The sequence below is a fragment of the Galleria mellonella genome, unplaced genomic scaffold, assembly GCF_026898425.1.
Source record: "Galleria mellonella isolate WM207_F2 unplaced genomic scaffold, CSIRO_AGI_GalMel_v1 utg44, whole genome shotgun sequence".
Taxonomy (NCBI): domain Eukaryota; kingdom Metazoa; phylum Arthropoda; class Insecta; order Lepidoptera; family Pyralidae; genus Galleria; species Galleria mellonella.
This window is the reverse complement of record NW_026442100.1, coordinates 5201282-5336762: the sequence shown is the minus strand read 5'-3', so window position 1 is coordinate 5336762 and position 135481 is coordinate 5201282. Positions and strand designations below refer to the sequence as shown.

The following is a 135481-nucleotide window of genomic DNA, read 5'->3' as shown; positions in this document are numbered from 1 at the left end:
TTCCCAGGAGGGAGGACGTAGAAGGCAACCTGCCAGGGTATATTGCTAGTAATGGGCAGTACCATGACTAGCAATCCCTCCCCCCACCCCCGGTAGACCTATATTGAGTATATCGTAGCTAGTGGGTAATTCATCAATTTCTAATAACAAACCATGTCATACATTATGTTGGTCCATTCAAAATTTAAAAAAGTGTTTAATTTAAAAACTCGGTGAAACAATTTATTGAGCATAAACGTGATAACATTTAGTGTGTCATACTTGATATAAATGCAAACTGTGACATACTCGTATTGTACAAATTGATTTTAAATCGCGTCTGACTCTTGGCCACAACAGAATATCAGTGTTTTGCTCTTTTGAGGGCAAAGCAATAAACTGAGCTGTGACCATTTTGTGTTACTATAACACATGCATGAAGGAAAGGAAAGAAAGGAGATTGTTAGTTTATATATTTTGTTTTTTTTTTTGTTTTGTGCTTTTTTTGTTTTCATACTTTTATCTCTTTTACTGTGTATTATGTGTATGTTTTTTTATTGTAAGTTGTATAAAAAAAGGCACCTGTTGATCAAATAACAGATTAATATCTACAAATATGGCATAGCACGGATGCATTTTTGTATTCCCCATGGAAAACTGTATAGGAATGTGTCATGTCAGATTTCTATAAGGCAGGTAAAAATGAGAAAATGACAATATAAATTATTCTTAAATTTTGATTTTACAGCATACTACATAAGGTTCGTTTTCATTAAACACTATATAGAACTATATTGGTATCTTCAGGATATGGGGGAGAAGCGGGGTGGGGGGGGGGGGAGGTTGCTAGTAATTGCCACGCTTAGCAGGCGGGTTCGGAAGCGCAGTTAGGCTTTGTTTAAAGAGGAACGCTGCTTTTTTTAATGGGTGATAATGTAATGGTAACCCCGCCTGCGCTATCGGTATACGCTGACAAGGCACCAGTGAGCGATGACAGGTGACGATGAAAGCAGGTCAGTTAGCTCACCGTAACGAATTCCACTAGAATTAACCACGATGGTTTCCAGGGGGAACCACGTGGAGGTCGATCTGTTAGGGTGTATTACTGGCAATGAGTCAGTTAGACCCCATTATTAACACTCCTTTTCCCCCCAGAGGAACGCTGCTGTCCATCCCTCGATTATTAAGTTCTCTTAGTCGCCTCTTACAACACCCACAAGAAAGGAACGGGTGGTCCGTTCTATACCGGGACCACACGGATGATTTATTTATATTTTTATGACTATCTCTGTTTGCGTGAATAAGGTTATTTTGAACCTCTGTATTGTACATTTACATATATACTAGATATATTTATTTTAGTTATCTTGTAATTTGAATTCTAGTTTCTACGTGAAAATAGGTGGCCACAGGGGGGAAAGGGAGTGTTAGTAATGGAGACTGAGAATCCTATTGCTAGCAATATACCCAACCAGGTCGACCTCCTTGCGGTTCTCCCTGGAAACTATCATGGTTAATTCCTGATGAATTCATCATGATGGGCTAACTGGCCTGTTTTCATTTTCATCTATCACCCTTCACTGGTGCTCCGCCAGCGTATCCCGTTAGCGCAGGCGGGGTTACTATACCATTTTCACCCATAAAAAAAAACACCCACAAGAAAGGAACGGGTGGTCCATTCTATACCGGGACCACACGGGTGATTTATTTATATTTTTATGACTATCTCTATTTGCGTGAATAAGGTTATTTTAAACCTCTGTATTGTATATTTACATACACACTAGATATAGTTATTTTAGGTATCTTGTAATTTGAATTCTAGTTTCTACGTGAAAATAGGTGCCCACACTGAAATATGCACGTAAATGAAGTGTTTAAACTGTTCTAAATAAGTACGCTGTTGGTGTGCGGAGCGCTGGCTGCAATTTCCTGTCTTGTCACAGACTAGAACGAGGCTATCGTCCGTTGGAATACCTAAGAATACTACTTACAACTGTACCAAGTTACATCAGTACATTTAGGTAGTTTTACGAGAAAAAAATAAACAATTATTTAAATAATAATAATACACACTGATGATCGACTAGATTATTCGTAATTTTTTTTTATACAACTTAGAATGGCAAACAAGCTGACGGCCCACCTGATGGAAAGTGATAACTGTCGCCTATACACATGAGCAGTACCATGGACATAACAGAGTATACTGTTTCGCCCATGATACCCCCCATGCGTTGCCATTCCTGAGGATTCATGTGTTATTCCTTTGTACCCTGTAAATTCACCCCATATCCCACCCTTCAAATCGAAACACAGCCATGCAAACACGACTGCTTTACGGTAGAAACACGAATAGGACAGAGGTACCCAAGCAATCGACTTTTGTACAAAGTCTCCCTCTGGAAGTATTTTAATAAAGTAAAAAAATGTGTTTAAATAAAAAAAAAATACGAATGACTGTATAATATCTTGTTTCTCAGCAAACTTCTTTTATGGATTAGAAAAAAAAAAACATTTTATAATAAAAATATTTATCGAGTATTGTCAGAAGTATGTATAAAACGCTTGTTACCTGAGGCGACACTGAGACCGACTTCTTGTTTCGTACAAAAAACATGCGCCCGCGCCGGCCGTTCCGAATCATTGAACGATTGACGTTTATGCGGCCAGTTGTGCTGAAACTGTACTATTATAAATTGGTCTAGATTTTAATGATTTTTTTTATAGTAAAAAATAAAATTGTAACTTCTTTTATGCTATGTATATGCGGGCTATCAGTGAGTGATGATGATGAGGTGATGAGAATGAAACCTGAGAGCCTACCATGAAATATTTTCCAAAATTTCGGGGACGAACGAAACAGAAATTTAATGTTAAAATTACATAATACATGCCGTTTAAAATTATTTAAAAATGTTAAAATACCGTTCCTTTGGACTATTAGGATAGGATTTACGATGAACGAAATGTTAAGCTCCATTTACTGGCTCGATTTCGGTACGAACAAAAACACGAAATTGAGCCCGAAAATTCGGAATTTCATTTAATGGTAGACCATCAGGTCGGTCGGCTCATCGTGATGAATTCACCGGGAATTATCCATAATGGTTTCCAAGCGTTGAGATATAACTGATATTTCTGTTATTGCTATGTCATTACTAACAATCCCCTCTCCCCTCTCCTTTAATGACATAATAATGACCTGCTACTGTTCCACTGCTGGGCGTGGACTTCTTATAGTCTACTTTTACCAAGCTTAAATAGCTTTTTATATAAAGTGAAATCAAAATTGTTGACTATACTCTGAAGTGGGTGTTTCAATACTCTTATATATATAAGAATACTGAACACTTTTAAGAAAAAATTACCAGAGAGAGACTTTGTACAAAAGTCGTTTGCTTGGGTACCTCTGTCCCATTCGTGTTTCAACCGTGAAGCGGATGTGTTTGTATGGCTGCGTTTCGGTTTGAATGGTGGGATATGGCGTGAATTTACAGGGTACAGAGGAATAACACCTGAGTCTTTAGGAATAGCAACGCATGGGTGGTATTATGAGCGAAACAGTATACTCTGTTATGTCCACGGTACTGCTCATGTCTATAGGCGACGGTTACCGCTTCCTATCGGATGGGCCGTCAGCTTGTTTGCCATTATAAGTTGTATAAAAAAAAATAGTCGAGATTTTTTTTTTTTGTATTGGAAACGTTTCCTTGTAAAATGTTGAGCCTCCGATAAGTGGCCCATGTTTTCTTTTTTTGGAAAAATATCCAGTTTCACTTATAGAACACTTTCCTGATGATTTGTATACAAATACAATATAAAAAAAAAAAGTTAAATTTGTGATTTATGTATTTAGACTCCGTTTAGTTAATCATATCGATCAATCGATATACAAGTAGATATAAGTAAGAGATACCATAGATCGTCTATTATTTTATAATTTCTGATGATAATATTTCGATAGCACACTTTTATTATCACGATATTATTAATCGTCGTGGTTTAGTGGTACGCGACGACAGCAAAAGTTGGAGTTCGAATTTGACAGGCACTAAAAATCAAACGTAGTAAATCTGAATGACAGCGATAGGCTCGCCCATTGCCGGTTGACAAACAAACGACCGGTATAAAAAGTAGCCTGTAGTAAAATAATCTGATTATATAAACTCATTTGTTAATTTACGTGTGTCATAAATGGCTCGAATAAAGCGTTTATCTATCTATCTATCTATCTATCTATTTATCTATCTATCTATTATTATTATTATTTATATTAGCCTTAATTCTTCTCCATCCCATATAGTACATGTATGCCGAACATAGCGATTGGTTCGGCCGCTATAAGGTAATAAACAAACACACTTTTATAAGTATAAATATATATTATATAATTTTGTAAGTATAAGTATAAATCTTAAGTTTGTTTTTTTATGCAACTTAGAATGCCAAACAAGCTGACGGCCCACCTGATGGAAAGTTAACTATCTCTGTGGGTGTCGTAAGAGGCGAATAAAGGAACTTAATGTTAAAGGGATGGACAGCAGCGTCCCTCTTGAAACATCTTTAAAAACCTAACTGCGGTTGCCAACTTGCCTGCTAAGCGTGGCAACTACTGGCAAAACACCCCTTATGGGGAAAGCTTATGTTCAGCAATGGACAGTTAACGGCTGAAATAATGAATAGGAATTATTATTAATCAGTTACAAAGTTTGAGAACCAGTTCCACATCCGCCGAGGCGCGCGACAGGTCGTGCTGTTTTGACATCTCGATGGGACGCCGACTATACAACATTATACCTTTTGTCCGTCCGTCCGTCCGTTCTTCACGCAGCACCAGGATGCTTTATATTTAAGGCTATTTATAAAACTCTTGGGAATTAGTTTTTTTTTTTTTCTCTTTTATAATTGCCTTAATCTCTCTAAGTATCTAATAACCCACGTCAAATAATATTTAAGCTTTAATTCTGTAACTGTTTCGGTGGTTTGAACCATTTTAGATAGATAGATAGATTTATTTATTTTCCAGAACATTGTTTTTACAGATATTGATCTATTATGAAGTACAAATGTTCGCCTTATAGTCTAAGCATGCAAATTCATTATTGGCTATGTACAAGTTACATTACATCATTTACCAGAGGGAGACTTTGTACAAAAGTCGTTTGCTTGGGTACCTCTGACCCATTCGTGTTTCAACCGTGAAGCAGTTGTGTTTGCATGGCTGTGTTTCAGTTTGAAGGGTGGGATATGGCGTAAATTTACTGGGTACAGAGGAATAACACCTGAGTCCTCAGGAAAGGCAACGCATGGGGGGTATCATGGAGGATTGGCCCATGATACCCCCCATGCGTTGCCATGGCAACGCATGGGGGGTATCATGGGCCAATCAGTATACTCTGTTATGTCCATGGTACTGCTCATGTCTATAGGCGACGGTTACCACTTGCCATCAGGTGGGCCGTCAGCTTGTTTGCCATTCTAAGTTGTATAAAAAAAAATCATAATAGTATGTTAAAAAATCAATCAATAACAATACATTAGATTCGAGGCGAAAGGGACTGTTAGCAATAGAGTTTGACAACCCCATTGCCAGCAATATGCCCTATTAGGTCGACCTCCACGTGGTTCCCCCTGGAAACCGTCATGAACAATTCTTGTTGAATTCGTCACGATGGGCCAACTGACCTGTTTCATCCTCACCTATCATCCTTCACTTGTGCCCCGCCGGTGTACACCGATAGCGCAGGGGATACCATTCCATTATCACCCATTAAAAAAGAAACATTAGATTCAGTTCAATGTCAGTGCTATTTAATAATAGAGTACAAATTATGTCATTCTGTAAATAATTCTCTCAAAAGACAATAACATTAAGTAATAATAATTCGTCAACTGTTACAATTTAGTTTATTACAATAGTTCTATGTCAGTAGATGCTAATGTCAAATAAAAATCACATACAAGATGATATATAGATAGAAGAATGATATATAGATAGATAGATAGATAATTTATTTACATTACTTACAGCACACAAATTACAATAAATATTTAATAATATTTAATATTTATTTATTTAACAAAGTATGTTTGTATTAGCACAGAATTTATCATTGCTTCCTACACTAGGCGGATAAATTCTGTGCTAATACAAACATACTTTGTTAAAATAAATAAATATTAAATAAATATTAAAAATATTAAATACTTAGAATGGCAAACTAGCTGACGGCCCACCTGATGGAAAGCGGTAACCGTCGCCTATAGACATGAGCAGTACCATGGACATAACAGAGTATACTGTTTCGCCCATGATACCCCCCATGCGTTGCCATTCCTGAGGACTCAGGTGTTATTCCTCTGTACCCTGTAAATTCACGCCATAAAATATATGCATATGTATAAGTGCATAGAATTATCATGTACAGCTGATTAAAAGATGTGATTTCAGTCTTCTCTTGAAGGAAGTAATGGAAGGACTATCCCGTATGTCAGTAGGTTATTTATTTAGGATAAAACACCAAATGGAGGCAAATGTAATGTACACACACAATGCATTTTATTCATATTTCTTTTTTATTATTATTTTTATCAAGGAATTTTGCGACTGACTCTTGGCCGCAACAGAATATCAGTGTTTTGCTCTTTTGAGGGCAAAGCAATAAACTGAGTTGTGACCATTTTGTGTTACTGTGGCACACGCAGGAAAAAAGGAAATTGCTGTTTTATATATTTTGCTGTTTTTGTTGCTTTTGTTGCTTTTTGTTGCTTGTTTTGTTTTTCATACTTTTATCTCTTTTACTGTGTATTATGTGTATTTGTATTGTAATTTGTGTGCTGTAAGTGATGCAAATAAATTATCTATCTATCTATCTATATAGGTTCAATATTATATCACTCTCCCACTGCGCACGCGTCAATACCTCGTGTTGACCACAACTTGTCATAATGCCGATGGTCCAAAAGAAACGTGTCACGCAGTGTATTGGATTACACCTCCAAATCAAGAAAGAAGACGCTGAGCCAATTACGTTAATAAATCTCAGGGTTCAGTAGACAAGCGATTCCTAAAATGCATAATTATATTAATTTGTGATTCCGTAGGAAAGTCAACAGTTTCACGATTCAGTACCAGAGGTGTTTCTCTGGAAACTTAAAATTTTTAAAGAAGTTATCTGCATAATCATTGTTTCTACCGCCTTTTTTTATACAACTTAGAATGGCAAACTAGTTGACGGCCCACCTGATGGAAAGTAGTAACCGTCGTATAGACATGAGCAGTACCATGGACATAACAGAGTATACTGTTTCGCCCATGATACCCCCCATGCGTTGCCATTCCTGAGGACTCAGATGTTATTCCTCTGTACCCAGTAAATTCATGCCATATCCCACCCTTCAGACCGAAATACAGCTATGCAAACACAACTGCTTCACGGTTGAAACACGAACGGGACAGAGGTACCCAAGCAATCGACTTTTGTACAAAGTCTCCCTCTGGTAGACAAATATAAATATAAATAAAAATAAATAAATATAAATATAAATAGCACAAATAGTACCATTACATTATCAATGTCGTTTAAATATTAAATATGCTATTACTCCATGCAATTCATATAAAACTTCTAACGCCATAATTTTACTAACATCTCATACATGGGCGTCTAACTTCGTTACCCAGAGATTTCTAACCTGACCTGCCCTAAACCAAACGAATAGACAAGTGGTGCGTTTGTGTTGATAGCACTCCTGTCCACTCCGATGTAATTAATGTCCGCCTATTGATTTCACACCGTCAACACAGCTCTGCGGCGCCTACCCTTTTAATCAGGTGTCATTTTTTTTTCTTATTTCACTATTGGTCGTGACCCCAAAATAACTTTATATTCAGTTACAGTTACGGTACATTTTATTTATTTATTTATTCTTTATTGTACACAGAAAAAATTACAACATATAATATATATATAAAATAAAGATGTACAGTATGTAAGTATGTAAGTATGTACAGGCGAGCTTAACTCTATAAGAGTTCTCTTCCAGCAAACCCTGAGTGAAGAGGAGCATTAATTATAAGCATAATTTTTATTTACTTTCTTAAAAAAAATCTTTTTTTTTATATACTATGGTATAATGATTTTTAAAAACGGTTAAGTATTTTTATGTGTTACTCTATTACAAACAAAATTCAAATTTCTCTTCTTTTTTATAATATAGTTTAAATTTGAGTTTTCTAAACTTCTTGTAACAAAACACCCACCAAAAATCTATTATCTTATATAACCGTACACAATAACTTTTATTATTAGTAATATTTTAAAAGAAGTAATGAAAAAGTAAAAAGAAGTATGAAGAGGCAGTATGAAAGTAGCGCCAGTGATAGAAAAGTTAAGAAGTAACCGTTTATCCTGGTACGGGCACGTGATGCGCGTGATGCACGTGATGAAAAGTATTAAGAATGAAAGTAGATGGCTATAAGAGAAGAGGAAGACCTAAAAAGACATGGACGGATTGTGTGAGGGACGATATGGCCAGAATGGGAGTGAATGCGGAAATGACTGGGAATAGAGAAGAATGGAAGAGGAAAACATATTACGCCGACCCCGAATGATAGTTGGGATAAGGGTAGGAAGGTGATGATTAGTAATATTTTAAAAGTAGTAATGTTTGATTGAATTCAATCACGCATAAACGGCTGAACAGATTTTAGTGAAATTTGGTACACGGATAGGTTATATCCTAACTTGACACACAGAACACTTTAAATACCAATTCAGGTGGGCAAAATGGCGGGAATTAGCTAGTACTAAATAGTGTTGTCCTATCATCGCATCGGTACCTGAAAACTCCTCACAGGTATGGATTTATTTTAAATTTATCATTCTATACATATCGCTAATTGCCAATATCATTTTATCTGCTTACAACGTGTCAGGGTGCCAGCCCAAACCGAAAAGTCCATAACCACGATCTTGATAACGAAACATGGTGACAATGCGTCATTTTGGGGTACCGTCACTGATCGGTTAATTTAATAAACCAACCCAACTTATTATTGTTCACTGTTGAAATACTAACAGTAATTTTTGCGGTATGTTTTTTTTATGGGTGAAAATGGTATGGTAACCTCGCCTGCGCTAACGGGATACGCTGGCGGAGCACCAGTGAAGGGTGATAGATGAGAATGAAAACAGGCCAGTTAGCCCATCATGATGAATTCATCATTCATTTCCAGGGGGAATCGCGAGGAGGCGACCTGGTTGGGTATATTGCTAGCAATGGGATTCTTAGTCTCCATTACTAACAATCCTTTTCCCCCCCGGCAAGTCAGTTTTTTTTAATGGGTGATAATGGAATGGTAACCCCACCCGCGCTATCGGTATACACCGTCCATTGCTAACAACCCCTTTCCCCTCAGGCAAGTCAGTTAGCCCATATGGAATTCAGTATGATGGTTTCCAGGGGGGACCACGTGGAGGTCGACCTGACAGGATATATTGCTAGCAATGGGACTGGTAGCCCACATTACTAACAATCCCTTCCCCTCCCCTATATCTGTATGTTTGCATTGCTTAAATTGTAAAATGAAACAAATTAGATATAGATAGATAGATAGATAAACACTTTATTTGAGCCGTTTATGACACACGTAAATTAACAAATGAGTTCATACAATCAAATTAACAATAGTTACACCTTTTTAAATATGAAACAAAAAATAGAATATGAAAATATGTTTTCACCAAGTGTGTCGCAGTGACCCAAATAGGCTACAGCACAGTGATGGTTTTGCTTAAAAGCAAAGCACTGATTTTCAACTGCAGCCTGAAGTTAGGCTACACGGACGCGTACAAAAAAACCAGAGTGTAACACTATTAAAAAAAATATAGTTACTGCAATCTTTCTTGTTAGCGCAGGCATTCAACTATCGTTATCCATAAAAATAAAAACTATTTTAAAAGTTTTTTCAGCTCTGAAACAACGGGGAATAGGCTACGTAAAATGAAAACTACATATCCTACTGAACCTTATCACGAGGCACCGCCAACATACACTTGCCCCAATTTTTTCCTTTAAACCTTTTTCTGACCGGAAAGCATCCTCTTTTTATTTGTTTATCTCTGCCTCTTGTCGACAGACTCCCATCACTACGTAATTAGAAAGACAAGCCAACTTATTCATAATAATTGAATGGACATCATACAATTTTATCAATACACATTGAACTCTATATCGAGGGCAGTGAGTATTAAAATCCTCCGTGAACTTCGTCGCTCGAAGATAGCAGCCTTCTGACAGGGCTGTCTCTTGGATCTTTTTTTTTTTATGAAATATTGTTTTCCGTTGACACTGCCATTTTTATCAGGTGAATAATTTCGTGTGTATGTTTAGGTCGATTCTGTGTTTTATTTTGTTCAAACTTACAATCTCTAAAGATGGAAGACAAACAATGAAATAAAAATTTGAATAAAAAATTATTCCAATTTCTTTTTGACAATTGACGTGGTTAATTTACATATTTGTTTTATCTTTATTTGATCTCCTGGCAATTGTTACACTTATAAGATTTAATATTAAAATTACTGTCTATTTATACTTAGTGTACAATCATTTTACAATCATTTTATAGGAAACGCAACATGCTAATTAACAAATAAACAATAATACGGTATAACAAAATCTTGTGATATTTTTTTTATTGATGGGTGAAAATGGTATGGTAACCCCGCCTGCGCTAACGGGATACGCTGGCGGAGCACCAGTGAAGGGTGATAGATGAGAATGTAAGTAGGCCAGTTAGCCCATCATGATGAATTCATCAGGAAATAACCATGATAGTTTCCAGGGAGAACCGCGAGAAGGTCGACCTGGTTGGGTATATTGCTAGCAATAGGATTTTCAGTCTCCATTAGTAACAAGCCCTTTCCCCCCTTGTGGCATTTGACATAGGTATAGTTTTTTAGATTCAATAAATGATTGCTTCAAATAAATTCTAACTATTAAAATTAATCATGTATCATGGGCGTAACAGTATACTCTGTTATGTCCATGGTACTGCTCATGTCTATAGGCGACGGTTACCACTTTCCATCAGGTGGGACGTCAGCTTGTTTGCCATTCTAAGTTGTATAAAACAAAAAAATATAAGACACTTAATGTACTGATTTATGCGGGTGAATCAGCAGGATATAGCTAGCTATAAATGTAAAAGTTAGTTTTATGTTTGTTACCTATTAGCACTGTAACGGTTTAACAAATCACTTTGAATTTTTGATATACACATACTACATACTATATGTAGGGGGGAAGGGATTGTTAGTAATGAGGAGTTTAGTCCCCATTGCTATCAATATACCCTATAAGGACGACCTCCACGCGGTTCCCCCTGGAAACTATCGTGACTAATTTATCATTGAATTCGTCACAATGGGCTTAACTGACCTGCCTTTTCATTCTCACCTATCACCGCTCACTGGTACCCCGTTAGTGTATACCGATAGCGCAGGTGGGGTTACCATGTTATTTTCACGTATAAAAAAACATTCATACTATATGTGATGGAGAACAATTTAGACTACATTTACATATCCTGGTCAAACGGACGAAACCGCAGGTAAAAGCTTGTATCTATACAATTAGATTAACAGACGACAATATTGCCCTTATTGCCAATTTCCGCATACCCCTCCGTCATGTGCACGAACTAATAAGAGTCCGTGTGTCCGTGTGTCCAACTGTACAAGGATTAAGGGGATTAGAGGGGATTATAGATCGCTTGCTGGACACACCCCTTCTACAAATAATTTGTGACGAAACTAAAACTGATGTTTCTATCGGAATCATACGGATAACTTCCATATGTGTTTTTAAATTTTTTATATGTTTACATAGGGGGGAAAGGGATTGTTAGTAATGAGATTTAACAACCCCATCGCTAGGAATACACCCTATCAGGTCGACCTCCACGCGGCTCCCCTAAAAACCATAGTGGTTATATTTTGTTCAAGTGGTCACTATGGGCCAACTGACCCGTCATCATTCTCACTTGTCACCCTTCACCCGTCAACGTATACCAGGTGTGACTCAGGTGTTATTCCTCTGTACCCAGTAAATTCAGTGTCATATTTATATTTTATATAAATTAGTATAACCATATATATATATATTATAAATAGATTATGTGTTTATATGTGTATTTCTTATATATTATTTTGTATAATTATTTCAGCAATTTACTATAATTAATATAATAAAAATATGTAATATTTTTCAACACATCTGCCCTTCATAAGCTTTCTCTTTTTACCTAACGGTTAGCTGGTAGAGAATGTCATATGGCATTAAGCTCGCCACTTGTACAAAGTTTTATTGTGCAATAATTAAGACTGAATTGAACAAAATATTACTTCAACTATCTAACTAAATACACGTAATATATTTACGAAACAAATATAAAATGTTACGTACCTATACGAATACAATCAGAGATTAGATACTGCGCCTAAATCCATCGAACGATTCTAAAATAATTGCTCGCTACTGAGTCGTGATAAACATGATATATTACGTCAGTACCGTACCAATTTACAATTGCCAACTAATGATCAATGTTCAGTCTTATCGTTCAAATATTAAAGTTCAAAATTACATAGTGCAATGGGAACATACAGAGTTGTATAAGGCCAGATAACAACCGTGTCACAGCAATGGTATAATTATTATGATATTATAAATAGCAAGTTATTTTCGACCACAACAACAACGGTGAAAGGCATTCTGATTTTTTTTTTATCACGAAATGACAATTTCATAACCCTAATATATAATAAAGGGGGGGAAGGGATTGCTAGTAATGCAAACTATCAGTCCCATTGCTAGCCTGTCAGGTCGACCTCCACTAGAATTTAGCATGATAGTTATCAGGGAGGACCTGGAAACTATCGTGCTAAATTCTAGGTGTCCCATGGTCACATAGTTCCATCACAATGGGCTAACTGACCTGCCTTTTCATTCTCACATATCATCGCTGGTGCCCCGCTAGTGTACACCGTTAGCGCAGGCGGGGTTACCATTCCATTATCATCTATTAAAAAATAATATAACAGTAGCGTTCATCTGTTAAGTTTATTTTTTTAATTAAATTAAGTCCTACAGAAAGGCTCTGAGAATCAGCGCTGTAGCTCCTTTGCTGCAGCGTAATGCTAAGTGGGGACTATTTCGGCAAACATTTTCTAATCCCTTTCACCTCATATACATGTTATTTTACTATGTATGAACCTTTTTTTGTATCACTATAACATTTGATATATACATTTTTTTATACCACTGAGGCGGCCAACAAGCATACTGCCCACCTAATGGTAAGCGGTTACCGTAGCCTATGAACGCCTGCAATACCAGGGGTATTACGCGCGCGTTGCCGACCCTGAAGAAACGTCTGTACCCCCCTTTTGAAGAACCCCATGCTGTAGTCCCTTGAGAAAACCTCGGCAGGGAGCTCATTCCATAACCTGAGTGTTTTCACAGTATGAGATGAAGAAAAATATAGGCTACTTTTTATCCCGGTGAGTAAACATATCCCGGTCACGCGGACGCAGTCGCGGGTAAAAGCTAGTTATTTACGTAAGTGAAAATTTTTTCATTCAATACGAAAATAAACATAAACAAAGCCACTGAATTTATTGCTGAATGAGTATTTCCAAATAGCATATCTTATCCATTATTTTATCAAATTTATCAATGATAGTTTAAGGCGCCAACATTTTACTGAAAATTCTGAGGCTAAACTCTCTAAACCTATCTTTGAAATATATACATATACATACCTACATATTTTGTATATCATTATCATCATCACATCTTCGTTTGGTCATTTGGAGAGGATGGATGAAAGAAGAATTACGAAAGAGATTTATCGAGCAAGAATGAACGGAGATGTCGGTAGGGGCCGCCCGAGACGGACGTATGTGGACCAAATAGGCGACGTGCTGAAGAAGGGCCAAATTAAAAGTAACCGGCGAGCGTGTATGAAAAGATTGATGAATGTGGAAGAAGCGAAAGAGGTTTGTTTGAATCGAAGCATTTGGCGTTCCAATGTCTCTGCCTACCCTAATGGGAGACAGGCGTGACAGATATGTCATCACATCGGTCATTAACTGTCCACTGCTGAACAGGAGCGGGTAATATATAGCGGAATCTATATTCCAAGGACTAATGTCTTCTCCAGAGGTTTTTGAAGACAACTTGACGTGACTGATCACTAGTGTTTGACTATATCATGAAGAAGCCGTGCGTTTAGCTTTTGATGTCGTCAAACCCCGATTGTTCATTGGTCTGGCCAGACCACATCGTGGTCTGGACAGCAAATATTATCCATATAATAAAAGTTTATTTATTTATTTATAAAAGTTTTTTTTTATACAACTTAGAATGGCAAACAAGCTGACGGCCCGCCTGATGGAAAGTGGTAACCGTCGCCTATAGACATGAGCAGTACCATGAACATAACAGAGTATACTGTTTCGCCCATGATACCCCCCATGCGTTGCCATTCCTGAGGACTCAGGTGTTATTTTTCTGTACCCAGTAAATTCACGCCATATCCCACCCTTCAAACCGAAACACAGCCATGCAAACACAACTGCTTCACGGTTGAAACACGAATGGAACAGAGGTATCCAAGACTACCAAGAGGGAGACTGTACAATCGACTTTTGTACAAAGTCTCCCTCTGGTTACACTAACAATATTTTCACAATAATTAAATAGACTAAATACAAGGCTAAGTAATGCTAATGTATTTTATCTATGTTTCTTTTTTTTTTTCTACGGAATTTCGCTTTTGGCCATAACGGAACAGAAACACAAAAAAGAAAAAAAAAAACACAAGTTTTGCTCTTTTGAGGGCAAAGCAATAAACTGAGTTGTAACCATTTTGTGTTACTGTGACGCACGCATGAAGAGAAAAATTGTTACTTCAACATAACCTTCAAGAAAAGAGTATATTCCTTTTTAAAAGGTCAGCAGCACAACTGCAATGCCGCTGGTGTTGTGGGTGATCATGGGCGGCGGTAGTCACTTACCATCAGGTGAGCCGCATGCTCGTTTGACCCCTGTGTTGTAAAAAAAAACTTCTTTTATGCATTTTGTTTTATTTATTTTTTGTATATTCTTTTATATCTTTTTTCACTGTGCATATCTATCTATGTTTGTTGTAGTTTGTGTGCTGTAAGTAATGCAAATAAATTATCTATCTATCTATCTAAGCTTAAGGCTAGATGAACATATCAATTAGAGACGTATACCTACAGCTCTACTAGAGGGAGACTTTGTAGAAAAGTCGATTGCTTGGGTACCTCTGTCCCATTCGTGTTTCTACCGTGAAGCAGTTGTATTTGCATGGCTGTGTTTCGGTTTGAAGAGTGGGATATGGAGTGAATTTACAGGGTACAGAGGAATAACACCTGAGTCCTCAGGAATGGCAACGCATGGGGATATCATGGGCGAAACAGTATACTCTGTTATGTCCATGGTACTACTCATGTCTATAGGCGACGGTTACCACTTTCCATCAGGTGGGCCGTCAGCTTGTTTGCCATTCTAAGTTGTATAAAAAAAAAGAAAAAAAAAACGCTCTCACAGGTAAGTGTTAATTTATAATAAAACAACAATCATACAATTAGTGAAGACTTAATTATTAATTCATACAATTTATAATCTTAATAAATTGCATTAAGGATGTTATGACCAAAGATGTTAATATCATGGTCAACCAAAGATGCCAAGTTCGACTGCATTATGTTCTGGCCTCGACATATATATCACAATGGAATTTATTATTTTTTCATCATTACTACATAGTATAAAACAAAATCGATCCCCGTCTGTCCCTATGTATGCTTAAATTTTTGTAACTGGGGGGCAGGGATTGTTAGTAATAGAGACTGAGAATCCCATTGCTAGCAATATACCCAACCAGGTCGACCTCTACGCGATTCCCCCTGGAAACTATCATGGTTAATTCCTGATGAATTCATCATGATGGGCTAACTGGCCTGTTTTCATTCTCATCTATCACCCTTCACTGGTGCTCCGCCAGTGTATCCCGTTAGCGCAGGCGGGGTTATCATACCATTTTCACTCATCAAAAAAAAATCTTTGTAACTTCGCAACGGATTCTGATGCGGTTTTTTTAATAGATAGAGAAATTCAAGAGGAAGGTTTATATATATAATACATGCATAATATAGTAAAGTAACACTGATAATTTTAGAAGTTTCTAATGTTGTCATAATGTAATGGGAGCCCCCCATTTAGTGTTAGCATTGCATCCGTGCGAAGCCGGGGCAGGTCGCTAGTCACAATATACACTACACAAAATGTACTTTTACATTATTTCTTATAATTTTAATTATATTTCTTTCTATGCTCTTATCGACGCATTATCCTAATCTGTGAGGTGCTTCCGTTTACACTTCCTGCCGCCAGTGACAATACCACCGTTACATGGTGAATACGGTTTCATACCCCACCTTGACGTGATTAGAGAGGTCATTGCCCTGTAAACGAGCAATCGAATTTCTATATATCTAATCTCCTATCTAATAACTGTATGCATGAGATTTTTTATGCAACTTAGAATGACAAACTGCCAGCCTCATGGAAAGTGGTAACCGTCGCCTATAGACATGAGCAGGTACTATAGTCATAACAGAGTATACTGTTTCGTCCATGATACCCCCCATGCGTTGCCATTCCTGAGGACTCGGGTGTTATTCCTTTGTACCGTGTAAATTCGTCATATCCCATCCTTTAAACCGAAACACAGCCACGCAGACACAACTGCTTCACGGTAGAAACATGAATGAAACAGTGATGCTCAAGCAAACGACTTTTGTACAAAGTCTCTCTCTACTTATACATCCATATACGGTACAAATAAATATACTCACGTATAAAAATGTTTGCATTGTCCAGGATTCGAAACCGTGCAATCAAAATGTGACTCGGTATTAAACTCCTACACTACGAAGGTCCTCAAATTAGGTGGATACCTGTGTCAAATCTCTTTTTTAAATTACAGATCAATGTTTTAGAAACAAGAACGTGAAAGATTTGTTCCTTTTTTAAAATATCTTTTATTACTTCGTCCCTTTTTGTGGAGTCTAAAAAAGCATCCAATCCCACACGTACCCACTGTCATGTGTCGAAGTCGGATACCTGGCCGTCCCCGGGGAGGTGTACAGTGACGCGCCGGGACCATTCATCTTATCCGGGACACCGGGAGATCGGGACTAACTTTCTGTCTCGTAAGTAAACGCTTCAGTTCAGTTACCTACAAAATGTTCGCAAGTTTTTACCTTTGTAAAAAAATATTAGCGTAAGTTTCATTTATCTCTTAGCTTTTACCCGCGACTTCGTCCGCGTGGTCGGTGTAAAAAAACATGTACCATAAAAATGGATAGAATATGGGCATGGAGACATTGTGCTTTTGTTCTGTGTAATTTCGCTACCGAATCATTCAAATTGGAATACAGCTGCTTCACGCAGGAATGTAAGTAGGACTGAAGTACCTAAGCAGATGGGGGAAAGGGATTTTTAGTAATGGGCTCTAATAGCCTCATTGCTAGGAATATGTCTTGTCAGGTTATCCTTCACGCGGTTCCTCTTGGAAACCATCATAGTTAATATTGTTGAATTCATCACGGTGGGTCAACTGACCTGGTTTCATTGATTTCATTTTGTTGATTTCTCGAAGATTATGTTGTCGTATCGATTCGGAAATACTGCTGCTGGAAGTTGACTCCAAAGAGTGGTCGTGCTTGGAAGAAAGCACCTCTCGTCCAGATGGTTGGGATGAAACTTTAGTTTATTTTGTTGTACGGTGGTGAAAATCAGTAGCAGATATCGATCCGAACAATTCTTCAGAGCACTCCGCATGATAAATACAAATTTGTTATTTTCTAGATTTAATAATTGACATAGAAATTACGAGAACATTAATTCATGCGCCAGTCCATTAATTTGTTTTTCATTTTTCTATCCATTCGTCCATTGATTAATTTATGACACCTACCTTTTTTCAAGTCGGTTAACAGTGTATCAAACAGTAATGGCAAATATATACGTAACCATAAAGTTATCTTTCCACGTAAACATAAACAAAAGAGCTGATTGTTTTCAAGGCACCATAGACAAACACACTATCAGTTATCTCTTATCTAAGCAGCGGCGGTTTTACCATAAGAACATAGTCATAAAAGCATAAAATTATAGTTTGATAGCTGCCCGTGGGAAGTATGGGACAGTGTGAGAAACTGATGGAGTATCGCCGATCACTATGGGGGGCCTGGGTATTATAAATCAGTTGATATAACTATATGAACTGATAAATATACAAACATTAGTAAAAAAAACTAAAAGATAAATAATTAAAAATGCATATATTTTTATTTGTTTTTTTTTTATTTTTAATTTTTTTTTTAAGTGAGAGAGATATTTTCCTCTAATTGCAAAAATTTCTAACTCGCCCGCATTACATCAAGGTTTTTGGCGTGACTTACTAGAAAATGACTTCACAAACTGTCCAAAGCACAAAATAAATGGAATTAAGAATTCGTAGATTCAAACCAATATTCCACTGAGATCTGACCCACCGTCAATCAAGCGTTATCAAACTACACTTTCTAATCTATATCTACTTATAAAATCATTACCATTTGGGGGAAAGGGATTGTAAGTAATGCGATCTAACTGACCCATTGCTAGCAATACACCCTATCAGATCGACTTCCATGAAATTCCCCTGGAAACCATTGTGATTAATTTTAGTGGAATTTGTCACGATGAGCTAACTGCCATGCTTTTTCATCCTCACCAAACATCCCACACTGGTGCCCCGCCAGCGTATACCGATAGCGCAGATGGGGTTACCATTCTATTATCGTCCATTAAAAAGAAATCATTACCAGCAATGCACAGCTAAAAGTACTAATAAACTAAAATTAGCAACATAAATTTATTTTATAAAGTAAACATCTCACTAAGGATTTTTGAAAATTTCAATTTAAACAGGAAATACAACGCGTGCGTAGCCGCAGACAGTTTGTGTACCAAATTATATTCAAATCCATTCAGGTTTTTTTTCGTAATAATACCTAATAATAATTTTTATTTGCTTAAATACGATACAATCAAAGATATAACGTTAGTAAAAGAATGTGATAGCATGCAAACTTACATTATAAAAATAGGTCTTCATAGAAATACTTCCGAGAAAAACGGGTCGATTATTTCCCAGAATTATGCGTGATAAATAGTTATGAGTGATTCCTTTATAACTTCTATATTTATTTTATTTTATAATTTCTACATTTTTAATGCGTAAATGCCAATTTTATTTATTTAATATATAATATATAATAATAAGTATATAGCACACTGATAAAAAAACAAATCAGCTAATTTGACAATTAGCTGTCTAAAAGTTGACCCGTTTTTGAGGCTTGATGCTCTATCTATATAATCTAAGTATGCAAAGTTATAAAGGATTTTTTTTTTTTTTTTTTTTATGCAACTTATATTCAATTAATTTTTTTTTATTTATTTAAGAAATCTTTTATTTCATAAAAACTATTTACATTCAGCCAAGTATACATTATTTTTTTAAATAAAGTCAGTGGATGTTTGTTACTCAGTTTACATTTGAGTAACAAACATCCAATCCTTTAAGAATTCAAATGTTTTTATAAATTTTCACAATTATAACACGTATTCCGTTTTAAACATTCCACAGGAAGTGAGTTACATCTCATTAGCTTACCCTTGAACTGCGCAGCCTTGAACTGTCAAAAGTGACAGCTGTCAGTTAGACAGCGGCTGTCAACGGCTCGTGACAGAGCGGCGCTTGATTAATTAGCAGGTGACTAATTGATTCGGCCGTTAACATTGATCAAATAGCTGTGAGATGTCAAATTTATAATTTAGTCTTAACATTGTGACGATAGTGGCTTGTATATTATAAATGACAATAAATAACCTAGTAAAATAGCGATTTTTCTATTTTCAAAATTCAAATATTAGGGCCATTATTATTATAATTCAACCTTAAAATGTCCTATTTTAAGGTTGAACTATCTTTTGATGAATGGACCACCATTGATAAGACCAAATAGTGGTCTTTTTCTTCTCATCTCATGTAGTACGTATATACCACAATGCTATTGGTTGAGCTATTAAGTCGCCAATAGATTACAAATGAATAAATTTTTACATTGATAATACTTTGTACAAAAGTCGATTGCTTGGGTACCTCTGTCCCATTCGTGTTTCAACCGTGAAGCAGTTGTGTTTGCATGGCTGTGTTTCGGTTTGAAGGGTGGGATATAGCGTGAATTTACAGAGTACAGAGGAATAACACCTAAGTCCTCAGGAATGGCAACTCATGGGGGGTATCATGGGCGAAACAGTATACTCTGTTATGTCCATAGTACTGCTCATGTCTATAGACTACGGTTACCACTATCCATCAGGTGGACCGTCAGCTTGTTTGCCATTCTAAGTTGTATAAAAAAGAAAACATTAATAATATTATCTGTAATGTAATATAACATCTCTTAGTCCCCAAGATACAGGACTAGTTGGCCTAGTTTGGGGGCTGATGGTAATAACTAACTATCGATGGATAGTGCTAGTGACGAGACTCGATATAAAATCAAAGGAATTATTTGAACGCTTTATATGTAGTACTGATTAATTGATGTTTTTTTTTTTTTTGCATATTTATTATTATTATTTGGGTTCCGACAAATAAGAACTTAATACGGCGCCGTTATATTTTTTGTTTGTATTTTAACCAATTGGAACTAGCCAATATTTACCACTAATTATTCACCGGTTTTAATAATCGTTTCTTATGTCGATAGTGTTTACTCCCGTCTTACTCATGATACAAATGAATATGTCATTTAGTGGTCTAAAATATTTATTTTCTTATTTTTTATTTTTTAAATGAGTTAACAATATATTTTTTGCCATGTTTGTTAATGAAAAATTATCAATTTTATGAACACTATGAGTATAGATTTAGGATCGATTTGTTCTGCATATTTTTTATACAAGTACTGAACGTCTTAGTGAATGGATACTTAAGTATGCAAGTTTGGCTCATGTTATTCAGTTTTTTCACATGTCTCGATCGATCTATAATGATGATCTAATATACATTGGCATGTATGCAAATTGCGTCGGTTAGAACAGCAATCACAACTGTTATGGGTACAGACTAGAGATGAGCTACATGTATCGGAACAATCAAATATAACAGGTTTAAAAAAATAACAGCTCGTAAATGTTTTTTAGAAACCGTAACAACTGCTCATCGGAACTGTCAAATATAACATGAGGTCTATCATGAAATGAAATTCCAAAGTTTCGGACTCAATTTCGTGTTTTCGTACATACCTAAATTGGTCCAGTAAACGGTGCTTCAAAATTTCGTTCGTCATAAAGTCCAAAGGAGTAATATTTTATTATTTTTAATGCTTTTAAACGATAAGTATTATGTAATTTTAACATCAAATTTGTGTTTCGTTCGGCTCCGAAATTTCGGAAAACATTACATGGTAGGCCCTCTGATTTAAAAAAAGTAACATCACGGAAATGTGCCATTGAAACCGTAATAACTGCTCCAATTTCACAACTGACCGCATCGTCCTAACTAAACACAAAACACACTACCTACCTACCAACTAAAACTATTTCAAAACCATCTTATCGCTAACTAAAAATAGCACAAGAAAAATGTGTGGAAAATGTTAAATTTCATACTACTTGTACTTACACAAACACAAATACTACTTGTACTTAGTCAAAATATGTATATGATTAGGTAAATCTACCTAAGTAAGCTTTATGTACAAATAACAAGGTGCATCCAGATGTCTTATTTTTGTTTCTTTAAAAAAGAATGGGGCTCATTCTGAAGCGTGATTTTTTAGATCTATCTCTAAAATTGAAATTTCGATATGATGTCACAGCGATTTTTTATTGATATTTAAACCAATACGAAGTAAACTTTTAATAGATTTAGAACAATATATTATAAATTTAATTTATAGTGGCTCATATAATAGTAATTTCATGAAACTATCAAATTAAAATACGTATCATGTTAAATGATAAGTTTAGAGTAATGACGCTTCAGAATCGACCCCAATGTACAGTTTCATCGGTATATCCACTCTCTATATTTTAAGGGAAAGATAATAAATACCATTTGCACCCTGTAGAGCATATATCTTATTAGTACCTATGTATCATAAAACCGAGAGGAAACAAAGATTGTTAATGAAGGGATCTTAAAGGCCCACTGCTAACAATATACCCTATCAGGTCGATTTCGACGCGGTTCCTCCTGGAAACCATTGTGAGTAATCTTTGTCAAGTTCCTCATGAACCAACTGACTAGTGCCCTCTCTCATCTCTCAGTTGTGCCCCGTAATATACCAATAGCGCAAGCGGGGTTACTATTTCATTTTCGCCCATGAAAAAAGTAATATCATAGCGCCTGTCTGCCAATTTGTGTATCTAAACTACTAAACGAATACTATATTTACTAAAACTTGACACAATGTCTAATAAATTATCCTTAATCTCAAGGGTTTCCTAAAAGTCTTAACTGTTTAATCTTCTGTGTAAACTACACACAATGAAAGCCCAAGACTAATAGATCCCTACAATAAAGACAATGGTTTATAAACAGTTGCTGACAAGTCCAAACTCTATACCAATCCCACTTAATGACCACACTTCATCGTAATCTGACCAAAAAACTGAAGAACATTAACGAAAGGCAATCTTTATCGCGACTCGGACAATGGGAGCGACTGACAGCCGATGTCTTCATACTTCCAACACAAAAACAACGCCCTATCATTTTACACGCTATTAAAACTGTACGCAACACAGACGAACAAATACGACACGTATTATTATTAAAAATAAAGTATATAATTCTTTGAAATATCGATAATCTGCCCATCACTAAAACAATATAACGGTCGTTTCGAATTTGTTGAATAAAATTAGCTATTTTAAATTCGATAAGGTATAATTTAGAATAGCCAGTTGAAACGAACGAGTTATTATTGAATAACGATATTATAGTGTTGTGACGTGTCTCTTGATTAATAACGCAGCCAGGCTTGTCCACTTTAGAGATTTTTTTTTTTAATAATGCTGATGTAGGTAACATGTATCGCTTTTGAAATTTGTGAAGGGTTAATACTTTTTATAGATATGATTTATTTTTGTTTTATTCTACTCGTTGTGAGTACCTTTTAGAATTATTTATTCAAGAGTAGTTAAATAAATAACGACATGAGATGCAAAATAATTAATAACTAGTAATCTTGGTAATTATTCCCAAAGGATACATTAATTTTCTATAATTATTATGTAGTAAATTATGTATTAGTATATAAAATATAAGTTTACTTAAAAATACCTAATAATACACAATATTTCATCGAAGGTACTTAGTTAAAAAATTATTCTAACTTCTACTATTTTAATAACAATTGTGTGTTAATAATAATAGTGTAAATATGATATTTTTTAATTATTCTAGATATAGGCTGTTGCCTCTAGATGTAATAATATCAAAATATAATAAAAATAAAAAAGATTAACTTTATATCAAGTATGCTTACGTAACATAAATAAGTTACATGCACAATTTTATAATACATAACTATATTATGTAAACTAACAGGTTAATCAATATTAAATTTTGTCCTTCTATAAATATTCGGTGATTTGTTTAACAATTTTCGATAAGTATAGTTTAGTACAAAAGGCGGTCTTATTGCTAAGCAATCTCTTCCAGACAATCTTTGGGTAAAAAGAATTAAATTAAATTAATTACACAATTCAATTTTTAATGTATACATACAATTTATGTTCAGCAGTAGATAGATAATGGCTGAGATGATAATGATACAACTATAGCCAAATAACTAAAGTAAATCCTTATAATGCACGCCATTCCTCAATAAATTCTTAAAAGCCCTTATATTTATAAAGAAAAACCCTAAAGTGTTTTATTTAACAACCAATTTAAAGATGACGTCATCTATTGATTAAGTAGATGCCTACACTACGACCTACACTAATTAAAAAAATATTATAGTGCTTGGCTATGTATAGGTATATATATGTATTCATATGAAACGTAGGTAGGTGTACTCATATAATCCAGCAATCGATCTTAAAAAAAATTCACAATATAAATTAGTCAAAAATGTAACTTGTCACATATTTTACACTTACAATTAAAAAATCAAAACAGCACACACTCTGGTTAGCCCAGGGAATAACCCCTATCACCATTAATCATTAGATCATAACCGAACTGCTTCCGTTAGTGTAACAGAACGAGACGAACATATATCAGTTGTTAAAGGAGAAAGTGAGACAACAACCGGTACTAGACAACTTAATTGAAAACAAGCGAGGGCGAATAGAGATGGGACTAGTCAACTGTACTTTACTAATCTTTAGATTTTTTATTATTGCTCAAAATGTGACGACACCATCCTGAGCGAATACAAGACATGGTCCATTACTCAACTCTTGGGCACACTATAGCGGCTCAATAAGTGCTTTTTCACACTCCTTTTAAAGGATCTAAGCTTATAGGACAAAGGAAATACGGGAATGACTATCCATATTGTTACGATTTACGTAAGAATTTGCAAATGTTTTTGTACCTGACTGGTTATTTGGTTAATCTATTACTGCTATGTCAGTGTCCATATCACTAGCTATTCGATCAGTCAAATATATATAGATATGGACTTCCGCAAGATAACACCTAGTTCAGTAAAATATTTGTACGTGATCGCGGGAGGTCTACCGATTATGGATACAGTTGCCGGCCCATCCTTGTGGTGCGATATCAGATAGGAGAAGATGTAATAAGAAAATGAAGTTATTCTGAGCACTCCCTATCCCCAAGCGATAGATGACACTCAGAGAGGCTACATCTCCACGTAATTGTTGAAATTTTTCATATTTTAAAATAAACGCTTACAATGTTATGTATTATTTATGAACATTATATAAAAAATGTATTTATTTAATATTTAAACTTAATTTTTACACCGCTCTACCCGCTGACATTGATGCTTCTTTCTACTCTGAGTATTGCTGGTAGAGAACTCTTTAAGAATAAGAATAATTATTCTTATTCTTATTCTTAAAAAGAGAACTCTTTTCGAGTTAAGCTCGCCTTTATATCTTTGTACATTTTTATGTATAATTCGTGTGTACAATAAAGTATTAAATAAATAAATAAATAAATTTTAATAAATTAAAACATATAAATATAAACATCATTAAATTTGAAATTAGAGTTTAAAATTAAAGAATCTTTTTTTCTCATACGCAAAAAAGTCAAACTGTTATCAACTTTAAATTTTTTTATTAACTGGAATATTCATCTTCAATATAGAGTAGGTACCTATCGTTAATTCTTAATTTATTTCTGTATGAACGTATAAAAAACATTGAATACAATTGTATAAACTTAACATATTACAACTACGGAACTAAACATTGTCAATTAAAAAGGAGCTATTAAAATGCATTTAAAATTAAAATAAAATAAATTGGAATTTAATTGTCTGTACACTGCAGGTAACAATAAATAAATAAAAATAACGAGAAAAAATATATCGAATTGAGAACCTCAAAATATTAAATCTTGAGAAAATGTATTTTAATTATTAACAATTTACTTAAAAATACGATTTATCGTATATCATTTTTTTTTCATTTTGTCTGTTTTCAATAAAACATATTGTTTAATTCTATTTATTTTTCGAATTTTTCATAACCATTCTATACCTGTACTTATATTTCCCCTTTATAATTTTATCGATATTGTTCCATCCCATACTTCCCATCCCTACGAATATCGCCGACCCATAACGTTATCTCTTTCGTCTTGAGCATTAACACGTCCAACCTCATTATAATGCCCATTATTTCATAAGCGATCCAAAAACTTGTACAAATTTATGCCTTATCATACAATATTAAGATTCAAAATGTATTTAAATTGTATCTATCTAAAGTCTCTCAACAAGTGATTGTCACCGCGGTTTTTGTCCAAGAAATTTGGTGTTTTTCAATTTATTATTATCAGTATTTTCCGTTTCATTAGAGTTGTACATTTAATCGACAAACTTACAAATAACACGACTAAGTTGTATTATTTTTAAAACTTTAAATAAATTAAAAATAGTTATTCATTAATTTTGATTAAACACAAAATAACCATGCGCTGGTTTATTGCCGTGACCGAATGCCTCTCAGGTATATCATTATCATCAGATCAGCCTTTAACTGTCCACTGTTAAACATAAGCCTCCCCCCTTGGAGGGTTTTGCCAGTAGTTGCCACGCTTGGTAAGCGGGTAGACAATCGCAGTTTTGGTGATGTTTTAAGAGGGAACGCTGTTGCCCATTCCTCGACGTTTTTAGTTCTGTTACGCCTCTTACGATATCTACGAGAAAGGATGGGGTGGTCCGTTCTATGGCGGGACCACACGGCGTATTTTAATAGGTATATTACGTATTAAAGGAAGATAGCTTCCTCTTTCTACATTTATTAATTTTAAATATTTGTTTGATTGTTTATTATATTTAATTTTGTATTATTATATGTATTTTTGTGGCACAGGACCGTTCTTTATGGCAGTCTATGGGGAGGCTTATGTCCAGCAGTGGACGGATAATGGCTGAAATGACGATGATAATGTGTATTTTTTGGGAAACAATCATACGGCCCGTCTGATGGTAAACGGGATTGTTATTAGTTTTTTAATAAACTGTATGGTCCTGGCATGGAATAAGCCAGACACACACAGCGTAAGACTACTCCCCCCCCCGCGCCCCACTAAATGGAATAACGACCTCGAATTCATTGCAAGGTGTCGGTGGATGCACATTGCTTGGGATCGTTCCTTATGGCAGTCTATGGGAGAAGCCTACGTTCACTAGTGGGCAGTTAACAACTATTATGATGGTAACAGAGCGATATTTTATCGTAACATTTTTATTAAATATCGAATGGCAAAAAATTTTATATTCCACCTAGATAGATACTCTTTATTGTCTCCTCCAAAAGAATACAATAGTAAACTTATTATAAATATAAATAATTACAAGAAATAATCACAAGAAAACAATGGGCGACCTTATCGCTAAGAGCGATCTCTTCCAGGCAACCTTTGGATGGAGAGGAGTAATTATAAACAATTTGGTGGGAGGCACGTTGAAAAATTTTGTTAGTTCTAAATATGGGAGATGAAACTGTTAATGATAAAGACTAGCAGACAAATATGACTAGTAGGTGTCGATGTGAATTAAGACAATACATGTGAAGTGGATTGTCATGTCTCAGTGTACAGTATATGCAAGTAACTTGTCAACAGAACACGTATCATAAATCATACCAAATATTTGCTCGTCCATCATTAGGCAGGATTGTTATATGATCGACCAAATGATTCGCATAGTTTTTACAATGGTTTCTGTCTAATTATACCTACTTATATATATATATATATATATATATATATATATATATATATATATATATATATATATATATATATATATATATATTACAGTTTTATAAATATGTAGAGATATATAATTACAAATAATTGGGACCCTATAAAACATAATATTAAGTAATACAAATAAATACTTGTCAATTATTTTGCAGTTTTCAACCAGGGAGTATCATGGGCGAAACAGTATACTCTGTTATGTCCATGGTACTGCTCATGTCTATAGGCGACGGGTACCACTTTCCATCAGGTGGACCGTCAGCTTGTTTGCCATTCTAAGTGGTATAAAAAAAAATGTACCTCTTTATATATATATACTTACCTATATATTAAATGAATTATCTATTCTAATCATCATCAACTTCATCTAATCATCACCTTCCTACCCTTATCCCAATTATCATTTGGGGTCGGCGTAATATGTTTTTTATCCATATTACAAAAAGATTCGGCTTATAGTTTTACGACCGGCCGCCTGTTTGACGTCAACCAACCCTCTTTGGGAATGCATTTGTTGGTGGTTTCCTCTACCTATGGTATGGAGGAAGGAATCGAAGAAAACAGGAAGGGACCGTTTTTTTTAATGGGTGATAATGGAATGGTAGTGCTATCGGTATACACCGGCAGGGCACCAATGAGGGATGATAGATGAGGATGAAGCAGGTCAGTTAGCCCATCGTGACGAATTCAACAAAAATTGTTCACGATGGTTTCCAGGGGGAACCACGTGGCGGTCGACCTGATATTGCTAGCAATGTCGAACTCCATTGCTAACAATCCCTTTCCCCCCGGAAGGGACCGTTGGAAATGCGTAAAGAAAATTGGTAAATAAGAGGAATAAGGGACTTATATGGGAAAGGAAGGGGGGGGGGGGATTAATTGAAGTTTGATGAAGTATTTGTCATGAAATTGAAATTTGCTTAACTTATATATGTAAATATAAATGTAGCTATAAGGCCTAATGATATTTTAAATAGGTATCTATATAAATAAATCTGCAGAGCAAATAGAATAACTACGTGTACCCGCCCACTTGTAATATATACGCTGTCAGGTTGACCTCCACGTGATCCCCCCTGGAAACCATTGTGCTTTATTCCAGGTGTATTAATCACGATGGACCAATTGACCTGCCTTTTCACTCTCACCTATCATCGCTCACTGGTGCCTGCCAGCGTATACTGGTGCCGCGGGCAGGGCTCAGTATCATTCATAAACTTAGCTGATTATATTATATACGTAGGTACAAGTTATTTAGGTAAAAAAGTCATTATATGGCCACTACTGAACATAAACTTTTCCCATACTGCCATAAGAAACGGTCTCAAGCCACCTGCTTCCACTGTCGTCACTTCACCTAGTGGGGGGTTTTTTTAGTTTTTAATGGGTGATAATGGAATGGTAACCCCACCCGCGCTATCGGTATACACCGGTGGGGCACCAGTGAAGGATGATAGGTGAGGATGAAGCAGGTCAGTTAGCCCATCGTGATGTACTCGGAATTCAGCACGCTGGTTTAAGGGGGGACCACGTGGAGGTCGACCTAATAGCGCAAATTGCTAACAATGGGGCTGTCAAACTCCACTGCTAACAATCCCTTTCTCCCTAAACCTAGTGGGGGGTCGTCCTACACTACGTTTTCTCGTATGGGGTCGCCATTAAAGACCCTTTCGTTCCCATCGGTTGTTAGTTCTTCAAGCTATCTATGTGTCCAGCAATTTTAAATTAAATGCTTATTAGATATTTAGCAAATGGGCATATTGCCAATGTTGTCAAAAAAAGAAAAAGTACAATACTCGTAAGTATACTCACCTACATACCAGAATAGAAACGACATAAAATATTACACATACAACAGTTTAAAATACATATATATCACGTAGGTAATAAAGATGTATGTAAGAAGAGAAACATCTGTCGAGCTAAAAGAAAAAAAAGGTGATACCTAAAAGAAAAAAACACCGTTCACACCTATGTAGGAATCGATTTACGTCAGGGGGATAAATTAAGGCATTCAGCGTAAACGGACAAACGGGCACCAGCGTGCAGTAAATAAAAAAAAAACCATCCATTGCCCGCATCCAGCCTCCAAGATTCGCACTATTATCTCGCCATGACCAATGCTGAATGGTGAAAAGAGCCGCCCAATCCGATTGGCCGACTGCACCCCGAAGCTCCACCCGGCGGAACCCCGCCCATTGCGGGCAAAAAGTTTCCAGAAGATCGCCCTACCTGCCCCCGGCACCACGAGCTCAGTACCATCTGTTCCATCAAGATGTGTCGTAACACCAACCACCTTGACGATTTTCCATTTGAAAATAACTTATAACCTTATCGGGTTTATATCATTGAAAAATTTAATGATAAGCCCGTCCCCGTCGCTCGTATGTAGCGCTAGTGCGTGCGACAGAGATAGAGGAATCAAGTTTTAGGTGTGGTTAAGAAAAATTAAGGCGAGCGAGCGCCGTCGTGATCAGTGTCGGTCGGCACACCTGACGTGCGGTCGCGCGTTTTCCATCGCACGGCGCATCACTAGCCCGTTTAAAATTCGAACTCGCCGATATCCGGAACGCCAATAGTCGCCGCGCGCGCTCTTTGATCGAGCCGCCGTAGTGATGTGTGTGATTTGAAACGGTTGTCGTTATCGATAAACAGGTTGATCGTGACAAACATGATGACCATGGACATCGGGATGTACAACAACCAGCAAAATGGGTACGGAAGCGCTGAGTACTACCAGCAGGGCGCAGCTTACCAGCAACCTTACGAGGCCTACCACGAGGGCTACTACGAGCCCTCGTCGCATTACTACGAGCCTGTGCTGCACGGGCAGCCGCCGCATGATCATCCAACCCCTGTGATAAGCACAGACACTGGATTGTGCTATACGAATTTGGATTATGGGGAGCTGCAGCCGAACTATCCGTTACACACGTTGCCTCCTCACCCTGAGCCTTTTAAACACAGAGAAGATGTTCCGAGGCCGGAGGAGATGCACATGCATGACCACAAATTGGACAATCATTATTTGGAGACGAAGTATAACATGCATTTTGTTGACGAGTCAGCAATACAGTACACGGGTTCGCCCCTGCCTTGTGCTGAGTTCGAACACTATCAGCCAAAGGATGAGTTTGGGGGGTTGAGGGAAGGGTTCCCGCGGGAGGGGGAATGCATGAGTGCGCACAGCCATATTCCCGGGACCCACCAGCAACACCCATCGCACGCGGCGGTGCCTACTTACAAATGGATGCAAGTGAAGAGGAATGTTCCCAAACCCACCGGTAAGTCGCACAAATTAAACATTGTATTTGTTCAAACATAATATAAACTCAATTACGTACAAATAGTAAATTAGGTTTTATACAACTTCAATTTAAAACAAACAAGCTGACGACTCACTGAATAAACGAATGAATGATTCTTCTGAATGGTAACCGTTGACTAAATGAAATACATAGGTACCTACCTACCTAATAAGCAATATATATATATATATATATATATATATATATATATATATATATATATATATATATATATATTGTTTGTATTTCTTCTATAGGATTATTCTCTTAACCTTTTTAATAACAATAAAATACCAGTTAAATAAAGTACCTATATTTAGACAAGAAAATTAATTTAAATGATAAAAAAAAGTAAAAAAAAAAAAATATTTTATGAACATTCATAATATAAATATTATGGATTTTTAATTATTTGCTTTTTAAATACTCATATTTAACTCAGATACTAATATCGAGAAATAATAAATATTTATGTCTAATATTCTATAAGTACATTTTAAATTAATTCAGTAATCAGAATTCAATATCATCAGTTCTAAAAACAGACTATCTAATAAGTTCACAATAGTTTATTGCTATTATATTTATTTATACTATTATATTAACTATAGGGCCTATTTATAAAAATCTGTTACACCATTCAGGTACCTCAATACCTTGTATGTACCAGTTGTACAGATAAAATTCATTACATATATACAAAAATTAGAGAATGCTATATGGATAGATAGATTAATAGATAGATAATTTATTTACATAACTTACAGCACACAAATTACAATAAAAAAACATACACATAATACACAATAAAAGAGATAAAAGAATAAAAATAAAAAAGCACAAATAAAAAAAAACAATAAAAAAATATATAAATTAACAATCTCCTTTCTTTCCCTTCCTTCATGCATCCCTTATGGCATTAAGCTCTGTCACGTGTACAAAGTTTTATTGTACAATAAAGAATAAATAAATAAAACAAAAAAAACTGGGCATAGCTACTTATATATTATATTGATAAAGTATTACTAGTAGGAAAAAAAACAGATATACCTGTTGTAATAGTTTTTAAAAGTGACGTCATAGTACCTAGATATTTTCTATGGCTTCACATCCAAATATCATTCATTAGATTGGATACACTCTCTTTTATAGAAAAAAAAAAAATATAAATTATACATGTTACATATGACAAAACAACACAAAAATTTAGATTACAAAATTATATAATAACATAATTATTTTTTTAATTAACAATAAAAAAAAAAAAATTAAAAAAAATAATAAAAAAAAAAAAAACAAAATGAATGTAGCAGTGTTTGTGCAAAGGACCTAACTCAGCATATATCATAGTTTTATATCTGAAGCTAAGAACAAGGAATTATATAGAAGGAATGATAAAATAAAAACTGTAAATCATATGGTTTTTGTATTTTATGCACGAAAAATTATTAATTTACTCTTACGCCACCTGCCCACTTCTATCTGTTCTCCTTTAACCAAAGGTTGTCTGCAAGAGATTGCCCTAGCGATAAGACCGCCTTTTGCACCTTTATGTGTATATTTCAATCTGTATTTATGTTACTGTATTTCACTTGAATTATTCACTTGTCATTGTATATTTTTATTTATGGTGCAATAAAGAGTTAAATAAATAAATAATGACTGCCTATTTTCTTATGAACATACAATTAGTAAAAAGATGACGAAAGATACACCATCAGTTGCTATTTTTCTCAATTCATAGCAGGCTAGTGTATAGAAAATGTTTGATATGTCAATTATTTGTCAATGACAAATTTTACATTACTAGATTATATATTCGACACAGTTTATGTAGAAAGTATGCGAGCAGGTTGTATCTGAATTTGGTAGGATTATACAGCCGTATAACATTTTCTGTACACCAGCCTACTATGAATTGACAAAAAAAAAGCAACTGATGGTGTATCTTTCGTCCTCTTTTTACTAATTATATTTGCATAAGAAAAAAGGAGTCAACCATATGAGTTACAGTTTTTATTTTATCATTCCTTCTATGTAATTCCTTGTTCTTACATCTGAAGCTACAACACCGATTATCAGTGGGCCCTAAATACGTAATTCACGGACACATGTGTGCAAGAGATGTTATGTATAAATATATAAGTATAATATATACATTTAACTTATTACAATATATAGACTAAAGATTATACTTACCGTAATTATTACTAACGATAATTTAATCATCGGCTTCATATTAGCTTTTAACTGTCCAATGCTGAACATAAGCCTACCTTTTGGAGGTTTTGCGAGTAGTCACGCTTGGCAGGCGAACTGGCAATCGCAGTTAGGCTTTGGAGATGTTTTAAGAAGGACGCTGCTGCCCATCCCTCGTCCTCTCTTAGTCGCCTCTTACGACACACAGGACAAAAGAAGGTGTAGCTTTTTCTATGCCGGGACCACACAGGGATTTAATTTAATCATGGACCAAAGCAATTCATATTACATTAAAAACGAAATTTATAACTGAATCATAAATAATCTATGGACTAAAGATAAACTTCCGATGTTATATTAAACCCAAACTGCAAACATCTGGGAGTAATACCATCAGAACGAAAAAGGATATTTCTTAGCTCAATCAAGACAGATAGATAGATAGATAATTTATTTGCATCACTTACAGCATACAAATAACATTACATGTGGATACATACCAAAAAAAAAAAAGGAAAACAATACATATACAAGAAAAAAAAACTCAAGAGTCAAACCCGTTTCCTCATTGACACAAAACAACATACCCTACTAAATTACCAAAGAGTTTCTTCAACTAAAACCTTATTTGTAACATTAAATACATGCATGAATATTCTAAACAATTAGAACTTAAACACTTATTATAAAACTTTAAAAAACGTAACCTGATTACGTCTCGAAAAACAGTAGGCCATTCACTAGTGATGCCCGTTTACCGAGTCGATACGCGGGTTCTGACGCGCGCTGTCACATCTGCTAGACAACACTGGACGAGTCGAGTCAAGGGTTGTGACACGGGGTCCACGCCACTCACTCCGACGCCCGACTGACGCTTCGGGCAAATAATTTGACATAACATCTACAGCCTGCTGTGTGAAGCTAAGTACAAATTAATTGACGGCTGAGACGTAACATTGTTATAATGACATTTGAACGAATGACAGATATGTTATTTATTTACTAACGATTCGTTAAATTTGTTTAACCGCTTAGTGTAATTATGAATTATATATTTATGGCAATAAGTTTGAATTAGTATAAGATCCTATTATACCTTCTTGAGGTTAATAGAATTTATAAGTACAGTTTACCTACTTACCTACAAGTACTTACGTATAACCTGACCCACTTGGGGGGGAAAGGGATTGTTAGTAATGGGGTCAAATAGCCCTATTACTAGCAATATACCCTGTCAAGTCGACCTCCACGTGGTTCCCCCTGGAAACCATCGTGACTAATTCTAGTTTAATTCGTCAGGATGGGCTAACTGACCTACTTTCATCTTCATCTGTCATCCCGCACTGGTGCCTATCCAGTATATATCAATAGCGCAGACGGGGTTACCATACCATTATCACCCATTAAAAAAAAACCTGACCCACTTTATTGGGGGAAAAGGGATTGTTAATACCTAATGTAGTCTAACTGACCCATTGCTAGCAAAACACCCTATAAGGTCGATCTACATGCGGTTCCCCCTGGAAACCATCGTGGTTAATTCTAATAGAATTCGTCACGATGGGCTAACTGACCTGCTTTCATCATCACCTATCATATCTCACTGGTGTCCCGCCAGCGTATATCGATAGTACAGACCCTGGGGGTTACAGAATGGTAACCCCCATTCCATTATCATTTATTTAAAAAAAAAAACACTTTCTTTGCTTTCTATACCTACATTTGTAGATACTTCTCTTTAATACTATATAATAACTTAATAGTTATTTTAAGTATACATATTTTTTAATTAAATTATTGTAAAGATACTTATAAAAATCTATGTTAGTAACTAGTCAATGATTTTCTGTTAGAAATACACAGAATTTTTAATTAATCATGAATCTAATTAATCCGGGAAACGGTGGTAATCTACCTTCTACCAGGCAGAGTTCAAATAATACCTGACGAAATGCGGACAAGTGGGGACGTTAACCATATTTGCAGGGGGGAAAGGGATTGTTAGTGATGGAGACAGAATCCCATTGCTAGCAATATACCCAACCAGGTCGATCTCCTCGTGGTTCCCTCTGGAAACTATCATAGTTAATTCCTGATGAATTCATCATGATAGGCTAACTGGCCTGTTTTCATTCTCATCTATCACCCTTCACTGATGCTCCGCCAGCGTATCCCGTTAGTGCAGGCGGGGTTACCATACCATTTTCACCCATAAAAAAAACCATATTTGCAACAGCCTGTTTGCATCTCTGGTTACATCGTCAGATCAGATAAGAGATGAAAGTAATGAACATAATTTTTTTTTTATACAACTTAGAATGGCAAACAAGCTGACGGCCCACCTGATGGAAAGTGGTAACCGTCGCCTATAGACGTGAGCAGTACCACGGATATAACAGAGTATACTGTTTCGCCCATGATACCCTCCAAAATTAAATGATTGTTTATTTTATTTTTATCGATAGAAAACTCGAAAATTGCAAGCCCTATAGGTACTGAAGTTAACATGTAAGTCTCTACAATTTACAGAACATAGAAAAGCTTTTTACATTTTTTTTTAAGAACTCTACAAAACCTATTTATAATTACACTAGCTTTTACCTGCGACTTCTTCTGCCTGATGGGATATTTTTTACTAACTAGAATAAAAAAATACATCTATAATCCATCTGCATCCCATATAGTGCATGCATAGGGGGGGGGAAGGGATTGTTAGTAATGAGATCTAACAGGTCCATTGCTAGCAATATACCCTAACAGGTCGACCTCCACGCGGTTCCCCCTGGAAACCATCGTGATTAATTTTTGTTGAATTCATCACGATGAGTGGTTATTTCTACGGGCATTCGTCCCAAGGGGTAACTAACCTGCTTCATCTTCACCTATCATCCCTCACTGGTGCCCCGCTAGTGTATACCGATAGCGCAAGCGGGGTTACTATTCCATTATCATCCATTAAAAAATATGTAATAGAACCCTTGCAAATAAATAATTTCATTTAATATATAATTTTGAATATATACAAATTGTCAATCAGTCGTATCAATAACAAGAAATTAATATAATATAAAACACAAAGAGATAACATTTAAATAACCATTTTAGTGTGTAATCGAGTAACAGACATCTATAAAATTTTAAACTTTCACATTTATTTATTATGTTACTCGAATTAGATAGATAGATAGATACTCTTTATTGTTTCCTCCAAAAGATTACAATAGTAAACTTATTGGAGGGAAAGGGATTGTTAGTAATGAAGACTGAGAATCCCATTGCTAGCAATATACCCAACCAGGTCGACTTCCACGCGGTTCCCCCTGGAAACTATCATGGTTAATTCCTGATGAATTCATCATGATGGGCTAACTGGCCTTTTTTCATTCTCATCTATCACCCTTCACTGGTGCTCCGCCAGCGTATCCCGTTAGCACAGGCGGGGTTACCATACCATTTTCACCCATCAAAAAAAATATATATAGTAAACTTATTATAAATATAAACAATTACAAGAAATAATCACAATGAGACAACAATGGACGGCCTTTTTAATACGACGTATTTATGAATTAATTCAAACCATCTTTTGTCAAATAGACTTCTTTACAAGCACTTTTAAATCGTCATTTTTTTTTTAAATCTATTGCAGATTTCGGAAAGTTGTTATCTGTTGAGAAGAGCTGGCAAGAAACTCAATAGTTACTCTTTTAAATCTCTGTTGTCTCTGTCTCTGTCTCTCTGTCTTCTCTGTTGTTTTTATCTCTGTCTTTTATGTGTATTTATTTAAATGTACTATGTATAAAATTACATGGTCGTTAAAAGCCCGTGCATGATCGACTAACACAATACACATTTGTCATTCAAGTATCGTTTAGTGTGTTATAGGCTTTGTTCAATAAGTGTTTTTTATTAACAGTTTTAAATTTATTAAAAGGCAGATCCAAAATATCCTTCGGTATCTTATTATATATAACATTTAATGCCCATTCTCAAAAAAGACCTATGAACTTTTTCTAAACGATACTTTGGAAGAGGAGAAAAAAGCATAAAGGAAGTATTTTTTTATGAATGATAATGGAATGGTAACCCCGCCTGCGCTATCGATATACACTGGCGGGACACCAGTGAGGGATAATAGGTGAAGAATGAAAAGACAGGCCAGTTAGCATATCGTGATAAATACACTTAGAATTCAGCATGATGGTTTCCAGGGGGAAACACGGGGAGGTCGACCTGTAAGGGTATATTGTTAGCAATGGGACTGATAATCCGCATTACTAACAATCCCTTCTCTTTCCAAAGAAAGTATTAACATAACATTTTTTTATCTACGTCTCTATGGTAGCCATAATGTTACCATAATTAAATATATGAGGTTAGCATTCTGGTTAGCGTTGCTCACACCATTATACACGCTCCGTCAAACCCTTTATTGTTTATGGTGTCATAGTTTCATTTCTTCTACTGTTTACCTGCCCATTATGGGTTTTACTATTTATAACAAGAACACACTAGCTTTTACCCGCGACTTTGTCCGTGTGGCCGGGATATGTTTACTGATCCTGGATAAAAAGTAACCTACATCCATCTTCCATATAGTACGTATATATCAAATTTCATAGTGATCGGTTTTTTTTATTGATGGGTGAAAATGGTATGGTAACCCCGCCTGCGCTAACGGGATACGCTGGCGGAGCACCAGTGAAGGGAGATAGATGAGAATGAAAACAGGCCAGTTGGCCCATCATGATGAATTCATAAGGAATTAACCATGATAGTTTCCAGGAGGAACCGCGAGGAGGTCGACCTGGTTGGGTATATTGCTAGCAATGAGATTTTTAGTCTCCATTACTAACAATCCCTTTCGCCCCACATAGTGATCGGTTAAGCCGTTAAGGCGCCGTATGGTAACAAACAAACAAAACAAAAACAAACTTTTTGTACAAAGTCTTCCTCTGGTAAAACTTACATTGATAGTTTTTTTATATATTTTTTTATACAACTTAGAATGGCAAACAAGCTGACGGCCCACCTGATGGAAAGTGGTAACCGTCGCCTATAGACATGAGCAGTAACCATGGACATAACAGAGTATACTGTTTCGCCCACGATACCCCCCATGCGTTGTCATTCCTGAGTACTCAGGTGTTATTCCTCTGTACCCAGTAAATTCAGTAAATAGTATAATATATCTAATTATGACCAGACATTAACTTTCGAAGTATATTAGATAGGTTCTCTATTTTATGGACTTAAAATTTGCTTAGTCATTCCAATATCTAGGCCTTTGATACGAAACCTACACAACGAGTCCCTAAGCGAGCAATCTGTCGAATGAAAATAGCATTTATTATTGAATTTCCTATTAATAAGTCGTGTTACTAACGGACAGACGGACGTATACAAGATCGTGAGTGTAGATAACATGTGACGGTTGCACTCGACTCGGCTAGTTGCGATCAACTCTCTTATTAAACATTATGTTCATAATTTCTCTTGTATTGTATTAAAAATACTAGTAGATAAAGAGTTTAATTAATCAAATACTGTTTTAATGTTTATATTTCAATTAATTTTTTATTTATTTTATTAGACTTTAGTTTACTTTTCATCGGATATCGTTCACTTCACCCTTAAATACCTGAAGTTTCAAATTCGATACCGGAATTATAAATCGCATTGGGCGCCTACAATCGATTTTATTTTAATATTTGGCTGTTTACATGTTACCAAATGTTTTTTTTTTTTTTCAAAATAAATATATAAAAATTTCGTTTTGATTTTTATACTATTTTTCCCCATTAGTAAACACAGTAAAGGGTGCACTTATATATTTTTTTAATTTGATTTAAAAAATCAGGCTTTTAAGGGATAAAACTCACATAGTCATATGATAATCTTTACAATAATATTTATTTATTTATTTTACACTTAATTGCACCAAGTAAAAAAATAATAAATACAGTAAATAGATATACAGTATATATATAATATATAGATACATACAAATTTGCCAGAGGGAGACTTTGTACAAAAGTCGATTGCTTGGGTACCTCTGTCCCATTCGTGTTTCAACCATGAAGCAGCTGTGTTTGCATGGCTGTGTTTCGGTTTGAAGGGTGGGATATGGCGTGAATTTACAGGGTACAGAGGAAGAACACCTGAGTCCTCAGGAATGACAACGCATTGGGGGTATCATGGGCGAAACAGTATAGTCTGTTGTGTCCATGGTACTGCTCATGTCTATAGGCGACGGTTACCACTTTCCATCAGGTGGACCGTTAGCTTGATTGCCATTCTAAGTAGTATAAAATAAAAATATCAGTAATAGGGCAAAATGCTAAGGCCGTCTGACTTTCTTCCATCCTCACCTATCATCTCTCACTGGTGCCTCGCCAACACATACCAATAGCACAGGCGAGGTTACCAATCTATTTTTATCCATTAAAATTATATAAAACATGTTGTAAATAACATAACTAACTGCGGTGGGAGTAAGGGCAAACCAATGTTTAAGTATACCCTATACTTAAACATTGGTTTCATAGAAATTTCATTAAAATCGGTTTACTAGTTTAGTTTTTAAATCAATGTAACTAGTTTTGACTAAATTAAAGTCGGCATTTTTTGTGGAATACAATCTTAATTTATTAAAATTAAATAGAAGGAAAGCCAATGGAAAACAAGTTCGAGTTATGTAGTCCCGAATATTTCGGGCACACGCGACGGCGGCGCGGCGGTGCGATGCAGTGGCTCGCTGCCACTGCTGCCACAGTTAATCCGTTGTCCATGTAAATGTTATCTATTAGTTTTTATAATTACACGCAACCGAAACGAAGGGGTTCCCATTTACACGAATTCCGCCATTGTGATAACTCGATAAGATAATTTGTAGACATTTGAATTTCACTATTTGAACTAAATATAATAGTTAAAACGTTTGTTTCCGTATAATCTATAAGTCTATACACATAGTAAAACTGTAGAGGTCAAAGTTTTTTTTTATACAACTTAGAATGTCAAACAAGCTGACGGCCCACCTGATGGAAAGTGGTAACCGTCGCCTATAAACATGAGCAGTACCATGGACATAACAGAGTATACTGTTTCGCCCACGATACCCCCCATGCGTTGCCATTCCTGAGGACTCAGGTGTTATTGACACAGCCATGCAAACACAGCTGCTTCACGGTTGAAACACGAATGGGACAGAGGTACCCAAGCAATCGACTTTTGTACAAAGTCTCCCTCTGGTGAGTATTGACGTTTTTATAAATAAGGAGTAAAAATTTGGTAATATCACATAGCTACCTACTACCTCTTGCTTAACTTCACCAATAACTTATGAACACTTACCTAAAACATGTACTATAGCAAGTAAATAAAATGGATCTATAAATTAATTACGTAACGCGTCTACCGGGCATTATATTAGCGCATAATTACGTATATTAATCATAAATTTATTGTTTTGGAACCGATTTTATAGTTAATAAAGTGAAAAATTTACAACCAGCTACGGTGAGTTCCATTAACGCGCTCTAGATACGTGTAGTTACATTTTCCGCTGAAACTTTAAAAGTAGTTAATTCATTTATAACTCCACTGCCGGATAAAGTAAGGTAATGATAATGGTTTTTATTTTATACTAGCGGCCCATCCCGGCTCCGCACGGGTGGACATTTTCACAACATTTTAAAAAGTGATTATTGTGACACAACGATAATAGTTGGACATATAGTATCGAGAAGTTTTTTGTAGTTATTGATATTTACTTCAATATTGTAGAACATACTTTTGTTCTATCACCAATAGTTTACGCAGCGCGCGCGATGAAAGATATTTTAAAACATTTATTTTACACTTGAGTTACGTTACTAAAGTTTTAGTAAGGATCCCTAATCTTTTCTAGCAATAAATATAGCCTATGTTACTCAGGGTGAATGTAGCTTTTTAATGGTGAAAGAATTTTTGAAATACACACAAAAATGCAAATCTTTCCTCTTTATAATATTAGTGTAGATGTAAATATGTAAAGGATCAAATCGTCATAGTCGTAGAATACCGACGGATCTTTATATGTAATCTTTGTCAGATCCGTCAGTATTCTACGACTATGACGAAATTGAAGTACACACATTAAACTAAGTATCGACCCATGCATTAGAACATATCATTAGTAAAGAAATTTCGTAAATCAAAAATAAAAAAAAAACCATTTTGGTTTCCCATACTGATTTAACAAATAAACGTGGCGTGTTTAATGTCGTATCGTATTATCCGTTAACTGTCCATTGCTGAACATAAGCCTCCCCCATAAGGGGGGATTTTGCCAGTAGTTGCCACGCGTGGCAAGCGGGTTAGCAACCGAGCTAGGCTTTGGAGATGCTTTAAGAGGGACGCTGCTGCCCATTCCTCTACAATTAAATTTCTTACGACACCCACGGGAAAGGGAGGGGTGGTCCATTCTATGTCAGGACCATACGGTACGGACCATATGTTTTTTTTTATACAACTTATAATGGCAAACAAGCTGACGACCCATCTGATGGAAAGTGGTAACCGTCGACTATAGACATGAGCGGTACCATGGACATAACAGAGTATACTGTTTCGCCCATGATACCCCCATGCGTTGCCATTCCTGAGGACTCAGGTGTTATTCCTCTGTACCCTGTAAATTCACGCCATATCCCACCCTTCAAACCGAAACACAGTCGTGTTAATATACTTAAAATACCGTTTACTGTTTTTTAGTATGAAGTATCAAGAATTTTTGGTAACAAAATTGCCCTATGGTAACAAAGTTCTTGTTACCCTACGTCCCTTTTAAAATATCACCAAAGCCATAACTGCGATTGCCGATCCGGCTGCCAAACGTGACAACTACTAGAAAAACCTCCCAAGGGGAGGTTATTTTTTATTTATTTATTAATTAGTACATATATGTGTACATGGCGGACTTCATGCAAAAAAGCATTCTCTCCCAGTCAACCATAGGCAAGTGTCAGAATACTCGAATGCGGTACTACTAATTATTGATATACATACATACTAAAATTACATATATAAACGAATAAAAAAAATATAAATAACAAATATACTTACACGTATATAACATATACTATATTATACACGAAATTGAGAATAATATAAAGTATCTAATATAAATGAAATAATTGCATTATACAAATTAGTTACACAATTGTCAGTACTGCTAAAAAGCCTACTCCTGTTCCCTACAGGACAGGCTCGGCCCTGTGTAGGAGGCAATGATAAATTCTGTGCTAACATAAACATACTTTGTTAAATAAATATCTCTTTATATCTTATTTACTGCTCGGATAAAGTAGAAAAGTGAGTATGAACGTTTTTTGAAAGACGGTTTAGGCTTATATGTCCAGTCGTGGACAATTAAAGGCTGATATGATGATGTATACTTAATGCTCCCTGCCGAGGTTTTCCCAAGAGACTACAGCATGGGGTTCTTCAAAAGGGGAGTAAAGAGGTTTCTTCAGGGTCGGCGACGCGCGCGTAATACCTCTGGTATTGCAGGCGTTCATAGGCTACGGTAACCGCTTACCATCAGGTGGGCCGTATGCTTGTGTGCCACCACAGTGGTATAAAAAAAAATACGTAAAATGCACATCCGCCAGACACCTGTAGCGGAATGAATTAATTTGCCGTAAATAACAATGTAATGGTTTAAGCAGTAAACAGTAAATATTTTATGGTCCCTAATGAGACCACCGTAATTGACTGTTACAATGTAAACAGCTTTTATTGTAACTGGTAACTGTAGAAATGGCGAAGAACTCGGCACAGATAGGAGATTCAAACTGGGGGTGGGTAATGCAATATCTAAGTATATACTGGTCCAATAACGAATATGCTAAAAATTCTCCAAAAAAAAAAATATTGGATAACTTTAGACCTATATTGTTACAACATGAAATAGCGGGGGAAAGGGATTGTTAGTAATGGAGACTGAGAATCCCATTGCTAGCAATATACCCAACCAGGTCGATCTCCTCGCGGTTCCCCCTGGAAACTATCATGGTTAATTCCTGATGAATTCATCATGATGGGCTAACTAGCCTGTTTTCATTCTCATCTATCATCATTCACTGGTGCTCCGCCAGCGTATCCCGTTAGCGCAGGCGGAGTTACCATACCATTTTCACAATTTAAATAAAAAAAAAAAACATGAAGTAGCAATAAATGATTGAATTAAATTGAATTGAAAAAAAATGTGTAAATATTAGCAATTTTGCTACAATGAATACACTATTTAATTATTTCAACATTTCCAATCTACAGATATTATCTTAGATAAGCTTTAATTGCAGAGTTTAATGCTTAAACGCAATATTTTCCACATAAAATTTAGAAAGATACTTAGAATTCCTTAGACGCTATTATGATAACAAACTAACAAAGTTGGCTCGCTTAGCAGGGCAAGAATGTAGCTTGCAACCATGTAATTCTAATATTATAAAGTTACTAGCGACCCGCCGCGGCTTCGCGCGGGTGCAGCTTACATCATATCACATTAGAAACTTTTAAAATTATCAGTGTTTCTCCACTATATTATGCATGTATTATACATATAAACCTTTTTCACCAGATGGAGACTTTGTACAAAAGTCGATTGCTTGGGTACCTCAGTCCCATTCGTGTTTCTACCGTGAAGCATTTGTGTTTGCATGGCTCTGTTTCGGTTTGAAGGGTGGGATATGGCGTGAATTTACTGGGTGCAGAGGAATAACACCTGAGTCCTCAGGAATGGCAACGCATGGGGGGTATCATGGGCGAAACAGTATACTCTGTTATGTCCATGGTACTGCTCATGTCTATAGGCGACGGTTACCACTTTCCATCAGGTGGGCCGTCAGCTTGTTTGCCATTCTAAGTTGTATAAAAAAAAATATAATATAATAAAATTGCAACTATATAATGTCTGTATATGGGAGGTATTTAAGAAAAAAAAACATATAAGGAGTTTTAATAATTTTCTTCCTCTCTCTGTATCTTTGTTTTGGCCTCACGTAAAAATTACTGTACAAAATTGGATACGGTTTTCTCGGTTATATTTCTGAAGGTCTAACTTAGCAACTCCTTTATTGTATCTCACGGACTAGCTATCGATTTCGATTCCATCGACGAATTCGCTTGCCACTTGTCTAGAAGGCCAAGTATCTCATTACAATACCACCAAACGTGTGTACCTATAGAATAAAGCATAGGACACACACATAGATGGGAGTCACGATTCCATTGACTGCGTCCGACATAGCACTTTTATTAATACAATACGCAAGTCACCATGACCGCGACGCCGCGATGGGCCAATAAAACCGCATTAACTTGGCCACTGTGTGCTCGCGGCTTACATCTCCACTGACAAATTGCTTTTGGTATTCACATTCAGTTTATTGTGGACACGATGTGTACCTTTGGGATATTGTAAACAAATTGCATAGAAAAAATACCCATAGCAAGTATCATAGATATTTTATAGCTATAGAGTTTATTATAGTATTAGCTATTTCTCGCGATTTTAGAATTAAAGCAAGCCTATGTGTTAGGGGAAAGGGATTGTTAATAATGAAGTCTAATAGTTTTTTTTTTTAAGTATATTTATATTTTAATGGAGTATAATTTTTTGTGTCATAAATTAATTAATACACCGATCTAAATATAATAAAATATTATAATAATATTAATATTCCCTTTAAGTGTTATTCCTCTGTACCCAGTTAATTCACGCCATACCCCACCCTTCAAACCGAAACACAGCCATGCAAAAACAACTACTTCACGGCTGAAACACGAATGAGACAGAGGTACCCAACCAAACGACTTTTGTACAAAGTCTCCTTCTGGATGTATTCATAACATATGCTTTTTATGATACGTCTACCTGTTTTTGGAAGCATATTTTTGAGGACGAACGTGTACATACGGACCACACATGAGTTCACTTGTCAAAGACATCTCGATGCTATCTTGCATTCAGCATTTTCTGCACAATACCAACTGAGGCGAATATCAAACGGTACAATCGCATTGACATTACACAAATGTTATTTTTTAAACGAATCTCCACTCTATCACAAAGTGTTACGATTTGTAATGCGTTTATCGATAAATACATCTTGTCGTTTAAAGGACATCTCGCATTGTCATTTTCTGCCTGCGACGCGTCGTTCATTTCATTAGAATGTCTAAAGGATTGTATACCTAAACGATTTTAAACTTTACGACATATTAATTAAAATATATATTAAAAAATAAGAAATGAGGGATGGAATGTTATGTTCAATAAAAAAGATCGAATTCAACTGGAGCAAAACTAGTTGTTTTGATTTATAAACGAAATTACTGGACTAATTTAGATAAAATTTCCATGGAATCTATTTGTAAGGATATCTTTTCAAATAAAAAAATAATTTTCCAAATCGGTTTTTAATTAACGAAGTTATGTGATGACAAATATATAAAAAAAACTTACATCTGAATTGAGAATGACTTCCTGAGGTCAGTTGAAAATTATTTGGATTACAGTTTAGGTTTTGTTCGTACATTATATCCACAAAGATAAAACAGGGCTGTCCCTTCTACATTTCTTGTTATTTTTTTTTTATAATAAGGTGTATTTTTATAAAAATTACACAATAAATAGATTTGAAATTACAACCAGATACAAAAAAGTAACATGTAATAAATAAAACTTAGACATATAACATTTAGATAGAATACCTTCCTACAAATACTTAAAAAAAAACAACCTAACTTTTTCAACTAGCACTCTTATAAAATTGTATTGATCTTACAATAGATTACTTTTATTACATAAACCCTCATTTTGTTCCTATTATCAATATTATACATTCAAACTCTCAAAACGTAAGGTTTAAAATAACACTCGTTCTAAAAATGACGCGTCAGCCAATACACTGGACGTGGCTACATTTGACACGAGGCTCCGTCTACTCCATACCGCTGTATGAGCACCAATCGTCGAATTAGTAACCGCCAATTTACAATTGCGAGCACTCAATAAGCTGAACCACTTTTTTTTTTATTTATTGATATAAAATAGTCACGGGGTCATTACCAGGACAAAGCCGAATATCGGAAAGCGAGGTGGTCACGTGAGGTTGCGGTGGGGTCGCGATAGATTGCGTGCCAGATCGCGCGATAGTCGCCCCCGGCGCCCCCGCCGCCCGCGCCCACCCCTGGCGCCCCCGCTAGTGTTAGTGGACGTAATCGGTTTACTGGGCCCAGCCGCTTTGGGCTCCTGTACAAGTGATAGCAGGTAGAGATATAATAAGATTCATCATCATCATTTCAGCCATTGTCCGTCCACTGCTGGGCATAAGCCTCCCCCGTAGACGGCCATAAAGAACGGTCCTGAGCCACCTGCATCCGTTGACTGCCTGCAATGCATTTCAGGTCGTCACTCCATTTAGTATCCATCCATAACAAAATTGTCTTCTACAAAAAAAAGACTACAATTGTGGCAAAACTAGTTTATTTATTTATTAGAAACCAACGGCGTTACAGTTAAGATTTACATACTAGTATTTAAAATATTAAGGCTAATAACAGGTTTCTTATTATTATAAAAGTACAAAATGTGTTTGCGCAAAAAAGGAAAAGTACATTTTTGATTTAAAACTAAATTATTGAACCGATTTTTTTTTAATTTTTACAGATCCAATTTATAAGTATATCCTTGCAGATAAAAAATATTTCTCCAAATTGGTTCACAACTGATGGAATTATTAAGTAACAAACAAAATAAATATAGCCGAACCGAAAACATTCTTCTTTTTGTAGTCGATTGGAATTTTTTTTATACAACTTAGAATGGCAAACAAGCTGACGGCCCGCCTGATGGAAAGTGGTAACCGTCGCCTATAGACATGAGCAGTGCCATGGATATAACAGAGTATACTGTTTCGCCCATGATACCCCCATGCGTTGACATTCCTGAGGATTCAGGTGTTTTTCCTGTGTACCCTGTAAATTCACGCTATATACCCCCCATGCGTTGCCATCATTATATAGGTCATCAAATCGGTATCCATATTACCCATACCTACTATTCAAAATGAACCTTTTTACATACATTTTTTTTTTATGGATGAAAATGGTATTGTAACCGCGCCTGCGCTAACGGGATACGCCGGCAGAGTACTAATGAAGAGTGATAGATGAGAATGAAAACAGGCCAGTCAGCCCATCATGATGAATTCATCAAGAATTAACCATGATAGTTTCCAGGTAGAACCGCGAGTAGGTCGACCTGGTTGGGTATATTGCTAGCAATGGGATTCTCAGTCTCCATTACAACAATCCCTTTCCCCCTTTTACATACATTGACAATTGTAGTTTATTATAAAAAAGAAAATTGATAAACAATTGAAATAGAACAAAATACATATATTGCATCAAGTCAACAGACGGCATTTTTACTTACAATTAAATATAATTAATAAATTATATATATATATACAACAAAAACCAGCATATTTTATAAACACCTACATAAAACATAAAAATAAACGCGTACAAAACAAGTTTAAATCTTTTTCACAGCCATCTCTTATAACTTGGTCCACCGCCGACTTTCTTGGCTAATGCAGGTGACTTGCAAGCCGTATTTAATACACTGAGCCACTTCCAGTTACCCTGGCCGGTAATGACCACCTCTCAGGTCCGTCTCTGATCTGATCACGCGTATAAAAGCTGTAGTGTTGTACGACTATTGGGTAATTGATCGTGAATTATATGAAAGGGTACACGTTGCATAAGCATTGCAGACTGCATACGAGTACATCGCCTAATACCTATAGGCCGTGTTTTTTTTTATACAACTTAGAATGGCAAACTAGCTGACGGCCCACCTGATGGAAAGTGGTGACCGTCGCCTATAGACATGAGCAGTGCCATGGACATAACAGAGTATACTGTTTCGCCCATGATACCCCCCATGCGTTGCCATTCCTGAGGACTCAGTTGTTATTCCTCTGTACCCAGTAAATTCACGCCATATCCCACCCTTCAAACCGAAACACAGCCATGCAAACACAACTGCTTCACGGTAGAAACACGAATGGGACAGAGGTACTCAAGCAATCGACTTTTGTACAAAGTCTCCCTCTGGTGGTCCCGGCATAAAATAGGCCACCCCTTCTTTTCCAGTTGATGTCGTAAGAGGTGATTAAGGGAACTTAATGGTCAAGGAATAAGTAACAGTTACTATTCTATTCAAACACAAAAAAAAAATCTTACTGATTTTAAATACATTTCTCGAAGAAATAATGGGTCAATGGGTCAAGCCATGCCGGTCCTGGTGTAAAATAAACTACCCTTTTCTTTCCCCTAGCTGTAGTCAAAGGCGACTAAGGGAACTTATGGTGGAGGGATAGACAGCAGCGTCCCTCTTAAAACATCGCCAAAAGCCAAACTGTGGTTACAAACCTGCCTGCCAAGCGTGGCAAATACTGCCAGAACCCTCTTTATGGGGGAAGCTATATTCAGTAGTAAGTTAACACGACTGATACAAAAATTTATAGACAGACAAAGGGAAAGCGATTGTTAGTTAGGGGATATAACAGCCCCATTGCTAGCAAAATACCCTATCAGATCTACCTCCACGTGACTTCCCCTCGAAAACATCGTAGTTAATTCTTTTTGACTTCATCACGATGGATTAACAGGCCTATTTTACCTAGGTAAATCAACATATCCAATTCATCCGAACGAAGTCGCGGATAAAAATTAAATTTACGAATAAATATGACAAATCAACAAGCGAAAAACAATAAGTACTTTATATTATTCTCAATTTCGTGTATGATATATACTTACACATATGTATATATGTGTAAGTATATTTGTTATTTATATATATTTATTCGTTTATATATGTAATTTTAGTATTAATGTATATCAATAATTACTAGTACCGCGTTCGAGTATTTTGACACTTGCCTATGGTTGACTGTGAGAGAACGCTTTAAGCATTAAGTCCGCCATGTACACATATATGTACTAATGAATAAATAAACAAAATAAGTCGCAAGAAAGAAAACGTTAGTAATAGTAAATCTTATCATACCTTCTACAGATAAAATAAAATGATATTTATTTGTTGACTTACGACAACGTGTGCACGTTGTTTACTGCGTCATTGAACACGTACATGAGTCAGAATCATTTCATCATCAGATATTACAACATTCAGATCCACTCGAGATTAGTTTCCGTATGATTTAACTGAGATACCAATTGCTCCGGTCTATTTATACGTACGCTATCTTAAAAGATGCACTTTTTGTAATGGGTGATAATAGAATGGTAGGCCTGGTGGCTGCCGGTGTATCAAGATGGGCCCCACCCACGCATGCACCCATCTTGATACACCGGCAGGCCACCAGTGAAGGATGATAGGTGAGGATGAAGCAGGTCAGTTAGCCCATCGTGACGAATACAGCAAGAATTGTTCACGATGGTTTCCAGGGGGAAGCACGTAGAGGTCGACCTAATAGGGCATATTGCTAGCAATGAGGCTGTCAAACTCCATTGCTAACAATCCCTTTCTCCTTAAGAGATGCACTTAGATTCATCTGAAATGATCACTTCTACCTTACGATAAGTCAAGCTGTGATCCAGCTAGTTATCATACATTTTACATAATTATTGACTGTAAAATATTTATTTACATACATAGGGGAGCATTACGGTTTACATACAGTCTCCCGTACAAAAGTCGTTTACTTGAGCACCTCTGTCCCATTCGTGTTTCTACCGGAAAGCAGTTGTGTTTGCATGGCTGTGTTTCGGTTTGAAGGGTGGGATATGGCGTGAATTTACTGGGTACACAGAAATTACACCTGAATCCTCAGGAAATGCAACGCATGGGGGGTATCATGGGCGAAACAGTATACTCTGTTATATCCATGGTACTGTTCATGTCTATAGGCGACGGTTACCATTTTCCACCAGCTGAGCCGTCAGCTTGTTTGCTATTCTAAGTTGTATAAAAAAATATTTATACGTATTTCAATAACCAAAATAATATAAGGTACAAAGGCGGACTTAATGCTTAGTTGAAAAATGGTTTATGGTTAATGGTTAGTGGAGAAATGGTTTTTCAAACAAACATAAAATATTTTCCCATAATTTCAATTTTTTATATTACCTAACCTTCCTTTCCCGTGGGTGTCGTAAGAGGCGACTAAGGGAACTTAATGGTCAAGAGATGGGCAGCAACGTCCCTCTTAAAACATCACCAAAGCCTAACTACGAATGCCAACCCGCCTGCCAAACGTGGCAACTACTAGTAAAACCTCTCTTATGAATAAGGCCTTATGTTCACCAGTGACCAGTTGACGACTGAAATAATGTTGATTATATTACCTAACTAGTACACAATTTAGGGGGTAAAGGGATTGTTAGTAATGGGGTCTAATAGCCCCATTACTGGCAATATATCCTCTCAGGTTGACCTCCACGCGGTTTCCCCTGGAAACCATCATGTTTAATTCTTGTCGAATTCATCATGGTGGGCCAACTGACCTGCATTCATTCTCACCTATCATCTTTCACTGGTGCCTCGTCGGTGTATACCAATAGCGCGGGCGGGGTTACCAATCCATTTTCACCCATTAAAAAAAAAAGTACACTATTTAAAATATATTTTTCCACTCTAAAACATCTCCAACACTTTTCTCCATTTGAAAAAACATATTTGTTATATTATCTTCTCGTTAAAAAAATAAATTTCATTGACCCAAAAAACTAAATTGTAAACTAACAAATTGCTTACAAAAGAAATGGCTTTCGAAAATATTTAATATCAAACACAAAAGATTAGCCTAATTGAGTCTCTCTCCGAGTCTATTAACAGGCTTATCGTAATGCATACCGCGGCTTCTGTAGCGACGTATTAAGATTAACTGTACGCTCACCACAAACGATAGGATCATTTGTTGTCTATTATTTACGATTTTTTATATTGATACTGATTTGACAGCCCTTTTTTAAATTTTATAAAGAATATATTACAAAAGTTGGCAAGAAAACGGAACTAAACGTCTAAATTTGTGACGAACACAGGTAGTTAAATATACATCCTATTTTTTATATTATGACATATATTATATTTATATATATTGTAATCTATTATTACATTAAACTCGGGTAAAAAAAGAAAAAAAACTCAGTAAATGTATAAGATAGTCAATATAACAAAGATAGGGGGAAAGGGATTGTCAGTAATGGAGACTGAGAATCCCATTGCTAGCAATATACCCAACCAGGTCGACCTCCTCGCGGTTCCCCCTGGAAACTATCATGGTTAATTCCTGATGAATTCATCATGATGGGCTAACTGGCCTGTCTTCATTCTCATCTATCACCCTTCACTGGTGCTCCGCCAGCGTATCCCGTTAGCGCATGCGGGGTTATCATACTATTTTCACCCATAAAAAAATGTAACAAAGATATGAAGGTATAGATAGAAGCAATAGCTAAAATTAAAGAAATAAAATAAAAACAGTCCATAATCCATCTTGGCAGGCGGATGGGCAAACACAATTAGGCTTTGAAGATGTTTTAAGAGAGACGCTGCTAAGAATATAATAAGGAATACCTTATTATATTATATATATAGTAATAACTAATTAGATTATATTAATAAAATGATATAATATAAATTTTATATTTAAACCAATTGCAAATGTATATTTTCATAAACAGCAACGTATTTTACATTTAATCCATTTTGTACCTGAAATGTTAGCAGCATTTATCGTCATAATTAATTTTAAATGTGGGTAACATAAATTAGGTATGAACGTTGCCTTAAGTCCTGATAGACTAAAAGTTTTTTTAAATACATAAATAAACTTTTAGTCTTTTCTAAATAGCAACAAATATTTTAGATTCTAAAATAACTACTCTTCTAAAGACAGACCTAATTTTGTCAAAATTATTGTTCTTGCAAAGTTTAAAGATATCAAGTTCTAATTTCGAAAATAAAAAACTAAACAGTACATTTTATTTATTTCCTAAACAGTAATATTACTGCAAGAAGAAATGTTGCATCCCTGTGCATCTTTTATCGAATTTATCATGGGAAGTGCTCTGAGGAATTGTTCGGATTGATACCTGCTGCTGATTTTTACCACATACAACCCGCTACATACTAAATTTCCATCCCAACTTTCTGGACGAATGGTGGTCTTCCACCGTGTATTTTTCATGACACTTTCTTCCACGCACTAACACTCTTTGAAATCAACTTCTAGCAGCAGTTTTTTCAAATCGATACAATATCATAACCTTCAAGAAAAGAGCATATTCCTTTTTAAAAAGCCGGCAGCACACCTGCAGTGCCGTTGGTGTTGTGGGTGATCATGCGCGGCGGTAATCACTTACCATCAGGTGCTCATGTTCGTTTACCCCAGTATCTAAAAGTATTTTAACTTAATTGTTTCAATTTTAAAGATGAAGTTATACAAACTCCACGTAAATAATTGTGGAATGAGCTCCCTGTCGATGTTTTCCCAAGAGACTACAGCATGGGGTTCTTCAAAAGGGGAGTAAAGAGGTTTCTTCAGGGTCGGCAACGCACGCGTAATACCTCTGGTATTGCAGGTGTTCATAGGCTACGGTAACCACTTACCATCAGGTGGACCGTATGCTTGTTTGCCACCACAGTGGTATAAAAAAAAATTATTTAAAGTTGTACCACTTCAGCTACACGCTAACAACATGCTTTCTAACTGCATTTGGTTGACTGGAAGACATCTCTGTCAGAGATAACTCCAACCTTGCTCACAACATTTATAAATGCATTAACAATATAATTTACAAGTGCAATAAATAATTTGTGAAACTAAATTCTAAATTTAAATGAGACTAGACTACGACTATTACGACTGTGTCGACAGTGTGCCGTGGCCCTAATGTCATCATTACTAGACATGGAGATAAGTTGCATTCTTGAGTTCACTTTTAAACTGTACCATAACTTATCTACCACCCACGACAATGTCTTAAGCTTCAAATGCTGTATTATCTTTTAACCAACTTAAAAATGGTGGAGGTACTCAATTAAAGTGTATTTTGTATATTTGATTATTATATACGTAAAATAATTACATATAAATTCAAAGGTTTTTATACAATTTAGAATGGCAAACAACCTGATGGTCCACCTGAGGGAAAGTGGTAACCGTCGCCTATAGATATGTACTATGGACACAACAGAGTGTACTGTTATTTGAGGAGTTCCTTAAAAGGTTTTTAGATGTATTAAGGTTTTTTCGCAGGATTTAACATAATATAGGACAACCTCCCACTAGATGGAGCGTCATAGGTTACAGTAACCGTTTACCATCAGATATGTGGTAATAAACATAAAAAACACAACTGAAAAAAATAAAATAAAAATTGTTTCATAAAAAAACCGACTTGAGTTTAAGCAAAACCTGTTTTTTTTTTTATTTAAAAACTAAACCACTGAATTGATTTTAATAAAATTTCTCCACAACCAATCTATAAGTATACACTTTTAAATAATAAAAAAAAAATCCAATATCGATTTATAACTGACGGATATATGAGATAATAAACAAACAAACAAAAAAAAATACAACCGATTTGAAAACCTTTTTTTTTTTTAAATTGAAAAAAAAACATCGCTTGATCTCATTAATGAATGAATGAATGAATGAGTATACTTTATTTGCATTATACAATATAGGGAATAAGCAAGACAATTTACGAGTACAAACACAACGATACAATTGTATAAGTACAGTAAGGCGGTCTTATTGCTGAGAGCAATCTTTTCAAGACAACCTTAGGGTAATGGACTAATTGTTGTACAAGTAGGTATGATAGTGCTGTATAATTAAAAAAGCATCTTTTGCAAATTAAAAATATATGAAAATTATATAGATAGATAATTTATTTACATTACTTACAGCACACAAATTACAACATACATACACAAAAAAAGCGAGATAACATAAATGATAAAAAAAAATACACAAAGCTTAATACAATTTTCGTTTGTGAGTGTGCCATAGCAATACAAAATGGCCACAACTCAGTTTATTGCTTCGTCCTCGAAAGAGCAAAGCACTGATATTCTATTGCGGCCAAAGGGAATAGGGTAACAATAAAACAATACTACCAGATTATTCGTACAATAAATATACATATATGTGTATATACACATATATACACACATGTATATGTGTGTATGTGTATACACATATATACACATATACATACACATACACACACACAAACATATCATTCAAACAAAATTATATAATATCATGCATATGATATGTTAAATATGTACCTAATACTAGGATATATATAAATAAATATATCTATAAATACAATAAATAAATAATGCCAATTTCTGAAATGATCGATGACGATCAACAAGTGAAATTCGACTGTAGCGTGCCTAATACATTTACTGTTATTAATGAATTCCCAAATAATTTAACCGCCATATTTCAACCGGTACGGCGTTTAAAGATAACCGCTCTATTGTTTTTAGTTCTTCAGATATGACAGACGGATAGATAAAGTAGGCGCGTGGGACGGACCCGATGGCTTATTAATATTAGATGTATCTATATAAATGTCACTTTATAATGATTTAGTATATAGAATTTACCAGAGGGAGACTTTGTACAAAAGTCGATTGCTTGGGTACCTCTGACCCATTCGTGTTTCAACCGTGAAGCAGTTGTGTTTGCATGGCTGTGTTTCGGTTTGAAGGGTGGGATATGGCGTGAATTTACTAGGTACAGAGGAATAACACCTGAGTCCACCAGGAATGGCAACGCATGGGGGGTATCATGGGCGAAACAGTATACTCTGTTACGTCCATGGTACTGCTCGTGTCTATAGGCGACGGTTACCACTTTCCTACAGGTGGACCGTCAGCTTGTTTGCCATTCTAAGTTGTATATATACTGGCTGGATAATTTATATACTGATTCGTGTGAAAGAAGCCGCGCAATACAACTAATATCTCTTTATAATTTATATTTACAATTACAGTTGGAAAAACTGTCGTTTTTCCAAATATATAAATAAATTAATACTATATTTAAATACCTACGTATAATTTTGTTACAATTAGTATCACATTCGCGATTTGCGTCATAAATATAATCCGTTTGTTTCTATATCAATAATATCGGATAAGGTACAGATATGCTATCGCACACTTTTGGACAGGTTCGCCTCTAGTGGCTGTACCTACTCGTGTTTGATATATTTTAAGAAATCACAAAGCGTATCTTATCTGTGGCGCGTTACATATATTATATGGACTTTGTAATATTATAATTTAGAGTACACTTAATTTATTTATTTATTTATTCTTTATTGCACAATAAAACTTTGTACAAGTGGCGAGCTTAATGCCATATGACATTCTCTACCAGCTAACCATTAGGTAAAAACAGAAAGCGTATGAAGGGCAGATGTGGTGAAAAATATGTGACAATTATAGTAACACATTAAGGCAATACACAATATAAATATAATATACACATAAGAAATGCACATATAATACATAAACATTACTTTTAATTAATACACATATATGGATTATTATAGAATGAATAAATTAGTACTCACGCCCTTTCGGTATTCCATTTTTTTCTATTCACAATTTAAGTGCCGAATGGTTTACACTAGGCTCCGGGGGGAAAGGGATTGTTAGGTTAGAGATTAGGTCTCATTAGACCTAATCTCTAACCTAACAATATATTTCTAGCAATAGGGCTGTTAGATCCTATTACTAACAATCCCTTCCCTCGAAATGGAAGGAATCTAACTAAATAACGGTGACACCGTTATTTAGATTGTTATCAATATGTTGTGAAGTAGTTGTGTTTGCATGGCTGTGTTTCGGTTTAAAGAGTGGGATATGGCAGTGAATTTACAGGGTACAGAGGAATAACATCTGTGTCCTCAGGAATGGCAACGCATGGGGGTATCATGGGCGAAACAGTATACTCTCTTGTCTATGGTACTGCTCATGTCTATAGGCGACGGTTACCACTTTCCATCAGGTGGGCCGTCAGCTTGTTTGCCATTCTAAGTTGTAAAAAAAAATGTTGAATCACCTAAAAGTTAGTCGGAAATGTGTGTATGGGGAAAAACATATAATATAAATAGTTTTTAGAATTATATTAACTTTATCTCTTTAGATTAATCTTATCTTATCTTATTTATCTTTGTTATTCAATAATGAAATAAGTAATCGAATAAAATTTATGTTATTGTTTTTGACAAAAAACCGACTGGTCATTTTGATTTAAAAACTACACTACCGAAACGATTTTGATAGAATTTCTATGAGACCGATCTGTAATTCTTCTGTAAATCTGTAAGTATCCTTAAGTAATCCTTTCTATTCTTTCCTTTCCTTTTCTTTTCTTTCCTGAGATAGAAAATAATTTACTAAATAAAAATTACAGTGAAAGATCTCAGGAAAATTAGACTTTTGGATTTTTCGAAGTCACTTAATAATGGCTTTTGCTCTACCAAAAAGTTCTTTTGTCCTACCTTAAACTTGGGTCTAGCTACGGTCATATCTAGTAGTCATTTCATACTTCCATAATCCACGCGTACAAAATAGCAGACAGAAAACTATTTTTATATAAGACTAGTTTCAATCGATTTAGTATAAAAAAAAAGTTTCTAAGTACTATAATATATACATATATATATATATGTATATGTATATATATATATATATATATATATATATATATATATATATATATATATATATATATATATATATATATCCGGTTGGAAGAGTGGGATATGGCGTGAATTTATAGGATACAGAGGAATAACACCTGAATCCTCAGGAATGGCAACGCATGGGGGGTATCATGGGCGAAACAGTATACTCTGTTATGTCTATGGTACTGCTCATATATATATATATATATATATATATATATATATATATATATATATATATATATATATATATATATATATATATATATATATATATATATATATATATATCCCAGTTCCTGTTATTAATCCATACGACAGAAGATTTTACTATCTTACAATATGATAATGTATGCCCTAAAAACCTAAAATTAAATCTTTACATTCGATTAAACCGTATCGTTCGAATCATAAATCATTTATCGACCATATTTGCGTCCGCGTTATTCGAATATACGATTATCACACAATTTAAACAGCAAGTTATCGGTCGAGACCCCAGCACACAAGCGGCTTAACACTAATCTCTGTACACAAGGCACTCGCTATTTTGTGTTTTCATATCTCCTATTTGTACATATTGGAGATTTTTGGATTCATATTTTATCTATGAAGTTATATATTTTCGTTATTCATGACACTACTTATTCGGACTGAATTTGAAATCGTTAACAAGCTTTAAAATAAGTGTTCTACCAGCGAACATTTTCACCACAAGAGCACGAATGCAAAAGTAACGTATCCGTCACAATTACACAGTGCTTTAAGCTGTTAATAGTTAGGAGACTTAAATATTTTCAGCTGTTTTTTTAATTAATGATTCTCGAATTTCTTGGCCATCACCTCTCACTGGTCCTCATCGACATATAATAATGCTAGCACAGGCGAGATTTCCTTTCCATTTTCACCCACAAATATACATGTGGGTATATGTGTTTTATAACATGAAGAGATTCTTCATTTTGCGTCCCGCTAACAATTTTCATTTCACCTCGGTTGATTGTTATTAATAAATATTAATTATACATACAATTTTGCGTGATAAATAGATAGATAGATACTCTTTATTGTTTCCTCCAAAAGATTACAATAGTAAACTTATTATAAATATATATAATTACAAGAAATAATCACAATGAGACAACAATGGGCGACCTTATCGCTAAGAGCGATCTCTTCCAGGCAACCTTTGGATGTCGGTCGGATTTAGTTGTATAACATTGTAATATCTTTATTGTACATAATTCATACGGAATACATAAAAAGATTTAATATATACTTATGAGTGATTCCTTTATAACTTCTATATTTATTTTGTCTTATAATTCCTGCATCTTTTATATATTTTTTTTTTTTTTTATTTTTTTTTTTTTTTTTATACAACTTAGAATGGCAAACAAGCTGACGGCCCACCTGATGGAAAGTGGTAACCGTCGCCTATAGACATGAGCATATCATAACTACTCATTTTATTCATTAAATAATACGTCAGGATACATTTTATGAATAAGTTTATACAACACTAATAAAAAAACGAGTCAGTTAATTTGATAATTACCTGACAAAAAGTTGACCCGTTTTTGAGGTTCTATGCTCTATCTATATAATCTAAGAGTGAGTATTATAGCAGTGAAATTACTAAGTAAAAAAAAACAACACTTCAATCCTCAGGATGCAAGTCGTGTAGGTTTTGTAATGCTTACCATACCGTACCATTTACCATCAGACGAACCATCAGTTATATCAAATTAAAAAAAAACATCCGTTACAAATTCATGGCCATTTACATCGGAATCAAGATAAAAACTGCAGTAACGGCAACTGAATTTCCCCAACAATAACTTAAGAATAACAATGAAGTCATCAACTTGACATGTCTGTCGGCCATCTTGAATGCAGCTTGCATTCTCGGCTCATCGATTACGCGGGCCCCACAATCGATCACTGGCGACACGTTACACTATCACGTGTTGGACGGTATCCAGTAATTTATTATATTTGGAGTATAGCTTCCGGATATAACGTGTCCACCATTTTACAGTGTCAACACACAATAAATCAATTAAATAAACGTAACATCTCTATCTGGCGATAGTGTTGTTTGATCACTTTATTTAGTCGACAATTCGAGATGTTAGTCGATGCAAAATGAGATTATAGAAATGGAAATAATAGTTGCTTACCATTTTATCAATCGACTAGTCATTTAAATACCTGTTGTCTACAACTTCCATAAACTTTCATCCCCTGTAAATATAACCCCATTATAGTTCATGTATGGTGTAAATACGTAGCAGAGAGGGGAAAGGGATTGTTAGTAATGAAGACTCAGAATCCCATTGCTAGCAATATACTTAACCAGGTCGACCAGCTTGTTTGCCATTCTAAGTTGTATAAAAAAAACCTCCTCGCGGTTCCCCCTGGAAACTATCATGGGTAATTCCTGATGAATTCATCATGATGGGCTAACTGGCCTATTTTCTTTCTCATCTATCACCCTTCACTGGTGCTCCGCCAGCGTATCCCGTTAGCGCAGGCGGGGTTACTATACCATTTTCACACATCAAAAAAAAAATACGTAGCAGATGTTAACAGCAACAGACGTATTGTCCATTTTATTTTATTATTATTTTCAAAGTAAAACTAATAAATCTTACTTAGTATCTGATAACTTCTCCCGAAAAATTTTTTTTACACCATTTAGAATGGCAAACAAGCTGACGGCCCACCTGATAGAAAGTGGTAACCGTCGCCTATAGACATGAACAGTACTATGGACATAACAGAGTATACTGTTTCGACCATGATACCCCCCATGCGTTGCCAGGTATTATTCCTCTGTACACTGTAAATTCAAATTGTCTTATGTAGGAGGTACCTAACCTTCTAAAACTATTTTAGTGCCTATAAGGCACTTAATGTACAAAAAAATTTTCCGAATATGTAATTTTTTTTTAAATGCTGATTTAAGTTATCTAGCATATCGTGCTCACCACAGAGTTGGCTGGCGTTCTCTCTAGGATGTGGCGTAAGCTATACATACACCTAGTACATTTTTTATGCAACTTAGAATAGTAAGCTGATGGCCCACCTAATGGAAAATGGTAACCGTCGCCTATAAACATGAACAGTATGCGCCAATGATACTCTTCACGCGTTGCCATTCCTGAGGACTAAGATGTTATGCCTTTATATCCTATAATTTCACTACCATATCTCACCATTCAAACCGAAACACAGCCATGCATACACAACTGCTTCACGGTATTTCTACCTTGAATGGGACAGAGGTAGCCAAGCAGACGACTTTTGTACAAAATCTCTATCCGGTACATCCCTCAATCGCACCAGAATAACTATCATTTTTTAACTCCGATATCTGTCCGTGCTACATTGATAAAGTTAGTACAATCCGTTATCGGTATTAATTCATAAAATGGCCGATTGGTGACTACTGGCCAGGAAATGTATGAATGTAAATATTTGCCCACACGTGTAAATAAATAGTGATTTTGCACGTTGACACCATGTTCGAATTTATAAGTTGCATGTCACCACGAAATATTATTATCAGTGTTTAAATAGCGATAATATTTGTTTTAAATATTTATTTACTTTATACAAAGTAAAAGTATCGTAATTTGTGAGAGATCTGGAGCCTAAACTAAGTCGTGACTTGTATCTTAGACGCCTGGTCCCCCTCAATAAAGCAGTGATAATTCAAAATAAAAGGTAGTTGATAAGAGGTGTGTTTATGTGCGTGCGTGCGTGCGTGCGTGCGTGCGTGCGTGCGTGCGTGCGTGCGTACGTGCATGCGTGCGTGCGTGTGTGTGTGTATGTAGGTGCGTGGGTGCGTATATGTTAAATAATGCTAATATGTTCGTATCGTATTCTATCATAAAAGAGTTGTGGACATAATTTTATGATTTAGGATTAGTTAAAAAAAAACAATCGATCATTTAAATCGATCAATCAATCATTTATTTTGTGAATATTAGGTACATACATATGATGTCGTGGTAAAGCACAATGTGGTCCTCTATTATCAACGTTATAGACATACAAAATATTATTAAAGTTTTTTTCCTGAAAACACGAAAAGGCGCCAACAAATCGGAAACTTACCCCGTATTATTATCATTTAAAAAATCTACCACAGATTAATATACTTTTGAGAGCAGAAATTCTTTGATGTTCTTCTTAAGTTTACTGATCTTACTTAGTCATGCAACACAGCCACAAACACATTTATTGAATATTTTTGGAGCGATCCAAAAAATACTTTTATTCAATAACGTAGTCTTGATACTTGAAATATTAACACTGCTTTCAACCGACTTAAAAAAGATGGAATTCCTCAATTTGGTCGTACTTTTTTTCCATATTTGTTACCTAATAACTCCGTCACTTGTAAATCGATTTAAAATTCATAGAAATTATATCAAAATTGGTTTAGTAATTTAACTTTTAAATAAAATAAGTGGCTGCTACAATTATAATAATTTTTTTATAGATCACAGTATAAATTACATCATATATGGTTACTCAATGCTTCAATTTAAATTAATGGACGTTAATATTAACAAAATTAGTAAAGAAATGATTTTTTTTTTTACATTATGCGCGTCTTTGTAAAGGTAAAGATTTTTAATTCGTTTATATATAACGTGTTTAAATGTCATACAAATTTCATTTCTTTTTTTTTTGCATAGCGTTTATTCCTGGGAAGGTTTTATATTAAATTCGTCATGATGTATGTTATTGTTTTTTACAAAGCATATTCCTAAATAAAAAATCCATATAGATTTTAAATTAAAGACATACGTAAATAAAAAAAAAAAATTTGAAATGAAATTAATTTATTTTGTTGGAATAAAGATAATTTTCAGATGATAGAGGTTTAATTTTTAGATGAAGAAGGTTTAGATGAAGGAGGTACATTTCGCGTTAACACTCTGCCTAATATGCCTAATATGCTCTAATATGAGAAATCTTCATATGAAACCTTTCTAGTGACCCAAGTATTAATTATTAATTAGCTAAAAATTAACAAATGTCTTTTTTTATTTTTTAAAATGGACATAGTTTTCACAATTAAAATGTGCGTGCGTGATAGATATGTAGGAATAAGATAAGCTTATTCCATCTGTTTTCCTTTAACCAAATGTTGTCTGTAAGAGATTGCCCTATCGCCTTATGTACCTTTATGTATATATTTTAATCTATACTCCCTGCTACTGTATTTTACTTGTATTATTTATATTATATATCATTATTTTTATGTTTTTGTTGCAATAAAGAGTTAAATAAATAAATAATATTTTAATAAAAACCTTATGTACAATACCGTACATACATCTTTGTATGTATGTGGTTTTTTTTTTATAACGTGTAGACGCTATCGCCGGCGACAGTAATATAATAAGAGATAATGACGTTTATCATTAAAATAACTATGCACAGATAACGCGCGTGATTGATGATGTACCTAACTAGGTACTAACACACATTACACGTAATTATATGACGATGATTTCTCTATTAATATCATCACAGTATAGTAACACGGTGATAGTCACTGACGTACATTTTGAATTTTGTTTGTGATACTTGGAATTGTATACCCGCCTAATGGGCAGTGGCAGGGAGGAAAGGGATTGTTAGCAATGGAGTTTAATAGCCCTATTGCTAGCAATATACCCTATCAGGTCGACCTCCACATAGTTCCCGCTGGAAACCATCGTGAACATTTCTTGTTGAATTCGTCACGGTGGACTGACTGACCTGCTTCATCCTCATCTATCATCCTTCACTGGTGCCCCGGCGGTGTATACCGATAGCGCAGGCGGGGTTACCATTCTATTTCCACCCATCAAAAAAAAAAAAAAACACTTTTTATATTTGTACAATAATCAAGACTCTATTATTGTATTGTATTGTAAAATCTTTATTGTACATAATTCAAATTAAACACTGGTAAATGATTTAATATACAATGGCGGACTTATCCCATAGAGGGATCTCTTACAGTCAACCTTTGAGAAGCTGAAAGAAAACTATAGAATGTATAAGGGTAATAACCGTACAGTTAAAGATAAACCAAATAATACCCAGTAAAAAAAATTGAATATATAATACAATAAAAACAGCTCTATATACCTACATATGTAAATAATAAAAGTACATGAATAATAATATAACATTAATACATAATTACCAGAGGGAGACTTTGTACAAAAGTCGATTGCTTGGGTACCTCTGTCCCATTCGTGTTTCAACCGTGAAGCAGTTGTGTTTGCATGGCTGTGTTTCGGTTTGAAGGGTGGGATATGGCGTGAACTTACTGGGTACAGAGGAATAACACCTGAGTCCTCAGGAATGGCAACGCATGGGGAGGTATCATGGGCGAAACAGTATACTCTGTTATGTCCATGGTACTGCTCATGTCTATAGGCGAAGGTTACCACTTTCCATCAGGTAGGCCGTCAGTTTGTTTGCCATTTTAAGTTGTATAAAAAAAAAAAATAAATAAAAACTTACCCACATAAATACACATATATATATATATATATATATATATATATATATATATATATATATATATATATATATATATATATATATATATATATAAGACTCTATTATATAGTACTTAATACTGGTAAAGTACCATTTCATTCCTCATTGTACTCTTTATTTTATCTCTATTTACGTAACAAAGATTTATATCATAATCTTTGATATTCGTTTCTGCATCTTACACTAATCTTTTTTATTTACATACTTATTTGATATGTCTAACTTTACAAGATTCACAAATGCATTCACTAAGGTATAGATTACATTATACACGTATACATAAAATTTGTAAAGTACCCACAATTATATATTTAAAATTTGAATACAATTATTAATAAATATTTATTTAATACCTAAAACTTTAATTGTATTAAATATATCTATGTAAGTGGATATAAATTACAGTTTATGCCCTGAAAAAAATTCAAAAGATATTAAACAATTTATTTTTAATTGGACAATGTTTTTTTTTTTTAATTGAGAACTGGCAGCTGTGATATATAACTGAGATACATGTAATTTCCATACGTAACTGCAATTAAACATATATGGAAGATATGACAATGCATGGGGGGTATCATGGACGAGACAATATACTCTGTTATGTCCATGATACTGATCATGTCTATAGGCGACGGTTGCCACTTTCCATCAGGTGGGCCGTCAGCTTGTTTGGCATTCTAAGTTGTATAAAAAAAATACGCATAATACGTATATAATTATGTCTGTTAAGAAATAAATGGAAGAGGGAAACAAACGAGTAGATTTAAAAAAAAATTTCGATTTTAAAATTACTTGTAAATAATCAACTGCTGGTAAATTTGTCACGGGTCTACTTACTACATCCTTGTTTACTCCTCACTAGTGCTCCGCCAATGCAAATCACTTGTAATCGTCGAAGCAAGAGTACTAGACTATTTATTTATTAATTAATAACTCTTCTCCATCCTAAGATTGCCTGGCAGAGATCGCTTTTAGTGATAAGGTTTATTTTTATACCACTGAGGTGGCAAACAAGCATACGGCCCACCTAATGGTAAGTGGTTACCGTAGCCTATGAACACCTGCAATACCAGAGGTATTACGCGTGCGTTGCCGACCCTGAAGAAACCTCTTTACCCCCCTTTTGAAGAACATCATGCTGTAGTCTCTTGGGAAAACCTCGGCAGGGAGTTCATTCCACAACCTGAGTGTTCGTGGGAGAAAACATTTCGGAAACCGCGCAGTACGCGACCATTGAGGCTGTAGGAGATGAGGATGAACTCCCTGTCGATGGCGAGCCGTACGATGGTAGAAAGTGGCTGTGGCCATCATATTGAACAATTCCTCTGAATTCAATCACCCATTGTAACTATGTCTTGTAATTGTTTATATTTATAATAAGTTTACTATTGTAATCTTTTGGAGAAAACAATAAAGAGTAGAATAGAATAGAATAGAAACATTTATTGCCATACAATTACAATATAAAATATAAATAACATATACAAAGTGTCCCATACTCGGCAAAAGGGACCGGCTCAGCTGATGCTGTGAGTGTCCCAACGCAATGTGAACAGCTGCACAGCGCTGGTTTTCAGCCAGTCCCTGTCTTAACAAAACAACCAAAGTGCAGGGTACCACTGTACATTACTTCTTACAAGTGATATTTCTCAAATTTACTAATAACAACAAAAAAAAAAGGAAAGAAGGAGTATCTATCTATTTTATTTATAATACGTTTCTCCTCTAAAATAATCTAATGAAGACCTAGCTTTAAAGATTACCAGGTGTAGACGCATCATCGGTGACAAGTGTATTTTACAAGTACTTTTGCGATTGTACTTATCTCGTGAAGATTTGATTGTAAGATTTCACAAATTTTTTTTCGAATATGCGAATGTTTATAGGCAACAGTACGTAGTATCCTTGTATATATTTTATATTTATCTTTCATTATCTTAATCACTTGTCGTCGCCTTTATATTGTTTCAATGTAAACTGTCACGCACAATAAGTAGTGCATTAACACCTGTGATTTTGTTTTCAATATAATTTTAATACCAATTACAATAAAACAATTATATTATTCGATAATTTTTATTACTATAAGTCTGATTGAATAATGCGTATTCCATTTATATAATTAATTAAATAACGACACCAGTGTTTTGTACTTTATTGCAGAATTATCACTAAAAAATGAGTACTTAATTTACCCTTTCATTATCGATAAAAAAATAAATAACAGATTGAAAAGACCCTTACGGTGTTTATCCATTTAATTTGATATCATTTTAGCAGTTAATTGTTGCTGAACATAGGCCTTCCCCTACTAGAGGTTTGCTAGTAGTTACCACGCTTCGCGGGCGGCTTAGCAACCGCAGTTAAACTTTATAAGAAGGAAGCCGTTGTTTGTCCCTCACCTTAGTTTCCTTAGACGTTTTATAACACCCACGGGAAAGGAAGAGATAACCCATTCTACACCAGAACTGCACGGCATTTAGTTCAATATGTTAAGTAATTAAGTAGAAATTATGTTCATGCGCTTAATACAAACATTGCCAGTCTGTTATCTATTTTATATAATGTAGAAAAAAAAAAACAATAAAAAATCTCCTTCAATTACAATATAATATTTATTTATTTATTTATACTTTGCTGTACACACTAATAGTACATAAAAGTGTGACAGAAGTAAACAAATGTACAAAGGTAAGCTTAACTCTATAAGAGTTCTCTAGCAGTAAAACAAAGTAGAAAGGAGCATCAAAGTCAGCGGGTAGAGCGGTGTACAATATTGTTTATAATATTTATAGTATGATAAGTTTCTTTTTATGAATGATAATGGTATGGTAACCCCGCCTGCGCTGACGGTATACGCTGGCGGAGCACCAGTGAGGGATGATAGATGTGTGTGGTGAGGATAAAAAAGCAAGTCAGTTAGCCCATCGTAATGAAGTATGTATGATAAGTTCATAGACAATATATATATATATATATATATATATATATATATATTACATAAGAACAATTTATCATTATGATCGTAACAGCCTCTCACTGTCCACTGTTGAACATAAGCCTTGGAGGATTTTGCCCATAATTGCCACGCTTAGCACACGGATTGGAAACCGTAGTTAGGCTTTAGAGATGTTTTTAAGAGAGACGCTGCTGCCCATTCCTCGCCGTCCCTTAGTCGCTTCTTACGACACCCACAGGAAAGGAATAGGTAGCCTATTCTATACCGGGACCACACAGCCTATAACAATAATTAAATAAGTAATATTTTAAGAGCGTCCATAACTTTAGCTTTTAGTATGAGTACTATGGCAAAGGAACAGGGAATACTCACATTGGCCTTTATATATATCCTGGAAATTTGTAAATTTGTACGTAAATATCCTAATTTCTATAAAACACGCGAAGAAAAATGCGCAATATATAATTTAAGACACAGAGATAGACTGCTCCTCCCACCAACTTTGCTGGCTATGTATTCCGCTGGTCCCTTTGTGTCATCAATAAAAATATATAACAGATTGCCAGAAACACTAAAAAATGAAGAAAATAACAATATTTTTGCAAGAAGTCTTAAAAAGTTATTAATTACTAAATGCTACTATACTATTGACGAATACTTGAATGACAAGCAGAATTTATCTTGTAATTTATAAATAAATAACTAATTATGAATTGATAATGATTTAAGACATAGCTAAAACTGACATTGCTGCAATTGTATTATTAAACTATTTATTGATTAATTTTACAATATGAATATAAATAATTATAAACTACAGAATATATTAAATAACTATATAATACTAATAACAATTACGATATGAATAGATACACACCGATACTTAAATAATGAATAATAATAATAAGAAAATACGTACTTATCGTGATATACTATTTCGAAAGTGAAAAAAGTGTTGTCCTCCTCTCTCCTACTTGCTGTGCCCAACAGGGTCCATAATTGAAACCTTATGTAATAATTATGTATTATGTATTAATTAATTATTATGGAATGCAATGAATAAATAAATAAATAAATACATATTATCTCTCAATTTACAAAACTAATTGGACAGTTCAATATTTCTAACTAACGACCCGCTCCGACTTTGCACGGGTGCACGCTACATCATATCACATTAGAAATCTCTAAAATTATCATTGTTTCTCTACTATATTATACATGTATTATACATATAAACCTTCCTCTTGAATCACACTATCTATTTAAAAAAAAACTGCATCAAAATCCGTTGCGTAGTTTTAAAGATCTAAGCATATGTACATAGGAAAAGACAGATGGGAAGCGACTTTGTTTTGTACTATGTAGTGATTAAAAAGCTTTTGCAGTTTAAGTTCGCTAGAACTGAAATATTAATCATGTGATAAAATTATGGAATTATTTTTGAAAATTGACACTCAACTACGACGTTGAAATAAAATGAAAACTTCGCATTGAAATGCTATTTTTAGACATAAATTTTTCAAAAATACCGTGTACAATTAATATTTACATGTTAATTTTGCAACAAGTTATGGCATCGAGCTATAAAAATGCCTTATCTCTATGAAGTAACTTGCAGACGACACGTTAGGCGACTGGATATCATGTCTTGTTATCCATTATCTCGCCTCGCATCGCCCTAACGAGCGATACGGCGCTGATTTTAAATACCTACTGATTAAGACTTTATGTACCTACATCCGTGTTTATAAATCTTTATCTATATAAAAAAAAATAGGCCATTAATTAAGTGGATAATAAACACTACCGCTGCAATTTTTTTTTTGATGGGTGAAAATGGTATGGTAACCCCGCCTGCGCTAACGGGATACGTCGGCGGAGCACCAGTGAAGGGTGATAGACGAGAATGAAAACAGGCCAGTTAGCCCATCATGATGAATTCATCAGGAATTAACCATGATAGTTTCCATGGAGAACCGCAAGATAGTCGACCTGGTTGGGTATATTGCTAGCAATGGGATTCTCAGTCTCCATTACTAACAATCCCTTTCCCCCTACTGCAATTATTTTGTTGCTATATAAATTTCCAAAGTCTATCATCGACTGACTCTTGGCCACAACAGGATATCAGTGTTTTGCTCTTTTGAGGGCAAAGCAATAAACTGAGTTGTGACCATTTTGTGTTACTATGGCACACGCATGAAAAAACGAAATTGTTGCTTTATATATTTTGCTTTTTGGTTTTTTTTTTTTTGTTGTTTTTTGTGTATTATCGATGTACGCTAGCGGATTACCTATAAATGAAGGCTAATACATGATACAGATACAGGTGAAATCAGTTTGCCAGTACAGTGACAAATTCACTAGGTTTTCGGATCGAAAAACCAGAGGGAGACTTTGTGCTAATGTCATTTGCTTGAGCACCTCTGTCGCATTCGTGTTTCCACCGTGAAGCAGTTGTATTTGCATTGCTGTTCGATTTAAAGGGTAGGATATGGCAACGATATTACAGTGTACAGAGGAATAACACCCGAGTCCTCAGGAATGGTAGCGCAAGGAGGGTATCATGGGCGAAACAGTATACTCCGTTATGTCCATTGTACTCATGTCTATAGAAAACGGTTACCACTTTCGATCAAGTGGGCCGACAGCTTGTTTGCCATTTTAAGTTGCATTAAAAAATCTGACGAAATTTTTTTTTTTATCAAATAATTACAAATATTACTTGTCCTCAAGTAGGCCTTACAAGTAGTCCTGCTTGTAAAAGCAGGGTGATGGTTTATTGAATGGATTTAAATAAAACCCATGGCCGACTTAGCTCCCCCCCCCCCCCACTAAAAACACCCAAGTTGATTTCACTCTATATAAACATATAAAATAAATAAATTTCTATAAGTAAATAGTATTGCCGTTGCGTTGCATCGGTGACCATTCCCACGTTGCGATAAGTCCATCCCGGAACGATCCCGGGCCGGAGGGGGCGGGGGAAGGGTGGGTGGACGTCACTCCGCACGATTGATCACCTCCCCCGGGATATGTTCTCTTGTAGCGCTGTTTTTATTTTTATTTCTTTTCTACTTTTGCAAGGGCTGATGCTGGATCAACTATAACTTGTATTGCATAGTATATTATTACTTAATACATATTATACTTAATATGCTTAAATAGTTTATTTACCTACCTACGTTACTACTCATAATTCAGCATGTAACCAGAATTTTTATGCAACTTAGAATGGCAAACAAGTTGACGGCCCACCTGATGGAACGTGGTAACCGTCGCCTATAGACATGAGCAGTACCATGGACATAACAGAGTATACTGTTTCGCCCATGATATCCCCCATGCGTTGCCATTTCTGAGGATTCAGGTGTTATTCCTCTGTACCCTGTAAATTCACGCCATATCCCACCCTTCAAAGCGAAACACAGCCATGCAAACACTACTGCTTCGAAGATTGCAAGATATCGAAACAAATAGATAGACAACATTTCAAAAAAATATAGTTTAACCTATATTTTTCAGTTTCTTAAGGTTGATTGGAAGAACTCCATTTCTCTATCCCTCAAAGGTCCACCTGTGTTTGTTTAGGTATAACCTAATATCTATATTATAAGTGAATATAAATAAATAAACAGAAAACAATTCGTGCGATAAATTTACACAATTAACATGGAAATGTTTTGCTGGAAGAAATCTCTTATTAGAGATAAGCTCGCCTTTGTACATTATGTTTATAATGAATTGTGATTAACAGTATGTTTTGTGTAGAATAAAGAATAAAGAATAAAGAAAATTTCAATATAAATAAGATTAAAAATCCTTAATAACACAATAAATATGAATGTAAGTTTGATGGTAAACTCTAAGCGTTATGAAATTGGTATACACGTAGCGTATGGGATACAGAAGAACATGAGCTACTTTTCAACCTGGTTTTTTTTTAATGGATGATCATTGAATAGTAGCCCCAACCGCGCTATCGGTATACACCGGCGGGGCACCAGTGAGGGGTCAGTTAGCGCATCGTGACGAATTTAACGAGAATTGTTCACGATGGTTTCCAGGAGGAACCACGTGGAGGTCGACCTAATAAGGCATATATTGCTAGCAATGGAATTGTCGAACTCCATTGCTAACAATCCCTTCCCCCCCCCCCCCCCACTTCATCTTGGTTACTCAACACAACCCGATCACGAACGAAGTCGCGAGTAGAAACTAGTAAAATATGATTCACAATGAGTTCATTCACGCACTATATTGACAGCGTCATTGTCAGATCCGTGGCTAGTAAAATCAATGTCTGGGACAAACATACATGAATGTATTTTTTAAAAAAGTACGTTTTCATTGAAGATAATAAATTATCTTCTTGATATTTCGCGGAGATATCTCAATTTGTCAAGTCACCACAACAAGACAGATAACTTATAAGATTGTTTTTTTTTTTTTTATACAACTTAGAATGGCTAACAAGCTGACGGCTTTCTTGATGAAAAGCGGTAACTTTTCTATCTAATTCTTATAATTTGCATGAAGATGTCTCGTTTAAAAGTAACACACGTGTCGCAAAACGTTCGCAAACAAAATGGCAGCCGAAGATTGACGGCTAATATGGAAGGTTGGTGGAACTTCTGCTAGTAATAGTGGTGGTCAGTCTTCGAGTGTTGGCAGTCACATACATGCTAATGGTGGCGGCATGAAACAAAATAATTCTAATTAAATAACCAGTTAACCTTCTATTTGGCTAGAGATGTACAAAATAGTTTATGAAATGTATTTAACCCTTAAAAGCCTGATTTTTAAGTCAAATTAAAAAAATATAAGTGTACCCTTTACTGTGTTTACTAATGAGGAAAAATGGTAAAAAAAATCAAAACGATATTTTTATATATTTATTTTGAAAAAAAAAACATTTGATAACATGTAAACAGCCAAATATTAAAATAAAATCGATTGTAGGCGCCCAATGCGATTTATAACCCCGGTATCAAATTTGAAACTTCAGGTATTTAAGGGTTAAAAACAAATACTTTTTCGATTTACAAAAAAAGAAATAATTTCACTTTTTCTTTTATCAAATACAAAATACTAAATAGTTTTGCGTTTTGTATTTTAAATGCTAAATGCAAAATAGGTATTTCCAAAATCCCTTTTTCAAAATACAAATATCTTTCGTCCGATTCAATTCTCTTTATTTTTATTTACTACGCTTTTTAACAATACCTACTAGCTGTTCGAATACATCATCACTCATTTTTCTCCTGTGAGATCTCATCATCTGCGTTTGCCAAATAATTTGATCATCATTGGCCTCATAAAAATTAAAATGAAATCATCTGACTTCCTCGATGAAGCTATCACGTTTCTCCGTCTCTCACAAAAGGCGACCCTCGTCGCTGATGTCTAAAATTGCTCTGCTTCCGCAAATTTGCACAACAAACAACAGGGCCGGGCTGTCGGGACGGCGGGGTTTGGGCTCGGCTTGGAGCTACTTGAAATTATCCGCTGCTGCTTGGCGACCCTATTTTTATCATATTTTTTAGGGTTCCGTGCTCCAGAGGTGAGAAGAGAACCCTTAAAAGACCACTTCACTTTTTATCTGATCGGTTATTATCTCCACAAAGTGTAAATAAATATTAATATGTATTTTAAGAAATCATAATAGAACTAGTGTCTACTTATGACTTTATCCGCGAGATCGGGATATGTTAATTAATCGGGTAAAAAAAAACCTTACAATATATAGATAGAGCATCGAGTCTCAAAAACGGGTCAACTTTTTGTCAGGTAATTGTCAAATTAGCCGACGCGTTTTTTTTACCATTCTTCTTCTATGTACTCACGCATAAGATGTATCTTGACGTATTATTTAATAAGTAAAATAAGTATTTACGCATTAAAAAGATACAAAAATAAAAATATAAAACAAATAAATATAAGTTATTATAAGGAAGAAACACTCATAACTATTTATCAAGCAAAATTGTATGAAAAAGTTGCACTGTTTTTTTCGAAGCATTTGTATGGAGACACTCTATGCATAAAATCTAAGCGTATGACTTACTCCTTTCCAAGTACTGCGTATATGTTAATAATAACGATTGGTAAAGTTCTCAAAGTGCTAACACACAGACAAACACACTTTCATATTTATAATATTAGAATAGATAATAAAAATTACATTAATATAATTGGTATTATATTAATGTAATTTTTATTATTTAAGATATGACAATTTAAGATTTTGTTCCCAGAAAATAGAATTCTATTTTAACAAACAAGATTACTACAAAACAAAATTAATATGGAATCCATATTTTTTTGTTAACATTTATAGATAGATAAAGACTCTTTATTGTTTCCTTCAAAAGACTACAATAGTAAACTTATTATAAATATAAACAATTACAAGAAATAATCACAGTGAGAAATCAATGGGCGACCTTATCGCTAAAAGCGATCTCTTGCAGGCAACCTTTGGATGGAGAAGAGTAGTTATAAACAGTTTGATCGGAGGCACGATGAAAATTTGTAAAGATATCGCATATTAATAATTGGGCTATTTCAGGCATTACAGTTCTGTGACATTACGACAATAGAAAAAAGTTAAATTCAAATAGTTCACTACACGAATATGGGTACATAGATTAGATGAAAATATTTTTTACAAATCCATTAATCTATATTCTATCAAATCAGCATGTAAAATACAAAATTAATATGAAATTGCTATAATAACATGTAATATATATATACACAACTATAACATTAAATAAAACAGCCTCCTGTTTGGGATCAGCAGAAATTCTACAAAAATAACATACACGTATATCCAAAGCGTAGCTATGGCGAAGGCACGTAGGTACCGCTAATAATTTCGTACCAGCAGCGTGCATTACGCCGGCCCGACAACTAAAATGACGGATCACCGGCCTGACGCCAGAAAAAAATATATATATTTACCTAAAATTGTGACGAGAGGGATGAGGGAGCCCATAATCGGATACGCTCGTTTCGTTACGCACTCTATTCAATATTGACATTGGTTGTTAACTCTTGTCGAATTTTACATTACATTTCTGATTTTCAGGGTCGATTACCTTTGTATATAAATATGTACCGTCTATATAGATAAATCATTCATTTTTTTTCTATAAAATAAATTTACATATTACAGTCTAATGAAGTCATGCTACCTACAGTATCACAGAGCAAGTAAGTTATAAGTATCTATGGTGATTGTTACCTTGTAATTGTTACTTTTTGGCTGATGGCTTTCGCCAAAGTCACAATAAATGAAAAAAAAATATCTATGGTGAATACTAGACCCGCGTCACTTCAACCAAAAAAAAAGTTTATATATATTTTATGAAACCAATTTGGTCGCATAGATTTCATACAATTATTTGTATATTTTTTGTTTGTGGCATTGAATTTGTTAGTATTATAGTATAAAATAGCTAGATCTTTTATGATATCTTCATAAGTTAAAACATGCTCGATATTCATACTTTGAACAGAAACAATTTTAAGTAGTTACTTGTACAAGACTATAAATATTCATTTGTATTGTTATATTGATACTGGTTGCATTGATTTATAGTCTAGTTACATCAATATAAGGGCAGTTTCGACTCTTAAATTAATAACATATTATATAGTGATTGCTTGCTCTGTACCTTAAAAAGAAAATGCTTCGTCTCCGACCTTAGCCTGTTCCAAACGGAACAAACGTACTAAAAAAAAAAAAGAAAATGCTTCGCAGGTACTATCCTTCATCTATGCTCTGTACTCAAACTGAATACGTAATTTAAGATATACCTACTTGAAAACTAAATACGCATACCTAACTACTTAATTGTAGAACAAACCTTCCCATTGCCTAGGATAGGTACGGAACATTAAAATATGTGACGGTACCCCAAAACGTTTCAATGACATAGATTATTAACATTTCCATTTACGTGATGCGATATTGCAAAGCGCATCGTATCAGATATAACGGGAGCAAAAGATTACGGGATTAAGTATATTGAGCCCGCTTGTTTGTTTTGCTTTCCAATTTGGGCAACGATACGGCACCACTGTCTGCTGATATCTTCATTTTATTAAAAAAAAATAAGTTTTGGCGCGAAACTGAATCATAGTAAACCGTCTTTTTTTTTTGGTGTTGTTACTACTTACAGATGTTAACAATGGGCTAATACTGCCACATTATGCCACTTACAACAAACGGGAAGAAAAAGAATTTGTTGTTGTTGTTGCTCTCGTAAAGGAAAGACGACAAAATCTTGCATTCTTCTAACTGATAATAAAACTTTTATCAGTTTTTTTTTAATTATAAAATTAATGTATTTATAGCAATTTGTAGATGAAAATTTAAAATATTTCATATTATATTAATTTTGTTTTCATTTCTCTAATTCTACGCTGCGTAGCAACTATGAAAATCTCATCCATTTTATTTCAATGACTTTTGAAATTAGCGTGGGACATATGCGCAAGAATTTTTTATCATAGATTATATCTTATTTTTTTTTTCTGAATAAAAATATCTACCAGCCGTATGAAAATTCGATCATTCATATTATTTAAATTATCATATTAAATTATTAGACTGGAGCGTAAAATTTATTCATGTTCCTGATAATTTTATGAAACAGGAAAACGATACATCATTTCCATCCGTACAGCGTATCGTATCGTACAATCGAAATAATTCTATCGCTAACCTATTTACATTCCACGCACTTAATACGTATGTACTGTTTAATCGCGCACATCTCCTGTCAACTCGCTCCATAGCAAATTGAAATATCAGCTGCATTTATTTATTAAAAAAAGAAAAATAGACTACCATTTCTCGCTAAAGTATTTGAGCAAACATGGCGGTGTTACATCTATGTAAAAAAAGTATTTGTGAACGCATCTGCCGCATTGTTCAATTTTCGACCAATGGCATCGTTCCGCGCTCCCCTAGCTGTCAATTGAACGTCAGACATCCGATTTTGAAATTCGAATTTTATTTTTTTCCGTGTCGGCAGCACAGGGCGTTGACGCGGTACATGGCCAGTCGTGTAGTACAATTGAATTGATTGAATTATGGTTAATTTGGAGCTTCGCTGCCGTTATGGTCCAACGTTATGGATTGCCACCCGCATTATTGTCCAATAAATAAAGGGTAGAATAATGCTTCTGCTGTACTGTTGAATATTTTTAGTTTATGATAATACTGTATACCAACTTTTTTAATAATAATAATAAATATATGTTTTAATAATGCTGATAATGTACAATGAGTATAAAGGAGTTTTATTATTATTAACAAATTCTACTTAACTACTTTCTCTAGATACAAACAAGTGCCTGAAAAATATTAATTAACTACTATATAATCTCATATTTTATAATAATATATTATTCAAACACCGAAGAACAAGTAAGCTGAAATGGCAATGGACTGATCACATAGCTCGAAGAACCGGTGACCGATGGGGAAGAAAGGTTGTTGAATGGACAAACGCAATGTAGGACGACCCCTTATTATGACGATGTTATAATAACATATTATAGTAGTTTATTCATATTTTATTAAACTAATAAATTATAATCTACATGTCTATAGGCGACGGTTACCACTTTCCATCAGGTGGGCCGTCAGCTTGTTTGCCATTCTAAGTTGTATAAGAAAAAAAAAAACTTTATTTGTATTGTACAATATAGGGAATAAGCGAGACGATTAATAAATATAACGACACAATTGTATAAGTACAGTAAGGCGGTCTTATTGCTGAGAGCAATCTTTTCAAGACAAACGACCTTATTAAAGAAACATTTTTAAAATAAAATTAATAACAAATCGAAACAACGATCAATTAATTTTTAGTTTATTTTATTTTTATTTTTGCTAGGTACTATTAAACATCAAGTTTCTTTAGCAATCTTAAGTCGGGTCAAATTAATCGTTTGTTTACTTTTAATTAAGATCTATTGAAACAATAACCATAATTATTTTGCAGTTAGACAGGTACCTACTATTTATCTACTGCCTGAGATAACAGTAACATGTATAAAGTTTAATTTTAAAATCATCAATCAAACAATAATTATATCATCATATCAGCGTTTAACAGTCCACTCCTGGACATAAGCCCTTCTCCTTCTCCCTCTTTCTCCATCTCCCTTGGGGGGTTTTGCCAGTAGTAGCCACGCTAGGCAAGCGGTCCCTATCCTTATATGTACCTATCATTGTTTTAAAGTTTTTTTAATGACACGTAAGTAAAATACAATATAATATTTCAGTTAGGTTTTTTTATTTCTCATTTAAGAGTTTCCTCTTGTCGGTGCAACTAATTCATGCATCTTCTTCCGGCCAGCTCTATCCCTGGCCATATTCTTGACCTCCCATTACAGCATGACACCTAGTGTTTCTTTTATCTGTCCCATGTAGTTATTCCTCGGTCTCCCCCTTCCTCTTTTGCCTTCTATTTTTCCTTCTACCATATTCTTTAAAAAATTTTCGTGTCGTATAAAATGACCTCTTTCAGTTAGCCAGTTATTTCTAGCCAGTTAATTTGGCGTGAATTTACAGGGTACAGAGGAATAACACCTGAGTCCTCAGGAATAGCAACGCATGGGGGGTATCATACGTGACACAGTATAGTCTGTTATGTCCATGGTACTGCTCATGTCTATAGACGACGGTTACCACTTTCCATCAGGTGGACCGTCAGCTTGTTTGCCATTCTAAGTTGTATAAAAAAAAAATTATAGTATTAAAACAATTTCAGTATTAAATCCATTACGCAACCGTCAACTAGCGGTTCCATTTTACCATACACGTGGGGCCATTTTAAAAACCAAATACATAATCGGACGCAACCCGGCTCGTCAAACATTTGTTCACGACGACCGCGTAATGGATTAGCGATGTTACACCGGCCTTCTACTATTACAGCCAGTGCTGCTCAAACAGTCGATACGTAGGAGTTTTTGAGTAAACCGCGCGCAAAAGGAATTGATCCTTGTAAATGGTTTAATAATTCACCCTATACCGTGAAGAGGGAAGGAATTATTCAGTAGCGTAACTATACCATTTGGGGCTTGTGGCAAATTGTTTTGATGGGGCCCTATCAGTAAAAAAAAAACTTTTCAAGTCAAACAAAATACTCAGGTACAATGTAAAAAAATATATATATTTCTGAGCTCGCGGCCTCTTGAGCCGGGGCCCTTTTGGGTCGGGGGCCCGTGGCATATAGCCAGCCCTGCCACCCTATTGTTACGCCACTGGAATTATTAGAAACGGAGATTGCTAGCTATCTATCTATATATTGCTATATATATCCTTTCGGGTTAAGTGATATCGTCTGGAAACCATCGCGGTTCGTTCTTGTTGAATTCGTCACGATGATCCAACTGACCTGCTTTTATTCTCACTGGTACTGGTACACGTACGGAACGTTAACATATAATATGAATAATAAGACCTATCTCATTCATAGTCATAGTAAGTAATAATACTATAATTTGGTAAACTTAATGTAGAGTTTGAATTTTAAGCCATTTCAAGATTAAAAAGGAAGAGACTCTCAATTTGTCCGTTTATTCTTATAAAAAATATGATACTTTTGCTATTTCTAAACCGACTTAGATAAAATTTTAACAATCGATAGTTTAATAGCCGTTTTGGTCCCATATTATTTTTGTCGCGATTAAAGGCGCTAGTTTTTTGCGACCCGAAATAAATACATTGGACATAGTATGCATCGCCTTCTAGTCCTATAATAATCGTGGGGTAGGAGGAGAGGAGATTGTTAGTAATGCAGAGAACCACTCCTATTGCCAACAATATACCCTAACAGGTCAACCTCCACGCAGTTCCCCCTGGAAACCATCTTAATTAATTCTTTATGAATTCGTCACTATGAACCAACTAACCTGCTTTAATTCAAATTTATCATCCCTCACTGGTGCTCCGCCAGTGTACACCGATAGCACAGGCGGGGATGCCATTACATTGTCATTAAAAAAAGACCTATAATAAGCAAAGTTTGAACTACGAGACAACTGGTAGAAATACTTTAATCCTTTTTTTTTAACATATATTACAGAACACGTAGATAATATAAACAGTCATACTCATGAATATAAATATTCGTATTGTTATTAATAAGCCGCATGCTTGTTTGCCCCCTGCAGTTTTAAAAAAAAATTTACGTGTACTATACTGATCTACCGAACCAGTAACTGTCAAAAAGTAAGGCAGTTTAATTTAACCGCTACACCACTAAGAAATCTAAAACTAAAATAGGTATTAACCAAAATTTACCAATATCAAAACAAGTCACGCCCACTATACGAATCATAGACTAAGTAGAGATTGTCTTTGGTTTTGCGTCACTGTCAATATTGTCATAGGTGAGCTGCGTGTGCGCACAACGGCAGGGCCGGCTGCATTATTTGTCTAACGCTTCATACGTCACGTTATTTCTTCGTTAAATTAATGGAAAAATATGCGAAGTAATTAATTACCTCGTTTAAATTTCACAGCCGAGTGAATTCACTGAAACAAAACGAACAAACAACATTACAAATAATGAATATTTAGTAACCAATACCTGTTAACTAACTCTTTTTATGCTGTGAAAAATAAGCACCCGAAACACTATCAAAATAAATTAAGCGTGCAAGAATTAAACAGCTAGACTAGAGATTTATGCTGTATCAAATCGCAGCTTAAGTCAACTAAGACGCTTAAGCTTAATACTCATCTTCCAATCGCGAACTAAATAATATTGGAAAAAAAAAAACTAACTATTTTTATAATATCTGTACATTAATCAATTAAATACTTCAATTTTTGATTACACAATTAAAGATGTTTATCAGATGTTTTCAAGATACACACATACTCACATTATAAATAAAAATATAAGTGTTTATATGCATGTATGCAAGTTTATGTATGTGTGTATATATATAATAATGTGTAGGGATATATATTTACATTATTACACGTAGATAGATAGATACTCTTTATTGTTTCCTCCAAAAGATTACAATAGTAAACTTATTATAAATATAAACAATTACAAGAAATAATCACAATGAGAAAACAATGGGCGACCTTATCGCTAAAAGCGATCTCTTTCAGCCAACCTTTGGATGGAGAGGAGTTGTTATAAACAGTTTGATCGGAGACACGTTAATTTATTTAAAATAAACATACTTATCCAATTCCGTGACGCAAACGTTAATGGAAACGCAATTTCATTTCACCTAGTTTGTATTTGCGAGCGGCTCTACTGAGCGGCCATTGTGCAAACAGACGGACAGACAAACAGCCGGCGTTGTTTGATCTGACGACGGGTTGGGTGTCGACCACGCGGCTATAGGGGTACCTATGCAAGCTTATTACATTAGATGTATTAAAGTATAGATAGATAGACAGATACTCTTTATTGTTTCCTCCATAAGATTACAATAGTAAACTTATTATAAATATAAACAATTACTTACAAAAAATGTTCATGTGTTTGCTTTTAAACGCTTTAAATATTCTTCAAGTAGGTATACCATCATTTCAGTCGTTAATTGTCCACTATTAAGCATAAGATTTTCCCATAAGGGAAAATCCCCCTTATGGGGAAAAGGTATATTCCCCTTATGGGGATAAGGGGAGTTTTGCCAATAGTTAGCAACCGCAGTTAGGCTTTTAGTGATGTTTTAAGAGGGACGCTGCTGCCCTCTATCATTAAGTTATTTTAGTCGCCTCTTACGACACCCACAGGAAAGGAAGGAGTGGCCTATTCTATACCGGGACTACACTGCTAAGTAGGTACATAGTGCCATAAAATTTTTATGTGACTACAAAAAAGAGGGGATTTTAAATGCATCTCCATTGTTTCTGTATATAAATTGATTCTATACTAGCTGTATCCCGCGGCTTTTCAAATGTCAATCTTATTTATTCAATAGAATATTTATTTATTTAAATAGCATTCTCTACCAGTCAAACGTAATACTAAGTTATAACCCATCCAAATAGGAGGGAAAGGGATTGTTAGCAATGGAGTTTGACAGCCCCCTTTGCTAGCAATATGCCCTATTAGGTCGACATCCACTTGGTACCTCCTGGAAACCATCGTGAACAATTCTCGTTGAATTCGTCACGATGGGCTTACTGACCTGCTTCATCCTCACCTATCATCCTTCACTAGTGCCCCGCCGGTGTATACCGATAGTGCGGGTGGGGTTACCATTCCATTATCACCCATTAAAAAAAAAACCATCAAGAATGTGTTTACTACTTTTTGCGTGAAAGAGTGTTACTCTTCCACACACATCCAACCATATATCTGAACTTTCGTATAATAAATAAAAATAGATTAAAAAAAACTTTAATTTTGCTATAACTAATCCTGCCTGTGTGGTCCCGGCATAGAACAGGCCACCGCTTCCTTTCCCGTGGGTGTCGTAAGAGGCGACCAAGAGATGTTTTTGAGGGATGATGCTACATCATCCCTCAAAAACATCTGTAGAACCTGACTGCGGTAGCTAATCCGTCAAACAAGCATGACAGCTTATGGCAAAACCCTCGAAAATGGGCAGTTAAACGCTGATATGATGATATTTATTAACAGAAGTTCTGAAATCTTCCATACTAGCCATCAATCTCCGACTGCCATTTCGTCCATGCATGTTTTCACATGCTTCACCTCTAAACGAGACATATTCAGACTAATTAATAGATCGCTCCTCAGAGCCTAGTTTTAACCGTTCGGCTTTTTCGCAATTCGGGTATCATCTGGTGATAATAATAGTACATAGTCAATCTTCTAGTGTTGGCAGTCGCACACATACTAATGGTGGCGGAATTAAACTAAGTAACTAATCAAATAACCAGTGGTATGGATTTCTGCAAAATAACACCTAGTTCAATAAAATAAAAGTATTAAATAGAAATTTTATTATTAAACTATTTATTAATTAATTTTACAATATGAATATAAATAATTATAAACTACAGAATATATTAAATAACTATATAATACTAATAACAATTACGATATGAATAGATACACACCGATACTTAAATAATAACAATAAGAAAATACGTAGCTATCGTGATACAATTTCAATGACTGGATAATATTGTAACAGATCCTTAGACTATTTCTAAAATGAAAAAAAGTGTTGTCCTCCTCTCTCCTACTTGCTGTGCCCAACAGGGTCCATAATTGAAATGTTATCTACTAACTATATTATGGAATGCAATAAGAAATAAATAAATAAATAAATTTTTTTTTGCAATAACACCATACACCTAATTGGATAGACTGTAAGCGTGTAATGGTGCTAAGCTCTTAATTAAATGTAACACCATCGGACACTGTCATACACGACGTGTCTTGTCAATTCGTTTTGGGGATTAGACGCGGAAGGGTGGACCGCTGGGGTGCTACGGTTACCGATCATTCATCTAATAAAACTGATCGAATCAGAAATAGCTCTTAATTAGTTCATCTTTTTTTTTTTGGTGGGTGAAAATGGAATGGTAACCTCACTTCCACTAACGGATACGCTAGCGGGCACCAGTGAAGGATGATAGGTGAGGATGAAGTAGGTCAGTTAGCCCATCGTGACGAATTCAACAAGAATTATTCACGATGGTTTCCAGGGGGAACCGCGTGGAGGTCGACCTAATAGGGCATATTGATAGCAATAGGACTGTCCAACTCCATTGCTAACAATCCCTTTCCCTCCAATTAGTTCATGTTATGATTTAAGGTTGAGATACACTTTAAACTAAAAAGAGTTAAAAGTTTAAAGTTCAAAATATAAAAATTTGCAATTATACTATAACTTAAAATCCATGTGATGATGATAAATGTGGTGATGGAGTAAGAATAGAATGAGTCAGCACAGCTTTTGATGAGCAGGATATCGTAAGAAGTACCTTAGGGTACAAAACAGCACAAAAGACAGAAAACTCGCAATATAACGCTTACTCAGCGTAGTCGTAATAAGCTAATATCGTCTTTTCCTAGAAGGAGACTTTGTACAAAAGTCGATTGCTTGGGTACCTATGTCCCATTCGTGTTTCAACCGTGAAGCAGTTGTGTTCGCTTGGCTGTGTTTCGGTTTGAAGGATGGGATATGACGTGAATTTACAGGGTACAGAGGAATAACACCTAAATCCTCAGGAAAGGCAACGCATGGGGGGTATCATGGGCGAAACAGTATACTCTGTTATGTCCATGGTACTGCTCATGTCTATAGTCGACGGTTACCACTTTCAATCAGGTGGGCCGTCAGCTTGTTTGCGATTCTAAGTTGTATAAAAAAAAGAAAAGTATTGTATTACTAATGTGCTATTTGAAGAACTATTTTCAATAATAAATGATCTATAAAATATTACAATTAATTGCAATTAAGTGCAAATAATTGCAATAGTGAATAGATTATTTTTTTCTGTTTGGCTATTTAGGCCTATTCTCTATTATTAAGACCATTTGGTATCTATTCTCCTCTCCTTTTTCTAAGAGTTCTCCCCTAATTTCTATAAATAAAAGGAATTTTAAGAACTTTTAACAGCAATGCCGTCTATCTCCTCTGAATAGTGTACTTGATTATTATCATCTTGCTACCATTTTTCTCCTTCGACGTGATATGCTTTCCTCTTTGATACATGTCTATTTGTAGTCATTTCAACATTTACTTTCATTCTGGCCATATCATCTTTCATAAAGTGCGACCATGTCTTTTTAGGGCCTATATTACTTATGTAGCTATGATTATAGGTACTCTTCTTTTACTTCTGAAAGTATTTATTCATCCCTGATATGATAAGTTACTTCTTGTTTTTTTTTATGTCACTGGCGTTAAAAGGCATAATTATTTCATTTTTATATACTGTGGCGCTTCCTTTTTATTTTGTACATTAATCTAGAATCATTAAAAATAAAAAATATTGGAGTCACCTCATAAAAATGCAACCTTGAGATCAATAAATATTTCCAAATCTCAATGGTCATTCCCAAATAAACTTACACGTATTTGCATACAACCTGATTCCCAGAACGCCTCACTGAATGCTAAAAATTTTACGTGAATCCAAACAAACGGACAGAGAACATAATAATGGCCGTGAAACTGTTTACACAGCAACAATGAATGTCAAACCCGCCGTGTAGGTAAGTGTAGGTCGACTCGCGCGCAGCGGGATATTATGGACTAATATTGAAATATCTTTTATCTCGCTCCTCAAATTAGAAAAAAGATGACACCTGTCAGTAGTGCACCCGAGACTCCCAGGGATTTTTAAAAAAAGAACGATATTCCTGAGCAATGAGGCGTTTGTGTAAACACACATTCCGTTACTGCAAAATCAAATCTACTCGTATTGAAGTTAATGTTGATAATCGACAAAAGTCGATTGCTTGGGTACCTCTGTCCCATTCGTGTTTCAACCGTGAAGCAGTTGTGTTTGCATGGCTGTGTTTCAGTTTGAAGGGTGGGATATGGCGTGAATTTACTGGGTACAGAGGAATAACACCCGAGTCCTCAGGAATGGCAACGCATGGGGGGTATCATGAGCGAAACAGTATGCTCTGTTATGTCCATGGTACTGCTCATGTCTATAGACGAAGGTTACCACTTTCCAAAGGTGGGCCGTCAGTTTGTTTGCCATTCTAAGTTGAATAAAAAAAAGATACACCTGATATAAAAAAAAACAATTGACATTTAATCATCACCATTATATCAGCCTTAAACTGTCCACTGCTGTACATAGGTCTCCCCCTTGGGGGGATTTGCCAGTAGTTGCCACGCTTCGCAGTCAGATTGCCAATCGCAGTTAGGTTTTGAGATGTTTTAAGAGGAACGCTGCTGCCAATCTCTTGCCACTTCTTAGTCGCCTCTTACCACACCCACGGGAATAGAAGGAATGGCCTATTCTATGGTGGGACCGCACGGTTATTGACATGTAATGAGTTTAATTAAAGAGAAGAGCACGGATAGCTATAACAATATTAGATCTTAATCCTTATAGCTACATTTCACGTTGAATTAAACCATGTGACTATAATAAACTATGTTTTCATTTTATATGACATTTTAGCTCAACACATTTTTTTTTATACAACTTAGAATGGCAAACAAGTTGACGGCCCACCTGATGGAAAGCGGTAACCGTCGCCTATAGACATGAGCAGTATCATAGACATAACAGAGTATACTGTTTCGCCCATGATACCCCCCATGCGTTGCTATTGCCGAGGACTCAGGTGTTATTCCTCTGTACCCTGTAAATTCACTGCCGTATCCCACCCTTCAAACCGAAACACAGCCATGCAAACACAACTGCTTCACGGTTGAAACACGAATGGGACAGAGGTACCCAAGCAATCGACTTTTGTACAAAGTCTCCCTCTGGAAAAATTTAAAATTGGTTTATAGGTTTTAGTTTTTATGAATAAGATAGTTTGTTAAGTGAATTTAGACTTGAAAGATATAAAACATGTTTACGTTTACATTTCATATTTATAGCTTTCAGACGAATACGTCTAAAGACATACAATACATTTTTATTGATAATGTACGGTTACCACTTTCCATCAGGTGGGCCGTAAGCTTGTTTGCCATTCTAAGTTGTATAAAAAAAAGATACTTTTACGGCATTTTCTTACATTCTTTCAAATTAAAAGTTTAACACAAAAGGCAAAGACAAAACAATAGCGACTAAAATACGTTTATTAGATGTTTAAAATTTTTATGAAAAAGATTAATATCAACTAAACAACGTACTTAATCAATAGATCTTAAAAACGAAGTCATATTGTAAAAATAACGTAATAATAGAAAAATATTTTTCTTTTTTCCAGCACCGAAACTGATGATACCGCCAGCAGAGTTCGTGAACCAAGGCGGCATCGGCAGTCCCCAAGAAGGAATGCGCACACCGACCGGCAGTCAGATGTTGGCCAACCCACTACTTAACCTGAACAACACCGGCCGGACCAACTTCACGAACAAACAACTGACCGAACTGGAAAAGGAGTTCCACTTCAACAAGTACCTGACGAGAGCGAGACGAATAGAGATAGCGTCGGCGTTGCAACTGAACGAGACGCAAGTCAAAATATGGTTTCAAAACAGACGGATGAAGCAGAAGAAAAGGATCAAGGAAGGTCTAATCATAGCACCTGAGGTGACGCCGTCGCCGTCGCAAAACAACGCCGTGGGCTCCAACGAAAACAGCAGAGAGTCAAGTTAAGCTGTTTACAGTGATACCGTGGACTTTATAAAAGAAAATGAGACTTTACAATGTAAATTCGGTATAAAGATTAACAAAACAGAGACGTATTGAGTATGTGTTGGTATAAAGATAATGATTTTATTTTTTTTACGTTCTAATTTTAAACTCGTGCTCGCGATATAAGTATATATAAATTCCCCGATAGATTAGATAGTTCAATTGAAAATGTAGATACTAAATCAACTCTCATCTGATGATTCACATACTACATAAGTGGTATAAACACAACATCATCACATCTTAAGAGATTAACAAACAATCATCTAAATTACTAAAAAGAAACAGCAAATTGTCAATTGAAAAGTTTGATCAAACTGTTTATAAATACTTTTAGCGATAAGGTCGTCCATTGTTCTCTCAATGTGATTATTTCTTGTAATTGTTTGTATCTATAATAAGTTTACTACTGTAATCTTTTAGAGGAAACAATAAAGAGTATCAATCTATGTTTTCAACGTTTGTATGTTTCGTATACTGGTGATGATAAAACTGAAACACAGCCATAAAACTGAGTAAATATTGATATAAGGAAAAAACTAAAAAACTTCGCTCCACGCATCTCTGTTTTGTTAATCTTGCCAGTGAACTAATGAAGTGTAGAAGTGGACACTATGGACAGTAGTACAAACTAATTCCAATCAATAAGTTCGACTCCTGAGAGCCTACCATGAAATGTTTTCTGAAATTTCGGAACCAAAAGAAACAGAAATTTGATGTTAAAATTACATAATACATGCCGTTTGGAAATATTAAAAATGTTAAAATATCATTCCTCTGGACTTTTATGATAGGATGTATGACGAACGAAATGTTAAACTCCATTTATTGGTCCGATTTTGGTATAAACAAAAACACGTAGTTGAGTCCGAAATTTAGGAATTTCATTTCACGGTAGACCCGCTGTTGTTTGTTATTTAAATAGGCAACGTGTAACGGAACGGGTAATAAACGTAATAATGGTAGATACAGTCATAATAACCATAATTTTTATTTCGGACTTTTTTGGTCCATTAAATATTTATTAGTAATAATATTCCTAAAACTAATGTTAGTAAATTTACACACACAAATACAAACTATAAATACATAAACTAAATTGTGATTACTGAACTTCCAATGCATTCCCGTAACGTGAAAATAGAAACGAACTTTCTATAACTTTTTAGAATTCAAAAAACGTGGTTGATTCTAAGACGCCCTCGGGTTGGTACTGTTTACTAAACTTCTTTACTGATTGCAAAAAACTGCTAATTGTAAATCAAAATCTATATATTATCTGTATATAGGTACAATAGAAGATGTTGATTGACATACTGACCCATATATCAACGCACGGCCGAAACCGTTAAATTTTGAATCTTGGAATCTTACAGAACGGTTTTTTATATAGCGTGAGTGAACAATAAAAGAGGAATTTTGAAAAATCAACCTCTAAGAGGGTAAAACGAGGGTTGAAAGTTTGTATCTATTTATTTTCGTCAGTTTAGAAATTAGAAACGAGAAATTTTAAATTTAGACTCTAAATTTAAAACAATAAATTAATATATTTATTGGCTTTTAAAGAATTCACTTCTAAACAACTGAAATAGGGCATAAAAATTTATATGGGAAGCGAAGTTGAGGGCGAAAGCTGGTCCATATTCTAAATTTAAATATTTACAATATAGGGTACTTATAAAACTTCTTCTACATATAGTACTTATCTATGAAGCATCATGTTAACAATGAAAATGGTTTCATATTACGAAGCAATATACTCTTGTCTTGGAAGAAAATTCCTCGAATTCACAACTTGTCATACTTGTACCGTTACACGTTGTATATTTAGTAAATTAAATCATGATAAATACAATGTTTTATTGCGTTCAATGGTTTGATTATAGCTATCTATAGTTTAAGCTCCTTATTGCTTGGGACAATAGATTATAAAATATATATATATATTATCTCATAATTTCATTAAATTATAATCATCCGAAACAATATAACTGCTATAATTAATTTATTATATAATACTTAGCCCTATTTATCAAATCAATATCTTTTTTATTACATATAATCAATTTGTTTTGAATTCACTAAACCATTGTAAAAGCGATTTCCGTAATATCATTGACGCCTACTTAATCGGTCTGGTAACGGCGTGACCAATATCTCTTTATAGCAGTTGTATTATTATAATTATTAAACAGTTTTTTAATAAAACATTACCGCTTAATACATATGTTTCTCAGATGAGAATAAAGTGGATTAAAAACAAATTTATCTAAGTATTCTTGAAGCAAAATTGTACTATGAAACTCTACCAGTGGCCGTAGCCCAGCACGTAGGTAACATTGAGGGGCAATACACTACCATAAAAAGCCCAATGCCCTACCTTAAAATGTAAATCCCCAAGAAAATTAGATTCGCTTTTTCGAATTCATTTAATAATAGCTTATGCCCTACCAAAAAGTTCTTTTGCCCCACCTTAAACTTCGGTCTAACTACGGCCCTGACTACCTCTAAATAGAATGAGATAAATGCCTACAGTTGGCGTTAATATTTATATAATTTCAAATTGTTTCAATCACAATATTTCATCTATGTATTAATAAATATTATAAGGAGAGGGGAGGGATTCTATAATTAATCTGATTGGACAGCTTAACCTAGTACGTGTCGAGATACAATGAGATTGTAACGTATCCGTGTAAATGATGTTAGTATAGTGTTTAAGGAAATCGTTTAACTCCTACGAGATTAACGGATGGCTTTCGTTTCTAACCGTAACGTGCAGCGGCATTAATACATAGTGACAATTAATTTATTTTATGTATTATTGTATTAAATTATGCACTTAATAATTAATGCTTACCATTGTATGGATTAGTCTTTATAAGTTCCTCGCGTGGATAGGGTGTCATTGTATTATGCATTAAAAAAAAAAAAATTAAACTGCGTAATCATAAAAAATACTTTATATATACCATATATACATATAATTTTTTATATTTATTTTGTAACATTATTTTTATTTTATTAGACCAAAGCTCATTTTTTTTTCTAATTTATTGACTAGGCATGATAATCGTGTAATTAGTAATGTACAGGTGACATAAATAATATAATAGATGTATATAATGGTTGCGTGTTATGTCGATTTGTGTGTACATTTTATCATTAAGCTAGTACCTAAAATTTTATCAATAAAATAATTTTATCTATTTTCAATCTGACGTTTTTAATTGATAACGTGATTAACGGAACGTTATTTGGGTAACTATTTATAAGTAGATATATATATATATATATATATATATATATATATATATATATATATATATATATATATATATATATATATATATATATATATATATATATATATATATATATATATATATATATATACGCGTGCAAGGATGTACCTAATGAACAAAGGAATAACACCTTAGAAAAATTATTTCCGTTTATCTTAAATATGTAAGAGTAAATACATAATACTTATATATACCAGAGGGAGACTTTGTACAAAAGTCGATTACTTCGGTACCTCTGTCCCATTCGTGTTTCAACTGTGAAGCAGTTGTGTTTGCATGGCTGTGTTTCGGTTTGAAGGGTGGGATATGGCGTGAATTTACTGGGTACAGAGGAATAACATCTGAGACCTCAGGAATGGCAACGCATGGGAGGTATCATAGGCGAAACAGTATACTCTGTTATGTGCATGGTACCGCTCATGTCTATAGGCGACGGTTACCACTTTCCATCAGGTGGGCCGTCAGCTTGTTTGTCATTCTAAGTTGTATAAAAATAAAAAATAAAAAAAAATAGTTATATGTCCCTCATGATTTCTCCCGCGACCTAAATCATTTCATATGGGAAGGGATTTTCAATAACGTGGACTACCAGTTCCATTGCTAGCAATATACCCTGTCAGGTCGACCTCTGCGTGGTTCCCCCTAGAAACCATCATGCCGAATTCCAGGTGTATTCATCACGATGGACTAACCGACTTGCCTTTTTAATCTCACCTATTATCCCTCACTGGTGCCCCGCAAGCGTACACCGATAGCGCAGGCGGGGTTACCATACCATTATCATCCATTACAAAGAAGAATCCTTCCATGGTTTACAAAAAAAAAGGGGAATTTAAATACGCTATGATAATTTAGGCCTTTGCTCAGTAGTGGACACATAGAGGTAGAGATAATGACGACGATAACTTACTTGAATTATCTCGACTCGCCGTGTGGTCCCGGCATAGAATGGGCCACGACTTCCTTTCCCGCGGGTTTCTTAAGAGGCAGCAAAAGAAACTTAGCAGTCAAGGGATAGGCAGCAGCGTTCCTCTTAAAACATAACCAAAGCCTAACTACGGTTGCCAATCCTCCTGCCAAGCGCGCCAATAATCTTAAATACGTCATGACAAAAAGTGGTAACCATCACCTATTGACGTGAACAGCACTGTAGATAAAAATAAACATTGTCTTACAAAAAAACCAACTTCAATTGCGACAAAACTAGTTATTTTGGTCTAAACTTGAAACTACTAAGCCCGTATGGTCCCGGCATAGAATAGGCCACCCCTTCCTTTCGCATGGGTATTGTGAGAGGCAATTAAGAAGGGCGAGGAATGGGCAGCAGCGTCCCTCTTAAAACATCACCAAATTTTCACCACCTTATAACCCGCCAAAAACTAAAATTTCATCCTAACCAATCTGGACGAGTGGCGGTCCTCCACCGTGAGTTTTTTAAGGCACTTTCTCCCACGCACAACCACTCTTTGGAATCAACTTCCAGCAGCAGTATTTCCGAACCGATACGACAATATAACCTTCAAGAAAAGAGCATATTCCTTTTTAAAAGGTCGGCAGCACACCTGCAATGCCGTTAGTGTTGTGGTTGATCATGGGCGGAGGTAGTCACTTACCACCAGGTGAGCAGCATGCTCGTTTGCCCCCTGTGTTGTAAAAAAAACCATTGCCTAACTGCGGTTGCCAATCCGCCTGCGAAGCGTGGCAACCACTGGCAAAACCTCCCAAGAGGGAGACTTATGTTCGGCAATGTGAATTATATGTGTATAAAATGTAGCATTATGCCCAGCACATTAGTGTCTAAACTAGGCCTAGCCTGTATCTTAGACACCAATGCCTTCAATTAGATATATATTTACATGCAGTTTCGCTATATTAAAATAGTACAAGATTCAGTAAACAACATGTTTTATATTACTAAAATAGGGTATCTGTAAAATAAATTACAGTGTTGTATCAAGAAATGTGGCATTATTAGCAAAATAAATGTCACGCTCTGTATTGTTCAGCTGGTCATTAGTGCGATGAAAAAAAACCGTTGCGTAGTTTTAAAAATTTAAGCAGACATAGGGACGGACAGACAGCGACAGCGACTTTGTTTTATACTATTTTATACAATTTAGAATGGCAAACAAGCTGACGGCCCACCTGATGGAAAGTGGTAACCGTCGCCTATAGACATGAGCAGTACCATGGACATAACAGAGTATACTGTGTCGCCCATGATACTCCCCATGCGTTGCCATTCCTGAGGACTGAGGTGTTATTCCTCTGTATCCAGTAAATTCACGCCATATCCCACCCTTCAAACCGAAACACAGCCATGCAAACACAACTGCTTCACGGTTGAAACACGAATGAGACAGAGGTACCCAAGCAATCGACTTTTGTACAAAGTCTCCCTCTTCAAGTAAACTTTATACTATGTAGTGATTTAATAAATATTAAGTCTCTATGTGTAAAGCTTGCTCATTCGACGAAACTCGGATTATACATATAAAAATATACATTATTAAAATATATATATATATATATATATATATATATATATATATATATATACAAATATTAACTCAAGAGCGAAGAAAAGAAGCCCAGAAGAATGAAGACACCATGCCGACATACACAGAACAACAGTGTATGCCGGTTGCAAATCCAACGATCCGGAGGTCGTCGCCTCCGGAGTTGAAGCCGGGGTAATGGGGTACGCCCCGAGGCCCCTACCCCGCCCGCCCACACATCATCTGGCGGGCTAAGAGAAGACCCTGTTGTTGTTATATTTATTTCCTACAAAATTAATTCCTATTGAGTAAATATACCACGTAAGTATACTTTCAGAACTACAAATCTGAGTAAGGCAACGCCATCTTGTTTCGTCATAAGGAACTACTTTTATGCATGCTCATTTTTAATTCCTGTCCTTTTCCTTCAAAATAGTGCGTCAATGTACATTCATAACTAAATTATAATTACGATTCGAATTAATGTTACACAAAAACTCTACAGCGCATAATAATATAAAACAATTATGCATATTAGTGATGTGCCGAATATTGGATATTGAAGGGATGTTTTACCTGTTTTTATAATGACACGAGTCATTATGTGGAATTCTAATTATAGATAGTTTATTATTTTAAAATATCTCAACAATTTAATTTAAATTATAAACAAAACAATAAAACTCGCACAGTACAAGTCGAAATATCATGTTACTAACGCGAAAAGTTAACTATTATTTCATGAGGGATAAAAGATTGTCAGTAACAGAAGCTAATGGGCCTATTGCTGGAATTGCCCTTTAGAAGTCATCAAGGTTAATTTTAATTTATTTTGTCATTACTTTTTTATTATTATTAGTACTCTTAATGAATTCGTCGCAATGGATCAGACCTGCTTTCATCGTCCCCTTGCATCCCTCAATGGTGCTCCGCCAGCATATGGTGATAGCGCACAAAGATTACCATTCCCTTATCATCCATTAAAAAAACTATCTGATACCAACAGAGTAAAAAAGTATAAGTCCATATCCGTGTTGATAGATCTCGATACTAATTACTTACCGCATTGGTATATATACATTTTAATGATCCGGCACAACACTATTATTGAATATGAACTAATAAGCAAAAATTCAGTTCAATTGAGAATCTTAATCTTTCAAATTCCTTTAAAATACCATATCTACATCTAAAATACTTAATTATATTTATTATACGTATTCCTGCTTACATTACTATTTAATTTGTTCCAATGAAAATTTTTATCTTATTGTTTTACACAAAAATCCATAGATGGCGCTGTAAGTATTTCCATTACAACAAATTAACGGTACAGATCTTTCTTCGTAAGAGGATATTATCCAACCATAAATTACCGATCAGGCGACTAGGTACTGCATTTTATTTTCAGTTTACCTTCTTTAATACTGGTGTATTATATTTTGTTTCATTCCTCGCCTTCAACAACTACAACGAAATAAATGGAAACATACTCTAGATATTGTTAATTCGCCGCAATGCGGAGTATTACAGACTTTCCACTAGATGGAGCTACGTCGTCATTAAATGTAATTGCAAGTAACTTTTACTTGTAGAATGATGATATTGTAGCAACACGTGCATTTAATAAAAAAAAAAAACCGTCCGAAACCGAGACAGGTCACAAATGTGTATCATGTCCACCCATCCTTATCCACCCTTCAAACCGAAACACAGCCATGCAAACATCACAGTAAAAACACGAATGGGACAGAGATGCTCAAGCAAACGACTTTTGTACAAAGTCTCCCTCTGGTAAAAGACTAAGTCAACAACGAAGTAAAAATAACGAAAATAAATAATTTATTTACGAATCAATAAAAAAAAACCTATACAAGGAAAAACCTTAACAAACTCACATTTACAAATTCACTTATTTTGACACTTCTTATAAGTCTAAACACTAATTTTTCTCAATAATTTCGAATTTGAAGTCATTTTCATGAAGTTGTTGTATAAGGCTTGTATTACGAAATGCAGCCCCCGTCGTGAGCACTCCGCCTCTGAAAACGTAAACGTAACAATTTCAAGTTTCGCCAATTGAAGAAACTGAGAATAATTCTCGATCAATATCATATCAGGCATTTACTGTCCACCACTGGACATAGGCCTCTCCCATTAGGGGGGAAGTTTTGCCAATACCCACGCTTGACAGGCGAGTTGGCAACCGCAGTTAGGCTTTCCCTATATTTTTTATACGACTTAGAATGGCAAACAAGCTGACGGTCCACCTGATGGAAAGTGGTAACCGTCGCCTATAGACATTAGCAGTACCATGGACATAACAGTACACACACATACTGTTTCGCCCATGATACCCTTCATGCGTTGCCATACCTGAGGACTCAGGTGTTATTCCTCTGTACCCTGTAAATTCACGCCATATCCCACCCTTCAAACCGAAACACAGCCATGCAAACACAACTGCTTCACGGTTGAAAGACGAATAGGACAGAGGTACCCAAGCAATCGACTTTTGTACAAAGTCTCCCTCTGGTCCAAAAACCAGCGTCCCTATTAAAACATTACCATTTTAATAGGGGCGCTGCTACCCATCCCTTTAAGTTCTCACTAGACCTTTAAGTTCTCATAGTCGCCTCTTACGACCCTCACGGGAAAGAAAAGGATGGCCCATTCTATGTCAGGACCACACGGCTATTTAAGTATAAATATTTAATCTAAATATGGTATTTAGATAATACAGTAAATACTTAATTAATACAGTAAGTGCTTTATATTATTCTCAAATTCGTGTATAATATAGTATATGTCATATATGTGTAAGTATATTTGTTATTTATATATATTTATTCGTTTATATATGTAATTTTAGTATGTATGTATATCAATAATTAGTAGTACCGCATTCGAGTATTCTGACACTTGCCTATGGTTGACTGGGAGAGAATGCTTTTAGCATTAAGTCCGCCATGTACACATATTTGTACTAATGAATAAATAAAGAAATAAATAAGATAATGTATGTGTTTCTATCAGTCACCCGCAATGTATTGGCATACTGGGGGGAGGAGTTTGTTAGTAATGCGGACTACCAGTCCCATTGCTAGCAATATACCCTACCAGATCGACCTCCACGTGGTCCCCCTTGGAAACCATTGTGTTGAATTCCCGGTGTATTTATCACGTTGGGCTAACTGACCTGCCTTTTCATTATCGCCTATCATCTCTCACTGGTGCCCCGCCAGTGTAAACCGTTAGCGCAGGCGGGGTAACTTTTTTTTTTATACAACTTCGAATGGCAAACAAGCTGACGGCCCACCTGATGGAAAGTAGTAACCGTCGCCTATAGACATGAGCAGTACCATGGACATAACAGAGTATACTGTTTCGCCCATGATACCCCCCATGCGTTGCCATTCCTGAGGACTCAGGTGTTATTTCTCTGTACTCAGTAAATTATTCCATTGTCATCGATGAAAAAAATGTATTGGCATACTCACTTGGGCATCTTGTGCTGTTCACGTAAAATGGTGAGGGCGCTGTGCAACACTCCAACCACAGTGGCGCCGTAGCCGGGGTTCACTCCTGACACCTGCGTTTACAGTTCAATAGTTTTAATAACAATATAATTAAAAAATTATAAAAAAGTTTGTTTTAGGGTTCCGTACCTCCAAAGGAAAAACGGAACTCTTATAGGATTACTTCGTTATCCGTCCATCCGTCCGTGTGTCAAGAACCTTTTTCTTAGGATCGCGTGGAGATATCAAGTTGAAATTAATATCATATACTCAGGTCTACAATCTCTTAAAGTAGTGATTTTTTTATACAGCTTAAAATGGCAATCAAGCTGACGGCCCACCTGATGGAAAGTGGTATCCGTCGCCTATAGACATGAGCAGTACTATGGACATAACAGAGTATACTGTTTCGCCCATGATAACCCCAATCCGTTGTCATTCCTGAGGACTCAGGTGTTATTCCTCTGTACCCTGTAAATTCACGCCATATCCCACCCTTCAAACCGAAACACAGCCATGCAAACACAACTGCTTCACGGTAGAAACACGAATTGGACAGAGGTATCCAAGCAATCGACTTTTGTACAAAGTCTCCCTCTGGTAGGTAAGTAAGTAAGTAAGTAAAATAAAGCTTCTACCATCACCATACTTACCCTTGCGACCATGGTCTTATTCGGCGGCGTACTCTTTGAATCCACTCCCTTCCCCCACCCTTTACCGATCAACTCAACTCTGAAATGGCAGTTGTTCATCACCCTCTCGCTGGGGCCTTGCTTTGTAAGCATTCCGGCAGAGAAGAACCTGGGATGATCTAATAGTAGATTCCTCGTGAACTTAAACATTGCCATTACAAATAGAAACCCAGCAGCCAGGGTGAAGAGAAGTGCAAGGAGTAGGTTGGTCATCTTGAAGTATACCTTAAAATAAATGGTACTTGTAAAAATAATATATATGCCTATGAAAAAATCACATCGTAACAAAATCATGATGGTGTATTCTTATAGGAGGGGACAGATATAGATAGAATATTCTTCATCATCCACTACTGAACATAAACCTTCCCCATTTCGCCATCGTCGTATTCGTCGCATTCGCCGGATTTCGCCAGTAATTGGCGCACTTTGCAGGTAGATTGACAACCGCAGTTAGCCTTTGGTGATGTTTTAAAAGGGATGCTGTTACTCATCCCTCAAGCATACTCTTAGTCACCTCTTACAGTACCCATGAGAAAGGAAGGGGTGGTCAATTCCATCCCAAAACCATACAGCAATAATAATATAATATTCCTTTTTTTAATAAGCCGGCAGCACACCTGCAATGCCTTTGGTGTTGTGGGTGATTATGGGCGGCGGTAGTCACTTACCATCAGGTGCTCGTTTGCCCCCTGTATTGTAAAAAAATATAATATAATTTAAAAGAACCTCGAACTGCACCGGTCTCTCGCCGTCAAAGTACGCCCGATGCTGTGTCCGGTACACTACGAACTTATCTGCGCCCAGGAAGGGCGCATACCACTCGTTGCCTCGTTTGTGGAACGGAGCCCTGGACAATCAAACGTATAAGTATGCAATTTTTTAATAAAACTAATTAGATATAAGGCGACAAACACCTAGGAGCACTTTCTAGAACATCCAGATAATAAAAATATTGGAGAAAACTTTATAAGAGACTCCTAATTAGACTGGTGAATAATAAAACTAAGGACCTCGTGAGAAGAGATATTGGAATTTCAGATTTTCATGAAAAAATCTAAAATATAAGATATGTGTCTAATTATAAATAAAAATCTTTATTCTGATCAATGCCCCCACATAACTACAAAAGTCGTTTGCTTGGGCACCTCAATCCCATTCGTGTTTCTAGCATGTGAAGCAGTTGTGTTTGCATGGCTGTGTTTCGGTTAGAAGAATGGGATATGGCAGTGAATTTACAGGGTACAGAGAAATAACACCTGTGTCCTCACGAATGGCAACGATATGATGGGCGAAAGAGTCTACTCTGTTATGTCCATGGTACTGCTCATGTCTATAGGCGACGGTTACCACTTTCCATCAGGTAGGCCGTCAGCATGTTTGCCATTCTAAGTTGTATAAACGAGACATTTTTTTTATTGCATAATTATCACTTAATAATTAAGGACTCTACTACACCACCACTTATAACAAATATTTATAAATATTTTAACTGACTTCAAAAAAGTTTGGAATTGTATTTATAAAAATAAATACTATGGAGCTTATTATGCTTACCGTAACTTCAATTTCGGTTCAAACTTGAGCTTTTTCTCTGGAAATAACTGCTTGCGTACAGATCCCAATTTCAATTGATCAGAAAGTCTGCAAGAAACACGTTAATTTCAAATTTTAACACAAAAATTGTTTTTTAAATTTAAAATATTTTGTATCTTGTAATGTAGATAGATAGATAGATAGATATTCTTTATTGTTTCCTCCAAAAGATTACACTTATTTATTATTTTCACGTACCCTCAAATGGGTTAAAGCTGAAAATCAGTGTTTTGTTCCTTGAACAATGTTACACGCTGAGCTTCGACCTTTTTGTATTGCTGCAGATCACACATAATAACACAATTATAAATCTTATGTTGTTTTATGTATTATCTATTCTTATGTACATGTTGTGTGTGATTAGTAACAAACAAATAAACGATCTATCTATCTATCTAACTTATTGTAAATATTGTATTGTAAATGTATCTACAAATTAAATTATAAAGACTCGTAATATTTAGACAATACCGCCCGCCTTAAACTAAAATTTCATCCCAACCATCTGGACGAGTGGCGGTCCTCCACCGTGCGTTTTTCAATGCACTTTCTTCCACGCACAACCATTCTTTGGAATCAACTTCCAGCAGCAGTATTTCCGAACCGATACGACAACATAACCTTCAAGAAAAGAGCATATTCCTTTTTAGAAGGCCGGCAACACACCTGCAATGCGTTTAGTGTTGTGGGTGATCATGAGCGGCGGTAGTCACTTACCACCAGGTGAGCAGAATGCTCGTTTGCCCCCTGTGTTGTAAAAAAAATTTACTAAATTTAAAAATTTTATTTAATAATTTAAAAATTTACCCATAAACAAGAGAGTCCCACGTGCCATAATTAAGAATGCCGGTTTTATTCGCCTCCTCTCTTACTTCGGGTGATACGTAACTGCTCATATACGATTCCACTGAGTTTAAAGTACCTGCAATTGTCAAATTATTTCTTTTGTATTCTTGGCATTGACGTAACTTCCTTCTTGGTAATAATGATTGTGTTAAGGATCTGCCTGATGTAAAATTGCTACTTTCACTTACTGACATTTACAATATTGAAGTTTGCACAGAATGCACTGGCTGGGACAATACGGGTAGTATCGCTTACTTGTTGCAATTTTATGCTTGCTCGAAATGCAATTCATTAATCATTCCTAGCTACCTCGACACACGCGAACACGTATATACTGAATTATTTTACATATTTTACCAATTTCTAAATCATCAGCCTTTAACTGTCCACTGCTGAACATAACACTCTCTCTAGGGGAGTTTTGCCAGTAGTTGCCACGCTTGTCAGGCGGATTTGCAACTGCAGTTGAGTTTTGAAGATGTTTTAAGAAGAATGCTTGTAAAAAAAACTTAAAACTTAGAGATTTATTTGCAAAAAAATTTAGAGATTGATTGAATAACTGACTGATCTATTAGTTGATTGATTGACCTATTGATTGATTGGTGTATTGACTGATTGATCTATTGATTGATTGGTTGGTTGATTAACTGATTGATTTTCTTGAAATCCCTATGGACTCGGCACGGAAAAATAGGTTTCATGCGAACATAAATATTTAAATTCATTCGCTTGTTTAGCCGTGATTGAGAGACAAACATCTAAACATCGCCTAATATCTAATGACTATGTACCTTCCCAGTTCTGCTGCAGGAACACGACGCCCATGTCGTTGGGGATGCTGTCGAAGCCACAAGCGCTCACCACATACACGCCCGCTTCGCGGGCCTGCGCGTCGTACACCAGCTGCATCGTCTCCATAAACTGTAACACAGGTGATATCGACATCATCACCCTGACAAAGCGTGTCTCTTAGACGGGAACTTTACCGAAAACAACTAGACATGCTGTGTGACCTTAAATTTTTTTATGCTTTGAGAAAAATATTCGGTTTCATCGGTATAATGCCTCTTAAAAAGGATCCTAAAGAAGAAGACTTGATAAACGAAACTTCGAAGCATTTCGAGCTGTTACATATATTCTATTGGATAGACAAAGAGGATCGGGTGTCAATAGTTTCTAATAAAACTAATTTGTAATATCACTTCTCTTACTACATTCAATTTCATAATTGGTTTATGTCATAATGGATTTCTCCCTCAGAATTATAGAACCTGTTTAATCTTAGAATAGCAAACAAGTTGACGGTCCACCTGATGGCAAGTGGTAACCGTCGCCTGCAGATATGAACTGCACACATCACATATGACGCCCATGCTTATTCTTCATACTAGAGTTTTCTGACAACTAAAAAGTTACGTCTTCTAACCTATTTATTAAGAAGTTGTCTCCATAGTTCCGTACCCTAAAACTTCACCGTCATGTTTCATCCTTCAAAGCAAAACGCAGCCATATCAACATAGCTACTTCGCAGCAACAACATGAGTGTGACACGAGTATCTAAGCCCAATAGTTTTTTTTTAACGGATGATAATGGAATGGTAACACCGGCCGCGCTTTCGGTATACACTGGCGGAGCTCCAATAAGAGATGATACGTGAGGATATAGCAGGTCAGTTAGCCCACCGTGAAAGAATTCAACAAGAGGTGTTCACGATGGTTTCCAAGAAGAACCACGTGCAGGTCGACCTAATAGGGTATATTGCTAGCAATGGGGCTGGCAAACTCCATTGCCAACAATTCCTTTCCCCTCAGTCCAATAGTTACAATAATTTCTATTTTCATTACTGATATTCATTCTGAATTCTATTTCCCATATTCAAGCTGACCACCAATATTCTACAGCTAGGAAGGATCGCTCTGTCATTTTCACGATTCAGAACTACCAAAAAGGTCTAAGTAGACGACATTTGTAGTACAAACCAAGGGCTCGCCACTGATGTCCACGTAGTGGGTCTTGGCTTCGATGGCGGCGCGTACCACCGGCTCTCCGTAGAGGCGATACGGGCCGCAGCAGTTCACCAGCACCTTCGCCTGCGAGCACATCTCTCGCAGCGATTTGTGATCACCAGTGTCAGCCACTATCACCCTTACATGTGATAAGTCCTTACCTGCAGTTAATAGCAGGAATAAAGCCAACTTTTATACTTACACATGTAAAATAAAAGTTATAAGCACGCTTGAAGAACCATCATTTTCCCAAAGTAACATTAGGTATTCAATAACTATATTTTTGGGCTCCTATACAAAAACAACCCATCCACTTGTTAAGCTGATATGAATCCTTTTTGACTCATATTTTTATAGAAAAATGTACATTGTGCTTCATTGCTGTATGGTCCCGGCATAGAATGGGGCAACCCTTTCTTTCCCATGGAAGTCATAAGAGACAAGTAACTTAACAGTTGAAAAATGAGCAGTAGCGTCACTCTTAAAACCAAAGCCTGTCTACAGTTGCCATCCCTCCTGCTAAGCGTGAGAACTACTGGCGAAATCTTTCAATGGCAAATACCAGGAGGACATAGTCCCAGCCCGTTTGCTCGGGACCGTTCTTTATGATAGTCTATAAGGGAAGATCTATGTTCAGCCGTGGACAAATAACCACTGACATAATAATGATGATGATGTACATTTACATATCGTAAATATGACGATACATTTATATATATTTATATGACGTACATTCGCTTCGTAAACTAAAACACGCGTGTCAAAACGAATTACTAAAAAAATTATAGCCAGTGTCAGTCAGGATGATGCAAGGATTCTAACGTATCCATACATCCAAATAGGAGTGGGTAATATAAAGTAATATGTATATATTTTAGATACAATACCTATATATTGGTCCAATAACGTATATGTTAAAAGTTTGTTATCCAAATAATAATATTGGTTAACAGACTTTTAAAATATTCGAAAATAGATACCCGACCGATATGGGCGATATTGAAATGGGTGATGACCTTATAAATTATATGCTATTATAAAAAATAGAGGGCAAAAGAGGAAGAGGAAGACCGTGCAATAACTACATGGGACAGATAAAGGAAACACTAGATGTCATGTCGTCTAGGGAGATCAAGCATATGGCCTGAGATAGAACTGGCTGGGAGAAGATGCATGAATTAGTTGCACCGACAAGAGGAAACTCTTAAAAAAAAACTATATATTATATAAGAACCCAATATATAAATATCGGATCAGTATCCATATTACCTATGCCTACATTCAAAACTGTTCAGGCATTTATGGAATGAAAAAAATATTATACTCCTTTTATGCCTACAAAAGTATCCTATACCTGTTAACTTAGAAACATCAGCCAACACGTTTTCTAACTTCTGCTGCGAGCGGCCAGCCACTCCCCATGATAGATTGTCGTAGTACTTCCCCCCACGGGCCACCTGCTCCACGACCTTCTTGCCCGTAAAGCCGGTCGCGCCAAATATTACCAAATCCAGCCGTGACATCTGTCGCAAAAAAATATCATCAGAATAAATAATAACTAACGCTAGAAATAAAAACTTTTTTTATACTACCTACTACTAGTATGGCAATCAAGCTGACGGTCCACCTGATGGAAAGTGGTAACAGTCGCCTATAGACATGAACAGTACCATGGACATAACAGAGTATACTGTTTCGCCCATGATACTCCCCAAGCGTTGCCATTCCTGAGGACTCAGGTGTTATTCCTCCGTACCCAGTAAATTCACTCCATATCCTACCCTTCAAACCGAAACACAGCCATGCAAACACAACTGCTTTACGGTTGAAACACTAATGGGACAGAGGTACCCAAGCAATCGATTTTTGTACAAAGTCTCCCTCTGGTAACATAAATAATTATATAAATACATAAATAAAGGATGCCAATTTATCAAAAAGAGAACCAGTCAGACAGAGAGAAGGTAATCTAACAAATTATTAACAATTTCCTTACAAACTATGGTAGTAAAAAGTGGATATACAATTGAAACAGTTCAGTTAAATGCAACCCAACCGACTTGATTAGCATTCGAATGGACTTCTACATGCGGTTTTGCAATCCCATCCTTTTTTCGTTACTCACGCTTAAACGACTGAATAGATTTGAATAAAATTCTGTACACAGATAGATCACTATCCTAGACTACATATAGGGTGCTTCTTTTCTGAATTTGAAACCGCGGTATACATGTAGTATCAGACGTAAGTCTACGCAGATTAATAATTAGACTTTAATCAATAATTTAACTAATTAAATTATTGATTAAAGTCTAATTATTTATTTAACTGTTAAATAAATTTAAAATCGTTAAACAATATCTTTTTAATTATTATTTCATATTAAATGTACATAATCACTGTATGATTACACACAGATAAATTTATGATAATCTTAAAAAAGTAACATGTCCTCGAAACGCTATAAAAACAAATCGTTCATTAACGTGTTTTGTATAAAAAAAACAAATATATTTACATAAGTACATACCGTATGAACGCGTGTTGCTCCACTGGCGCACTTTATTATAGTGATACATGCTGAATCATTGAGTATAACTGTGATACGTCATATTTATTATTATCTGATACAGGTAGGGTTGGCGATTCGTGATCGATTAATCGGAAAATTTATTTTTAATCGATCTTGTCAAATGATTCGATTGTGAATATTAGATAATATATATAAAAAAATAGATTTTTTTTCTAAATTTAATAAAAATTCAATTTAAGACGCAAAAAATATCGATTGTATTTGAAGTTTGAACTTCAATTTGTTTATTAGAATTCCGTATTCAAAAGGTACAAAAACCCTTATGGTAAGGCTGTGTCCGTCCGTTTGTTATATCGTTAAATCTCAGCTACTATTAATGGTATGAATTTGATATTTGCAATAGTTTTAAGTACATATATTGTAATAGAAGTAATTGAATATATATTTTCATTGTCTTTGCTAGGGAGACGAAAGCGGATACTTAAAATTTCGATATTGATGTGCTAGTCCAAGTAGAATATTATTAAAAGAATTATATATATACACTATATTATAACTGATTTTTATTTATTTTTATACTGCGTAGTTTTTTAGTTATGATAAAAAATATGGCTGGGGAAACCATTCCCCGGCCCCTTTTTATTTCCGAAGTTTCTGAAGCGACAAATCTGAAATAATTACATAAGTAAAAATATAATATCTCAATCTAGCACGGCTTTTAATCACGGTGTTATTCCTCTGTACCCTGTAAATTCACTGCCATATCCCACCCTTCAAACCGAAACACAGCCATGCAAACACAACTGCTTCACGGTAGAAACACGAATGGGACAGAGGTGCCCAAGCAATTGACTTTTGTACAAAGCCTCCCTCTGGTATATACTTACTCACTTAAAGTGAAATATACTAAACTACTTTATGGTAAAATTAAATTGAACACTTCATAAATCGATCGATTGCACGATTCAAAAATCGATTAAATGAATCGATATTTTCGTGTTCAAGAACATCATTAGAAACAATAATTGCAAACAAACTCTAATTATACTTAGTCATATAAATGGTGAATATATTTATACTTGCCTTTATCTCGTTGTATCAATTATAATCTATTATAACTGCTTCAAGTATTTTATTATAGATAATTAAAGATTGTGTCCTTCGAAAAAAATCTATTTCCATTGGTGATAAAACCAGTTATTTTTTATGTAAAAACAAAATTATTGAACCGATTTTGATAAAATTTCAACGGGATCAATCTGTAAGTACCTATATCCTTTCAGACAAAAATAGAATAGTCCAATTCGATTTCTCACCGACGGAGTTGGGGGGAAGGGATAATTAATAATGGGCAGGTTAGTCCTCTTTGCTATTAACATACCCTATCAGGTCGACCTCCACGCGGTTCCTCCTGGAAACTAACATAACAAATTTATCGTTGAATTGGTGAGCTAACTGACCTGCCTTTTCATCCTCGCCTATCACTGGTACCCCGCCAGTGTATACCGATAGCGTAGGCGGGGTTACCGTATCATTTACACCGTACAGAAGTCGATTGCTTGGGTACCTCTGTCCCGTTCGTGTTTCAACCGTGAAGCAGTCGTGTTTACATGGCTGTGTTTCAGTTTGAAGGGTGGGATATGGCGTGAATTTACTGGGTACAGAGGAATAACACCTGAGTCCTCAGGAATGGCAACGCATGGGTGGTATCATGGGCGAAACAGTATACTCTGTTATATTCATGGTACTGCTCATGTCTATAGGTGACGGTTACCACTTTCCATCAGGTGGGCCGTCAGCTTGATTGCCATTCTAAGTTGTTTAAAAAAAAAATAAAAAAAAACCGACGGAGTTATTATTACCTAATAACTCGTTTTTTTTTTATTTATTTTTTTAATGAACAAAAAATACAGGCGAATTGAAAACCTCCTTTATAAAGTCAGTTCCAAATTACGTACCTACAGACAGGCCGGATGTATTTATGCAATGCAATCTCTTGTCTTATTAGTCATAGTATTGAGTTATTATTTAAATATACTTATGGAGAATGACAACGCATGTATGATGCCGTGGGTGTCACAGTATACTTGACTGTATTATGTGAACTACTGAACAGGCTTATTTGTATTTTATTTATTTATTTAACACTTTATTGCACCAACGTAACAGGATTTTTTTTGATGGGTGAAAATGGTATGGTAACCTCGCCTGCGCTAACGGGATACGCTGGCGAAGCACCAGTGAAGCGTGATAGATGAGAATGAAAACAGGCCAGTTAGCCCATCATGATGAATTCATCAGGAATTAACCATGATAGTTTCCAGGGGGAACCGCGAGGAGGTCGACCTAGTTGGGTATACTGCTAGCAATGGGATTCTCAGTCTCCATTACTAACAATACTTTTCCCCCCAACGTAACAGGATTTGTTGAACAATTTTCAATACGTGTAGTGTAGTACAAAAGGCGGTCTTATTGCTAAGCAATCTCTTCCAGACAACCTTTGGGTACAAAGAATTAAAGCATAAATATGTAGGTGGCGCGTTAAAAAAATAAATCTGTAATTGCATAAAAAAAACTACAATCAAAGTGATTATTAATCACTCTAGAGGAAGTATCACTGTTCCGCAGTGGGATGGGGGAGGAATTGTTAGTAATGCGAACTGCTAGTCCCATTGCTAGTAAAATACCCTGTCAGGTCGACCTCCACATGGTCCCCTCTAGAAACCACCGTGTTGAATTCCAGGTGTATTCCGCACGATGGGCTAATTGACCAGCTCTTTTATCTTCATTTATCATCCCTCACAACATTGCAAGGATTGTTGGAAGATATCAAGGTCCTTACGTACATTGTTACATTTTTTACACATTCACTACGATGCCCATGGCCACTTTTTACCATCGTACGGCTCGCCATCGACAGGGAGTTCACCCTCATACCCTACAGCGTAAACGGTCGCGTACAACGCGGTTTCAGAGATGTTTTCTCCCACGAACACTCAGCTTATGGAATGAGCTCCCTGCCGAGGTTTTCCCAAGAGACTATAGCATGGGGTTCTTCAAAAGGGTGGTAAAGAAATTTCTTCAGGGTCGCCAACGCGCGCGTAATACCTCTGGTATTGGTAGGTAGGCGGTATGCTTGATTGCCACCTCAGTGGTATAAAAAAAACATGCGGATAATTGGATTTTTTTAATGGGTGATAGTGGAATGGTAACCCCGTCCGCGTTATCGGTATACACCGGCGGGGCACCAGTGGAAGATGATATGTGAGAATGAATGTAGGTCACTTGGCCCACCATGATGAATTCGACAACAATTAAACATGATGGTTTTTTAGGGGTAACCGCGTGGAGGCCGACCTAAGAGGGTATATTGCTAGCAATAGGGCTATTGTACAAAGTCTGCCTCTCTATTTATACATGCGAAACTGGGCCGGATCGCTACTAAAGGAAAAACCTAAAAAATAGTCAACAGATTTTGAAAATTATTTTACCTATAGAAAACTAGATTATCAACGAATAACATGGGGCTGTATTAGTATTTGATATATTAAGGGCAACTCCTGAGTGGATGTCTGAAGACGAAGATCTTTAACCAGCGCGTGTTGCCGAAATATGGTCCTACACGATTGACCGAATGCAAAAACAAGCTGAAATTATAATGGGCTGAACCAACAACTGATTGAGAAGAAAGGTTCTTGAGTGGCGATCCCTTACGGGCGAACGCAGTGTACGACAACCCCCACTAGATGGAGTGACAACCTCAAATACATTGCAGGGAGTCAATTGATGCAAGTGGCTCAAGACCGTTCCTTATGGCAGTCTATGAGGGAGGCCTATGTCCAGCAGTGGACAGATAATGGCTGAGATAGTGAATGACCGTTAATCCAGTGTAAACTTTATATAAAGTATTAAAACAAAATAAAACAAATTTTCAAATACACTGTTTTATTTAGAAAAAAAATCACTTGTTTTACTTCTTTCAAGAAGAAGTTGGAATTATATTTTCTTTCCTTTGACTCATATTTTAATTTACATTACTCAAATGTTTGTGTCAAATTTTAAAATAATTAAAATTAATTTTCTAACATTTATTGTATAAACAGGTATGTATTATATTTACGTCATATTTATAATATATATTAATATTTTATTTAAATATTTATTTGTAGCCTATGTATTGATTAGTACTGATTTTGTTCGTACAGTACTTGTGCGCTATAGCTACGACATGCTTTCCCACTGTATTAGGTTGACAGGAAAAGAAGTCCAACCTTGCACACATATTTATAAATGTATTTTATATAATTTACAAGTACAATAAAGAATACATATAAAAATAGACATGTTTCAAATTTTACCCGTGTTTTTTACAACTCGGAAATGGGCATTCAGTGTACTTTTGTCATGTCTATGGAGCCAACAACTTGTTTGAGGTCAGTTAGATTCTGTTTATCTCTATAATACAACGGCACAACGGTATAGAAATATGAGTTTCCAAAACCACAGATAAAATAATACTCTTAGATTATATAGATAGAGTGACTCCATACAGATGCTTAAAAAAAAGCGGGTCAACTTTTTCATGTTTGTGTACGCGGCAGTGTTACCAGATCAGAAATTATTACTTTAGATTAAGGTAAATAGGTGAAAGTCGTAACTTAAAATAGGTGAGTCGTAACTTAAAATAGAGTGTAAGTAACAGTAGTGTTAAATAATCCTTTACAATATTTAACTTTATTTATACATTTAATTATATTATTTATTTATTAAGAATAATGCGTAGATAAATAATAAGAATGCGATAGATGGAATTTCATAATTCCAAAGAATTATTTTATTATTTTTTAAAGCAATATTTTGATATAGCTTTTGAAGTAAAGGTTGAAAATCGGTATTTGTGGAGCCATGTATACTATTAATATGAACGGATAATGCCACTCAAAGTGACAGCCATTTTAAATACTTTTTACTATTTATCAAAATCTTTGTAGATTTATAACATGTATTTATGTTAAAATTAATCGAATCCATTTTAATTTAATGCAAATTTTTGGAAATACCTACTTATGGGAATGGAACAAAAATAATTAATTGTAATTAAGTTGACTAAATGTAAAAAATATTTAATTGTATTTTATCTTAAGTTCTTAATGCTATTTTGTTAATTCTTATCCAAATAAATACTTTTATTACTTTAAATACAAATAGAAGCCATTTTCATTAATTCTGACATCAAATCCATATTTAAAGTATATTCGGATTTTGACCATTTTGATTGATTCTGGTACCGGATCCATATTTGACATGTTTACGGATCCTCAGATATCGATTTTAATAGCAATCAGTCCAATAACAAAAATTAAAATTAAAATGGCAATAATTTTTATTAATTTATATTTAGATCCTCAGGTATGTATTTTGGAAACAATCAGTCAGATAACAAATAAAAGTGCCGACCATTTTGATTAATTATGATACTGGATCCATATTTGAAATTTGTACGGATTTTCAAATATCTATTTTAAAAGCAATCGGTCAAATAACAGAGAAAATAAAAATGCCGGCCATTTTGAGTGATTCTGGTACCGGATCCATATTTGAAATGTGTACGGATCCTCAGATATCGATTTTGAAAGCCGTCGCTCAAATAACAAACAAAAAAAACAAAAATGGCGGAAATTTTTATTAATTCTGATACCAGATTCATAATTGAAGGGATCCCCGGAAATCGATTTTGAAAGCAATCGGTCAAATAACAACGAAAATAAAAATGGAAGTCATTTTTATTAATTCTGATACCGAATCCATGTTTAAAGTATATACGGATCTTTAGATTTAGATTCTTTGGGGAAAATATATATAGTTAAATTTAAAATCTCCTTTTTGGTATTACTTGATATGATGACTGTTGTTATTAATGATTCAAGTAATTCGTAACAGTATACTTTAATATGAATAACATTAAATAGTATATATAATATTCAATAATATCTCTATGTACTATCTCCTATCTACATACCTACATAAATATTATAATATGTAAGAAAATAAAACAAAATACAAATAATAATTAAATTTTTGTTGAAAAAAGTCCACCTCATTTCGGATATTTTAATTTGAATTGTAGGGATTTTTTTTTCAGGTACTTGCAACACGAAAAACGGCGCGAAATCTTTAAGAAAAAAGTGATTATTATAACTGTATTTAAGCTTAAAATTGAAAATATTTACCGATTACAAGTGATTTGTTTATTAGTTCTATTTTTCGTCGTATAATTAACTCATTTTAATTAAATATAGACACGTCAGGATACGGTGAAAGTGTGAGAATATAGAGCACCAATAAAAAAAATAAAAGTCAGCTAATTTGACAATTAACTGACAGAAAGTTGATCCGTTTTTGAGGCTCGAGGCTCTATCTATATAATGTAATACTATACTAGGCAATAGTTTCTGAGTGTTTAATATCAACCAACTTATAAAAGGAAAGTTTATAATTCAATTGTCTTTTTTATGTTTGTTATCTCATAACTCCGTCATTTATAAATCAATTTGGAACATTATCGTTTATCTTGTCATCGGACATATCGTCATAGTCGTAGAATACTGACGGATCTGACGAATATTACATATATAGATCCGTCAGTATTCTACGACTATGACGATATTTTCAGATTGCCCCATTCTCTTTTATCGAAATCGCCTCTATAATTTAATTTTTAAATAAAATTAATTGATTTTGCGCGGATTGAAGTTTGTCTCTTTTCTCTGAAGAAGTGTGTTCTACACAGTCTTAAATTATTTGTCATTCCAAATGATAAAAAAGTGTTTTATGGTAAAATACCAACTCCAACGAGGCAGATTAGAAACTCGCAATAACTAAGCATACACATAACGAAATCAACTATTGTCAATGATTTCAAATTTGAAGTTGTTCTCGTTGAGACGTTGGATGAGGCTCGTGTTGCTGAACGCTAGGGCTGTCGTCATCACGCCGCCGCTGTGGACAAATATCAATAGACTTTTTAATAATTTAAAGTGGAACGGTAACCCCACTTTGGGAGGGGGGGGGGGGATTGTTAATAAATGAGTTAAACAACCTTATTGCTAGCAATATGGGCTTATCAGATAGACCTCCACGTGGTTCCCCATTTTTGTTGGAAACCATCGGGATTTGTTTTATGAATGATATTCAACGTTTCAACCGTGAAGCAGTTGTGTTTACATGGCTGTGTTTCGGTTTGAAGGGTGGGATATGGCGTCAATTTACTAGGTACAGAGGAATAACACCCGAGTCCTCAGAAATGGCAACGCATAAGGGGGTATCATGGGCGAAACGGTATACTCTGTTATGTCCATGGTACTGCTCATGACACGGTTACCACTTTCCATCAGATGGGCCGTCAGCTTGTTTGCTATTCTAGGTTGCATAAAAAAATAGATAATAAACGACATATGGAACAGTATTTGCAAAATATTTACAGAGAACAAGTTGAGATTCAGTATGAATTAAATATTTCAAATAAAAAGGTATAAAGAGATTTCTTCACAGTCGACAAAGCGTGCGTAATACTTCTGGTATTACAGGCGTTCATAGCCTACGGTAACCGTTTACATATATAGGTATAAACAAAGTAGTGCAAGTTTATTGGTTGCGTAATGATGCTGCGAAAACAGTGTTAAAAACATTATTTTATTTATCATTTTTATCACATGATTGCATTATAACTCATGTATAATAATGATAATGATAAGTCTTCGCGTGTCCGAGCAGATTTTGTAATACGCCATAATAAATATTTCAAAGGAATTTAATGTTATTTATAATAATCTAAAGTTCAGACTTACTTGTCATTACTGAATTGTCACACGCGAGCTGATAATGTATTTAGTAAAGATTTTGCGTTTTTTTCTTTTTCATGACGTGACCCCCTTATTGTGTAAAAATATCTTGCGACCCCCTACTCTCCACGGTTTCGAATGTGAATAAATTTTATCATAGTACAATTATGAAATCCGTACAGTTGTATTTTTTTTTTTATACAACTTAGAATGGCAAACAACCTGACGGCCTACCTGATGGAAACTGGTGACAGTCGCCTATAGACATGAGCAGTACCATGGACATAACAGAGTATACTGTTTTGCCCATGATACCCCCTATGCGTTGTTATTCCTGAAGACTCGGGTGTTATTCCTCTGTATCCTGTAAATTCACTGCTATATTCCACCCTTCAAACCGAAAAACAGCCATGTAAACATAACTGCTTCACGGTAGAAACACGAATGGGACAAAGGTGTCCAAGCAAACGACTTTTGTACAAAGTCTCCCTTTGGTCTCCATCTATGTTCTATATGTTGGTAACATTATAGCATTAGTAATGGGCATCTGTCACTATCAATTTTTACACTAAGAACAAGGAATTACATAGAAGGAATGATAAAATAAAAACTGTAAATCATATGGTTGCCTCCTTTCTTCTTATGCAAATATAATTAGTAAAAAGAGGACGAAAGATACACCATCAATTGCTATTTTTCTCAATTCATAGCAGGCCAGTGTATAAAAAATGTTTGATATGTAACAAATATTTGTCAATAACAAATTTTACATTACTAGATTATATATTCAATACAGTTTATGTAGACAGTATGCGAGCAGGTTGTATCTGAATTTGGTAGGGTTATACGGCCGTATAACATTTTCTATACACTAGCCTGCTATGAATCGACAATTTTATCACTCCTATGACAATTTTATCATTCCTTGTTTATAGGCCAAACCAAAAACTGCTGCTTGAAAGTTGGATAGAGTACTCACGTGCCGGGCATCTTGTCCTGTTCCCGCAGCATGGTGAGGCCGCAGTGTATAAGGGCCACCACTGTGGCACCGTACCCGGGGTTCAAGCCCGACACCTGCCGGACGTTCATGTAATGTAAATTGGACTCTCTTTCCTTCGTTTAGCATCTCGTTCCGACCGTTAGCGTTCCGGGGATTTCTAAACGTTGATGGGCCACAGCATACATATATATATATATATATATATATGTGTGTCACGTCTGTCTCCCATTGCAAAAATTGCCACTTTCTACAAACTAAAGAATAAACAATTAAACTAAAAATAAAATACCAATAGTATCTCACCCTCGCTTTTAATGTCTTATTGGGTGGTGCAGACTCAATATCAGCCCCTTTCTCCCATCCCCTGCCGACCAGCTCGAATTTGAAGTGCATATTGTTCATAACTTGCTCCTTAGGGCCTTTCCTGCTGACCATTCCTAGTGTGAAGAGCCGTGGATGTGTCAATAAAAGTTGCGTAGTAAACTTGGCCTTTGTCATTAGAATTAACATCATCTGAGCGAATGCCAGCAACAGCGTAAACAGGAAATTTGAAAATTTGAAGTAAGCCTGTAAAAATAATAAAGAAAAAAAATATGGGGTATGTAGGCCAAACATCTGATGGCGTGAATTTACAGGGTACAAAGAACTTACCCGAAACTGTACTGGGCGGTGACCATCGCGGTAAAGTTCACGCTGCGTACGGTTCACCACCGAGTGGTCAGCGGAGACAGTGAACGGTATGCAGTACCGTCCGTCCCGCTTGTGTATCGCGCCCCTTCACACACAAAATCATATTATTAAATATTCGCTGCGTCCACGACTTCTTTCGTGTCTACTTTAATCTGTAACTTCTGGACATAATTCATTTTGTACAGGATTTTTTACACTATTACTTTTAAGCCAAACACATTACGTTTTTTTTATTGCGACGGAGGTGAAATGGCAGACGGTTCACCTGATGGGAAGCGGCTACCGTCACCTATGAATACAAACTTAAAAGGCCGGAGACCATAAGCAACACGAGAGTACCAGAGAGATAGATAAATAGACAGATACTCTTTATTGTTTCCTCTAAAAGATTACAATAGTAAACTTATTATAAATATAAACAATTACAAGAAATATTCACAATAAGAAAACAATGGGCGACCTTATCGCTAAGAGCGATCTCTTCCAGGCTCTTTATTGAGAGATACCTCTTTACCAGAGGGATACTTTGTACAAAAGTCGTTTGCTTAAACACCTCTGTTCCATTCGTGTTTCAACCGTGAAGCTGTTGTGTTTGCATGGCTGTGTTTCGGCTTGAAGGGTGGGATATGGCAATGAATTTACAAGGTACAGAGGAATAGCACCTGAGTCCTCAAGAATGACTACGCATGGGAGGTATCATGGGCGAAACAGTATACTCTGTTATGTCCATGGTACCGCTCATGTCTATAGGCGACTTTCCATCAGGTGGGCCGTCAATTTGTTTGCCGTTCTAAGTTGTATAAAAAAAGAGTAGTTGCTTGTATATTGCCGACCTTTTATATAGTAAGGTATTATTATTAATATTACCTGCTTTTCAATTTGGGTTTGTATTCAGGCATTGTATCTGGATACAATTTATTGCGAAGAGTTGCCAGCTCGTGTCTATTAGTCTGTCTGTAATAGAAAATAGTATAGTTAAACCCCATTATAACCGTGTGGTCTCGGCGTAGGATAGCCCACCCATACCTTTCCAGTGGGTGTCGTAAGAGGCGACTAAAGGATCTTCATAGTCAAGGGAACGACAGCAACGTCCCTCTTAAAATATCACCAAAGGCTAACTGCGGTTGCTAATCCGCTTACCAAGCTTGGCAACTACTAGCAAAACCCCCCAAATAGTGAGGCCTATGATAAGTAAATTATAGTAATTAAACCAAGAATTGAATAACTTATACGCAAAAAGAATGGATAATTTCTAATTTGCGAAAAATTATAAATTTTTTAATGACTAGCGGCCCGTCCGCGTCGCACGGATGGACATTTTTACATTTTAAAAAGTGGCCATTAAGGCTGCATACGCGACGGAAGCTTAAAAATGGAGTAACTTCTCCCGTTTTCCAAACATTTCCCTTCACTGCTCTGCTCCTATTGATCGTAGCGTGATGAAAAGTATACTATAACCTGTCCAGGAGTATAAAGAATAATTGTACCAAGTTTCGTTAAAATCCGTCGAGTAGTTTTCGTTTCTATAACAAACATACAGACAGACAGACAACAATTTTACCGATTGCATTTTGGCATCAGTATTGATCACTAATCGCCCCCTGATAGTTATTTTGGAAATGTATTTCATGTACAGAATTGACCTCTCTACAGATTTATTATAAGTATAGATATGTAGATGACCATTTCAGAGTTACATTGATTTGTCATTACTGATTTTTTTTTTCTAATTCTTAAAATAACAAACATACATGTTTTATTTAAGACTGAAAATGAAACCTGTAATTTCATATTGAGCAAGTTTTTTTTTATAAATAGTGTTTTGTTTTGTTAAAGGTGTTTCTATCACCGGAGGATTTGTTGGCAATTCAAATGATACATTTCTTGTTCCTTACATATTGACTATCGACTCCCAAGTTCCGAAGTTGACGATGCCACTCCTTACTGCTTCCAAATTCAATTCTGATGGTAAACTGACACTGACGTAAGACTCTACAGAGTTCAGGACTCCTGTGCATAGAAATATAACTCTGCATTAGACATGGATTAAAAAGTTAACCTACTACAAATAATTACATCATGCAGTGATAGTAACCGAGTAAAAATTAGATGGAGACTTTGTACAAAAGTCGATTGCTTGGGCACCTCTTTCTCATTCGTGTTTCAACCGTAAAGCGTGTTTGCATGGCTGTGTTTCGGTTTGAAGGGTGGGATATGGCGTGAATTTACAGGGTACAAAAGAATAACACCTGAATCCCTAAGGAATGGCAACGCATTAGGGGTATCATGGGCGAAACAGTGTACTCTGTTATGTGCATGGTACTGCTCATGTCTATAGGCGACGGTTACCACTTTCCATCAGGTGGGTCGTCAGCTTGTTTGCCATTCTAAGATCTATAAAAAAAAATCTGATCCATAAAAAACCGTCTTTAATTATGATAAAATCAGAAAGAAATATTATTTATTTATAGGATTACCAACAATTACTTAATAAATTAATTAGATACAGCTAAACATTTCAATACAATACACTGGTAGATTAGATCTAACTGTTCTTACATTTATGGGCAACCACACCATGCTTTGTGTTTGATAAATATTAAAATTGAATTAAATGTCATTAAATTAATAAAAATATTTTTAATATAAGTCAACGATGGAAATTGTGATTAAATTATTTTAAATTATAAATAAATATAATGCAATGGCGAGGTACATCAACATTTTAATTTAGCCATGAACACAGAGTGACTACATACATACATACATATCTGTCACGCCTGTCTCCCATTAGGGTAGGCAGAAACAATGGAACGCCAAATGCTTCGATTCAAACAAACCTCTTTCGCTTCTTCCACATTCATCAATCTTGTCATACACGCTCGTCGGTTACGGGTACTTTTAATTTGGCCCTTCTTCAGCACGTCGCCTATTTGGTCGACATACGTCCGTCTCGGGCGGCCCCTACCGACATCTCCATTCATTCTTGCTCGATAAATCTCTTTCGTAATTCTTCTTTTATCCATCCTCTCCAAATGACCAGAGTGACTATCGTTATAAATATTAAGTTCAGGCTTAGTTTTTACAATATCGTTATACAGACGCGTTATGCGGACGATAGGTGATTTTGATAAATTTTCTACAGGAGCAATCTGTAAATATACATACTTATTTATTAGAATAGAATAGAATAGAATAGAATTTTATTGCTAACTGTGTACATACATATAGCAGTAACTATTGCTTTGAATTTGACATCAGTATCAACAGTTATACCCTATCGGGCATGCAACAATTTAAGAACAGGTAATTATATTAACATCGAAACATTCAATACTATTACCATTACTTGATTATTTCCATTCAGATAAAAAAATATCCAAATATTTTTTAATGGATGACATTGAAATGGTAACCCCCACTATGCTATCGATATACGCTAGCGAGGCACCAGTGAGGGATGATAAGTAACAATAAAATAGCAGGTCACTTGGCCCATCGTGACGTATACACCTGGAATTCAGCACGATGGTTTCCAGGGGGATCACATGGAGGTCGACCTGACAGGGTATACTGCTAGTAATGGGTCGTTTAGACCCCATTACTAACAATCCCTTCCTCCAATCGAAATCAGTTTAGAACTGACGGAGTTATGAGATACGAAACATTAATAAAAAAATACAATCGCATTAAAAACCTCGGAGAAAACGAACCAAAACCAGCAGTAATAGAGAGCATTCCCAAAACCCTAGCGAAGCTTTATGAAGATATGTTTAAAAGTACAAAGGAAAATAATTTCATTTATGCCAATGATAGTGGGGATCCGACCTTATAATGTTAATAAAGAAGTAATTATTTAGTACCGTCAAAGTGCTGCTTCAGGAACTCGACTCCCATATCGTTGGGGATGCAGTCGAAGCCGCAGGTCGTAACTATGTATATCCCCGCCGCACGAGCCTGCTCGTCGTATAATAATTGCATCTTCTCCGCAAACTGTAATATACATAACATTAGCTTTAATTTATGAAGAATTCATTTTGAAATAAAATATTTATATATTATGAATGAAGTGGTATAAATATAGAATTTGTATCCTTTGGGTGCAAAATTTACGTGTAAAGTTTTTATTATTACGAGGTGTTTAACATGAGTATTTTATCTATCATACCGTCATCGTGGCAGTAACTAAGAGGGAGGGGCATTGAAGGTTAATGCACTACCTTAAAAGGCCCAATGCCCAACTAAATGATACCTCATGAGAGGTCCCAAGAAAATTAGATTCACAAATCACACACACGCACACGCACGCGCACGCGTACGCGCGCGCACGCACGCACGCACGCACGCCCGCTTTCTGTAGTAGGTATATTTAGTATCAGTATAGCACCCGAAGCTGGGGCGGGTCGCTAGTAAAATATATATCGCAGTAAATATAGCAAAAATAATAAAAAAACAGTGGCTTAGTAAATTGGAATGTGATAAGCCAGTATCACCTGACGCCGCTATAATACCGAATTAATATATCAGTCACGTAATACGTGGTCGTGGGCAGGTGGATAGGAATTATTTACACGTTTTTACTGATGCGTCACAGAGTTCGTATGGAGCGTTCAATTCTATCACAGACATAATAATGAAGCAGGCTAGCATGAGGGACTAGGAAACTCGCCAAAACTCACACATCTACACGCACACTCACACTAATACAAATGCAGGGACGAAGTTAGGGTACATGTATGTACATTACACTAATAAGCAAATTTCTTTGGCGGGGCACCAGTGAGTGATGATAGGTGAGAATGAAAAGTCAGGTCAGTTAGCCTATTGTGATGAATATACCAGAGGGATACTTTGTACAAAAGTCGATTGCTTGGGTATCTCTGTCCCATTCGTGTTTCTACCGTGAAGCAGTTGTTTGCATGGCTGTGTTTCGGTTTGAAGGGTGGGATATGGCGTGAATTTACTGGGTACAGAGGAATAACACCTGAGTCCTCAGGAATGGCAACGCATGGGAGGTATCATGGGCGAAACAGTATACTCTGTTATGTCCATGGTACTGCTCACGTTTTTCACTCATGCTTACACATGCATACTGTAAGGCTCACCCAGTGGATGTAATAAATAAATAAATAAATTATGAGTATAAAATTATGAGTATATATAGTATGTATGTATATATATATATATATATATATATATATATATATATATATATATATATATATATATATATATATATATATATAAATCATAATCATGAAATTACTAATCAATATCAGTTTAGCCACAATATATATGTACTTTTCGAAGAAAAATCTATTTGAAGTTATTTACCTGAGGTTCTGCAGTAATATCCACATAATTGCTCTTCGCCTGGATGGCGGCCCGTACCACCGGCTCACCATAAAATTGATAAGGTCCGCAGCAGTTCACCAGTATTTTGGTCTGCGCGCACATCGCCTTCAATGATGGCTCATCCTTAACATCAGCCACTATGATCCTCACGTTCGACAGGTCACGACCTATTTGAAAATAGAAGGACAGATAAAAATACTACTGTTCGGCTCGGATCTTTTTTAACAGGTGATGATAGTTACTCCGCCTACACCATCGGTTTATGTTGAAATTGATAGAAATTAACTTCTAATGGTATTTCTCATTTATTTATTAATTAGAATAAAATATTAAATAATAGTGAATATAATGAACACATACTATCTTTTTTATCTATATCCAGAGGGAGACATTGTACAAAAGTCGATTGCTTGGGTACCTCTGTCCCATTCGTGTTTCAACCGTGAAGCAGTTGTGTTTGCATGGCTGTATTTCGGTTTGAAGGGTGGCAAGCAGTTGTGTTTGCATGGCTGTGTTTCGGTTTGAAGGGTGGCGATATGGCGTGAATTTACAGAGTACAGAGGACTAACACCTGAGTCCTCAGAAATGGCAACGCATGGGGGGGTATCATGGGCGAAACAGTATACTCTGTTATGTCCATGGTACTGCTCATGTCTATAGGCGACGGTTACCACTTTCCACCATTCTAAGTTGTATAAAAAAATCTATCTATCTATCTATATGTGACTGTGACCAGAACCTTTTTCGAGGTCTGGATCCCTCTGTATCTTACTCCACATGATTGGTAAAGCGTGAGGGTTACGGTGACCGTCACAGGTATTCTGTAACGTTCACGTCTATAAACGAACGCTGCAAATTATTATGCGTTTTGTAATAAGGTAATTACTCTTTCCGTGTTGCATAAAAAATTTTGCGTGCTATAAGTATGTACTAATTGTGTTAGCAAATACTTCCCGACTGCACAGAAGGCGTGGGTAATTTATATATTACTATCTATATATTTTAATTATAGTATCTATATAACGAATATATTAAAAGAGGGAGACTTTGTACAAAAGTCGATTGCTTGGGTACCTCTGTCCCATTCGTGTTTCAACCTAAAGCAGTTGTGTTTGCATGGCTGTGTTTCGGTTTGAAGGGTGGGATATGGCGTGAATTTACTGGGTACAGAGGAATAACACCTGAGTTCTTAGGAATGGCAACGCATGGGGTATCATGGGGGAAACAGTATACTCTGTTATGTCCATGGTACTGCTCATGTCTATAGGCGACGGTTACCACTTTCCATCAGGTGGGCCGTCAGCTTGTTTGCCATTCTAAGTTGTATAAAAAAAATTAAAAGTCCGGTTTCCAAAAAATAATATTGGATTGGTCTTTTAATATATTCAATAATAAATATCCGACTAGTATGGGCGATATCGAAATTAGTGATGGCCTTTTTTCCACCATCAATGTCCAGAGAAACCCAATATAAAGATATTGGATCGGTATGCATATTGCCCAAAATTCCCAAAGAGAGTTGACGTCAGGCAGGTGGCCGGTCGTAAAACTAAAAGCCAAATCTTAACGTGAAAAGCCGTGAAAACAGTAAAAGAAAGAAAAGTTATTATAGTTCATAGTGTGTTGATCCAGAGGCTGATATGCAAAATATTTATAACTAGCTTTTACCCGCAACTTCGTTTGCATGAGCGGGATAAAAAGTAGCTATACCCTTCTCCCACCCCATACAGTACGTGTATACCAAATTCTATATCGGTTAGTTAAGAAGTTAAGATTCTATAAGGTTTATTTTTATATGCAACTTAGAATGGCAGATAAGCTGACGGCCCGCCTGATGGAAACTTAATAACGGTCATCTATAAACATGAACAATACCATAGACATAACGGAATAGAATAGAAGATAAAGATATATTTTTTATACAACTTAGAATGGCAAACAAGCTGACGGCCCACCTGATGGTAAGTGGTAACTGTCGCCTATAGACATGAGCAGTAGCATGGACATAACAGAGTATACTGTTACGCCCATGATACCCCCAATGCGTTGCCATTCCTGAGGACTCAGGTGTTATTCCTCTGTTATTCCTGTGTAGGTAACAAATAAACTCGCTTTAATAATAGATTTATATACACTATTTATATAAGACACTAAACATTGTCAAATAATTGGTTACCAATTATTACTGTTAACATCAATGAACTAGACCTCATGCCATTACAGAAAATTGCGTTTATGGTGTTATTATGTTGGCACGACGCCATTAAATACCTTTAACATAAATTAAGACTAGTACATGCGCACCTTGGACATAACAAGTTCACCTTGCCGTGGTATAGTTAGTCGTATTAAGAACTAATTACATCTCAACTAGCTTTTGACCACGGTATCGCTTGCATGTGGTATTCGGTTTTCAAAAATGAATTAATTTACTTCTTGGTAAAAAACTATAAATTTAAAATTTCGTCTTCTTTCGACTTAAAATTAGCAAACTTTAATACAAATTTTCATCGAATTCAAATTATTTCCTATCTCGCTCTTTTATAGGTACATCATCATACGAACCGGTAACTATCCATACATATGATGTATATCCTGAACATAACCTTTCCCCTCTGTATAAAAAAAGTTAACCCACTTTTCTCGAAACATTTGTATGGTGACACTCTATCTATATAATCTAAGCTATAGACATACGACACGTAAATGTCAACACACGAGGGGTTACTGTGAACATCACCATGTATTCTGTAATGTTCTATATACTCGTATAGGAGACTTCCATGCAAACATCGTCTGCCTCCATACAAACATAGCCTGAAGTTAGGCTACACGCGTCCGTGTAGCCTAACTTCAGGCTGTAGCTGAAAATCAGTGCTTTGCTTTTAAGCAAAACCATCACTGAGCTGTAGCCTGTTTGGGTCACTGCGACACACATGGTAAAAACATATTTCCATACTTTATCTTTTGTTTTATATTTAAAAAAATGTAAATAATCTGATTGTATAAACTCATTTGTTAATTTACGTGTGTCATAAATAGCTCAAATAAAGTATCTATCTCAAACACATTGGGCCACATTACCTGTTAACTTGGTGAGTTCTTTAATCAGCGCCTCGAGTTTATCTCTCGAGCGACCGGCCACCCCCCACAAGAGGTCATCGTAGTACTTTCCACCACGGACCACCTCCTCCGCGGCCTTCCTGCCTGTGAAGCCCGTCGCACCAAAGATAACCAGGTCCAATCGTAACATCTGAAAACAGACAATTTTTAGTTTTTTTTTTTAGCGTGAACGCCTCTTGTATGTTTTTTTTATTATTATTCATTTTGCATCTGGCAACTACAACTATTTTATGTAATTTATAATGTGTAGTTTGTATTATTCTTTGTGTATACATATCTTATGTGTTTATACAATATATATCATATAGATCATATGACTGCCTAATTTTATTTTTAAAATAACACAATTAACATGGAAAGGTTTTGCTGGAAGAAATCTCTTATTATAGATAAGCTCGCATATTTGTACATTATGTTTATAATGAATTGTGATTAACGTTATGTTTTTGTGTACAATAAAGAAATAAAGAAAAAATACAAAATAAATTGAAACACCGTATTTGATTTATAAAAACATTTGAAACTAATATTTCTTTTAACCCGCGCTTGTACTTACCTCACCTGATGTAAAGTGGCTGCGAGATCTAGGTGAAATATTTTTACGCGGAAGACAACAAAATACAATTTCTATGAGACATTGAAAGGTTGACTGGAAATAACCCCTTTTATAGAATAAATTCACCAGTGTACTCATTATTTTCGTATCTGTATGTACAAGTAATTTAATACTTTTCTATCCAATAAAATGTTTCAACAACAAAACAAACAACTTCGCTATCACAGTGACATAAAGAGTTCAAGATTATTTTATTCGAGGGTAGTAGTAGAGTATAAAAAGAAATAAAAAAAAAAAAGAAAAAAATAAACAAATTCAGAAACGTAAAAACGCGGGAAAGGAAAAAAATGATATTACTTTTTTAATTTGCTTTTTTTATATGTATACTTCCATCCCTTTTTTTTGCGTATGTCTGTTATTATTTATGTGCTGGTTAGGTATTACCCTCTTGTTAAAAATGTACCGCATCAGATCTACCTCCATACAATTCCCCCTGAAACCTACCGTGGTCAATAATTGTTTAATTCGTCACGATGGCCCAACTGACGTAAAGGCCTACCATAAAATGAAATTTCAGGATCGAACAAAGAATAAAATTGATGTTAAAATTGCATAATATGTAGGTACCCTAAGTATATACCATTTAAAAACAATAGTGTCGCTCCTTTAGACTATTAATGTTAGGTACTTATTTAAATACGTGACTCAGAGAAAGGATATAAGTAATTACCTATATTTGGTGTTCAATTAATTCAATAATTTAATTTAATTTTAAAAATATTCAGTAACATGCTTTCTAACTGCATTGGGTTGACTGGAAGAGATCTCTGTCAGAGATAAGTCCACCCTTGCTCACAACATTTATAAATGCATTAACAACGTAATTTACAAGTGCAATATAGAATATATAATAAATTTTTGATTAACAAAGGTGAACTTAGTTACAATTTTATTAATTATGTAAAGAAAAAACAATAATAAATACCTTTTAAATCGGCCGCGATTAATTCACCTTTTTAAAGAGCATAATCTAGTTTTACATATCGTAGATGTCGTGTTTTATTTTAAAATATGTTTCATAAACAACGGGAATTAACGCGATAAGGTAAACTACGATAATTTGCCGGAGTTATGTCGACGCTTCGACCAGGTTATATCGGCCGTGGTCACGAAGAGACTGCCACTGACAGTGTCTGGTGTCATGCGGCGGAAGCGAAGGCTTTATATCATTATACTTACATAGTTTATGTATTAGTTATCATAGTTTATCTAAATGTAGATTAATTTCGGGGTTTTTTTGCAATATGCTACCTATAATAGGTATTGTTATAAAATACAAAATACTTATAGGCATCGAAGAAAACTAATACGACATCATAACCTTCAAGAAAAGAGCATATTCCTTTTTAAAAGGCCGCAATGCCGCTGGTGTTGTGGGTGATCATGGGCGGCGGTAGTCACTTACCATCAGGTGAGCCGCACGTTCACCCGTTTTTTTTTTAATAGATGATAATGGAATGGTAACCCCACCCGCGCTATCAGTATACACCGGCGGGGCACCAGTGAAGGATGATACGTGAGAATGAAGCGGGTCAGTTAGCCCATCGTGACGAATTCAGCAAGAATTGTTCACGATGGTTTCCAGGGGGAACCAAGTGGAGGTCGACCTGATAGGGTATATTGCTATTAATGGGGCTGTCAAACTCCATTACGTGTTGTAAAAAAAAAGTTTACTGCAACGACGATTTATCGAATTTGCGTAAAATTCCAGCCGCATTTCTAAATAATTGCATATCAGTGCAACATTAATATGCATTATAAACGACGCATCGCTATCTTATGACGCCGCAATTGCTGCGACTGACCTTATTCTAAGGTTATTGACCGGTCACGGTAAAATGCCTACCTTAATAAAAGTTATTGTTTTTTTTTTTTATATAATAAATTACAATATATATATTTTATTGCACTAAAACATACAGTAACAACAATAAGTTAATAACAATGTTAGCAAAGGCGAATTTATCTCTAAAAGAGATCTCTTCCAGTCAACCTAACACAGTGGCATAGGAAGTAATGAGTGGGCAGTAGTAGTGCAAAGCAGAAATTAAAATAAATATTTACATAAAAAATAAATAATATATATATATATATATATATATATATATATATATATTCAAATTCAAATTCAAAAATCATTTATTCATGTAGGACATTTTAGCCGCTTATGAACGTCAAATTTTTACATTATAATTTTATATTTTCCCTACCGTCCAGTTCGGTATATAGATCCAATTGAGAAGAACTGGCAAGAAACTCAATTGAATTACTTTTTTTTTTAAAGCCAGTTTATTTACAATGTATATTTATATAGGTGTCTATGTCTAACATTAAATGAAAATTCAGTGCATGAACAACTATTGCCATGCACACTCGTCATTCAAGTAATCGTTTAGTGAGTAATAGGCTTTGCTCAGTAAATATGATTTAACAGATGTTTTGAATTTATTTAAGGGTAATTCCAACATATCCTTTGGTATCTTATTGTAAATTTTTATACCTATTCCCATAAAAGACCTATTAACTTTTTCTAAACGATACTTGGGGACAGCAAGTTTGTCTTTAAATCTAGTATTAATATTATGAATATTGCTGTTTTTTGGAAATAAGTCAAGATTTTTATGAACATATAGAATATTTGAATATATAAATTGAGAAGCAACGGTGAGAATATTTGCCTCTTTGAATTTCTCTCTTAATGAGTCACGACTCTTCATACAGTAGATCGCTCGAACGGCACGTTTTTGTAATATGAATATATTCTTAATATCTGCCGCTTTTCCCCATAGTAATATTCCATAAGAGAGTAAACTATGAAAATAACTAAAATAGACTAATCTAGCAGTATCAGTATCAGTGTACTGTCTAACTTTACGCACGGCAAAAGCTGCTGAACTTAGTTTCGCTGCAAGGCTTTGAATTTGTGCACCCCATTGTGTTTTATTATCTAGTGTGATTCCTAGAAAGACAGTAGATTCTATAAATTCGAGAGATTCGTCATTTAATTTAATATTGCAATTAATATTAAAACTTTTAGATAGAGAGAAATTAACACATTTTGTTTTTTTAGCGTTTAACATAAGATTGTTAGTTGTAAACCAGTGCAGGAGACGCCGCAAAGCACTATTTACATCGTCATAATTATTAGTCATTCTATTAACTTTAAAAATCAATGAAGTATCGTCTGCAAACAATACTATGCCGCATCTATCCTGCATGGCATATGGGAGATCATTAATGTAAACTAGGAATAAAAATGGACCGAGAATAGATCCTTGAGGTACACCCATTTGCACAAGTGACCCGTCAGACGTAGCGTTGCTAATCTTCACTTTCTGTATTCTATCAGATAGATAAGATTTTATTAAATTTAAAGCATTGTCTTTGACGCCATAAAAAGCAAGTTTTTTTAGCAATGTATTATGATCAACGCAATCAAAAGCCTTAGAAAGGTCACAAAAAACACCTATCACATCCATTTTAGTTTATATATATATATACATATATATATATATACATGTATATATACACATACACACACTCATACACACACACATATATACACACGTACATGCATATATAGATATGTTAAATACAACATATAAATATCAAATAAAAGAGAGCACAATGATGACAGTCTTCTAATAATCTTTTATATTTAAACAAAATTGAAAAGATAGAATGATTTTAATCTTTTTTTGAAGGAACTGCTAGACGGGCTATTCTGAATACTCACTGAAAGTTTATTCCATACAATCAGACCAATCATCTGGTCCTCGAGCTACGATGTTCTGTCATCCATTGTTAGTCTCATTTAATCTATACTTATAATAAATCTGTAGAGAGTTTAATTCTGTACATGAAATATATTTCCAAAATAACTATCAGGGAATGATTAGTGATCGATACTGATGCCAAACATGCAATCAGTAAAATTTTTGTCTGTCTATCTGTATGTATGTTCATTATAGAAACAAAAACTACTCGACGGATTTTAACGAAACTTGGTACAATTATTCTTCATACTCCTGAGCTGGTTATAGTATACTTTTCATCACGCTACAATCAATAGGAGCAGAGCAGTGAAGGGAAATGTTGGGAAAACGGGAGAAGTTACTCCATTTTAAAGCTTCCATCGCGTGTGCCAGCCTTAATAGCCACTTTTTAAAATATAAAAATGTCCACCCGTGCGACGCCGGGACGGGCCGCTAGTATATAATTATAATAGAAATAAAAATGTCTAATATTGATAAATGTCGCTATACAAATTGATAAACAATTTATACATAATAATTTATAACAAAATTGTATTGCTCAGTCTGCTATCAGAGGATTCTCGGATACTTCGGTCATATTGCTCGTGGACAGTCGAACAATCTGGACAACCTGATGGTTTTAGGTCACGAGTGCAGCCTTAATGGCCACTTTTTAAAATGTAAAAATGTCCACCCGTGCGACGGCGGGGCGGGCCGCTAGTAATACATATAAATAGAACGGTGAAATTATCTTATACAGAATAATTTGAAAAGATTATTTGTAGAATTTCTCGCGGGTTCTTCTAAGCAGATAATAACATTCCGGACCCAATAGTAGTATCATAAAAAATGACGATTTATAAGAACTTTTAAGAAGACCAATAAAGATTATTTCTAGAACAGTCTATTGTCCTCAAATTTAAGCTAAAATAATCTTTCTTTTATGTATATATTTTTCAAATAGACTTGTTTACACGCGCTTTTAAATCCGTCAATTTTTATAATTCTACTGCAGGGTTCGGATTGTTTTTTTTTTATTTGTTCATCTACTTGGGTCCTAATGGCGTCTAACAATTACATTGCTAGCAATATTCTTTCAGGTCGACGTCCACCCGATGCCCCCTGAGAACCATCGTAGTAAATTCCTAGGGAATTTATCATGATAGATTAACTAACCTGCTTGGTGAGAAAAGGATTGTTAGTAATGGGGTCAAATAATAAAATAGCCCCATTACTAGCAATATACCCTGTCAGAACGACCTCCACGTGGTTTCCCCTGGAAACCATCGTGGTTAATTCTAGTTAAAATCGTCAGGATGGGCTAGCTGACCTATTTTCATCCACACCTATCACCTCCTACTGGTGCTGGATTACCATATTATTATCATAAAAAAAAATTTGTCATATTGCTAACAATGAACCCTTTATTAGGCCGACCTCCACGCAGTTCCTCCTGGAAACTATCGTGATTAATTGTTGTTCAATTTGTCACGATGGGCCAACTGGCTCGACTTCATCCTCACCCACTGGCCCCACGAAAGCGTATACCGATGAAGCAGGCACGATACCCTTTTCACTATGATCCAAAAAAAAAATCCCCCTCAGCTAAACTATGTTAAAAATTTGCATGGTGAAAGACTTACGCCATCTTTTATTACAATTACGCAAACGAAGTTGTGGATACAACTATTGTTTTCTTTTTATACAACTTAGAATGGCAAACAAGCTGACGGCTCTCCTGATGGAAAGTGATAACCGTCGCCTATAGATATCAGCAGTACCATGGACATAACAGAGTATACCGTTTCGCCCATGATACCCCCCATGCGTTGCCATTCCCGAGGACTCAGACGTTATTCCTCTGTACCCTGTAAATTCACTGCCGTATCCCACCCTTCAAACCGAAACACAGCCATGCAAACACAACTGCTTCACGGTAGAAACACGAATGGGTCAGAGGTACCCAAGCAATCGACTTTTGTACAAAGTTTCCCTGTGGTGTCTTAACAGCTCAGACATAATAAAACAAGCAATGAAATCAAATGTTTAATATTAAAAAAAAAAATACATTTAAATCTTCCAACTTTTTAAAATAAATAGCAGATCTTGTGTTACTATTAGGCTTTGGAATATAAAAATAACAAAATTATATCTTATCAATTACATGCAACTATTAATAATAAAGTTATAAAAATAAATGCTTACAATTAGTTTATAATGAACAAGAATATAATGTAAGTACATCCTTAGAAGTTGGATAGCCGGCCCCGAGGCGAGTGGTAAACGAATCTATCCATCGAATCGATATCGTTGGCGAGTCAACGTAAGAGAATGAGATAGCGACATCTAGTATTTCCTTCTCTAAAACAATTCTATCGACATTGATTGTTATTTTCTCATGGGAGTTAGTTATTTTCGAATTATCTATATATCTATCCATCATTCCGTTACGGGGTAGACAGGTCTGAAAACTAAAACCGTTCATAAATTTCATGGTTTATCCATTTCTATAATTCATATTATGCTGGTTTTCAAACTTCTTGGATATATAACTCGAAAACAACTGTACAAGAATCATAAACAATATTTTGATTATTGTATTAATTAGTAACTTAAATAAATTAAAAATTACCAAGAGAGAACATTATCAAATAAAAGAGTTTTTTTATACCACTGAGGTGGCAAACTAACATACGGCCCACCTGATGGTAAGCGGTTACCGTAGCCTGTGAACGTCTGCAATACCAGAGGTATTACGCGCGCGTTGCCGACCCTGAAGAAACCTCTTCATCCCCCTTTTGAAGAATTCCATGCTGTAGTCTCTTGAGAAAACCTCGGCAGGGAGTTCATTCCACAACCTGAGTGTTCGTGGGAGAAAACATCTCTGAAACCGCATTGTACGCGACCATTTGGGCTGTAAGGTACGATAGTGAACTCCCTGTCGATGGCGAGCTTTGTAGACATATCTCAATTCAAATTGTCGGACACTTTATTGATTCTAACTTAATCAGAATACTTATACATTAAATTCCATGAAAAAAAAAATGCTAATTAAAAATATCACTTCTAAAAAGAGACGGACAGACAGAAATGCGAAACTATAATAGTTCCGTGTTTATTTCAATACGGAACATTAAAGTCTTCTAACCATGTTATTAACACATAATCATTGTTTTATTCACAATAGTCGTTTTAAAATAAATAGCAGATCGTGTTACTGTTAGGCTTTGGTGATATAAAAATAACAAAATTATATCTTATCAATTACATGCAACTATTAATAATAAAGTTATAAAAATAAATGCTTACAATTAATTTCTGTTGAACAAGAACGAAAATAAACGAGGTCTGTTTGAATCGAAGCATTTGGCGTTCCATTGTTTCTGCCAACCCTAATGGGAGATAGGCGTGACAGATATGTATGTATGGTATTCGTATTAAATTGTGAAAAAAATAAAAATTTGTAAAATTATAAAATAAAGATGTAGAATTCCTAATATAATATTTTAAATGCAAGATTTTAATCACACATGTTTCAAAAGGAAAAAAAAAATGCGTAATAAATGCTATTTTTCGTGCTACATATATCCGTCCAGTCGGGGTGCTAACATCGTCCCCTAATGGCGAGATATTCATGTCCAACAGTGGGACTAATTGGTTATATATTATATGTAAGAAACTCTCAAGAGAATATAACTGCCTTTTATTATTTTATATTGCTTACATAGTCAAAGCTCAGTATATTTCTTAATGTATTTTAAAATATTAATTGTGAAATATTATGGCAGTTTGATTGTGAGACATGCAATACATTAGAACTTGTATCCTTGGATATTGTTATACCCAATTTGTAAAACTAAATGCAATTCTCCGCAACACAATGGCGGGAGATTTTAAAATAAGAAGCAGTTTTACATTACAGCGATACAATTTATAATTTTTATTATTTCTTTTTTTTTTTAATCTATGTTAGTTTTTTTTTTATATATATATTTATACATAACTGGACAAAAGTTCTGAATGAAGTAAGACACGACAAATATAGTTAAGTTCATTAAATACCCGTTTTCCAGTTACATATAAACATTACAGTAAAAAAATATAGATATATAACTAATTTCTAGAGGTTAGTTGAATTATAACCATAATAATATATAAATAGTTATCAAATTTGAAATGTGAAAAATTTCTCTTTTTAATATCTCCAACATATATCCCTTTCAGACCTGAACGATACGGGCGTGAGTTGTAACTTTAAAAAATCCTAAAACCGCGCACAATTCATTTTTACGCACGAAGCTGAAATAACATGACAGTGAGACTCTAAACCAGCCAATAAGAAATCAGTTTAGCGGTTAGGTGGTGCAGTAGTCTCGTGCGTGCCGGCATGATGGCTTGGCTCCAAAATACGGAAATATATTTAATCTGAAAGAAAAAAATCTTGGGTCTGAAAGGATAACACTTTCCCAACGTGATCATCGTCGTAAGGCACCGAAATCATATTTTTCCCTCTATTTATTCTCGACTATTTGGAATTTAAGATTGTTCTCGTTGAGACGTTGGATGAGGCTCGTGTTGCTGAACGCTAGGGCTGTCGTCATCACGCCGCCGCTGTGGACAAATACATTGAGTTACTTTTATTTAATTAAATAAATCTTAATAAATAAAAACCTCGCGTTACAATATTCATCCACGCTAAGTTTTGAAACCGTATTATTTGATTTTAATGAATTTTTGTATCCTTAAAAAAATGTAGCCGTGCTATTGCCAAGTCATCTATACTTATAATAAATCTGTAGAGAGGTAAATTCTGTACATGAAATATATTTCCAAAATAACTATCAGGCGGTGATTAGTGATCGATACTGATGCCAAAAATGCAATCAGTAAAATTTTTGTCTGTCTGTCTGTATGTCCGTTATAGAAACAAAAACTTCTCGACGGATTTTAACGAAACTTGGTACAATTATTTTTCATAATGCTAGGCAGGTTATAGTATACTTTTCATCACGCTACGATCAATAGGTGCAGAGCAGTGAAGGGAATTGTTGGGAAAACGGGAGAGATTACTCCATTTTTAAACGGTTTTATTTAGCTCGACCTGTACGGTATTTATTTATTTGGGTCAAAATTAGAAATTGGAATTTAAGCACCTTCCCGTTGTCAGATTGATCTGAAATTTGGTACACACATTTAATTTAGATGACAATACAATATAATAAAATCAATAACATTATAAATCTAAGATGGCCGCTGATACAAAATGGCGGATTACATATTTTTCCTTAACCCCCGCAATATGGGTATCAAATGAAAGGGCTACACTAGTAAAACACGATGATTATGTCAAAATTTAAAATTCAAGATGGACGCCGTTCCAATATGGCGGACTAGGTACATATTTTTCCACAACCACCACAATATGGGTATCAAATAATAGGACTACACTGAGACACCCAGACACTAGACACTCGGACACTAGACACTCAGACGCTAGACCCTCAGACACTAGACACTCAGACACCCAGACCCTAGACACACAGACACTAGACACTCGGATACAAGACACTCAGACACTAGACACTCGGACACTAGACACTCAGACACTAGACACTCGACACTCGACACTCGACACTCGACACTAAACACCAGACACTAGACACTCAGACACTCGACACTCAGACACTAGACACTAGACACTCGACACTAGACACTAGACACTCGACACTCGACACTCGACACTCGACACTCGACACTCGACACTCGACACTCGACACTCGACACTCGACACTCAGACACTAGACACTCGACACTCGACACTCAGATACTTAACACTAGACACTAGACACTCGGACACCCAGACACTAGACACTCAGACACTAAACACTCGGATACAAGACACTCAGACACTAGACTCTCAGACACTTGACACTCAGACACCCAGATACTCTGATATACACTCTGATACTCGACACTCGACACTCAGACACTAAACACCAGACACTAGACACTCAGACACTCGACACTCGACGACACTCGATACTCGACACTCGACACTCAGACACTAAACACTAGACACTAGACACTAGACACTAGACACTCAGACACTCGACACTCAGACACTAGACACTCGACACTCGACACTCAGATACTAAACACTAGACACTAGACACTCCGACACTCGGATACAAGACACTCAGACACTAGACTCTCAGACACTTGACACTCAGACACCCAGACACTAGACACTCAGACACTAGACACTCGAAACTCGACACTCGACACTTGACAGTCGATACTCGACACTCGACACTCGACACTCGACACTTAGACACTAGACACTAGACACTCAGATACCCAGACACTAGACACTCAGACACTAGACACTCGGATACAAGACACTCAGACATTAGACTCTCAGACACTTGACACTCAGACACCCAGACGTTAGACACTCAGACACTAGACACTCGACACTCGACACTCGACACTTAGACACTAGACACTAGACACTCAGACACCCAGACACTCAAACACTAGACACTCGGATACAAGACACTCAAACACTAGACTCTCAGACACTTGACACTCAGACACCCAGACACTAGACACTCTGTCACTAGACACTCGACACTCGACACTCGACACTCGGCACTCGACACTCGACACTCAGACACTCAGACACTAGACACTCAGACACTCAGACACTCAGACACTAGACAATCAGACACCCAGACCCTAGACACACAGACACTAAACACTCGGATACAAGACACTCAGACACTAGACCCTCGGATACAAGACACTCAGACACTAGACTCTCAGACACTTGACACTCAGACACCCAGACACTAGACACTCTGACACTAGACACTCGACACTCGATACTCGACACTCGACACTCGACACTCGACACTCAGACACTCGACACTAGACACTCAGACACTCAGACACTAGACACTCAGACACTAGACACTCAGACACTAGACACTCAGACACTAGACACTAGACACTAGACACTAGACACTAGACACTCGACACTCGACACTCGACACTCGACAGTCGACACTCGTCACTCGACACTCAGATACTAAACACTAGACACTAGACACTAGACACTAGACACTAGACACTAGACACTCAGACACTCGACACTCAGACACTAGACACTCGACACTCAGATACTAAACACTAGACACTAGACACTCAGACACTGGACACTCGGATACAAGACACTCTGACACTAGACTCTCAGACACTTGACACTCAGACACCTTTTTGGCCTCAGTTCCGTCGAACCCAAATGTACGAAACAGATATATCATCAGTTTTAATTGACTTTGGCACAGACGGCATGCACGTTATTTACCTTAAACCCATACAGTTTCCAGCAAAATTCAATTATGGTACGGCTGAAAAAAGGATGTTGCCCTTAGTTTTGTCATGAGCATTCACCGTCCATAAAATGCAGGGCAGCACCGTCGACCATGCAGTAGTATATTTGGGCTCAAAATGGTTTGAGGAAGGACAAGCATACGTGGCTCTAAGTCGAGTCAAGTCTCTGGAAGGGCTATGTATTGAGGAATTAGATTGTACTAAATTATCAGGTAAGAAACCATGTAATAATGATGCACTGAATGAATTAAATAAAATGAGGAATATTCGGTAAACAATTTCATTAAATACTAAAAACAAGAAAATAAAAATCGGTAAAAAAACTTTTAAGTTAAACGGTTTTATTTTATGTGCACTGAAAACTACAAAATAAATAAATAGTTACTTACCTATCAACCTACGTAGGTGATCTCGGTCATTAATATCTCTGATGGTAGTGGTTGTCATAACATGAACCATGTCAGCGGCCGAACGGCAGTTCATGAGAGAACACTAACACCAGGGTTTGCTTGGTAGGTAAACTAAGCAGCCCGCACTATAACAAGTAGGTATTTTGACCTTCTAGTTCAGAAATATTTTAGTACTAGGCAGATTAGCTTTTAGGCATATTAGACTAAAATAAAAACGTGGGGCCCCTCTGAAATCATACCTATAGCAGAGCATATCTTATACTTTGGTAGATCATGAGCTCGGCGTTCGCTGGTGAAGCCGTAACGGCTGGTTATTGATGGTCAAAACCTCCAGTTACGATTATAGTAAGTCGATTCAGCGGACTCTGGACTCCGGAGCTATGAGGTTTCGGATGCGACCGGGATAAACCGCTAGGATGATGATGATGACGATTATAATAAGTCGATGCAATCCACACTTAGTATAGTAGAAAGTAATACAGAAATAGTTAATGGGCCCCACGTTTTTATTTTAGTCTAATATGCCTAAAAGCTATTCTGCCTAGTACTAAAATATTTCTGAACTAGAAGGTCAAAATACCTACTTGTTATAGTGCGGGCTGCTTAGTTTACCTACCAAGCAAACCCTGGTGTTAGTGTTCTCTCATGAACTGCCTTTCGGCCGCTGACATGGTTCATGTTATGACAACCACTACCATCAGAGATATTAATGACCGAGATCACCTACGTAGATTGATAGGTAAGTAACTATTTATTTATTTTGTAGTTTTCAGTGCACATAAAATAAAACCGTTTAACTTAAAAGTTTTTTTACCGATTTTTATTAAGCTTCCGTCGCGTATGCAGCCTTAATGGCCACTTTTTAAAATGTAATAATGTCCACCCGTGCGACGCCGGGACGGGCCGCTAGTATATAATTATAATAGAAATAAAGATGTCTAATATTAGTATGATCACTATAAAAATTGATAAGCAATTTATACATAATAATTTATAACAAAATTGTATTGCTCAGTCTGCTGCAGATTCTCGGATACTTCGGTCATATTGCTCGTGGACAGTCGAACAATCTGGACAACCTAATGGTTTTAGACAAAATAGAGGGGAAAATACCACGTAGACGATCACCTAGTCGATGTTTGGACCGAGTAACCGCCATTACCGGACTATCAATTGCAGTTCCCTGCGAGAGGCTGAAGACCTTGCGAAATGGAGAAATATCATAAGAAAGACAACAGACACCTTTCAAGGACACGACCTCCAGTAAAGAAGTGGACGAAGAGAGAGATTGCACTTGTAAATTACATTGTTAATGCATTTATGAATATTGTGAACAAGGGTGGACTTATCTCTGACAGAGATAATATTTTAAAAATGAAACCCATACTAATTCTTTTTTTTTTTTATACAACTTAGAATGGCAAACAAGCTGACGGCCCAGCTGATGGAAAGTGGTAACCGTCGCCTATAGACATGAGCAGTACCGTGGTCATAACAGAATATACTGTTTCACCTATGATACCCCCCATGCATTGCCATTCCTGAGCACTCAGGTGTTATTCCTCTGTAGCCAGTAAATTCACGCCATATCCCACCCTTCAAACCGAAACACAGCCATGCAAACACAGCTGCTTCACGGTTGAAACACGAATGGGACAGAGGTACCCAGGCAATCGACTTTTGTACAAAATCTCCCTCTGGTTAGGGAAACTTTGACATTGAGACATTCCTATTAGTTCCTTTTGTAAAATATTAAAATATAATAAACATTTACCGAGTCGGCTGGAACAGTGTACCTTATTACATGTACAGGTCAATGACGAACACTTGGAAAGTATTAAAAAAAAAGAATACTCACGTGCCGGGCATCTTGTCCTGTTCCCGCAGCATAGTGAGGCCGCAGTGTATGAGGGCCACCACTGTGGCACCGTACCCGGGGTTCAAGCCCGACACCTGACGGATTTTTAACATTATTAAAGCTTTTTGTACTGTTTCAACCGTTAACTGTCCACTGCTGAACACAGCCTTCTACATATGGGGGGGGGGGGATTTTGGTTTAAAAATTAAACTTCTGAATCGATTTTGATAAAATTTCTACAAGACCAACCTATAAAAATATCCTTCTAGATAAAATAAAGAATTTTTAAATTTACTTAGAACTGACGGAGTTGAGAAGTAGCAAACATTAAAAAAAAAAAAAAGAGCATCCCTCTTTTTAAATCGGTTGAAAAATCAAAACATTCAATTATTAAATCAATTTTTTATTTGTAGGTAGTATTAGTTTGTTTTTTTTTTTATACAACTTAGAATGGCAAACAAGCTGACGGCCCACCTGATGGAAAGTGGTAACCGTCGCCTATAGACATGAGCAGTACCGTGGACATAACAGAGTATACTGTTTCGCCCATGATACTCCCCATGCGTTGCCTTATTACATTTTTATTAAATTTTATTAAAACAAGCTGCAATTTTATATATATAAACAAATAAAAT

The 135481-nt window shown here is 35.5% G+C and overlaps 4 protein-coding genes across 4 annotated transcripts in view; 1 reads left to right on the top strand and 3 right to left on the bottom strand.

Moving 5' to 3' along the window:
• Nucleotides 1-30088: 30088 nt before the first annotated feature.
• LOC113518981 (homeotic protein labial-like) lies at nucleotides 30089-88213 on the top strand. The gene is made up of 2 exons (XM_052898540.1): nucleotides 30089-30909; nucleotides 85378-88213. Exons 1-2 carry the CDS (start codon nucleotides 30297-30299, stop codon nucleotides 85767-85769), a joined length of 1005 nt encoding a protein of 334 aa, XP_052754500.1. The 5' UTR covers nucleotides 30089-30296; the 3' UTR covers nucleotides 85770-88213.
• A 5217-nt stretch (nucleotides 88214-93430) lies between these two features.
• LOC113518747 (lipid droplet localized protein-like) lies at nucleotides 93431-102930 on the bottom strand. Its single transcript, XM_026903714.3, has 10 exons — nucleotides 102801-102930; nucleotides 101625-101793; nucleotides 100244-100431; nucleotides 99055-99184; nucleotides 98225-98339; nucleotides 97379-97465; nucleotides 96551-96671; nucleotides 95783-96046; nucleotides 95112-95203; nucleotides 93431-93653 (listed from the first exon to the last, which is right to left on the bottom strand). Exons 2-10 carry the CDS (start codon nucleotides 101791-101793, stop codon nucleotides 93554-93556), a joined length of 1266 nt encoding a protein of 421 aa, XP_026759515.2. The 5' UTR covers nucleotides 102801-102930; the 3' UTR covers nucleotides 93431-93553.
• Nucleotides 102931-109012: 6082 nt separating this feature from the next.
• LOC113518746 (saccharopine dehydrogenase-like oxidoreductase) lies at nucleotides 109013-122566 on the bottom strand. Its single transcript, XM_026903713.3, has 10 exons — nucleotides 122354-122566; nucleotides 120774-120942; nucleotides 117669-117856; nucleotides 116198-116327; nucleotides 114230-114344; nucleotides 113202-113288; nucleotides 112296-112419; nucleotides 111948-112211; nucleotides 111624-111718; nucleotides 109013-109802 (listed from the first exon to the last, which is right to left on the bottom strand). Exons 2-10 carry the CDS (start codon nucleotides 120940-120942, stop codon nucleotides 109703-109705), a joined length of 1272 nt encoding a protein of 423 aa, XP_026759514.2. The 5' UTR covers nucleotides 122354-122566; the 3' UTR covers nucleotides 109013-109702.
• A 4650-nt stretch (nucleotides 122567-127216) lies between these two features.
• LOC113515339 (saccharopine dehydrogenase-like oxidoreductase) overlaps nucleotides 127217-135481 on the bottom strand; it is a 25379-nt gene continuing 17114 nt past the window's right edge. Inside the window, exons 9-10 of the mRNA XM_052898481.1 lie at nucleotides 134847-134941; nucleotides 127217-129794 (exon numbers count right to left, since the gene is read on the bottom strand). Coding sequence (XP_052754441.1) covers nucleotides 129695-129794; nucleotides 134847-134941 — 195 coding nt within the window. The 3' untranslated portion in view covers nucleotides 127217-129694. The remainder of the gene's footprint in view (nucleotides 129795-134846; nucleotides 134942-135481) is intronic.

Bases quoted from the DNA above. Each gene is read 5' to 3' on its own strand.
- LOC113518981 (XM_052898540.1), top strand. From the start codon at position 30,297: ATGATGACCATGGACATCGGGATGTACAACAACCAGCAAAATGGGTAC. The intron at 30,910-85,377 runs GTAAGTCGCACA...TCTTTTTTCCAG, and splicing joins GAATGTTCCCAAACCCACCG to CACCGAAACTGATGATACCG.
- LOC113518747 (XM_026903714.3), bottom strand. From the start codon at position 101,793: ATGTCACGGCTGGATTTGGTAATATTTGGCGCGACCGGCTTTACGGGC. The intron at 99,185-100,243 runs GTTTGTACTACA...CCTGTGTTACAG, and splicing joins ACATCAGTGGCGAGCCCTTG to TTTATGGAGACGATGCAGCT. The intron at 98,340-99,054 runs GTACATAGTCAT...TGACAATTGCAG, and splicing joins CCTGCAGCAGAACTGGGAAG to GTACTTTAAACTCAGTGGAA.
- LOC113518746 (XM_026903713.3), bottom strand. From the start codon at position 120,942: ATGTTACGATTGGACCTGGTTATCTTTGGTGCGACGGGCTTCACAGGC. The intron at 117,857-120,773 runs GTAATGTGGCCC...ATTTTCAAATAG, and splicing joins AGAACTCACCAAGTTAACAG to GTCGTGACCTGTCGAACGTG. The intron at 111,719-111,947 runs GTGAGATACTAT...AACGTCCGGCAG, and splicing joins ATAAGACATTAAAAGCGAGG to GTGTCGGGCTTGAACCCCGG.